This window comes from Pyrgilauda ruficollis, unplaced genomic scaffold (genome assembly GCF_017590135.1).
Source record: "Pyrgilauda ruficollis isolate IOZ18807 unplaced genomic scaffold, ASM1759013v1 scaffold16, whole genome shotgun sequence".
Taxonomy (NCBI): Eukaryota; Metazoa; Chordata; class Aves; order Passeriformes; family Passeridae; genus Pyrgilauda; species Pyrgilauda ruficollis.
In genome coordinates this window covers 8,627,413-8,771,591 of record NW_024514764.1, presented here as the reverse complement: position 1 = coordinate 8,771,591, position 144,179 = coordinate 8,627,413, and the positions used below count along the sequence as shown (strand labels likewise).

The following is a 144,179-nucleotide window of genomic DNA, read 5'->3' as shown; positions in this document are numbered from 1 at the left end:
TGCATACAGTTATTCTTACTAAAAGAGATGAGTCCCTTAAAGGAAAGTTTTGGATCTTTTTTAAGACTAAAACATCTGTCCTTACCTGCTATTTTTGCTCTTGAGAGTTCACTCTGGTTACAACAGATGAGGCAAATGAAACATAAGGCAACAGCCCACACTAGCTGATGGTAGGGGAAAGGAGAAATATTTAGCAGGGTGACTTCTGTCCCATGGACAGGCCAAAGGGACAGTTATGCCCATGTGTATCTCACAAGGACAAAGTAGAGGGGCAACTAGTTGCATTTATATTATGATACTACAATTCACCACAAAGTCATCTCCATTCGTAATGTATGTATATATATATATAAAATATTCAAAATACAGAAGAGCTAAACTTTCTTTAAAAAAAAAAACTATAAGAGCTAAGCTTTCTTTAAAAAAAAAAGAGCCAAGATAAAACAAATGCAAAAATTTGCCTTGTTGCAGTGCTTTGCCCACAACCCTGTCACCGTGTTTCTCAGAAATGCCACTTTCAGCTTTTCCATGTGTCACTTATACTGTGAACTCCTTTAGAAGTTTATAGAAGTCAGCTTCTCCACAGTGCTGACAGAAAGCTGGCTTGTCTTTGAAGTGATCTGGTATTTCAGATAACTTGGATTATGAGAACTGTCAGCTGTAGCATGTTCACTTTCAGTGCTCAGGTCTTTCAGTTTGTTCCCTTCCAGGGAGGGACCAGGCCATCCATCTGCACCGCAGCAGCAGGGAGACTGCCCTGGATCCTCAGGGTGTCATGGTCTGGCCCTGTCTGCTGGGAAGATTTGTTAAATGATGTCCAGACTTTTGCAATAGCATCTCTTCCTCACAAACCTGACATTTCTAGAGGAAGAGGGAGGGGGTTTCCTGAGGCCTTTCATGTATCTGTCATAAGGACAACTTTCTTAAAAAGGAGTAGGATTACTATAATCCATTTACAATCCTGTTAAAAGCAAAACATTACACATGTAGTTCTTCTGTTAATGAGAGGTTTGAGGTAATTATGTTTTAATTCAATGACCATTTGACCATTTGACAGGAATGTAGTCCACTGACTCAAATCTTTGTTTATTTAGTGTCTCTTACATGAAATACTTTTTAAAAGCTTTCTGAATTTTCTTAGCCATGCCACTAACATGTCACTTGAATCCCTTGATAAAAACCCAGTGTTGAACTAAACCAGTGTAAAAAGCTAAGAGTGAAATGCTAGAAAAAGGCAGCTTCTTTACTGGAAACCCTTCATCCAAGGGCTATTTCTGCCACACAAGCTCCAAGCAGCTGCTGCACGATATGACGTGATTATCTGAAAGGCTGTACTTTGGAGTAAAAGGAGCACTATTGATTTTCATTTTGAAGAGTTACTGAAACCGAGGAGGAAAGGGAGTGAGGGGTTGTTAAGTTCAGGTAAAGTAAAACAGAGATAATGACAGCTGCAAGGAAAGCAAGTGATGGGCAGCCAAAATGTCTGGCTGCCTTTAAAGCTGCATAATTCTGTACCAGCAAACTTCGGGGAAACAGACAGGTTTGTTTTCCAGGAAGAGATAATAATGTAGAAACCTCTTTCTTGTGGCTTTCTTTAATCACATGGAGGGATGGTGTTAAAAGCCAAACGTGTAGAGAGACGCTCCCTTTGAACTACAAAAGCACAACGTATCCCAGACTCGGTTCACTAAACGGGCACTTTACTGAAAGTTACAGTCACTTCTCGTGTTGAGCTGACCTCCTGTACCTCTTTTAAAAACAACTGCTTTAGCAGCCTTTGCTGCTACAGCGCTGTCAGGACAATTCAAGTGTGCAGAGAGCATGTCACTGACATCAACGTGCATGTGCCACACTGAATGTTTTTCTGCAAACATGTTTGATCATATATGACAAGAGCTGTGCAAATCTAGTTAAAATACTTTTACTAACTGAGTAATCATTTCTTCAGAACTATGCCTGGGAACATTTTGTTGATGTACATCATAATATCCTCTTTCGTTTCAGATTTGCTTCTAGTGCAGATTGAGCTGGTGTTTTTGTGAATGTGTGGGAACAAATAAATCCCTGTTGTGTATTCCCTCAGTGTTTCCCAGGACAGCGGAGTTCTTTGGTGCTGTGCCTGCTGCATCTGCAGCACCTCCAGAAAGCACAGGTGTGCCAAGTTCTGCTACAGGCAGAAAGAGACACATGATCGTGGCAGGGATCTCTGAGGCACAGAAGCACTTTGCTAGTCAGTGAACAGTGAAAAAGTTAATTTGTGCTGCCCCAGCCCTGCCAAGGGCTGATTCTGTTGCATTGAATTGAGGTGAGACCGTGTTGTAGCAGAGCAGTTGGTTTATGGCCCCTTTTGTTCTCCCTCTAGCCTTCATTAAATCCATGCTGTGTTCTGCAGCCAGGAGGAGTAACCACAGCACAGCAGGCTCAGCACCCAGCCTTAGCCCACAGCTCCCGCTGCTTCCCTGAGTGGCAAGAACATCCTCCAGGGGGAAACTAACTACTGCCCTGAGGGGCTCCTCTCACAGAGCTACTCTCTTACCTCATGTATGATTCAAACACTGAGAAAGTTAAAGTTTTAAAAAAGTATTCTGCAGCAAGATGAAAGGATTTAACAGTTCCTGTGCAAGAAAATAAGCCTACTGGCCTAAAGCCTCCTCTTTCATTTCAAGGAATCACCAACAGGCAGATTGCAAAAATAATTTTCCAAATTATAGTAACCAACCACATTTTCTGTGGAAATAATTTTGGATTCCAGTAAGTTAAAAATTACTGTTGTTTTTTCCCCTCCTTTTTTTCCTTCCTCTTCCCATTTTTCCAAGAACTCAGTATTGTCTTGTATGCCTTCTTTGAAGCAGTGACGATGTGTATGTACCAGTCATCCCAAGGAATCCTTGTGGTAGCCCCTGCATGTTCCTGCTGTTGCCCAAGAGGCTTTGGTTCTTTGTACACTCAGAAAAGACTCTGCTATTTCTTCCCCTTCCGAGGTCTGGAGCTCCACAGATCATTGGAAACGTTCTCTCCCTTGCCAACAGCTTTTGGACCAGACGCTCGGGCTCTTACTGAGCTGCAGCTCTCCCCTGAGATGAGCAAACTTTGTGCAAAGTTAACATCTCATGGCCCTACCCACGAAATCACAAATTAAATCCAGTATTTGGGTAATTACCCAGATAAAACTGGCTGCTTTTCCTCCAGCCCCTCAATTACTTTTTGCAAAAAACAAATTTCTTATGTTTTAGGAAGAACTTACTTTTTGGAAATTTCCTTGAAAATCAATTTTGTGGCCGCTGTCAACTTTCTGCAGCAAATTCAATGAGACTTTTACCTAATTTGAAATATTCTTTGATTAGTCAGTGACATGTTTTTTTCTCTTGGGCAGTCTTTCATTTTACTTCATATGTATTCAGCCTTAATTACAGCTATTTTGTTTTAGTTTGGGATTGTTGGTTGGGGTTTGGGTTGTTTGGTTTTTTTGCTATGAAATCTAAATTTAGTATTTAAAGTTTTAACTTATCCCTCTTGGAGAATAAGAGATAGGACATTTGTACTCAACTTTTCTTCAGGATTTTCATATCAGAAAGGCACTTTCTGTGGCAGAATTAGCAAAGCCAATCACTTTACATGTTTTTTGGATCCTACGTGTCACATTATTAATAGACTCTGAATTATTTCTCTCAGCTATGGGGTATGTGCTTTCAGTTCAGCATTTTATTTCCAGTCTGATTCTGCCAAACTCAACAGCAGGTTTCTGCAATAGCTGTCCAGTGACTCTGGTCTGGAGTGAGAAGTTTGTCTTTTATTGATGTTCTGCATGATGGGTTTGCCAGTGTTGTAAACAAACAGGAGCTGGCACATCCCAGCCACGTGCTCCTGCTCTGCTTTGCACCAGTTCCCACATTTCTTGGATCGTTTTTTTAGCTATTTTTTCTCCTTCCTGTGATATGACTGGATTTATTTTCCCCTAAAATAACAAGTTGTCTAGGCTCTAGAAGAGTCCAAGAGCCACCATAAAGGATCCACCATAGGATTCCATGGCCCTGCAGTGGGGATGGAGAAAGGCCAGGTTGAGGGAGAAGCTGCTGGATTGTTGCAGCTGTCTGTGACACCACACTCTTGAGCTGTTTAAAAATGCTCTGTCTACTTGTTTCTATCATGCAAAATACATGGCCAGCAGCCTTCTAGTTTCTGGCTCACAAAAAAAAAGATAAAATTATGGAGAAAAATTTCATTTTCAGAAATGCAAAATATGGATTGCGACTGGCTTTACTTACCAGACTTGAGCAGTTTTCACTTAGAGCAACTCAAAGAAAGGTTATACTGGCTGTTGAGGGTCCCAGCTACTTGGTCTAAGTCCTTCAGGTTACCTTTAACACTTTTAAAGGTAAAAGTAATGTAAAGGGTGGGGACAACAAACAGTATGGATGAGTCTGGTTTTTCAGAGCTTTTTTAAATATGCTTACCAGTTTCAGCTTGGAGGATCAGCCACTCAGTTACAGGAACGGACCGAGGGCACTGCAGTGTTTATGTGGGAAGTGGAAAGAATTATCCACTACAGCTAGAAAGAGGAGTAGGATCTGCCATGTGTGAATGGTTAAAGGAATTGCCATACAGCTCCTTGGATGAAATGAGATCCTTTTTCACTTTCCATGAGTAAATGCGTTTGCCCTACCAAGTAAGGACTTCAAAGTGTAACAAATCATCATTTTAAGGAAAATCATGGAAATTTCACATAGCAACATCATAACGAGTGAACAGGCATCACTTTCCCAATGGTAACTGTTTCCATCATTACTTTCAAACAGTCCAGCAGTCTCTGCTTTGGTTCTCACTTACCTGAGACCAACACATGTCTTTGTGTGCTCACACCACACCCACCTCCTCTGTTTTGCCTTCTCCCAGCCACTGGCAGCGTATCTTTCAGCTGACACGGGTGCCTGGAACTCCTTCTATCAGCGTGCACATGGCACAGAGATCCAAGCTTGCCAAGCAGTAACTGGGTGGCTGAATTTAGACCATTATCAAAATGACTAATACCTGCTGAAAGCCTGAGTATGTTGGCTCAGAACCAGCTCCTCCTGTACTACAGAACTTCTTACTCGTGCCAGTATAGACACAGGGTGATATAGTCTGCCTGCCTCTGTCCTTTGCTGTCATCCAGCTGCAGCAAGACTGTGCTTGCTCCCTCCCACTTGGAAGGGACAGGGCAGATTCCACAACTTGTGTAACAGCAGTTCTGGAAATCACACAGGAGGGGACACACAAGGAAATGCCACAATAGTTTCCTTATAGATTTTACCTTGGGAAAAGGCAGGAAATCCTCCACTTTTACTTACGTGTGAGGGCATGATCACCTTCCCCTACCACAGTTTTTTTCAGCTTTTTGAGGGTGAAGGAGTCAGGACATCCACACTTGTCACTTTTTCCTCTCTTCCTTGCTTACTTGCAGCCTGATTGCCATGTTGGAGTTTTACAAGGTTTCTGAAGCCAACAGAGGTTTTTTTAAGAGAACTCCCATCCCCCAGATTGTCTGGGAGTACAAATACTCCTTGAGTGTCTTGGGTTTGAAGAGAAGGCAAATGGTGGAGAAGAGAAAATGAGGTTGTGACATGATTTCCCTGTGTTGCCTCTGTAGAAAGTTCTCTGCAAAGCCCTGTTTGTTCATGTAGAGCAGCTGAACCTCTTTCCACAACTGTAGCTAGGTATTGATCAAAAATACAGCTATTAGAATTATATTATATTAATGGAAATTAATACATACATTTCTCTCCAATTCCAGGTAAATAATTTTTCCAAGAGATTCAATAATTAGATGTGAAAATCTTGACCCAGATATGACTATGGCTTTTAGCTATGTCCTTTGGGATTGTCAAAATAAGACAAAGGAAAGAGCAAAATCCTGAAAATAAATCTTAGTGTTACTCATATCAAGTGCTAAAAATCAGAGCAGAGCCTCTAAGCATCTGAGCAATGGCAAGTTCCTGAAATATAAGAGCCACCACATTCATTTTTATCATTGGTGAAATGGCAAATGGAAGACTAATGTTCTGACCTGCAAACTGATTCTCCTGAATTAGGTCATGCACCTTCTGTCTGTGCAAGACTTGGCAAAGAAGCGCTTCTGACTTTCTTGTATTCCTGACTTTCTTGTATTCCTGAATTTTCTGACACCCTATTTCTGTTACTGTCAGAGCTACACAGGCATTTCACAGGTAGAACTGACTGGTGCAGGCCAGGTGATGTTATGTGATGGGCCACACAGTGAGTAAATCTTTGTACTGAAATCAAGACTCTTGCCTAGTCCTAGGAGGGAGAACACCTGTTATGTACGTGTGTGATTCAGTTCTGCTTTTGCTGCCTCTGCAATCCATAGCAAAACATCCCCTGCTTAAGCAGAGATTTATGGAAGTAGTTAGTTCTTGAGAAGTTCTCCTTTTCATCCTTTTGGTCTTGGGAAATGGTTGTTTTAGATGTATGGATGGGCTTGGCCTTTCACAGCATTTCACAATCCAACATGACAGTCCTGATATAGTAGTTGCATTTGCCAAGATTTTCCTTCCCTCAGCAGCCAAACGGATCCAGTGCCAGGAGTGGATTTGGTTTCAGTCCTTGTTGCTTCCCTCAGAGGTGAAGGTCCTGCACTCCACAGGTTTTTGTGGCAGAGGGGAAGGCACTGTGGCCTATGAAGGCTGTGCAACAGTGGGGCATCCCTAGGGCATCTCTGAGAGCAGAAGAGAGCAGGGGAGGTCTGCAAGAGAGATCCTGTGACTTAGTCATTGCTCCAGAAATATTTCTGGATTTTATTTTTTCACTGTTAAATTCTTATTCTGTCTCCTAAGCACACTCCTATGCAGTTTCCAGATGCTTAATTTATTTTCCTGGACTTACTCCTGGGTTATCAACTCCACTTCCTAAAGTGGCTGAGCCAAAGGTCACAAACTGGAGTATTTCCAAAGCAGGACTAGTGTTTGCTAGTCTGAGCTCCAAGTTGATCATATGAGTATATTTCTTTCATTTAGACTTACAGTAAAATTAGTAAAACTGGACCAGATTTTGAACATTGACTAGTTCATCCTCCTCAGACCTCTTTGTATTGAACTATATAGAGCAGAAAACATAAGTTGATTCATAAAGCAGAAACTGAGTTCAGTGGAAAGATGGTTGCTCCCCTCCCCCCCAGTCCAATAACATTAGAAAGAATTGTTTGATTATGCTCTTTCCCTCCTCAGCCCTTAATTTCCCGGAGAATCATATCTGACCAGCAAATTTAGATGGCTGTGACTGTGAGATATGTTCTTTAACTGTGGTGGTGCTGATATAGTTGTTTTACAGTAAATGTGTCATTTATTGTACATCCTGCATGGAACAGGGCATGCCACTGTTTGTTCTGTTTAGATTTTTAAACATTATGTCTGTTTAAAAGGACATTAATAGCAAAAAGGATTACCACATGCAATTTAGCTGTTAGTAGTTACCAGGAGGAGATAATATTTATGCCAGCTTTTTCATGACAGGTCAATTATTTTGTTAGCACAGGCAACAGTATATTTGCATTGTGCAAGTCTTCCTAGGAACTGAACTGTGCTGGAGAACAGGAAGTCATGGGAAGCCGGATGGACTTGAATTAAAAGGAAGGGATTTGTTTTCCTTGTGTTTGAATGCCAGTGCCTGTTGCACTAGTGATTTACTGTACAATCTTTACTTCTCATTATGCAACTTAACTAAAAGAAAAACCTGCAGAAAATTAAAGTGATGGACTGTACCTACTCTTACTTTGAATTTAGTTTCTTTTCTCTTAATTAGTTTTGATGTAGCACCACATGGTCTCCACAGGTCAAGGCTCTAGATTATCAACAAATTTTCAAGTGCTAATTTGAAGAACTTTCTGAGCTACTTTTGGCCAGAGCCATTCTAGTAGAAATGTACAAATGATCACATAACCCAGCAGAGAGTAGTTAAAATCCAGTCACTTCTGTATGTTTTAGGACTACTGAGACCAAGCTACTTTCATAATCTGCCTGCTACATAAATACTTTATTACTCAGATTGGAGGAGTTTCATAAATACTTTGCTAATGATTATTTAAAAAGATGCTTCCTTATGAAGGTGCTTAAAAGGTGTCCCTTCCTTTTCGTTTTTTCCTCTTCAATCAGCACATTATCTTAATTGTACCCTTAAGGTGGATTAAGCTTCAATAAAAGGGACTGCATTCATTTCACCTCTAGCACTAGAGGCTGTTAAAGCCGACTTGCAGTCAGTTCAAGTTTTAAAGATTTGGACTAACGGTAGCGTAAATTGCATGGAAAATAATTGGCTTCTTCAAGTCCTCAGTAAAGACTCAGGCTTTCCCTGTTGTCAGTGGAAGCTGAGCAGTTTTGGACTATGCTAGATTACCTAACAGGCCTGAATGTTAGAGTTAGAAGCTCTAAATTAGGTGTAGAGCTGTTCTGCACCTGGAACTCCATTTTTATAATGGAGATTAGAGCTGGCAAGAGAACTTGTGAGGACCACCTGGATCTCCTTGCAGTTGTTTGTCCCTGTGCAATTCTTTCAAAACCCAGCTCATAGTTTATCTGGCCCTCTCAAATACACGACCTCCTTCCAAAATTTCACAGCCTTCCAGAATGCTTTTCTCTGGCATGCTACAGTCTTCCCATATTTCGCACAGAATTTTTCTTTAGAAAGAAAATATTTTCTTCCAAAGTTACTTTTCAGCTCAGTTCTGTTGATTTCACTAGAGATTGAATTAAGCCCCTTTAATTAGACCCTGAAGTCTGCTGGTCCTAAATTAAACCTGGCACTTGCTTCAAGCTGGCCCTGCAGTTGTTTTTTTTTTTGTTGTTGTTCCACCAATGACCAACACTCAAGCTACAACATTCATGGAATTACACATGCACTCATAAATTCACTCAAAGCTATTTATACCATCATGGAATGTGTATGTGGTTTGTGTTTAGCATTTATATACAATTGCCCTTGGGCTTCAGCTGGGCTTATATTCAACATTAACAGATAATAATTGGTGTGCAGCAGACTGTGTGCAGCAGTCAGCTCTTCCTCTCCATGAATCAGAAGTTCATGTCTGGCAGATAAACTGTAATATTTTAAACTCCAGGGGATCAGAAGAGATTGTTCTTCCCTGCTAGAAATGTCACTGCCAAAACCTATCTATGTGAGCTTCCAGATCCAATGTGTATTTTGGAATGATGTGAAATGTGCTGCATTTTAAAATCACCCTCTTCTTAAACCTATATTGAAATTACAAAGGAAATGAAATATGTAGGAGAGCAAGGAGAAAATAAGATGGCCGGGAAAGGCAGCCCTGGACTGTGTAGTCCTCCCTTGATATTTAGGATACAGAAATAGCCTTACCTGTACTCTTCACTTGTGTCTTTTAATGCAGATTTGGAAGTGCTAAGCTAGTTCAGGATCAGTGATTGAAATCGTCACTGTGTTTACCTTGGCAGTAAGGTTGAGTATGGTCTTGCATACAGTGCATGAGTTACACCTATTGGGAAGAAAGATTAACTAGGTTTAATTAGTTCCAAAGCATAATAAAATATACACAGTGCAAACTGTGCAGTTCACAAGGATAATGTCTTCCTTGTTAGATCCATTTGCTTTAAAGGCAGGTATAAAATATTACTTGGATAGATGAGAGAATAATCAGCAAGTATTTCTTGATGCCTTTGTACTTTTAGTCCCTAGAGATAAAGACTTTTCCTAAATTCATTTGTGTATTACGGTAAGACTTCCAGGACTAGAGCATGTACTGATAAGGAAATGAATGCATGGGGAGGTTTGTATCAAGAGACTTTTATTCTAGTGTCAAAAAGATGTGAAATTTGCTGTTGTTTCAGCAGGGCAGCTGTAAAAGGACTAGAAAGAGAATAGGCCTTAATGAACTGAAAAAAAAAAAGGCAAACCTCTCTTTACTGAGTACTCTCTTACTGAGGCACTTGTAGTGCTGTCTAAGGGTCCAAAAAAAAAAGATAGGACACATTCTGTTATGTGCTGTGAAAATCAGACTAAATTATCCCTTTAAAATCTGGGGGGAGATTGCAAGTAAAGTAGTATCTTGTATAGAATAATTTGCTGGCAGAGTTTAAAATGAAACTCAAACTATATAATGCAAGATTTCAAAGGGCAAGAGAAAATTTCACAGGGCAAGAGAAAATTTCCTTGTTTGGAGTTCAGAGTCCTAACCCCCATTTCAGTACAAAATCCAGCCAAGGGCTGGATTTCTGATCTTTCCTATTTTCTTTTCCTGTCCCAAGTACTTGTGTGCCTAACTGGATCATCCTTTGTGCTTTACAGCTTCAGTAGGCCCTGCTGATTCACATTCCTTCTCACTGCTCCTAAAAGAAAAGCTGACCTCCTTTATTTGCATTTAGACTCCACACAAAATCCCTCTGACCAGTATGTACATGGCTCCTATTCCTAAAATTCAAAGCCAGAGTAGGCTACTCTTTCAATTTTGCATATTAGAACTTACCATGTGTTCCAGGTGTGTTCTGTACTTAGCTGGAGTACTCAGAACTGTGTTGTCCCTGGCACAAAGTTGAAGACATTTAGTCTCACCAGTGCTTGAGACCTTTACAACTGCAACACACAAATTAGGTGAGATGTTCTTATTTAATTCCCAAGGACAAATGACACTGCAGCCTATTGAGAAATCCCTTAACAAGATCCCTAAATGGCAATGTGACCTGGACCATGACAGCCATGGCCCTAAAGACAAACAGGGTTGCTGAGAAGGTCACCCATACCACCCTGTCAAGTGCTTACTGTGTCTGGCTCCTCAGGCTTTAGAGGAAGATGGAGGAATCACTGTCCCTGTGTGCAAACACTCATCTCTGAGCATCCTTCTAGACTCTTGTTGCCTCAGTTATCCATTCCAGAAAGGAATGAAGTGCTTTGTTCAGTGAGGTGAGGACTTACAGCAGCACATGCACATCCCAGCTGTTGGGAGTGCACCACAGCATTCAGTGCTCCAACACTGCATGAATTTTGGGGTGCTTTAGATAGCTCTGCCCCCTAGGCCAGTAGTGATTTCCCTGCCACGTCAAACACTTCTCTCACTGCAGCCTTTTCTCCTTTTCTTTACGGACCAGAAACTCAGAAGAATCACTGTCAGCACAGCTGACAAATCAGAAGAACAATATTTGTTGTAAATGCCATTGTACACCTAAACCTTTGTAATCAGCATCTATAGAGAGGAAAACTGTAGCAAACTCAGGTTGAACAGCAGGTTGATGGTATGGTTATCACAGCTCAGCCTGACACAGCCTCAGCTTATTCTGTGCAGCAACAGTAATGAGAAAATTTACAGTAGCCAGAAACTTGTATGAAAATCAAAATTACATTGTCAATGTACTGGCCTGAGAATACTGGAACTGAAAATTTTTATTTAAGAAAATACTACTTTGCATATAATTATACAAATATGGTGCATTCTGAACACATACAAGAGGTAACAGGTCCTTGATACGTTGCAGAGCTTGGGCTACAGGAGTGTGCTTGTGTTCAGAACTACTATGCTGTTGTAATGTGAAAAACTTCTGTTGGCTGCCAGTTTTGCAGACATTGACAAGAATTTTCTCCTTTTCCTACAAAAACATAACATTTTCTGCTTCTTCAAAACAAAAAGACCTGTATTTGCATGAGAGAGTGAATTATACATAATACATTTAGTCTTAGGCCAGGGTGGATTTACCGTTAATCATGTAATTGTTGACTGACTGTAAGAGATTAGATAAAGAATATTCTGTACTTGTAAAGGGAAGATCCTGTCTTGACCTGAAAAAGGCTTGAGATACTGAAATGTAGTTTCAGTTTATTTTAAACAGAAAGCAGTTGTATATAACACTTGTAAAGCTTTCATGGCTCACTTAATTTTATTTTGTATAGCTGGCCTTGCTGGGAACTAGGGAGAAATGTGAGGAGGGTTCACACAGTGTCTTTTAGGTACCGAGCTGGCAGGTCCTGGCAGTTATGTTACTTTCTGAAAGCTTCTGATTTTCATCTAATTCAGTTGTTTAAATTAGCTGGTGAGAACAACTGACCTGGTGAGAGCAAATGAGAATGTAAGTGTGACAGAAAACAAAATAATTTCTGAAACATTTGTCAAAGCTATTTCTGAACAGACTGTGTATGTAGAATAGATGCTGGAAAAGTCTAGCAAAATGATTTCTTGTTTTTTTATCTGGGCAGAGCTAAGAAAATAGCTACTAACCTTACTTGTTGAGTAGCAGATTTATCTCCCAAATTCATCCTAATGGTAATGTTAGAAATAATACTTATCCTACTTCAGTTTCATGAGTCTCTAGGATATACCAGCTCCACCTCCAGATCTGTCTAGACTGTCTGAACAGTGATGGTATGCAGGCAGGTCAAGAAATAACCAAATAAGACTATTACACTGAGAATTACAAAATCTGTAAGCCTCAGCCAAGTCTATGTTGTGACATTTTGGGGACAGTATTTTATCTTCTGTTTTCAGTGCTCAGACTGGGAACCAGAAGTTGTTCAAATCCCAGAGAGGAGACCTAAAATCTCAGTCTGAAAGTTCAATCTGACTCAAATTCCAGTAATAATTAGTTTCTGCTGTAGGGAAGTTGATTTGGGGAAAGTTTGGTTTGAAGGGCAGTTTCAGTTTGAAGGGCACAGAGTTGATTTGCAAATATTCTGCAGAGGTGCAAGGAACAGAGGTAGGAAATTGCACACAACCTTGTGTACACACAGCATCAAAACAGAGCATTCTCAGCCTGTGAATTTGTTGAGGCTCTATCAAGTAAGAAACCTTCGTGATGCAATCATAGCTATTGCATTTAATTTTAAAAGATACTTACTGTTATTTAATAAAACTATCTGCAGAGAAGTCGGTCATTCCCTGGTAATTGATTTTGGTGGACCTAAAATTTTGCTACAGATGTTTGGATGGTATCTGCTGTATCCCTTTAAGAGTGATGACCAGATTTACCATTCTTTTACTTGGCTGGGAGCTACAAAGAATAACTGAAATTAAGAGTAACTGAGATTAAAATGACAACAGAAAGGTGATCCTACTTTGCCTTGCTAAAAAGAAGAACAGAATGAAAAGAACTGGGCAAATGAGGCTTATGGTGCAGCTAGTTACTTGTTTTATTCTGTTTGGCTGATATTCCATCTTCACAGTGTATCTACTCCTCTCATAGCTGAAGACTATAGAGAAATTGTTTTGCTAGGCACAATTACCTATCATTCTTGTCTTCAATAGCTACATCCAAAGCATGTCACTGAGCTGCAGACAGAGGGGAAATCTTCTGGCATATGGGTAACTCAGCTGTCTGTCAGTCAGGAGTTTATATTCTGACTCTGGCCTTTGCTGCTTTGCCCTACTTGAGCAGTGGTTTGTGTGGGAGAAGTTGGGCTTCTCTTTACACTTCCTGCTGGCCCATGTTTCTGTTATTCCATGGTGACACAAGGAGCAAATTCAACCAGGGTGCTGCAAATCTGGCTGCTGTACTGGGAAACAGCTGTGGATGAAACTACACGCACAGTGACAGGATCTGAGTTATGCAGAAGTATGACAAGTGAGAGGCAATGAAAAGTCTTGAATGGCACTTTGTGGCAATTGGGAGAAACTTCCTGGAAACTTAGAGCACGGAAAGCCATGTGGAGTCTGTTACACTGCCTTTGTCACAAATCAGTGGAATCAATGAATGAATGCATTGCTCACACAACTGTTGGCACTGTGAATGGAGGGTGGCAGGAGAGCCAGGGCCTGAATGCCAGCCCAGCACAACAGAAAGGGCTGAGCCTGGATCTGAGGAGGATGGTGGATGTGCTGTTCAACAGAGGATTCAGTACCAGCGGGGTGAAGAGTATTGATGGTTAGATATGGGCAGTGTGTTGCCCTAGGGGACACTTTTTTTTTTTTGTCTGTTGAAAATAGCATCAGTGCTGACTGCAGCTGAAGCCTCATTTCTTGTAAATGACTTCAATCATAACAGAATTAGTGTGACCACAGCCTCAGCACGGCGACGGCCCTGCTTGGCGTTCAAGCTCCTCCTCCTGCTCCAGAGCACTCAGTAACTCTCCACGGCTTAAATAAACAGCTTTCTGAATTTCTACAGGTCTATTAATTTGCTCTGCTCGTTAGTGTTTTACAGCTGTTGCATTGTATGTAATTTAACTACTCAGAAAGTAAAACGTGTTTCAGCCTAGAGTGAGGAGGCCTCAGCCCTGCGGCCTGTGCAGTCCCAGGAGCAGGAGCAGGGCTGGGTCCAGCTCAGAGCCCACCCTGCTGCTCTGGGGACACAGCCACGCTGCAAATGGCATTATCTTAAAGCTGTCCCTTCCCCACTAACTGTAAATATTGCAGCCTCTTCAAAAGCATGGCTTTGCTGGGCTCCTGAGCATGGCTCAAATTCTCCCATAGTCCTTTAACAGACTGACTGTTTACTTTTCAGCCACAGTCAAAAGGTCAGAGGAGAGAGCTGGGTGAGGGGAAGGGACTGGAATCACCACTCTTCATGTACTGTTTAGCAGGAGGGAGTAAAATCTGTTGCATGTTTCTTTTACTTTGGGTGCAGAGTATTGCAAATTCCTTATTTGACCTTGCTGCTGCTTTATTAAAACTGAGGCTGAGAGAGTTGACAGCTGAAATTACTACAGAAATCTTCAGGAGATTCCTGCTGTGCTCCTTAGATGTGACACCACTCTTAAATCAGTGTACACAGGTAAGCAGACATTTTAGAGAGCCCTTCATTTGCTCTTATAGAAGGAAAGCCAGAGTGATATTGTGAACACACATGCTATGGTTAGGATTTTCTTATTGCATTGGAGCAACCTTCTCAGTTACATTGTGCTTGTTCTACCAGTAATGCTGTCATGTGGGCACTCTTCCGTGTAGCAGGGCAAGAGCCATTAGTTCAGAGCCTGAAGGGTTAAAAGATACTAGTGTGGAGCTGGGAAAGACTATGGGGAAGGGATAACAATCTCTGCTGACAGCAAACCAGTCTGGCAGCCTTCACCCTAAAAAGACTTTTTTTCCAATTTAACAATGCTATTCACATTCAGGCAGTAACTTTGCTCCAGTCTCCTATCTGCTGCATAGTCCAGCATTCACTACTTCCCAAATTTACATCCTTGCAGCTGCTGTGGGAAAACATGCATCATTTGACAACTAATTTCAGCTTTAGAATTAAGCAGAAATGCTTTCTGCTGTTTTAGGACTGATCCAAAGAACATTTTTAGGGAAGCAACACACCAGAAACTCACATGATACTGCCTGTGTGTTCTTTTTCCCTTTTTTCATCATGTCCAATCCACTGAGTGATCCTTAGTCATGTCTAAGGAGGAAACCTATTTATTCCAAAGAAATATCAATGAAGTAAGAGCTGATTTGGTAAATATTAAACAAATGATTCAGTAAGGATCACTATAGAACATACACTCAGAGTCTCCTAAAAGTGGCTTTATCTTTAAAAGGAATGTGAATTACAGTACAGGGAGAGATCTATTATCTCCCAAACTCTGAAGATGACTTCATTTACTGCTTGCAGTTCCTGTAAGCACTGTAGATCTGGGTTGATAGAGTACATTTCTGTGAAAGACTCTGTGCCTTCTTTGAAGTGATTTGGTTCAGCTGTTTTTCTAAGTCAGCTTTTCATGGATTTCAGGAAATGCTTGGGGGAGAGGAGAATCACTTTCTCATAATGCAGGTGACACTTTGCCAAATCAGGCATTTCAAGTCATTCACAGCTGCAGTTTCTGGGGGCACTGTTTTTGTGTTTCATGAGCAGATGGGAACAGAACAGTTAATGTAGTTTAACTTTCTCTGAATGCAGTTTAGCCACTAGAAATTACAGCTGCAAATGTAGAGGCTTATGTTCTCTGGATCCTGTCATGGATCTAAGTCATAGATTCTTTTAACATGCCAAATCTCTGCTCTGTAGATCAGGAGGAATTCAAGATTAGAAGCATTTTTTTTTTTTTTATGTGTAAGGATGTCTGCACCTTTGCCATTTGTGTATGCAAATTTTCAAAGAGAACTAAGCTATCCTTTCCCCAATGCACCACAATGATACAGCATTCACAGACTTTTAAAGTGTGTGAAGAGCATTTCTGGACAGTTTTCCCCACCAAGGTTCCTGGGGTTTGGTTATGTCATACAGCAATGTCTTCTAGCTTAGGGTTTTGCACCTTTCCACAGAAATAAGGCAAACCAGTGTTGGTGCAGCTTGCTCAGCCAAGTGTTTGATTTTCTCTGTCATAAACTATGCATCACTGCAGTCTTAATACATTGTTCCTGCTCTCATGGATTTAGGAGAGAGGTGGACTCCTGGGCAGATTCACCCTGAGTATATTTTCTACTTGCTTGCCCTTTTTTGTTGTAGGCTGTTCCTGTTGCACGCAGGAATCCTCTGCCTGCTGGACCAGCACTAAGACAGACTAATTTGCTAGGGCAAAGAAGCAGGACCATGTGGAGACCTGTCTGTACTTACACACTCAGTTAAGTAGTTAATCTGTCAGCAGGATAGGTGCCAGAGCCTTTAAAACTAAAACCAGAGATGCTATTTTTTTAAAAACTGTGACAATAAAGTTTATTATGTTAATATCATTAAAAATATTATAAAATAGTAAAATATTCTGCTTGGCAGAAAAATTATGCCAGGGTTTTAAAACCCCAGCTTTGTGCAAACAGTTTTTGTAAACATAAGAAGTCAAGTGTTCAGGTTCCATCACAAAATACGGTAAACTGCTACAAAAATAAGTTTGCTCACTGTCAAACATAATTAAAAATCCAGGAAGATGGATTTTGTTACACATGTCTACTGTGTCCCTATACAGTTAATGCTGCACTTATATCTGAAATGGGAAGGATTTCAGGTAGTCCTTTAAAACTGGATTGAGTGGGATCTGATTTAAGTTCTCTCTTCCAAAAGTCTTCACGATGCTTTTGCGGCAGAGCTCCTGCAGTGGCTGCACCCGGACCTTGCGGAGGGGGGTAACCAGTACCTTCCTCGGGGAGCTTAGGTAATGTTCCAGCAGCTTGAAAAGACAGTCAAAAGTCTCTTTGCTGCCATCCAGGCTGAAACGCCCAGTCTGAAAGTTAATCCGGATACTGGTGGGCCCAGTTGCAGTCTTAACACTGATGGCAAAGAAGCAATTCTTTTGTGTGCTGTCCCTGATGAGGAAGGTGCCCTCGGGCTCAGACTTCAGCTTCTCGTGGGCAGCACTGACAGTCAGAGGCCCCCAGTAGAAGCCACAGGCATCCAGCAGGCTGCTGGCTCGAGTGATGCTACTGAAATCGGCTTGGGAGCGAAAGGTTCGGAAGTGTGTGTTGCCCTGTGCCTGCACAGTGCCGGGCCGGCCGGGGCCCTGGAAGCCTCGTGCCTGTGAGCAATCCCGTGCCGGAGGGTCAAGAAGCCGTCTTGGGTCTGCTCCAAGTGCATTATCTGCTGACACCTTGCTGTGCACTACCATCCTACAGCCGAGAGCAGCGGATGCGGTCTTCCATAGCGTCAGCGGCTACGGCAGGGCGGCCTTCCAGCAGCTACTCTGAAATGCCAAGGAGAGACACAGTGTGAGATCGATCTCCAGGGACAGACGGCAATCGCTGAATGACCAACTCTTCCATTGATACACCTCCCACCCATTATCAAATAATAAAGTATTAATTTCCCAATTTACACCAGGCAAACAACTGCTCTCTTTTGGACAAGATTAGAAGCCTATCACTATGGCAAACTTCAACGTTCCAAAAATATTTAGCAAGGATCATTAACAGCTACAGAAGATAATAAGTTTCCCTGCTATGAGCCCTTTCAGGGCCTAGCAACTCAAATGACTTCTCAATGAGAAGTCATCTCATGGACACCCTCTCCCATTCTCAAGTTTTTAAAGAACAAATCAACAAATCAACTGAATTACCATTTTTTCTGCCTTCCCAACTACAATGTCAGAACTCAGCACACAATGTTGTTATTTGGTGCATGCATTGTGTGAAAGAGAAAGTGGATGAAGGCTATGTACCCAGATAATTGGGGAAGAGAGTGAGGTGAGGTAAGGTTCTATAGAATGACTGAAGTGTATGACTTGGAGGGGCAGCCTGTAACAAGGTCAATTTACACAGTAATCCTAAAATTTCTTTCCTCTCTTCTGTTAACCTACGGTTCAGCCATAAAAGGCTATTTCCATTCTCCCAAGTTTCCCTTGGGACAGCAATGCTACAACCTACTAGCTTATACAAATCAACCTCTGTGAACCCTTAAAGCATTACTCTGCAGTCTCTCTCTCTTTTTTTGTATCACATGCACTTTAAGTGGCCCAATCTAAATTGCTTCCTATTGATATATCTTTCAACATGAGGGACTAAATTCATCCCTCGTGTTACTTCAAAGGAATTAGCAGGGCTGCACCAGGAATGAGTTTGGCCTGAAATGTCTGCCTCTGACAGTGTGGTTCAATACATCTCCGCTGGCTGCCTTGACCTTACTGGCAAGCATAGATTTTAGGATTTATCCCTATAGTCAGATATAGATCTGCAGCAGCAGCTTGTTGAGAAACCTTGAAGGATTCTCAGAAATGAATCCCTCACCCGTCTCACAGTTCAGGTTAACATGCTAATGAGAATTTCTAAGAAAGCATGCCGCTGGATTCCTGTCTGTGCTAATTTAACAACTTGATGTTTAGTTTCATTTAGGTTGTATTACTTCCTCAAGCACCTACAAGGGTTATAAAATCCTTAAGCTGGTAAGTAACAGGCTGAAAGTAGCATTCGGCTTGCTTTGCAAAGCAGACGGAAACTGATGCCAGTTTTTCCAGTTACTGAGCCAGGATTATCGCTCAGTATTTAAAGTTAAAAATTCAGTTTCAGGACACCCTGGGGGGAAATAAGCACTAAGCCCGCGATCTAAAAATCAAAGGGCTCCCTAGCAGAAGCCGTAGAGAGCCAAGCGAGAGTTAGCAGTGCCTTTCCAAAGCGCACAGAGCAACAGGAGACACGCCAGTCTTCAGAGTCCGAAAGCCAGGCCAGGGATCTGGGACAAGGGCGCCACGACTGCGGCGGAGCGGAGACTTCTGCGGGGCCCGGCCCGGCGGCCGTGCGGGCACTGCGGGCCCGGGGCTGCCCCGGCTCCCACCGCCTGCGCGGGGCCCTGCAAACCCCGCTGCGTGTTCCCTTTAGTGCTTGTCCCACTGTTTTACACCAGGCACAACAGGTCTGTCTGAGCACAGACACTGAGCCAAAAACGGAGGGAAAAAAATGTATTAAAAAAAATAATTAAAAGGGCAAACACTCCCGAAGCCACCACGCTCTTGGCACATCTGCCAGGACTCCTCCGAAAATCTGAGCTCATCGGGCTGCGGCGCCCGAGCCCTCTCGGTGCACGTCGCTGTTGGCGCGGACTCCCTGGGCAGACACCCTCCCTTACCTCGGGGTGCCGCGGGTGGGGGCCGTCCCCGGAGCGCAGCACATGCTGCCAGTCCCAGTCCTGCTGCTAGTCCAGGTCCTGGCCCCGGGGGCCGGCCGAGCATCCTCCGGCGGGGGCCCTGCCTGGCGCCGCGGCGAGCCGGGGCTGCCGCGGGGCGGGCGGGCGAGCGGCACCTCCAGCGCTCCCGGCCCCCTCCAGCGCTCTGTGGCGGCGCATCGCCCCGGCTTTTTATTTAACGCTCGGGTCGGCTCCTCCCCGCCTTCTCGGAAAACATGTGGCTTACGTTCACTTTCGCTTTCCTCAGACTGGGTGGCCCTGAGCACCGCCTCCGGAGAACGCCCAGCGGGTTCCCTGCCCCGCCGCTGGGGATGCTCTTCAACCTCTCTTGTTCTATCCCACTACGTCTGGGTTTACTCTTTTTTTTTTTTTTTTTTTTTTTTTTTTTTTTTTTCCGGACAGCCCCGTAGGAGCAGGCGGTGGCCGCGGGCAGGGTCGAGAGGTGCTGCGGGGGAAATCCGAGCACGGAATCGCTCTGAGGCCCCAGGGAGGCCAGGGGACACTAGAGGTAGGTGATGGATGAGGCTCTGATGTCAGCTGTCTCAAAACGTGGGGGAAATGGCAAGAAAAGCAAGCAAGCAACCACTGCAGGGAGGTTTAACTGAAAATAGCTGCTCTCCTCAGAGCTAACAGGTCAGCATGGACAGAAGAGGTAAGAGGACTTAATGTATAACTTAAATGTTAAAGAAAGGACAAAATATTAGATTAATAATCTCAAAGTGCAAAAACATTCAGAGGAGCTTATGATCCACTGAGAAGACTGTAAAGATGCTACACTGGGGTTTGAGTTCTTAAAGCAGAATTTCCCTGGGGTTTTCTCCAGAGTATTCAGAATTAAAAGTAGCTCTTCAAATCCCAGCTGTATTTATAACCTTGCCAGCAGCCAGTGCAGGAATGCTCTCCTGCTCACCCAGAAGGAGATTTGAAACCTCAAATACCACACCAGTGTCTTATGTGCTCCCTTAAGCAGGCCCAGTAAAGTGTGCTTTCTTCCAAATAGGATGTTTCTTAAATAACCACCATGTCTTAAAGGCCAAGAAGTTTCCCCGTAGTTAACATGATGTTTTGTAACAATGCAAAGGAATTTTCTCTGTCAAGTGATCAAGGGGAGAGGGGCTGGCAATGCCTTGTGAGTTATCCTTTGGCATGAAGTTGAGGGAATGTATTTCTTGCTTTGAGGCTAAATATTATTTTCAAAATCTAGTGTGATCACAGACTGACTTAACCTGATGGCAATACAGCACCTTATAGTGATGTGCAGCCAGTGTACAATGGGTGAATCTTGAAATTTCTGATGATGTTTTAGCCACCAAAATTTACTGCTTATGTTCTGTCATGCAAGAGAATAATTGTCATGAATTCGGAGAAGCAGTATGCCATTAATTTTAAGACCTTGCACTGAGATTCACATTATGCTCAGACTCTTCTCTCAAGTTTTGAGCAACAGAGCTTTAGTCAAGGTTTGGCATAAGCTGCTGGGGGAAGCTCATTTGTGTAAAGCAAATGCATGAAGGACTGGTGGAACTGAAACTTCCCTTAGTATTTAAACATGCAATATTGGCACTCTTTGGCATAGCGCGCTCCATGCAGGAGCAGATTCCACGGCTGGTTTGGATATGGCACTGTTGGTGTTCACATAGGTAGTACAGCCCTTAACAGCTTAAAGTCTACTTAGGCAAGACAAAGTCCCCTTCCTCCCCCACACTCTTCAAAGAAAAGGGTTTTGAAGTGCTCAACTCTGTCAAGATAAGGTAAATCAGAACCAAAAGTACAGCTCAGATCCTCTTAACTCCTCCCCCCAGCCCCCGGGGCGCCCAGCGAGCTCCCTCCCTGCTGCTGCAGCCTTGTCCTGCCGTCTGTGGCTTTTAAGGGCAGAGCACTTCATGGTTGTAATGCAGCACAGTGGGGTGCGTGTTTCTCACATGAGACAGAGTTGGCTGAAGGTTGCTGTAGATGTGCCAGGAAAGCTGTTTCACTCTCATATAATTTTTAATTTTGTAAGATCACAGGGGAAAGAAAGATCCTGCAGGTGCTCATGCAGTCTGTCTGCCATGGACTGTCTAGTGCAGCTGACAAAGTGTCCATCCAGTAACTTGTGTTCATTGAGCAGGAATGTGGTAATAATATTCAGCTGCAAAGCTTCAGAGCGTGGCAAGGCTCAACTGGGTAGGTGAACTCCCAGTTGCAGAGGAGAGGGATGGAGTGAACCTGCCAGCTTGGACACCAGAAGCCAAGCGTGTCAGGCTGCTGCTTATGGAGTTTGACACCATCCCTACGAGAAGCACAGTGAGAGTGGTCCGGGGTGCTCCATGAAGTGCCTTAGAAAGACTTGCTCAGGAGAAATGGGCTTCAGCTGTAGTGTGTGAAGAAGATTTGCACAGTGAGTAAAGTTTCTGTGATAGGAGTTGAAGGTTTAGATGTGAGGGTCCCACAATTTGAGCTTTCTTGGGAAACCTTCAGTTTTACCCACTCATGTTTTGGTTTTGCAACTCTCCATTCCATCCTTCCGTTTCCTCTCCTGCATCCTCTCCCTCGCCTTAGCCCCCGGCAGTTTGTGCCTGGAGGAGCTCCGTGCCGGCAGGATGCCACAGGGTGCTGTCACTGTACCCAGCAGAGGGCAGCGCACAAAGGGGAACGGGGCAGAGCTGCTGGACAGAGCACACGGGGAAGCATCTCTAGATAAAGGACTGAAGGTGAGAACACTGCTGCCAGTCCAGGTGATTCTGACCCGTGCTCTGGCAGCTTAAGGGGCACTTGCTGCTTTTTGCAAGGTGAATTAGACTTAGAGTCTATTTGGTAAATAAAGCCTTCCATGTGAAATGCGTATTTTTCTCCATGTGGAGAAACAAATTGTGTTTCCTTCCCTGCTGATGGTCTCAGGAATGAAAAGAAAAATCTGGAGAGAAAATTATTGGGAGACGTTACCCCATCTTCCTTTCTCCCTTGTTTCTAGAGCAGGAAAGCAAATGCTTTTGCTCTAAAGGTTTGTATCAGTAAACCTCCAAAAATTAGGATAAAGAACAAACTCAGCTTTTGTTAAAAATGAAAGTCCTTAGCCCTATTTTGTAAACATTGTTTTGAAAAATGACAGAAAATTCAGAGGAATTGCTGGGCATTTGTGCAGCAGGAGCATGGCTTACTGGCTAGAAACAGGACAAAGGTGACAGGGAATCTGTTTAGAAAGCACTGGGAATAAGGATGCTAGGTAAGGTCTGCCAGGAGGCAGCAGGAGAAAAAACATGGTTTTGAAGATAGTTTTGAAGGTGAGAGAGCACTGTTTCTGTTGGGGATATGTGAGACATTTGCCTGTTCGTTAGTGTTCCAAACTTAGCCCAACTAACAGCAGAATAATGCAGGCAGAGCTTTCTCTGTTTGTGCTCCAAACCTTTCCTCACCCTCTGAAACCACCAGGAGGGATGAGGTTGTGATACCATGTGTGGTATTCCCCAGTATAAATTCCATTTTGGGGCATTCCACACTCTGCTGAATTCATCCCCACTGCAGAGACAGTCCTCCAGGAAAAGAAAAAAAATCAGAAAACCTGAAAGGCTTAGGAAATCAGCAGGCACTCCCCATTTTAGCTTTTTCCTAGCTTTTGAGAATAGAAGCAGACACTGATTCTGTTATGCATCTGGATTAATGGACAGGCCAATGTGTCTGTGGGACAGCATATTGTTTAGAGTTTGGTTCAGTAAATAGAGTTATATTTGACTATTTGTCTTTTGAGGTTAGAGCCTCTCTTGTGCTGATACTGTACATGATAGCAGTTATATGAATGTGCTCAGTATCTACACTGATCAAATCACCAGCATCATCTTTAGAAAAGGGGAATTGTAGCACCAAGAGATTCAGTGATTTTCTTGAAGTCAGAGACTGAGATAATCTGCAGAAGGGCTAGGAATGGAACATAATTCAGGTCTTCACAGCCCTATACTAGAAACTTAACCACAATACCATCCTTCCTGTTTTAGTGGGTTTTGTTTTCTTCTCCAGAATCTGAATTTTCATTTAAACGAAACCCTTGAAATCGGAATTCTCTGATTTTACAAGTAAATTAGACACCACACTGTCTGTGAGTCTGCTTTCAGATGCAGTGAAACCAGCAGCACTGAGCCAAGTATGAACCTGTCACCCACTCTGATGTAGTGTTTGGGTTAGAGTTTGATTCATTTAAACAGGACGTGTCCAAGAGATGCAGCCATTGTGACATTGCCTCACACATTTCCATTCCCATACTATCCAATCAATCATTTTCTAAGTTAAGAGGTAATAAAGTGGGCCTGATAAATACAGCTCCTCTTCTTATCCTTTTAGTCAACTCTTCCAGGTAAAACAGCTACAGATGTGACTCACTTTATGCTGGTATTAGTTATCATGCTAGGTATCACTGAAGAACAATATGTGTCTGACCAGGCTGTCAGTCACAGCAAATTCGTCATTATGCCAAGAACAAAATACATTTTGAGGATGTCACCAAATTGTTATCAAGCCTTGATAAGCATCTGCCTAGAAAAGGGCAAGCCAGTTGGTACAGCAATAATTAATCCAGTCTGAACTGGAATTTGTGCTGTTTTGCAGAGAATGTCCAAGTCAGATGGGATAGATGAGAGGAATTAGTGGTTTTGTCTTCTAAAAAGGATATGCATATGTGTGCTGGCTAGAATGGAGAACTGTGAGGTTTGGAAATCAAGCAAATTAAGCTTAATTGTGGACTAAGGCTGAGTAACAGCTGAGCCTCTCTGTCCCTTAAGTTCCTTTGAATAGTCCCTGTTGTCTGAAATATTTCACTGTAAGAGATATAAACTGCTATTTTTCAAATAACCAATAAATGAACTGTCTGAGGCTATGAGAAAAGTTTCTTTCTCAGCTGGCTATTCTGGAATTGTTTATTTTGAATTATGTTAGTTACTTTCTCAGGGTAGTTAATGCTGGTTTCCTTGAGCCCAGACTAAATGGATCCTGTCTGATGTTCAGTGGAAGTTCCTTGTTGATATTAACTAAGTCAAATCAAGATTCACATTAGTCTCATGAATTCAAATGCTGAGCACTTAACCACATGAAAATGTGGTTTGGGCTTTCTGCATTTTAGTAGTTTAGACATCCTTCTTTGTAATTAGTTGAGTGGGGGGAAAAAAAAGGGAAAGTCTCAAATTGTTGGTAAAAAAATTGTGAAAGGGCAGCCTGCTTTGTGATGTGTTTTTTTTTTTCATCCAAATGACAAATTTGTCTTGCTGGACTGTGTGTGAGTGTGTCTGTATGTGCATATTCCACAACTGATGAAGGAACTTTGGATCCCTAGAAATAATGTTGGTGCTGATTGAAGAGGTAGCAGGATGCTGTTCAGGGGAACTGCAGCCATAAATACTGGGCTGGAGATGTTAAAGCAGAAGCATATGAAGCTAGTTTGGCTTCCAGATACATCTGCTGGACTACAGAGCTTTCAGTGCTGGCTAGAGGAACACATTTTATTCTTGGGCATAATCAGCACATGGGGAGATTTTTATGGTTGGGGTGAGGTAAAGGAAATTATTCAACTGTTCCCTCATATTCAACATATCCCTCATATTCATATGTTCCCTCATATTTCAGTCCCTCATATGGACTGAAAACCCATATTTGGTTTTCAGTCCACAGAAATTGAATAAAATTCATTCTTAGTATAGGCAAATGGATCCAAATCTCAGTTCCATTTCTTTGACTGTAGAGAGATTCTACAGTCCAAATTAAAAAGAAAAAAGTGGTATTGTTCTTAAAGTGAATAAAGACGGATGTGGTGCTGTTACAGGAGGCAGAATTAGCACACTGGAAGTTGAGAAATAAGAAGGTGATGGCAGAGCAATGTTTTGCAGCAACTCAGCCAGATCCAGGTAGGCAACTCACTGAGGCACTTTCAGATGATTTGGCTGGATTTTTAAAACTTGAAGCCATCAAGCCTGGATGACTAAATCTGAATAAATCACTGCTAATACTCAGAGAAAAGATCTCATGGCATATCTCACGGGCATGATATGCTGACCTCTGTATTCCTCCTGTGATTGGAATCTACCTTCATTGACAGATCTTTTTACAGTTGCAGTCAATTCCCAAATCATAAACGACCAAACTCTTCTGATGATGGAATACATTTGGTTCTGCAGTATATAATACCTCCTATACCCAACAAACAGAAACTACTGAATGTGCACCTTTTATTCTACTGTACAGATTGGTCCAATATAGATTTTATTATTGACTTATGCTCTTCAAAGTATTGAGAAATGGTCCAGATTTCTGTTCCTCCTCTGTCACTGGAGAAAGGATAAGTCCTGATAGGTGGGCCAATAGTTTTCTTCAGAGTACAAATATTAATTCCTCATTTGCCAAGAAAATAAAAGGAAAAAAACCCACCATAATTGCTCTTGTGGAAAAAGAATTGGATTTTTTTCTTCAGACATTTTCCCTCTCCAGATTTATTGCAAACCTCAGCCAATTTTACATGTGAACTCAACAAGCTGAGTGCAAAATGGATTAGTTTCACCATGTTCCAGCTCCAGGAAAATTTCTAGGAATCAGGAGAATAAGCTGACAGTTTCTGATGAAAGATAAAAAAGTCCTTTAAATTTAGATTTTTTGGCATCTGATGTTAAAGAAACATCATCCAAAGATATTAATGAAGCATTTTCTAATTTTAGAAATATCTTTATAAGTTATATACAGACCTCACCACACATACTTTTGGATTAATTAAGAAGAAATATTATGTTATGTAAAATTAGTGTAGCTTAGCATGCAGGCCTTGATGTCCTCTATCAGTAAATTAGATAATTAAGAATATGAAAGTGGGAAGAGTGCCCAGCCTGGAGGATTTCCTGCAGGACTTCTGGAGAGACCTCACAGAGTTGCCCTTGTAGGGAGGGTTTCTCTCTGTGGTGACTCACTTTTCCAGGGCCACTTTGTCCTCTGAGAGTGCAAGAAGTCCTATTGTCCCTTGTGTTAAACTGGAAATGAGTGCTGTGCTGTATTCAACTGCAGATCTGTTTCAGTTAGCAATAATGTTACAAGAAAATACTGGAAAATTTCTGATAATGAGTCTAGAGGAAGCCTTACCCTTAGTCACATTAATTGGATTGAGCTTGCCAAGATCACCTTCTAAAACTTACTGGACATGTGGGTAGTGACCTGTGATGCCTGAAACCACTGGTGATTCTAATACACCGTTATTGACAGAAAAGCCTTTTGGAAAGGTAACAGGAGCTATTCTTACAGGAGAACAGTTTACATTTGTACTTCTCCTTAGTTCTTTGCTGCAGCTGCCCTGTGCTGTCTCTGTCTTATACCACTGGCGTATGGACTGAGTTACCTCTCAGTTTTTGCAGAGTACCAAAACTGTGTCCGTGACCTTCAGGATTTACTTCTAAACAAAGTGATCTGTGTATTGCTGACACTGCAGCCTCATCCAACATAAATTCATACAGCCTTCAGGTAGTTGCTGATTTAGTCCATATCAAAGCTGAAGTTCCATAATTAGATTTCTCTAATCACCAGTTTAAAAATTCAGATTAGCTGTGTGATAAGTTGTAAAGAAAAAGCAGATTTAATTCTTCCTATGCCAAGTGTTGGGGCCTTTTCCCTCAAGAGCTTTTATAGGCAAATGGATACAATTAAGTACCTACTACAGTACCTGCAAGAAATACCAATACATGTATGAATGTAAATTTAGTGTAAATTTAAATACCGTGCTCTCTCTCATTACTTCCCATATAAATAGGTTTACATACTCTCTTCCTGGGTCTGCAAGAAAGGTTAAATTACTAACAGGTTAAATTACTACTTTTTGCAATTAGACCCTTTGAAATCCTCAAACAGTGCTGTCCTTTCCCTTGGTCAAGGTGGAGCAGCTACAGACATGGTCCTGCATATCCTGAGAGGTTTGCTGAGCTTCAGAGGCCCGCCAAACACCCAGAATTTCTCATCAGGAGGAAATTTCCTCGAGTTTAGACTTCTTTCCTAAAGACTTGGTAGGAGTTTCATCAGAGCCCTTCAGAAGATTTCCTGTTCCAGTGGTGTATAAACACAGCAAGAATAGGACAGCAGCTGTGTTCTTAGGAAGTATCTCAGAAATTTTTTTCTTTGTTTTGCAAGGTGAACATTTTGTTCTGCAGTTGGTGCTGTTGCTTTATTAGGAATGTGATGGATGTGCTGTGGCTATAGGAGAATGCAAATGTGACTTCACATGCAGACTTGACTTCTGTATCCAAAATGCTGCCAGTGGCAGTTGGGCAGAGATCTCCAAGTAGATGTTTTTAACAATATGGAAAAGCAGGATTGCACCCACAACAGAGCAGTCCTGATCTTAGATCTACTGCTAAAAATAGCCTATTTTTGAAGAGATTAAGGACAAAGGCATGCAAAGCTCTCTTCTAGATACACTTCCATTACAAATTTTAAATTCACTTAAAGGACACTGCCTAGCTCCTCCAGTTTAATTCTGGCTTTTTATTCCTTGCATATTTTATGCTTTCTTTCTTAGTGTCCCATTTTCCCCAGGACAGTCATTGATTGACCATTGGGCCAGAGACCAGGGGAACCCCAGGCAGGGCTGCCAAGAGATCCCTGCACTGGAGGGTTCCAAGTGTCAGGGCTGGAAAAAGCAGCTTGCATGGATCAAAAAAGCCCTCACTTCTTGCCTGCTCATGGGCCATACTAAAAATAGATCACCAATGATAATGGTGCATTGTGTTATTCCAGCAGTAAGTCATAGTATTCCACACTTTTACTTCTCTGTTTGTAGGAAATTCAATTAAAAACTTGGTCCAGTACACACACACACACAAAAGAATGCATTTACTCTCAGTGGCTGCATTTACCATCAAAGTTGGTAATGTTTCCTGAAATTGGTTTCTGATCCCCCAAAAGGCTGTGGCTTTTTTTTTTTTCCTTTTCTTTTCTTTGTTCTTTTATTTTTTTTTTCCCAAAGGTTAATGTCAGGGAAACTGAACTACATACATGAAACTCTTAAATATCAACTGTGTAGATAAATTGTGGCATCATGGTGGCATCAGGGGCATAATGTGTGTATGACCTGCCTCCAGTTCCATGAATTCCAGTGAATTCCCAGTTTCCACTAGTGGGTGGCAGGCAGCACACATCTGAGTGTGGCTATTTCCTGTTCATTTTGAACCAGTTGTGGTTGTGATGGTGGGGAAAGAGTAGGAGGGCTGTGATCTGCAGGGAGAGGGAAACACTGGACTGGAGCCTGGGGAGGTAAAACCCATTGGCTGTTAGGGAATTGCACTCACCGAGTTTTTTCAGGGCCTGTATGAATCCTCTTCATGTGACAGACCTGCTGCACAAAATGCCAAGAGTGGTACAGCCTGCAGGGCTTTGGCAAATAGATTATCTCTCATGATTCATGCAGCATCCTTCCTCTGCTCCACCTATGATGATGTCTCAAATGTGACCTTCAAAGGCAGGGCTAAAGCTGAATCTGGCTTCAAAAAATGACCCACAAGCAGAGTTTTGTGCAGCATAAAAAGGAGAAAGTGATTCTGAGTGTCTGAAGCTGCCAGTGTAGGTTGCCAAGGCAATTCTTGCTGAATGAACTGCATGTTTGTACTGGTTATTTAGAAACAGCTTTAAGAGACTTTCCTCTCTTAATTTCACTCATACCTTAACTTTGAGACACTGACAATGTCACTGCCAACTTTCCAGAAGTCCTGTAGCTGATTCTAATTTACATAAACTATTCTGCATACTGCTATATGCAGACAGAAATAGCTATCTTCTCGGGTTTTGTTTCTTCCCTTACCTCCTCCCAGCCCCTTTCTCAGGGTTGGGGAAATATGACAGATGCCTGAGCGGGCAGAAGCAGATTTGGGAGGGTCTGTGCATTTTTCTGCTCTGGGTTTACCACACTGAGGAGCACTCCATGACTGGACATAAGTGCTCATCACTGGGGATTTAGTGACCATTCCCCTCCAAAAATGGGATTTCAGTGCAGTCATGAGGCTGTGCAGAGAGCCCATCATTCTTCCAGAGAATCGTTACCCCATTTCCTCTTCTGTTCTCCTAATTAGGAGTTTGCACTTCAGTAGAGCACTTACCACAGCCTTGTTGCCATCCTGTACCTGGTACACACCACGCTGATGGTACATGGTTACAAAGCCAAGAACTGAAAAACTGGGCAATATCAGATTTATATTTGCATATGCAACCTAAAATCTGCCCACTCACCCATGTGTGCACTGATACAGGGGTGCTGGGGAAATGTGTGATTTCAACTCTCACAAAACTAGGACAGAATTGGCAGGAAACACAAGGAGAGCCTTTCTCAATTTTAATGGCTGGAGTTTGCAATTAGGGTTTTTTTGATATGGTTTCCTATAGATAATCCTGTGTTCTACAAAGAAGAAACTTTGCTAGCATTCCAGAACAGGTTTTTTTAACACAAACTTACTGTTGTTTTAATTGTGTTAATAGCCAAAAAGAAAATGTGCTGCACGTGAGAGTGTAGGACTCTCCCAGGTGCTGAATGTGGAAATCACTGACTTGAGGCAGGATCGGCTGGCAGAACTGAGCTTCCCTCTGCTTTTCTGGATCTTGGAACTCCTGCTTTACTTAAAATTAATCACAAGACATCAGAAGTGTTCAACTTTTGAAGATAAGTGTTTTTGTGCTACTGCATCTGCCTGTGCTCACAAGGCACACACTGCCATCGTGCTGGTTTCTAAACAGAGCTGAGCAATGCAAAACACCTATGCAGGTCAGGGATGACTCAAACAAATCTGAGTCAATGGAGAGGAGGCAGAAGGGGCAGTATTTCTTCCATCTGAAGTGAATGTATTGAAACCTCATGAAAAACCAACACTAAACATAAGCGGCCTTTTGGAAAGTGTCTCTGTGCAACTGCATCCCCAACATGCAGAATGATAAAATCATCTCCTGAGCTGAGTCGAGTGGCAGGGCTGAAGGAGAGCTGTAAATAAAGTGGTAGGCGGTTTCCTGCTAAAACTCCCCTGCATGTCCAAGAACCCGCTGTGACTCAGCTGGTGCAGTCACTGGGAACTCAGCACAGACACCCTTTTCTGGTTGGGTGGTTTTACTTCTCTTTTTGCACCATACCAAGAGGGGCTCCATTCATCCCTGGAGGAATTGAATTGACAAATATGACCCATTACTTTTTATTGTCTTAAGGTAATGATCTCACAGTAGACGAACAGGACTGTTCAGACTTCTTGTCTGGATAGCAGTGACCCCACCCACATCTACAAAATGATGTGTCTGCTTGGCTCTTTCACATGAAAGTTCATAGGTCTTATATTCACATACTTTTACTGGGCTCTTACATGCATCTCCTGATGGCCTAAAAATCACATTTTTCTTGCTTTCATTTCATGTGCAAGAATACTCAGAAATTACCTTTTTTTTTCTTTTTTTTTTTAAAAGAGTATGTGTGTAAATATGCTGAATAGAAGACAATTATATATTTGTTTATAATACATTTTCTAATGTACCTACTGTTCCTTCACAGAATTAACACCTGTGGGAAGATGAACTGAGCTGGAAGAATCCGTATTAAAGTAACAGTAGCAGCAATGCCTAGCAGCTTTTAGATCAGCATCATCCATTCTCACTTGCACTAGAATATTTTATGTCTGAAGCAGTTACATGTCATTTTACTCCTCTGGACTCATGGTTTTGGAACATCCTTTGCCATTGAAATAATGCTTTCCGTGGTCAATTTTGAATTTGTACAGACAGTTGCCTTTCCATGTGAAAAGTTCTGTACACACACGGCTTTAAACTTGGCATTGGGAATTAATAAAACAGGTTTGGGAGATCTGGTTTCCATGAATTGACTTAGAACAAACTGTTCTTTTTCCCTCTTTATCCATACAATATCTATTATGCTGCTTCTTTGTTTACACTTCTGTTTCTCCCCCACAGTCCTTTTCCTTATTTTATTTATTATTCTCCCTTTGTGCTAGTCCCAGCTAACTCCTTATTGGTTTCCTCCGTAATAGTGCTGGAACGTTGTCCCATCTGACCTTGCTCTGTGTGAACAAATACACGGAGCAGGTTTAAAATTTAAAATACACAGGCCCAGGTTTAAAATTTACTCTGCTCCGTTTTTTTTCTGCTTTCCAGCCCAATGTTATCTAAGTGACCCTTTAATTTCTGTTTAATACCTCTTTTAGTTTCAAGATCCAGTCCCTTTTGCTTTCTTTCTCTTTGTTATATTAAGTATAGTTTTTACAGGGATTTATTTTTTTTTTCTTTCTGAGAATTGTCTACTTTCTCCAGAGTTTTCAGTTTGGCATCTGAAGGTTATCTGTGGTTCCTTGTTAGTGAACTTCCTTTCTGGGAAGTTCAGCCTCCTTGTATTCTGACTCAAGTCATTAGCATCAAAGTACATTCTTCTTTTTCTTTCAAATTCCTATAACTGCCCACTTTTCTTCTCTTTTCTCTTCCCCAGTCCCCTCCAGTGCCCCCCACAGCAGTGCTCTGCAGGGCATGGCCATACCAAAGCTGACACTCAGTTGCTTTCCCTCAGCCAAGTTCTCCCGTGCAAGGTGAATGATGGAGGACTTGGTGTGTTTTGCAGCCCTCCCATCTGAAAAGCAGCAGCCAAGGTTTTTGCAAGTGCATGTGAGGAGAAGATATCCCAGGAGCTGGGGCCAGGAAGGAACTCAGATCATTGCAGAGGCCAGAGGGAGCTGAGGGGTGGCTGGCACTGGGAACCTGCCACTGGAGAAGTGGGGTGAGGGACACAGAGGTACCAGGTCCAAAGACAGGGGAGCTGACATCAGGGGGTGGAAGTGCTGTGGATGTGGCAGGGATGGGGGACTCAAAAGCAGGAGGGGCTGGGGCTCACCATCTTTCAGAGCTGGTGCCATCAGCTGGGATTCTGGCTTGGGGACCTCGGACACACAGTGACCGGCCCCATTCCCCTTCCTCCCAATGAACTGCCCTAACCCCCTTTTTATTCTACCAGAAATACCAGAAATAGTGTCAGCACATAGTACATCCACTTCCAAATAGAAGGTTTAACAGACAACCTGATCGCTCTGATATCCACACTAAATAATAACTTTATTTCACCAGGTGACCAGAACTCTCCTCCTCCTCCTCCTCTTCCTCCCCCACATACTCTTCATTTAAGTATAGTACTTAGGGAAGATTATGGGGCTATGTGGGTGGCACCCCACAAACAGAGTGGGTGCTGAGATCCTGCCTTCTGAGAAGAGCTCACCAGAATGACCAGTGAGAGCAGTGAGTGGGCAGAGCCCAGTGCTGGGAGTGCTGCACCTCCCAGCATCCTGCAAGGTGACTGCTGCCTGTGGCTGTGACAGGACAGCCTGTGCCCACGTCAGGGAGGGAAAGTGCTGCACCCTTACTGGTCATGGTGAGTCATTTGCACCTTTTGCTACATCTGGCACGAATTTCATTTTGAGTTACTCCTGTGCATCATTATTTTCAATATTTCCTTCACCAGAAGCTGGAGCCACAGAGACATTTACCAGAATCTGTCACTAAAACTGACAGCTGGTTCTCATTAGAAGTAAAAGAATCAGGTTTTGAACAGGTCTAAACAGTGCCATTTTCAAGTAGTTGCATGTGGAGTAAGACTGTCCATTAGAAATAATAAAGGGAATATAATCCCAGGTATTCAAATGCACCTTCCTGTGCTTTTCCCCTATTAGAGTTGAAATCAAGCAAGGAAACAGTACTTGGGGAACAAGTCCAATTAACCATGAAAAAGAGGAATTTACCAGATGACGAGCAAGCCTGTTTTAATTTAAAGGTAAATTTGTGTCAGTCTTTTGTCTTTACATAATACTGTGTGCAACTTAACACTAAGCATTAGCTTCAGATGGGCTTTTGTACCACCTTGGATTACATCCACAGTTTTGGTCTCATTCATATTGTGATGTTGCTAGTGTCTCTTTTGGCCATCCAGATTTATATCAATTGTTTTTGGCCTCAAATAACTGTACTGCAAACTCCTGGACTACTCAGAGGACATGCTCTGCCTTCAAATACACACCTTTGTTGTGGCTTGGAAAACTTTCCACCAGGACTTTACCTTAGTGCTTTATCTGTTTTTAATTGTGCGTGTATTGAAGTATTTTACAGGGACAGATTTAACAGGAACTTTGCACACTGCCAGTGAGGTATAACTGCAGGGGCTTTCTGCTGAAATAGAAAAGCCACACTGAGAAATAAGGCAAACCAAGATAGCCAGAAAAACACTCACTGGAATTGTGTCTGTTTATATTTAAATCTCTCGTTTGGAGGAAGTTCTGCTTTTACCTATAATACTACGCAAGTTCCTACAAAAGTCAGTTCAATGTTACTATTACTCAATTTCTAAAGAAATCATTTGGTTTTGTGTTTAGAAAACTTACTGCCAAGCCCCCTCTGCTGGAGGGAAAAATTATGTTTTCATCGCTGCATGCTGAAGACATCTAGTAAAAGCATTCCAGCTTATTACTGTGCAAGTAATTACAGGCTCAGAGTTCACAAGGTCTTTACTACCTTTCTATTATTATCTATCATTATCTGTCATAAGTTGTGCTTTAGAGAAGAGTCTGGATGATCACTGCAAATTTGTTCAAATTATTCCATCTGAATGAGTCTGTGTGTTGAAAATTCATCTTCTCAATTGATTCTTTTATCATCCAAGTTATTTTCAGTAGTGTCCACCCTTTTCATCCCCCTGCTATATCTCGTATGTATTGTCTACATCCTTTGTCAGCAATCATTACACACAGTTAGAGTGAACTCACATAATACAGCAAACAGGAAAAGTTTACTGCAAGAAACCCACATGCTTTTCCAAGGCAATTCAAACTGCAAAGATGTGCTTTGTCTTTCTGACTGCTCTGCTTGTCTCTCAGGTGTGGCAAGAGGAGGTCACTGGGTGAAAGACAAGATGATGTGCTGGTTAAACCACACTTGTCATTTGTGTGTGACAAACCCTTTTGCAAGGACCAGCTTTATATTCACAGATCAGGAAACAGGCACAGCAAGAAAAGACAAGCCAATAGCTTCAGCATTGAATGAGGACAGGGATTTCAGCCCTGCTCTGAAACACACTGCTTGGTGAACTTGTTCTAGTTAATTAGGCTAAAAGCCAGAAAAGAAGTGTGTCACAACATTGAGCATTGCCTAACAAAAGTTGGAGGTTTGTGAGACAAAGTGCTGGACCTGTTTATGGTCCTCTGTGGTGTACATTGAGAGCACTGAGTTTCTTTGAAAGGAGATCCAAAGCAGCCAGTGTGCCATGCAAGCAGCCAGTAAGGAACTATTGCCTACAGAGCTGCAGCTTTTACCCCCTTGAGATTGTTCAAAAATCAGTCTCTGAAGAAAGGCAGTCTTTTAAAAATGGAGCAAGCCAAGAGAGCATTGCTGGGGCAGCTGATTGGTACATAGACCTCCGCAGAATGTGGAAAAGTGAGACTTGTGTCCCTGCTTGGCAGAGAGCAGTCAAACTCCAGTTTCACCCTTTTCTTGCAGTTGTCCTAACAAGTAAGTAGCAATCTCCTCTCACTGAGAGGGAATGAGGAGTATTTATTAAGTATTTGGGAACTTAACATCTAGAGCAGTCACTTGTGACTGGGAAACACTGGATTCTGGTGACCTCTCTGAGTGCTGTTAACTTAGTGCACATTAATCAGTTTTTAGATAAGCTACTGAAGTGGTATTTGAAGCTGAGACAGAAGTCAGTGGCTCACCTCTGATAAATAAAACCCCCAACCTGCAGGCCTAAAGGCAAGGCCCATTCTTTCTGTAGGTCAATGGCTCTTGAAAGCCCTTCTGTGAACTAAAGCAAGTTCACAGGAAGACCAGAGAATGTTTCGTTCTATGAGTTTGTGGTGTGAGGTCCTAATTTCAAAATAAGCTTGAGAAGCATGTCTTTGAGTCCATGTCAGGGAGGGGTTTGAGCCTGATTCCCCAAACTGAAGCTTGAAGCACCCACATTCCCACAAAAGATCTCACTAGTAAACTACTGAATAAAACGGAGGAGGTTGAAAAAATAATGATACCTCTTTAAGAAAATGTCTCTAATGAAGTCTCTGAAGGGTTGAGAAATACTTCAAGCCTCTATTATTAGAGTCCATTTGAAAAAATAGTGATAATTATTCTATAAACATCAAACTAGCAACACTGAGGGAAGGAAAACCATACTGAATTGGTGTTCTATGTTAAAAAAATATTCTCTTAAAAATGTAATTGTATTTCAGATGAAAACATGAACTAATTAAATTTTCCTATAATGTACTCTAAGTACAACATGTGAGGTTAAATGACTACTCAGCCAATAGCCAAAATAAATGCTAGAGTTTACAACAGGTTTGGACCAGAAAGAAGTAGCCCTGAGTTCTAGGGAAATTAGAAAACCCAGCCCGTCTTTGGAAACTGGTGCCCAACACGGCAGAGGGTTAAAAACAAGTAGTCTCAGTTCTCCTGTATGCAACATTTTGTGACTATGCATTTCCTGGCCGATGAAATGCAGCTGCAGTACCTCCCAGGTGCAAGGCATCTGTTGCTTTATAATTTCAATGCAATAAAGAGCTCCCTTTCCTTCTGACTGAGAAGGTTTTATTGTAGTGTACACTGAAGGAAGAAGAGAGGAAGGGGAGTGGGGAAAGATATCGGGAAGTGCTTCTGTCCCAGGCAGGAGGTAACCAGAGTCAGCTCTGCAGCAGGAGGAGCACCATCCTGCTGAGGCATTTGGTCATGATTAGGTACACTGCAGAGTTCCTAGGTCTGCAGTCTAGGAGTCTCATCCCACCTTCACAGGACTTTTTTTTGTGCTTGTATGATCAGAGCTGACCTGCTTCCAGAGGCCAAAACTGTGCCCTGCCAAGCTGTAGCACTTAGTAGAAGTGCTGGAAAAACAAGCAGAAGTTCCCTCCTGCCACTCAGTGGGATGTAGGACAGGGACTGACCCAGGAGACAACTTGTTTATTTCCAGAGGCCTTTTCATGTAGAGCCTGTTCATTTCTTACCATCTGAAATGCACAGTCTGCCCATTTAGGCAGAGCTGCAACATGAAGATACAACTTGAGAGCTATTGAGTTGAGGCATTACATATCCAGACATTTATAGACAATATAAATGTGTGGATGAAAAGCAGCAAATGAAAACCATGATGGAAACTTGTTCTTCAGTATGAGCTTGCAAGACACAGGCACCAGGAGAGATGAAAGCATTGCTCCTAAGGCATATATCTGTAACTTCTGATGAAATAATAAACAAATACGCTCTTTCCTACTCATGTATCAGGAATTTAACCAAGATTAGTGTAAGATTACAGACCATAAACTATAATTTGAGGATATTGCAAAACATAAAAAATGCTTGGAATTCAAGGACAAAAACTTTTACCACAGTTTATGAGTAAGAATTTCATGGCACCGCTCCTTTTATGACTTTACAAGTACCCTTTACAAATGTTATCAGTTCACAACACTCCACAGCTGTGTGACGGAAATTGCAGAAGTACTGGTAGAGCTTTACTGCTTTATATCTGGGAAATGCAGCCTTTAGAAGGAAATGCATCTATCTAGTGTATAAATCAAAAGATGAATGAGAAAGATCCTCCAGTTACTTTCAGTTCTGTTTTCTTTGGCTGGAATTTTTGTTTTCCCCAGACATCATATGTCCAGCCAGAACCAGGGCAGTAGAATGACATTTCTAAGAAACAGAAGGGAAAGTTGCCACAAGCAAAAGGGGCATTCACCAAACACTGCCAGTTTTGAGTGAAATGTGGCACTATTTAAATGAACACTCCTGTGACTGTAAACTTCAGAGATTTCCTTTATAAAGACTGTTCCTCCCAGCCTTGATTTTGGAAGTTGCTAGTGACCATTACTCAGGCTGATACCACAGGAGGCCTGAAGTGTGTAGCATTCTTTCAGAAGGCACTGTGTACCCATCAAAACAGGGAATACACCCTTCAGTCAGAAGAATCAGTGATTGATAATGAGCAGCACTGGTTTTATGAGCAGTATATACTGTTATTTAACTGGGCCAGCCAAAGTGGTTTGTGAACTATCCACATTATATATTCTGAATCTAACCTACATAACTGAATGCCTAATTTTTCCGGGCAGGAAGAACAGTGCAACTGGAGAGTGATTAGAGCCAGCCCAGTTGCATTTGCAAAATGTCTGCCCAAAGGTATTAATACCTTCATCAATATGCTTAACTGCTGTTCACAAACCTGGATGGATGTAAAAAAGGGGCCTGGAGACTATTTTTGCTATCCCCAGACACTCACTCAAGTATTTCATTTGCCAAAAATGAATGTAAAACTGATTCCATTAAATGGCAGCATGAAAGCAGTAGTGAGTGTGCTTCAGCCTCCTTAGCTCCACTGGTGAGTGCTGGAAGCTCTTGTGGTCTGCAGTGGACTGCAACACCACTGAATTCTCAGCAAAGGAAGACCCAGAGGTACCAGAATGCAAATAAACCAATGGTCTGTGTCAAACAGTAAGGTCAACTGTTCAAGTCTTCCTCTGCCTTATAAATCTATGAAAACAACAAAAATGAAAATGCCTAATAACGAACCTAATAACCATCTTGTGGTTATTAGTAATCACAGTATTATTTTTATAGGAGTCTAGATAAGGTATTGGCAAATCAGAGACCTGTAGGTAAGGAAAAAAAAAACAAAACTTGCATGTGCCTTTCACTTTCACCTAATATGATTTCTCATAAATGAAGCTGTAACCGGCAGTGGAGCCCAAGACCTACCAAGCTTTGCCTTGCAAATCCAAGGTCATGTGTTGCCTTTTTCCGTTTTCAAGTGTCTGTTGTCTGATATTAAATTTATGTATTGTGTGATATCTGATATCTGTTCAAATTGCAGCAGAGCTACAGCTCTTCAAATGCTCCTGTGTAACATTTGAAATTACTTGAATATAAATGCTTGATGTTTGGAACATCAAAACTCCAAAGGTGCAACCAAAAATGTGCACACAGTGTCCTGCCAGCTCTGCACAGACACTCTGTGACATTTGCATGAGTCTGAGGCACCATCTGCCCTGAACTGATGTCTCCTGTTGGCTCTTACAGTATTGACAGTTTCTATTTTGAACAAACAAGCACTGATGGCTTTTGCAATAGAGTGCACTACTGCACTCTGGTCAAAAACAAGTCTGGTTTTGTGGGCTTGTCAGGTTTTGAAAATAAGGTGTACTGGGTCTGCATTTATCATTTACTGCTGCTTTTCATGACAAGCTGAAAGCTTGCTAAGTTTTTTGCTTCAATATATTTGGATCCCTGATGAGTCATTTTTTTGTTTGCATTTGAATTTCAAGTCCAAGATTTGTTGTTCAGTTTGGAAGGCTGCCCTATACAGAACTACATTCAGAAACAACCATTGTGTTGCACACTATATGCCATCTTCTAGCCTTCTGTAAAAATCAAATATTTTCATATGAGTCATTAGTAAATACTTAAATATATTCAGGTAGATAAATGTTCTTACAGTTGCCTCACTGCAGACTTCACACAACCTGTAGTTTAGTAGAAAGGTCAGCTTACCTGTACATAAAAAGTTATTTTAATACTTCTCCTTGAAGTAGGTCCTTTTCACAGTTTCTTTCTGTGTTCCTCTGGTTTGTTTGTTTTCCTGTTTAGTTCATACCATGAGGTTCTAAAGTCTTACTGGAGGAGCTGATTAAAATCTTGCAGCACCACTGGAGGAGCTGATTAAAATCTTGGAGCACCACTGACGTGCTCATGGATCAGTTGCCAGTGATGGCTGTTCAATAACAGTGAATGCCAGCAATAAAATTCTGACCTTCATTCCATTAAATTCATATTTGACCTTGCATATTCTGGGCTTAGTGGAAAGAGGTGGGTCTAAATTAGAGAGTTTCAGCATAGTGCATAACATATGGTGCTGTACAAACTACAAACTAAAACCTGTGATTAAAATTACTTAAATCAAGAGGTGGAGGCAGTTTGTGACATTTTAATGTCAAATTGTATTTTAAAACATGACATTTCAATATGGCTTGTAGAGGTCTTTCTAAAATGAACTGATGAGATGTCTTCCCATTGGTTCATGCACTCTTTTGACTTTTTTAATAAATTAAAGAACCCTAAGAACGTGAAAACATACTTCATCAATTATATACTAAGTATTCTGATTTAGGAAGAACTCTGAGATTTAACATGACATTTCATATCTTCTGCTAGACCTATTAAGAGATAAGTAGGCCTTGTATATTCATATACTAATGTGACTTCCATCTAAAATTACTGCTATTAACATGCCAACATTTGTTCATTCATTCATTCACTCATGCCCATAGTTGGGGAGCAGGCTGCTATTTGTAGGGGCTGTGGCAATAAATGCATCCTACATCCAGGCTTGTAAGTTCTTCTGGGTTTGAATCTTGCCTTACAGAATGCACACCATAATAAGAAACTGGAAACTCAAGCTGCTTTAGGTCCCAGTCCACCTATGTACACAAAACCATGTAAGTGCTATTGTTGAGCATCTTCAAACAAAGTTTCATTGCTGTTGATTTCCTTTTTTTTTTTTTTTTTTTGCTTTTTCAGTCATTCAGCTGTTTCTCGTGGATCCAATGTGGTGCTGTAGCTGTGATGTTTTTAGTTTAAACAAGATAAAGTTCATAGGGAGAGACAGTCTTTTTGCTGGACCTGAGAAAGATCTTGCCTGCCTGAAAATTTGACTGTTAGTAAAAGCCTCTTCCTACTAAGCACCAGAAATTTATTTCATGTATTTTTGAATATTGCCTTGATTATTACAGAATCCTGCCAATGCATTCTCTGGAATGGTTGTAATTTCTCAGCCTTACTGGCTTCCATGTAGATTTCTATTTGACAACTCAGACTTTAAATTTTTGGAAGTAAAATGTCACTCTGCTGCTTACTGCTCTTTAGGAAAATATTTCTTCTGTCACATCGCTGAATGAACTGGATGCTGACCATGCTAATCAGAGTCTATTTGTGCAAGAGCAGCAGCTGTCAAGGGAAGGCACTGTGATCTGTATTCCCCTACACTGGTTATAGAGACTCTCCAGTCTTGTTAAGCTTTTGCTAAATATCCAATTCTTTTAAAAAGTGAAACTCAGTCCAAAAGGTGAGTGACTGAAGTCTCCTAGCTACTGGCCCAGCTTCAGTCAGGTGAAGATCTAATGCTTTATATGCCATTCATATTTCCTATTTAAAGAGTTCTTTTTTCTTGTGCAGGAGTTTGAATAAGCCCATCTGGAAGCCAGCTCTGCAGACTATTTCCAGAGCAGCAAACAATACTGGAAAAGTAAAGACTGATTAATTAATTTTTTCTTTAATTGTGTTATAGTCCTATTCCACAGAACACTGATTTATTTATTTTACATGCCAGCATATATATACCATGGAAAGAAACCAACAGGTGACACCCACTTCTGCAGAACACAACTGCAGTTCTCTAAGTATTTCCTCTAAGTATTCTTTGTAAATGAAATGAGTCAGCTAAGCAGGACAGCATTGCCCTTTTCACAGCCTGCAGGTCCCATGGCAGGGACGTGTGGTGAGTGACAGGAACTGGTTAAGTCTGCATGCCAGTGGGAGCACTGAAATAATTTCTCGTGCTAAGGCTGGCTGTACGAGCTGAGGTTTCCCCCCACTCTCTGGGGAGATGCTGTTTATCCTCTCCACACGCTGGGTGCAGCTGGCAGCTCCTGGCAGCTGCAGGAAGGCTCTTACCATAATCCACCACAGATTCCACCAAGCACAAGCTCACATGTGATGCAGAGCATCTATATTAGGTTCTCAAGGAAAAAGAGCACTGAGGGGTGCCTTGCTAATGCTTTGGTTCATGGTATTTGCCACAAAATTAGGTCACCGTATGTTAGAGTGACTCCTCTGTCACTCTAAGTGCAGGTTTTGGCTTGATGACACCACGGGAGAGGCCAGACTCTTCTTGTTCTTGTAAGTAGTGGGGTTCTGATGTCTGTTGCTCACATTTACCTGCCCTGTCCAAGTCACATCTAAAATACCACTTATTCAGAGCCACCTCCTAATTAAAACCTTGGCAGGTTGCACCTAGAGTTTTCCTGTTTCAGCATATGACTTTGCTGGCTCCAGGTCTTTTGAAATTCCTGGTCAAACACAATTTAGTATCCATCTGCCAGACTGCTCTGCCCCGAAGCATAAATTATAAGCAGCTGGAGCTCATGTTAGGGATGTAAATACAATTGACTTCCAACCCATTAATTCCAACCATTGATCCATTAATTTCAAATCATTAATTAAATTCAGTGATGATGAGATAGTCTAAAAAAAAACCTTGAAGGATGTTTTTCCAGACTTCAGTCAGCATGTCCACATTGCATCTTTTATGCAATACGAAACAAACACCAGGAACAACTGAATTTTATATTCTTGTGTTTGTGTCATATTGCTCTATGTGCAATGTAAGAAAATAAATCTAAATTAGGACAGATCTCTTGAAGGTCAAACCTGACACTATGTGCTAAAAGCTGTCCTTCAGTGAAGTTTCATATGAATACCAGGGAAAGGAAGACATCTCAGAGCCCTCACTTGCAGAGTAATTATTGCAAAGGATTGTTTTTACATCTTTGTTCAGTGATGCTGAGCTCCCATGTGCTGCTTGCTTTTTCTGCATGAGGATATGAAAGGCTCAATCATATCATTTGCAGTTCACTCTGTGACTGTGTTGCTGGAGATGCCAGAATAGAGCAGGTGTTGGCCTGCTCCAGTCACATCCTCAGAGTTCTGAATCCTATGAGTTTCTGGGCTGACCAGAGACAAGGGTTTTTTTACAGATCTGTTTTATGGACATTTGTGGGCCATTCAGACATAACCATTACGATCTATGTATTTTTCAGCTCCACACTTTGTGTGACTTTTCTTGCAGTCAGCTGTGGAGCTCCCAGCTAGCTCTATCTCTAAAGCAAGATCTTAAAAAATACTAAAAATAAAATTTAAAAAAAAACAAAACCAAAAAACAAACAAAAAAAAACCACCAAAACAAACAAACAAAAAACCCCCAAAACAAAACAAACAAAAAACCCCAACAACAACAACAAAACAAACAAACAAACCAAAAAAAACCCAAAAAACCCCAACCTTATGATTACTTGGATTCCAAATCCTAGGAAAAAAATTTAAAAATTGTTTGCAATCCATTTCATAACTTCTCAGTACTAGGAAAGAGAAATAAAATTGAAGAACCTCTTCTGTACACATTGGCCAGTGGACTGGAAAGAAGGATTTTTTAAAACTCTTTCAGGTAGAATGAAAGGCTGTAAAAGATTAGACTTCCTGGCCAAGGGAAAGAAGGATTTTTCTGCTTCTGTAATATCAGCCTTTTACCAAAATTATGGAGAGAAGCAGGGAATTGCTTCCATTTTAAGTGGTACTATCAGTGGCAGCACAAAAAGGTCTGAGCTCGTCAGAAAATTTCAAGTTGCTGCTTCTTTGGAAATCTCTTTTCTCAGAGATCTGGGGTCACATTCTTTTCTAAGCTCTCTTGGCACCATACCAACGAAACCCTGCCAGTGTAATTGAGTGTAATCCCTTAAACTGAGGGAGTCCTGACTCCTGCTTTCATCTGGACTGTGCTGTCTAGGGGTAGTCTGACCTTTTTTCACCATGCTGTGACCATCTCATGTACGTGTCAGCCTGAGGAATAATGTCCTTGAAGATTGCTTTGAAGTGAGGTGCATATTGTAGTAGCAGACAGGAGATTGATTCCTTCTTTTTTAATCCGTGCAAAGCAAAACTTTCGCATCAAGCGTGCTCTCAAAAAATCTGCTCATGTTTAATCCAGTGGAATTTAGAGCCTGGCAGCCACCAACTCTGTGCTTTTTCCAACTGTGTGCTGAGCTTCCTCTGCTACCCTTCAATCAGAGGGTGATCACTGTGGGGCCACCTCCAGATCAGTCTGTTGAGGCCTCCGACATTTTCCCTGCAGCTGCAGAATTTGTCTGTGTGAGCTGCACCAGGTCTTGGGGAAGAGCTTTGCACATAATTCAGCATAACTCTGCATTTTACTGAAAGATAAAGGATTTTCTGGTTTAGGAAAACAAATCCATTTCTTGATGCAGGTTGCCAGTGCTTTTGCCCTTCTTGTAACACCATTTCTTGAAGGCAAATCTTTTAAAAGGGACCTTTTAGTCTCTCCTGAAGATTACACTCTTGTAGGGGTCTTGCCTTGATCTGTAGATTTAATGGCTTAATAAGCATTAGACACTCCTATTATGCAGTAACAAATAGGAATACAATACTTTTATCAATATTTGGCACAATTAATTTTTTTTTATGTGAAACTAAATATTGATGCTGTCAAGTGACTGCAGCCTAAGGGCATAAATTACAAATATTCTCCTGTGAGCCTTGCTCAAATTGTGCATTCATATACAGTAACCATCTAATGTCTTTCTATTCCTGTAAGCTATATGATTTGATTGCCAGATTACATGGTTCTGTATTGTGCTTAGATGTCAGTGTTTTTATTGTTATTACCAATATTATGTTTTATTCTTACTGTAAGTGGTAAGAAAAAATTAACTGCTTCCTTACACTATAAAAAGAATGCAGTCCCATTTACAGAATGTCTCCAAACAGAAAATATATTTAGAAAAAAAATACCGAATAAATAATTCACAACATGATGGGTGAGTAGGAAAAAAGGTCTTTTGATGTATTTTGCTACTCAGGACAAAACCAGATTTTTAAAATAAAGTAACTGCCTATTTTAATGGAGAACAAAAGCTCTTCTAAAGAAGAATGTTTGTAATCAGTGTATTTTTACCCATTCTGCACTTTTGTAGGTTATAGGACTTGTGAAAGTAATGAACCCATCCCTTTGGTTTTCCTGATTATTGTCTTTGTTCCATCCTCCTCTTTCTTCATTAGCTTATTTCTTGGCTTATTTTCTAAATGAAATGTTAACCCACCCCCACTAAAGAAACCATATCAAGAATACCAGACTGCAGCAAAGTGAAGTAGCCTGTCAGTAATATCAACAGCCAGTAAATAAATTCGTTACAGCCTTGGAATTCAAGTCTCCCATCTTAAAACTGCCCATGGTTTCAGTGCATCACGCTCTGGATTTCCCCAGAAGAGCATCCCTGGGAAAATCAGCATGTGCATTTTCCTGTTTTCTCACGGAACCGGAGCTTCATCAGCTCCGAAGTGAACACCGTGGGCCCTTGCCGCTCAGCAGGGTGGGGGGCCGGGCCAGGGGCAGAGCTCAGCCGCACCCTCAGCTGGAACCAGAGCGCCGAGTCACAGCTCACACTGCCTTCTGCACGGAAAGGGGCCGCTCCTGAACTGAAACCCGGTAAAACGACGGCCAGTCAGGCTCCGGGCTGATCCAGGTGAGGGGCGGTGGCTCGGGGGGCTGGCACACGGTGCAGCCGCTGGGCAGCGAGGGCGCCGGGGCAGCTGAACCGGCCGGGGCACCCACACGGCCCCGCCGTGCCCGGGCCGCCCGTCCCGCACAGCACCTCCCATCCCGCGCAGGCCGTGCCGCAGCCGCAGCGCTGCCGCCGCTCAGGGGCGGGCCAGGCCGAGCGCTTCCCGCCCTCAGCGGCTGGAAGGAAGGCCGGGCGCTTCCCGCCCTGCGGCGCCCCTCAGCATGGCCGGGGCGGCGCTGGGCCCGGCGGGCCCGCCGGTGAAGGTGCTGGCGGCGCAGCTGCGGCGGGCGGAGCGCGGCGCGGGCGGCAGCTGGGAGCTGCGGCGGGCGGCGGCGGGCCGGGCGCCGCTGCCCCTGCGGGCCGTGTGGATGCAGGGCACCGTGCTGGAGGTGCAGCGCGGCGCCGAAGGCGGCTCGGCCCGGCTGCAGGACGGCAGCGGCGCCTTCACCGTGCTGGGCGTGGAGCAGGTGCCGCAGGGCCGGCCGTGCCTCAGCGCAGGTACCGCGGGGCCGGGGCACCCCCGGGGCAGCGGGCGCTGTCCCTGCCCGTGCCCGCTCCAGCGCGGTTCGGCACATCCCTTCCGCACGGCCAGGCCCGATTTCCGTGCCTGGCCCCGCGCAGGAGGCCCTGAACAAGGAAATTCTTCTCCTGTTTCTCTTTTCTGTTTCTTTCTTGCTTTTTTTTTCCTTTTCTTCCCTTCACCAGAACTACCAGTTCAAATGGAGAAGTGTTGGTCTGCAGTGTTGCAGAACAGTGTGGCTGCAGTACAAAATAGGCCCATTGCTTAAAACTTCAGCCTTCTGACGTACCCTCAGGCCACTCACACAGCAGGACAAATTTGTGTTTGTTTGGTTCTTACAGTATGTGGAAATACAGTTAAATACGCTGTAGAAGAGGCTGTACAGATAATGAAGCCTTTTTCTGAAATTTAGTTCTAAGCAGTCTTCATTCCTTGAGTTTTCTTACAAGTATCAGCATCTTCAATTTGCACTGTTTACTTGATTTTAAGTAATTTGGGTTATGAATTTAAATGATAATACAAAGGTTAATTAAATTTAATGCTTACTTGTTTTTTAGGGAAGTATGTAATGGTGATGGGTGTGGTGAGGTCCTGCAGTCCGGAGCCCATTCTTCGAGCAATAAAGATGACAGATCTCTCTGAAAACCCCATCCATAAGAATATGTGGAACCTCGAAGTGGAGGATTTGCACAGAGTCATCCCCTAATACTTTTACTTTCTGCCTAAAAGAACTGGAAATTTGTTTTCTTTTGCTTTTTGGTGCAGAGCATTGGACTATTCTGTGTAACCACTCCAAAGTGAGAAGCTGGGCTCAGTTAGGCTTAGGGGCCAGTGCTTGTCTGATAATAATCACAGTTCATGTCTCCAGTCTCTTTTTCTGCCAGCATATTTGAGAAGTGCCTATTTGATGTTTGGATTAAGATGTGCATGCTATTAAAAAGGCTGTATGTTTGTTTCTCTGTGTGTTAGCTGCTGCTTGGGGGAGCTCACGTTGAGGCAGTTGTTCTACAGCAAGGTGTTCGTGGCAGCAAGGGCTGAACGGGGCTCGTGCTACCAGGGTGAATTCAGCACCTGGCATCAAGGCAAAATGTACTTCAGTCCATTTAGGCTGTGCTTGGAAATAATCGTTTTCACCTGTATTTTCTATTTCAGTAATCACCATGTCTGTAAACTGCTTGTAAGACAGGTGTCTCTTGGTAACAATTAGCAGTGTCCTGGACTTAAAATACCTCTCTAGTTTCTGAAATACAGAAAGTGGTAATGACTCTTCTGTTCCAGTGAAGTTAATGAAAAGTTGTGATGCAGGATTCCTTGGAATAGGTTCTCCAGGTGCATGATATAAATACTTTTTACCTCCAGAAACAAGCATTCTGTCCCTAAGAGCATTCCTTTTTGAAACTTGTTTTCTTCCAGTGTATGCTATTTTTAACTGTTTAAATAATTCTAAATTATATTCTAAATTATCTTTCCTTTTCTGAAAAAAACAAACTATGAAATCACATCAAGAAACCTGTAAAAAGTAGAAATATTACTACTCTTTATTTTCCATCTTGTCTAAAGAGAATTTGGGTCCTGATGAATGCATTGCAGTATCTGTGTGCAATGGCTTTGTGATTGGGGACTGTATTGTCCAGCAATAGAGTTATGTTAATTAGGAATGCATATTGGAAGAATAGAGAATCTCTGATTATATGCTCTACAATTTAAGATGAGAATCAGGTGGTGGTAATTAAATTTTTAAATTGTGGGACTACGTTTTCAAAGCATGTGGAAACTAATTAGCATCCTTTAAAGATTTGAGATCTTAGCAGACTAAGGACTGGATTTCAGAGTACAATTCCAGCCTTGAGTTTGGTGTTCCAAACCAGACCATATCACAGGCAGTGAAGTCCTGTGCTCTTGAGATCCTGCTGATGAAATGCAAGACATACAAAGATAAAGACTTTTAGCAGTCTGGGTTTATTTATTCTTTGCAATTCTGGAAAAAATCTGCTTGTGGAGTGCTGTAGCCTTCAGAAATAATCCATGGGACCACCATATCAGCTGGTAAATGGTTCATACTAAAAATTCTTTTCCTAGGAGTTCAAAGCAAAAGACACTTGTAGCCAGGGTGAGTGTTGTATTCTAAACAAAAGAATGCTGGAAATTGCTTTGCCTCCCAGCTCAGTTGTACTTCACCATGAGAAGCTGATGGTGCCTGTTTAAGGCTGGGCTGAGGGGCCTTGCTTCTGGATTTCCACAGTTAAGCATTGTGGGGCTCTACTGGGTACTGGGAATTCTCCCTTTTCCTCACCTTGTATCTCAAATTCTGCAGTTAGAATGTGGGTTTGTGATTTTTGTTGCTGTTGAACAGCAGAATATGCAACTGAGGAGTTACAGCACAAGGGGCTTCTTCAGCCCTGTGTTGAGGAGGAGGTCAAAGCTGAGCTCTTGTTACATCTGTTTTGGGGTTAACTTGGTGTAATATGCAGAAATTCTGTGAACTTTATGGATCATGGGGGTTCTCTACAAAGAACGTGTTGGAGGTGAGTTGTAAGCACTAAAACTGCTCTGGGAAGCACGACTGCACCTGTGTGTGCTCTGCAAAGACAGCTGCTCTGGGCAGGTGTGTTCAAAGTGCTCTCACAGCAGGAGCTACAGAGGCAGAAATTCCTGTGTTGTGATGGGGAGATCCATGAGATATGCAGTGCATATTATGTATTTGCCCTATGACAACGTAGTTTATATATATAGTTTATATTCTGCATGACCTGCATCTGAGGCATAAACGCTCTGGATTACTTCAGTCAAGGTGTTCAGTAATGTGCAGCATTGCCAGTAGTTATCTACTAAAAGTTCAGTCCTGATAAAGCCAGGGCTAGTGCAGAGATAAAAGCCAGTTTTGAAATACTGAAGCTGATGGATTGATCTGATAAATGCTTCAGTCAAACCCTTGCAAGGTGATTCTTCTCCAGAGGTTCACATCCATGAGAAATCACAAAGGTGTCTCAGTTGGCCTGAGGGCTGTTTAGTGTGGAGCTGGCACACTGCCCTGCAGGGACACTGCTGTCCCTCCCTCCAGGTACACCTGGAATGGGCTTCCCCACATCCCCCTGTCACTCTGGTGTTGGTTTGCTGATAGGAGCTCCATCTCTCCTCTGTTAGGCAGGAGGGTGTTGTGTGCGCTCCATTTTTAATTCCTCAGGTAAGACATTACCATGCAGTAAATAAGGTATACTTAAAAACAGTCTGGCTGGATGGTTTTATGGGTTCATTAAAAGGTTTACACAGTCCATTTAAGAACTCCTGTCACAGCCTGTGACATTGCTGTGTTTGTAGGCAGGTATTTGGTGAACAGGTGTGACAGAGCATTTGCCTTTGCATTAACAGCAGAGTCAGGCAGCAAAGGCACAGCTGCCCGTGCAGAAACATGGAAATAAGGCTTTATTCATGACAGCTGTGAATCAGTGCTAAACTCCAGTTATGAACATGACCTGGAACACTTCATTTAAGTGTGGGGTTGTTCTCTTTTTTTTTTTTTTTTTTGTCACCCCTGAGGGTGGCTGTTAGCCCTGCTCAGTGTACGTGGTGTCTCATACATGCCCTGTGTGCGCAGGGGCCCTGGGTCAGTGGGGTGTCCAGCCCAGCCCATGGGGACAGCAGGATTTCCACCTGGCCCGTGGCTCTAGGGTCAGAGCAGGGCTGGGGCTGGCTCCTGCTGAGCTTCAGGGCTTGAGGTGTGTCCAGGGCCTGTACAAGTTCCTGACTCTCTAAAGAGTATCTAGACAGGAACTGTGCACTGTGAACCTAGGAACAGCTCAGAGATACCAAACAACTGGACTGAGTGAAATGGCTGCAGTTAAAAATGTTTATTGGTAGTTAAATGGCTTCTTTATTACAAGTGATAAGTTACATGCAGCTTTTAGAGGAGACCTAGTGTCTGCATCCACCTCAGTGTTGCTGTCTGCAGTTAGCATTTAGTTAAATTCCTGTATTGCTGACTGAGCTATTCTCAATCTTTTCCTCTACTTGCTGATATTTTTCTTTGTTTCTGAAACTGTCACTGTAGGATTTTTTTCAGAGGTGCTTGGTATGCTTAGTTGGGGAGTAAAGTGACATTCAGTAACTGGGGAAAAAATTACATGTTTTTTTAGTCAGTAACTGGTATAAATATTCTGTAACTTCCAGAAATATTTCATACCATTTTGGCTTTTTACAAGGGTGCAGGTATAAAATTATTACAGAGGAAGACTTGATTTCTAGCATCTGATGTGTGTGGGAATCCTAAAAATTGCAGGATTCTTTCCTGACTAATGTAGGAATCATGTTTTAATTTGTATCAAGCTAGAGAATAAGTGTTCAGAAATCAAGTGCAGCTGCAAGCAGCACACATGAGATAAGAGGCAGCTGCTTGCTTTTCCTGAGCCAGTCAAACCCAGCCAGTGCCAACTCTCTATAGAGGTCAGTGCAACTTTGTTGCTACGAATAATCAATAAAAATGTACTCCAGTGTAAAAATAAGGCAGTCAAATGTTTATCAGCATGATGTCATAGTACGAAACACCATTATTTCAATGTTTGCATATTACACAAACATTGTATATGCAGCATTACCTTTTACCAAGGAATAGCTGCATTCCAGGCACTGTGTGGAGAAAGGTGATGCAATTTTTAAATCAAGTGACCTATAATACAGAAAGGGATTCAACAGGTGAGACTCACACAGCAGTAGCTATAACACCCTAACGTTACTTCGTGGTAGGGTAGATATTGGTCACCTTTTCCCAACACATCAACTGACTGCTGCCAAGGGGTTTCCAAAGACACAAAGGGAAAATGTGAAACTGGTGCACAGAAACTAAGAAGGCTGTTTCTCATTTAACAGTGTGTGTACATTAATAAGGGAAAAGTCAACCAGCATAAAAATGAGAAAATTATTAACTGCTTTCCATTATTTACCCATCTTATTTCTGTCTTGGCCTTCTTGTGTGTTGGAGCACTTCCCTGGAAAAGATAGATAACTTTCTCCAGAACCACTGAAGGGTGCAGTTTCATTTCTGGAGAAAAAAGAAGTCAGCATCTCTGCTGACAGAGCTGATGATGCTGCTTTCACAAAGTAGTCCACTTGTACCAATCTGAGCTGGAAGAGAGCTTTTCTCAGCTTTTCAGTGTATTTGTGCTATGGTTCAAGGCTTGTGGAGAGGCAATTTTGGAACCGAATGAGAGAGTTTTTTTAGAGTAACTGATACTTTCCTCTCTGATTTCTTTTGGTTGATTATAGTTTCTTGTCAATATACTGAAATAATTCCTCTTGCCCTCAGAGGTTCTGGGTCGAAAGTTTTCCTTTTATACTATATATACTTCACTATATTCACAGTTAACACTAATGCATTCACGCTTCTACTGTTCTCTGCCTAAAATAACTGTTTTGTTTTGGGTGCTGAAAGGGTTCTTCCATCTTCAGGGCTGGCATCTGCCATTCAGAACTGGCTTGAGCTGAAATGAAGAAGAGATGAACTCCAGGTAAGTGATAAGTAAGTAAAAGTCACATGTAATGCAACCTCTCATTACAGTGAAATACAAAAAAATCTCTGAAGGGAAAATAGCATCAGATATATTTATGACATCAAAACACTGTGGGGAAAGTACTCCAGCATTTTAGATATGGTTTTATCTTAGATCGCTAAACTGAAATAAAGATGTAAGGTTCTCTCATGTTTGATAAATTCACATTCTGGAAGAAAAGGGCAACATTATTTCTAAAGTTTATGAGGTCTGGGTAGTTCAGCTATTCAGTGGAAGATCCTTGACAAGCATGAATTTCTAAGTAATAGTGCAGAGGTAGTTTCTGCTGACAGCCACTTTCTGTTTTGCTGTCATGACTGTTGCTGGTTATCAGTTACCATGTCTGAGTAACCCAACCATTACAGACTCTTCACTGTGTCAAACCTAATTCTCCCTTAGTTTGGTCTGTTCAACTTCCTTCTCTTTAGAGTGTTTACATATTTAGAGACTTAACTCATGTCTTTCCTCAACCCTTCAATTTTTTCCCCAGGATTGTTCTCAACTGGTTCACAATTTAAGTAAAAGATGGTGTCCAAAACTGGATATATGAAATAAGCTAAATAGAGAAGAAGGTATTTCCTGTCTTCAATACGTTGATTCATGTGTACATCCCCAATGTATTTTGCTTCTTTATTAACATGTTCTAGGTAACTGAGCTCGTGGTCCACCTTCATTCCAATCCTTTTCCTCAGAAATGGGATAATGTAAACTAGCAGCACTAGCTGACTGCAATCATTCAGCTACCAAGCTATTCTCATTTTCAACTGAATATTCTGTCGACTCAGATTTAACAAAATTTGTCTCTGTATTTCATATTTATATGTTGAAGAGTTTTTGTAGCTGCTGGAGCTAAAACCTCTCGCTGCCTACAAGATGCTGCCCACGAATGTCCTGATCATCCACTGCTTAGGAGCTGAGTGAACTGAACAGCTCAGGCAGATATTGACAGGCAACATTGTTTCAGTGTGTGGGCGTGTGATGTGATGCACTTACAGACACAGTGAGTGTTCTTTTTGTAGGTTTTTATTTTATGGCCAACAAACCCATTTACAAATACTACTCCCTTCCTTAATGGGTAAGAAAGAAATCAGGTAATAATTGTAAATTTTTCAAGGCATACTACAAATGGGTTTATAGTCGCCAAATCAGTCCTTTGAGATAGCAGTGAGTTTACAAATGCAAATAATGTTTCAATACATATATTAAAAACCCCACCTTCTTTTTATTACTAAGCCTTAGCAAAGCATGGAGCATAAAAGGAATAAACCCAAGTGCTTCGTTTCAGGCAAAAGCATAATTCGCTTTTCTGCATGATTCTGCCATTTATTTGGTGTAAATGTTTCCATTGCAGTCTTGTAAAAATACAGTGAGTTACTACTTGGGCAAGAGTATCAATAATGGAACTCCAGTTAGAAGCACATGTGGCTCCAGTCACTTTTGGAGTACACAAATTGGCACAATAACTACAGAAGTGGGAAAGGACTGTAATTATAAAGATTTCAAGCAAGTGCTACTGCTCTATTCAGGCTTTTCATCTTCTTGGCTATATTCCAGGAATCCACTTAACAATGCAATCTGGATGACAGCTGCATTAAAACACAAGTATTGATAATCTGGATATTCTAGGCTGAAAAGATAGATAAATTTCATTACTAGATACTGAAAAGTGCAAAAATAAGTCCCTGAGTATTTTATGTCTGTATATGTATTGTTGTTAATATGAATCCAAATGCATTATTCAGACCAAAAAAAAAGATGGAACCAGACAGTATACAAGAGGAGGAACTCCTGGGGACATTACACAGTATTCTGCAGGTAGCCTTCTGCCTCTGTTACACAGCACATCAGGACAGAATAAGAAAGGCAGTAGAGTGTGCAGTGGAAGGGCTCTGGTGTGCTTGTGAGTGAACAGCAGGAAGGGGAGGTAGCCAAGAGGCAAGAAGAGCATTTCTGGGAATAGGATCAGTTTTGCTCATGGCCACAGTCAGATTCATTAGTTTTATTTTCTCATATGTTCTTGCATCACAGACATGTAAGTACTGGAGCAATGCACTCAGAATATTCAGGGTGGTAAAAGAAATGAAACTTACCACTGTGGAGGGATTTCAACAGGGACAAAATTCCGGTTGCACAAATGAACAAAAGCTGCTGCTAAGCTGCAGGCAGCCCCCAAGGCCGGGGAGTCACAGGTGTCCTGTGTACACATGGTGTAGAATGGCTCGGGCTCCACCTGGGCACAAAGGGAGAGGTTAGGAGGGACCTGCAGGAAAACCCAGAGGTTTGGGTTGTGTCCCCTCCCCCCTGCTGGTTAGGTCCATTTATAAACCTTTATTTCCTTCCTAATAGTGAGGAGGTTATTTCTGTTTCCAAATTCTACACCTGTATCCTAAAGAGCAGTGCAGTCATGCCACTATTCTGTGGATGTCAAAAACCTCCATTTATATTTATGGTGATAAAAACCCCTTTTTATTCTGTCTGGATTGCTATTTTGATTACTTCTTAAGTTTTCTGCAACTAATCTCTATCCTTGCAATGGTTATGTGACCTCATTGCAAGTATGACACATAATTAAGACAGTGCTTCTGGCTGAAGTTCTACTTACAACTTTGAAGCAGTTCCTAAGAAGTGAATGTGGTTCTTCAAAGAACACTTTACAGATGTTTTGCTTAGCTGTAATTGGACATGGCTTCTCTTTCTTCTGTACCAGACTGCACTTATTCACCTGGGAAAACAGAATTACTGAAGTTGGTGTATTTTGGGGTTTTTTTTTGCATACATCAAGGTTGGATGAGTTTTTCAGATTTCCAGCGTGAGCTGGTTTGAAGGATGATATGGGCAGCTCAGTACCCTGCTCTAATGTTGTTTATTTATATTGAGAGGCACGTCACAGATTAGATATTGTTTCCTTTTGCTATTGATTCTGTTATTCACTGAAGGATTTTGGTGTGTAGTTGCTGACATAGCAGGTAGTTGGCTAGTTCTCTTTTATATGGATCTGACAGGTCAGAGTTGTGCTTTTACTAGATCTTTCTCATGGAGAAAAAAAAGCTTCATACCCTTGCTGGATTAGTCATAGGTAAAGGTAGCTTTAAAAAGAAAGAACAACAAAACCACACCACCAAGAAGTTCTTAAAGCAAGTGTAAATTGTAGTTATTTTACTTACTAAGGCAAGTGAACTGTCAGTTTACTCTGTGCTAACCCCCATCCTGCAGGAGTCAGACACTCAGTCCCTTCCTGTTGTGCAGCCTTGGCCTTGTGATGGTGGAGCTCTGCTGACGTCCTTTGCAAGGTCAGTGCATGACAAGGCTGTGATAAAGCTCCTGGGAACAAGCTGCAGTCAGAGTTCACAGTCCAGTGTGAGCCCTTCCAATCAGTAGTGCAAGTGCAGCCATTCTGCTCCTAAAGAAGGGCACTCAGGACTGCCCTGCTTCTGTATGACCCAAGTTTCTTATTTATTGCTTTTAATTCATTCTTTTGTTCAATTTCTCTGGGGAGTTTTGCATTTTTGTAAGTATATTAGAAGTTAATATTTGTAGCAATAAAGAAAATTGTGCCTATGGTCAGTCACATTGGGATCCTGCCCCATTATTAACATAAACATAGGCTGCAAGCTCATTAACTGTAGCTCTGCAACAGCAAGAAGTACAAGATACTTCAAGCAATTCTCTCTTTTACAGTAAAGTACTGACATAAAGCTGAAAATGAGATTTCTGTTCCCAGAACTCAGACATCTTCTGTGAGACAGGATAAGTGGAAGAGTCACAAAATCTTTGTGGGAATAAGATGCTGGTTTCTTTTCTTTTTGGTAATAGATTCTTAAAACTAGATTTGGAAGGGATTTAGAGGATCCTGTCAACATGGCTTGAGAGCATGTTAAGGCTACTTTTCTTTGTAGGTTGTATTCACAAATGGTTCTGTACAACTGCATGTTTGTGTATTTAGATTATTTGCAGCTAATGACAGAGTACATGAATTAAGCAGAGCTATAATGTTAATGGTATAAAATTGTTACATTTATTCATGGTAGTTGTAGGAGTCTTTTTTTGTGCAAGTCAGTAACTGACAGCAGCAGCTAACCTTCCAAAAATGTCTGAGTATTTAGTGGTGTGGGGATGGAGAAAAAATTTACTTTCAAATACTTACAGATTTGTTTCTAAAGTTTTGTTTATTGATGAGATGTAAAGCATGAAGAACAAAGAAAATTAAGAGGCTCAACATACCCAGCTAGAACTAACAGCTCTAAAGAAAACCTCAGACTGTGGCCTGAGTGATGAACATACAGATTTAGCCCAGACCTAGTAGCACCTCTCCCTGCATTCCAGGAAAAGGTGCTCTGAGGAGGAAAACATCAAAGATACTTAGCTCCAATATCAGTTTCTTCTAAAATCAAAACAGCCACCTCTATGTTTTACCTTACCACCTAGGCCAAAAATATTCAATGCCTATTTGTACGGAATTCTTGAAGAGTTTTTAGCAGATATGTGCAACCCTTTCCCTGCTTAGACACAGCAAAACAATGCAGTGTGCTGCTGTTCTCACTATCGAGCTTTAGTTCATCTAAGCCAACCCAGCGTGTCAGACAGTGCCCTCTGTCAGCAGCCCTGCACACAGGAGCCCCTCAGCTCATTACCTGCCAGCTCTGTGTGAACTCTTTCACGTTGTCAGTCAAGGAACCATTAGGCACCATCCATTCGTTTCCAGCTTCATTATCATTGGTACCAAAAAGCCCAGCTGAAACACCTGGGAGGAAATTGAAATGGAGTAAAATAGGAATTGTCAGGAGCAGGTGCAGGAATATTGCAGCAGCTGTCTCTGGGCTCTGATGATTCTGTCCAGCAGAGCTCAGCTCTGTTGTGGAAGAGGGGAAGCTGCCCAGCCTGCATTGCCATCTCGTGTCTCAGCTGCTCATGGGCTTCTGAGCATGTCATGGCATCAGATCCATTCTCTGCTCATCTTTGGAGGGTGACTTTTAGAATATTGTGGGGTACATGGATGATACATGAATGCATTCCAAGTATACAAAAAACTCTATGAGGCTTTGGGCCTCCCTCTGTAGTTGTCTTGCAGGTCTGACAAGCTAAGCCTGCTCTAGAGCAGATTCTCAACCAGATTTTGAGGCTGGGCTGACTTCAGTACCTCTGCCTCTGATTTCTGTCTGCTTCATAGCATTGAATCGACAGTAACCCTAACTTGCTCTTCTCCCTGGAATGGTGCATTCCATGCTCTATCTGGCAATTACTGGGAATGCCTAGGGCCATTTCCAGGGTGTCTATAAATTAAGACGAGGGAAAAAAAGTGAAAGCACAGATGCTGGTACTACCAGTAATACAGATAATTCAGAGAGATAGCAAAAATTACTTACAGCTGACAACAGCTGTGTGATTGATACTCACCATGGTGCCACCCAGCCAGAGTGACAGTACAGAGATCATACTGAAAGTCACAAGAGACAGAAACTCCTTTCTGATCAGATACTTCTATTTTGTTGGTTCCTTGCCTTGAATTCATGGTACTGTTTTCAAGGGATTGATCCAGCACTTGGCAGTTCTCTTCCGTAAAGGAGAAGTTATACATCTTGGATATCTGTTTTAAAATGAAAATGCAGTTTCAAACCTGTCATAGTGAAAGTTCAGTCACAGGCAAGCACAATGGATTTGCAGGTGCAATGAGGCCAACTTAGCCCAGAATTAAGGGAATAAGAACAGGATTGTGTTAAACTTCTGAAAGAGCAAAAAGCACAAAGTCTTCCTGTCAGTGCCATTCTCTTAGATCATGTCTGAGGAAAGTTGAAAAGTTTCTGTCATATACAGAGAGCAAAGAGGCAGCCCTTGAGTTAAACTGGTTTTGTTTTGGAGAGATATTTTCTTTTTAAGAAGCTGTTACTTTAAAGCCATTGCCTGAGAGTGCTTCTGATCTGTTTTCAGCATTAATATTTTAAAAATATAAGAAAGAAGAAAATTTTTGCCAAAAATAAAAAAATGTTTGACTTGATCTTCCTACCTTCAGTCGTGGGTAGATAGTGATCACAGTCTGATTCATCTCCACATACAGTGATCTTGAGTTCCTAGTTTCCTCATTTAGTATTACAGTGAAAGCACTGTGAACAAAATCCTTGGCAAGAAGTACACTGCACTTTGATGCCAAATCATACATTCTTCCATCAAAAGTCACAAGATGTTTGGTCCCCACTAAAATAGCATGATCTGGAGAATAGTATTTCAGAAGAAACATCAGTGAGTTTTCCACAGAGCAGTAAATGCTGCACATACTGCAACACACACTGCTTCTTGCTGTCATACTCTTAAAATAACTTCTAAAATTATTATTACAGTGGCATTACTACACTTACATTTTAATTAGTTACAATGTAGTTGCTCTACAACAAAACTTTTCTCAGAAACAAAACAATTTAATGATTTATTTTTTGTTATAGATTTACCTGAGTGCCATAAAACTGTTCAACTTGAACTGGGATTCAGAGCTCATCTTGATTTGTCATTGTACTACTTGACAGTCATATTTATAAACACACACATTATACATTCTTATGCAGAAAACACAAGAATATTAATTCTCAAAAATTGTGTCCAAAAATGACCCTTCCAAATCAGTGCATCAAACAGCTGCAATCCAGGAAACCCTGCTCACAGATGACTCAGATTATTGGGTCACTAGGAGCTACTTTCACAGCCCTCAGATGGGTCTCTCTGTACTGGGAGGAAGCCATTAAAAAGGGTTTTCTGGAAAAGCCATTCTCTTTAAGAGACAGTTGGGACTGTTAGTGCATTCCTTTAGCATTTAGCAATATTTTTACAGGCAGTATTGTTGATTAAGTTTTGGTAGGGCTGAGCTGGCTCATCCTAGAGGCAGCAGAGGCAAAGTCACCAGTTTCCAAGCCTCTGTGCCAGGACAGAGAGCCAGCAGGTGAGACTGGCAGTGAACCCTAGTATCAACTCACAAGAGCATATGGATAAGGCAGATAAATACCATCTGCTGTTTCTAGTCTCAAGAGTAAGAAGTGTAAAGAACTACAAAATTTGCATTAATATTAAGTAGAGCAGTGTTACTGCCTGCCAGCTTTGCTCAGAGTGTTATACATATCATCACTATCTTACAAGAAAGACTATATGTAAGTTGATAAGAAAATTATTAAGTAGTGACCATCTCTATGTAAACTTCTATTCCAGGTACAATTTTTAAAATACAGTACTAAGTGGAAATAGAGCCAGGTACCAAACAAAGCAGCACTTTGAAAGGGCTTACATTCAAATGGGCTCTCCATCATCCTCCGTTTGATCCTGTAGTACTCTGCAAGTATGTTGAGATTGTAGAGGTCCTGCAGAGGCCTCATTAGTTTTTCTCCAATGAGGTAAGTGGTAACATTTGCCAGCTGCAGGGACAGGTCTGCTGTAGGTAGTACTGGCAGCTTTCCTGCCACTGAACAGTTCCTGTAGAATACAAAGAGAACATCCCTTATCTGCTGAACTGATGAAATGCTGTTGTTTTATTAACAGAAATGTCGAAGTGAAACATTCATAAGAACTGTAGTCTGGTTAGAACAGCAAGACACAACCCTACTCTGGCCAACAGCTGCACTTCCCCAGGTCACCTCAGGCCAGTTATCAGTTACTGATAGCCTGTTTGCTGCCCAGTAGCTCCTTTCAAACACAGTGGGTCTGGCAGCCAACAGAAATAAACCATGATGTGACCTAACCAAAGAGTGGTTGGGTGCTGTTCAGAACCCTCAGCTGCACACTGAAAGGAAGAGTAACTGTGCACATATCCTTTTAAAACACTGCCCAGAGCAAAAACTTTCCTTTTGCAAAAACACCAGTTACCTGGGTGAAAAACTGTACAGGTTCAGCAAGGGCTTCCGGATCTTGCTCACAGCTCTGGAAAACGTGGCCTCTGCCCACCTGAGCACCTGCTGGGTGGCCTGTTAGAGTCACAGATTGTAAAAGCAATTTCAGTATGACTTCAGGGCAGGGTCAGTACTTGCAAATGAATTTTAAATCAAGAAATGCAAAATACCACTTCAGTGTCTCTTGCATTTGTCTCCTGTCTGACAATATCTTGTCTTGTAGAGGTTAATAATATCCAGAGGACAGACTCTAGTTAACAACATCAATGGACAGAAATACATTTCTCCTAAATAACAAAGTGTAGCAATGCTTCACTAAGTTAATGTGCTTCAGTAGCTTGGAAAGGACTGGTATCTTTAATAATATAAGTTAGCCTCATGATATAGCTTTTATGCTTTTCATTTCAACTAGAAGAGCCCAGATTTACTTGTACACTGTTCATTGGAATCACAATTTCTCCTCTCTATGCAAGAAAAGTAAAAGCTACATGAATGACAGATTACTGCTGCTGTGATTTCAAGCAGAACTAGTAAAACAACCTCTCCTGTAGCTGGAAAACTACTCTTTCAAAGCAGGACAAATATTGCAAGAACAGTAAATCAGCTGCGCAGAAGTTTATTATATGGAAAGACAACTGCACTATTTCCATAAACAAAAATAGTTAACTATTTTTGTGTATCCATAGTTCAAAGCTGAGACTTAAATTTGTAGGCCTTGAATTAGAAATGAAGAACAGAGTTTTACCAACCATATCCAAGCCTGCTTTTGCGACCTTTAATGCCATCTGAATTGGTTTCATTAGCCACACATCTTTTACAATCTTGGGTAAGAAAGACAGGATTTTCATCATGTGCTCTTCTGTCTTCTCTTTCCAGACTTCATCCAGTGGCTTCAAGGTTACATCGTAGTAGGCATCTTTCAAAGTTGCTAATGGCTCTGAAGCAAACGCATTAATGAGACAGATCTTAGCTGGTTTGGTACAAAGCGGCTGTTTGCTTGTTTGTTTCTACTCAACTTCCAGCATACGTGAAGGGGGAGCACAGAAAAGTAGAAGAGACAGCTGTGTTTCCATGGCAGTCAGGCACATTGCACAGCTGTGAACTGAAAGAGCCATTTAGCTCTGACCCTGACCCCTTGTAAATACACTGCTGCTGTCCAGAAGCAGTGTAAGGATGCTCTGCAATGCGTCCCTGTCAGAGCTGTACTGTCTGCACAGACTGCTCTTGCTGAGCAACAGGACAGTTTGGTCACAACTGATTTCAAGCATGCTATGTCAACCAAATTCAACTTTTGAGAGGGAATAGCTTAGAGCTAAGTGGCCCCAAGTGAGGTTTTACCCTTGTGAGAACTGAAGGTTCTCACAGCTAATTCCAGCTGACCACATTTCTCAAAGGTTTCGGTGTGGGCCACAATCCAGCTGAACAGTGAATTAGTGGCTACTGGATAGGCTTGGAAAAAAAACAGATCAAGTGAAATCCAATTAGTACAAGCATTAAAAACTCAAGGAGGGATATGAACAGGCCTTTGGGGGGAAAGGCTTGCCAGGGAACTGGTAGCAGAAATACTTCAGCTTAGGAATTAAGGACTCTCTTCTCATCCAATTGAACCCAGCCTCCTGCGACTCAGAAAGAGCCTCACCGCTGATTTCATTAGAAAGGTGCTCACACAGAGCCTTCTTAGAGCTTATTGCATCAAGGCTCCCACTCTGTACACCAAGAGCCAAGGTCAGCACTTATTGCTAGATCAAAATAGAAACCTTTGTGCTGTTCAGTATGTTTTATAGTTTACAGTGAAGTTTCATTTGCGTTGCACTGACATTGTCCCTCTTCTTGCTTTGCACCATTTTGCTTACTTTGTAATTCATTCTGCATTTGCTGGACAACATCTTGAATTTTCTCCAGGTAAAGTGGGATCCTGCTTCTCAGAATGTGTCCAATTCCACTTTGCTTCCACACCTGGGTGATAGCTGTAGCCCCACTGTGCAGGAATTCTGCTGCCCTTTGCAAGGCCATTGAAGGCCAGCCAGCTGCTTCAGACAGGAAACCAACATGCTGCACCTACAGTGCGTCCAAAAAAGAAGCAATTTAAAAACACACAGTGATCTCAAGCAAAGCTTTGACTTCATTGCGAGGCAATTCTGACTCGCAGTGTTGGTGCAGAGATACACTGTGTCCATTAAACATGCATTTTGTCTCTGTATACAGGTCAGCACAGGAGTAATCACTGAAATGTTTGAGCAAAACAAAACAGCTGCAGGCAATATAATGATGTTTAACTAACACTGCATGAACACTTCATGGTGTTTTCACAGATCATGTACAGATACTTACTGATCTCCTGAATCTCCACAGGTATCCATCAAACTTTTTTATCTTCTCAGTCAGTGTGGCTTTCAAAAGGCTCCCAATTTCATTAAGCTTGTTCTGTAGAAGATTGTTAAAACCCTGAATTCATTACTTCAAATTGCTTGTGCTGGATCCAAATCATTCAAAGTTTGTACTAGTTTAAAGGCCAGCAAACACCCACTTTGGCCTCACGTTTCTTAGGGGAAACTACTTCTGCATTATTCAATGCAGACAAGGGAATAGAAAAGTCAAACGGTAAAAAGCAAAAAGCCTTCCTCAAGTAGAGAGTATGTGAAACCCTACTAAAAGTGAAAGTACGTTCAGGATTCTGATCACTAGTTTTGTAACCAACAGGCTGAGCAGTTACTGCTGCTCTCACTTTATTTACTTAACCTCCTCAGAGGATCCACCCTTTAGAAGAGGGTCCTGTATTTTCTATCTCTAGACATGGCTGAATTTCTTAGTTCTCACCGTGGTAACTTCTCACATCAACGTGAAAATAATTACAACATTGCATAATTTTGCCTAGTTACTCACCAAACTGCATGGAAGGTGCTCCATCAAAATAACAAATAATATTCTGGGAAAGTCATACTGCAGTTAACAGCCACTCAAGGGTCTCACCTCAGCCTTAAGAACTGGATCCCCACATCCATGGGCCAGAAAACTCAAGCTTCCATTAGCAGCTGCTAGAGTTACTTGTCCCACGTTTTCCTGCCTTTTACCATTGATGCTGAGATAGGTGTTAATGGCAGCCATCCGTTTCCCATCAGAACAAGCACTGACTTCCATTCCTTCTTCCAAATGCCCTTAAGGAATGAAAAAAGAGCCTTCATTTACAGGAACAACATTGACAGACATTGTTTCAAAGCCAGCTTTTAATTACTTAGGTGATTAATCAGAGCTTGAGTGTGTTAGGCGTGGAGGAAAAAACTAAAACAAAACAGAAGATATAAACAAGAGACAATTAGATCAGTGTCAGGATTTGATCTCTTCTGTGTGGCTTGTTAATGAATTATATAGACAGATTTGCTACTGCAAAGGAAGCATTGGATTAATGTAAATCTAAATCTCTCAGTCATACTGATTTACAAGGCCTTTTTTTCTACTTTAGTCCTCACTGTCCCTTGCTGCAGATGTTTCAAAACTGCTCAGCCCTTAAATGAAAGCCTGTCAGTTCCACCCACCACACACACAAGTCATTTCTACAGAACCACTGATGAGCATAAATAAGTGGTTGGCAAGGTGCATGTAGAATCTGGGTTGAGAGAGCTAAGTTGAGTCATTTCTACAAACTTCAGACTTCAGTGATTCACAAACTAATGGTCCTTATCTCAGAAACATCATAGCACATACAGGTGACAACATGAACTTGAGAGAAACTCCCATGCAGAAGTGTGGAATAGCAAATCCATAAGTGAACAAGGGCTGGGATTGTCAGCAACAGGAGTTTGAGACAACTGGGATACCACCAAATCTATTTGGTTTGCACCCAACTCTAACTGTAGCTGAAATGTGGGTGAGCCGACCTCTTGCAGCTCATTTCATCTCACTTTACTCATCTAGAATTTAGGCATAACTTGAAACAATGGCCTTTTTTTCCTCTCCGTTGTCAGTCGAGCTGACTGCTGTGAGACAATCCCCTGCAGGCAGTGACTGCACACATCCCACTTCACACATCCCAGTTCACACAGCTGTTCCAGCATGTGGTACAGTCAGTTTCCGGAGGTGCCTCTCTCATTTCCTTTATTGAATTTGGAATGCAATTATTATTTTAAACAAGGCACAAAACTTTAAGATGGTCAAATCAAGAGGAAATTGATCCTATCTTTTGTTACCATCTATTGTAATCATAAAAAAATGTGTCCCAAACTGAGCTTTGTAACAAATTTTGAACTTCAGGTTTTCTATATCTGAAAGACCATAGTTTGAATGAAATGAGCTAACTCAGTGCTAGAGACAGGACTTTCTTCCTGTCTCTGCATAGCAATGACACTGGGAGTTGCAGAATAGCTTCAGTTGGAAAGGACCCATCAGTATCATCAAGTCCAGCTCCCTGGTCTTTGCAGGATGACCTAGAATGAAGTCCTGTGGCTGAGAGCATGGTCAGTGAGATACATACCTTGCAGATACCCCATGTAGTACTGAAAACACTCCTTTCCTTTTGAAGCAGCTACTTTTACTTTTTCTTTCTGATCAATAATCCCCTCCACCAGGATTTGGCTCTGGACAGATGAGGAAGCAGCAGTTCCTGTCAGGCCTAGCCAAATATCTTCAAAGGCTCTTAACTGCAGCCATAAAGGAAAAACACTTATTCAAAGCCACCACACAGAATTAATGATCATTCAGAGATGGTGCTCAAATATCAGTGCTTCCTACAAAAGGATAAGTGGTGAGGGAAATGTTTCCCAATGCTTGTGCACTATGCAGGAGTTACACTAAGAGAGGCACAAGCATCAGAGTGACTGGCCCAGGAGCTGAATGACTGGATAGCACGAGACTTGTGGACAACATTTTAATGGAAGCAATGAAAGAAAAAATGTCCCAGTCAGTTCCCTGTGAGGCTGCTGATTTGTGCCATTTATTCCAAAACACAGAATGAAGCAAGCTCATGCAGAGATGCTGATACTCATTTCATCTCCCTCTCCTCTAAAGAGAGGAATGGAGAAATAATTTAGTATTTGTTACTGACTAAATCATCATTATAATTTTGTTAAGGAATTATCTGTTGTCTCAGTGCCTGACTACTCACATTCCTACTACTGAAGAGTTTGGATGGTGCCAACCCCGTTAGTTTTTTGCCTCACTCTGTTGTCTCCATCTGCCTCTCCACCATTTTAATTTCAGAGGAAATTAAAAGCAAATGCAAAACAGGGAGGAGGGGAGATAAAAACTAAGAGATTTGTCTCAGAATGAGCATCTTATAAGCTGTTTTGTGCTTTTTTTTCTTTTTTTTTTTTTTGCCAGTTCTTGTTTCCCTCTTTCTTCTGATGAGGTGAAAACCCCATACCTCACACAACAGAGCAGTCATGCTGAAGAGGAGTTAGAACAGCACACAGCCTCTAAAAACTGATACACTCCACTAGAAATACGCTTTATTTGTGGCAGCTCTGCAGAGAACTGATGTTGGTGCCTTCCTTTGTCTGTCGTTCACACCGCATGGACGCTGCCTAACTGTTCCTTTTGAGACAGCACTACAGGAAGCAGGAGGGTTTTATGTTGCCTGCTGTTTTACAGTCACTGCCTGCACCTGATCTCTTTGGGAAACAGATGGCTGCAGGCCTTTGAAAATCAAACCCCAGTGCCAGTAAAATAAAATAGAGACTCACTTCAATTTCCAGAGAATAGTTCTTCACATCTGCAGTGCTCTGATTCTTTATGGATATTCCAATCAATCCAGCCTCTCTCCCATGATCAGCAAGGTGGAATCTGCCCTCTGACTGCAAAATTATGTCATCTGTGTTGAGCTGGTGCTTTCCAGATAAAACAATAACCTAAGTATGCACAAAAAAGGTGTTAAAGCTTCCAAATTTTTCCAAACAAATGGGCTCTGCTTTGAGTAGCAAGTTGTACAGTGCCAGCATTCTCATGAAATTACACCACTAACACAACTTGTAGTTTCAGAAACCAGCACATCTTCCTGCTCCTCAGCACTGTCTTCATTACATCTTCAGTTTCTGTGCTCTAACAAAGCACATTCAGTGATTGCACCCTAAGACCAGAGGAACAGCTGCAGAGAACTAGATTTTGTTAAAATGTCCAATGTTTTTTGCTCCTACACTTCTCAGCTACTCTAGCCAGACATTTTGATAAAGTTGGGGATACATGGGAGGTGAAGTGAATATGGTTTCGACTGGGATAGAGTTAATTTCTTCTCAATACCTGGTAGAGTTTGGGATTTGGAATGGGAATGGGGTTGGTTGCACACTGATGTTTTGGTTTTGCTCAGTTGTTTATCTTAAGTCAAAGACTTTTTTGTGTGTCCCTCCTGCTCTGCCAGTGAGGAGGTGCACAGAAACCCCCCTGGGACAGATGCCCCAACATGGCCAAAGGGATTTTCCACAGCACAGAACATCATGTGCAGTACATAAACTGGGGGGAGTTACTGGAAGAGGCAAATCTGGGTTTGGGAAGCGGGGGGGGGGGGGTGGGTCTGGCATTGGGCAGGGGGTGATGAGCAACTGTTTTGTGCATCACTTCATTCAGTTTTTTTCCTTTTCACTAGTAGTAGCAGTAGTAACTATTGTCTTAATTTCCAGCTGGGCTTAAACCATGATACCTTTGAAGAGAATGATCCAAAAATACGGAGGTACCTGCTTTTGGAGTGACATGCAAATATAAATCCTTTGCATTATAAACAGTTCTATCACACGGTCTGGGAAGAAGGTTTCCTGTTGCTAACAGAGTGTGATCTTCTCTGACACTAAATAAGGAAACCAAGATGTGTTTCAGCCACTGGGAACTATTGCAGGTTCCAAGTTCTGTGTTTTGAGTGTCTACAAGCAATTCTGAGGACCAGCATGCACCTAAGGAAGATCCTGGGTGGGCCTTCAGTTTATGTGTGTAATAGAAAAATAAGGTTACAGTTCAAAAATCCATCACTACCAGCAGAGAAATCATAAAAACCAGCAAACTTTTACCCACAGGGGAAGGAAAGCACTTTTACTCCTCCCTAGTCTCCTTTTTGATCACTTATGAGCCTGTTTTGATATTCTCCAGAAACATAAAATTAAGATACCTCTGAAAGAGGAACAGAAAAGAAAGAACACAGAGGAAGTGAGAATGTTTACAACCATAAAAGGACCTACAGAACACACTATAGTAGCAAACAGAACCTTTCTGCCTCAGTCCATCAAATGACACTGTTCATTTATTTAAGCTACAGAAGTATGGTAAGTCTTCTGAAGAGTTGCAGCTGAGGAAAATGGAACCTTCAAATGAGTAATTACATTTAAACTGAAGTAGGTTCAGTGTGTTTATGTCAGACTTACATTTGGAAGGTCACAGAACTCAAAGCTTGTATAGTAATCCAGGCAAGAGTAGTAGTTTGTTTCTATTTTACCCAGAATCTTCTGTTTGGCACATGGGGTCAGGAAAATATTTTCCAGAACAGCTTCTAATTGAAACTTATCAGGATACAAGAGTTGATTTCTCTGCAAATGAATGAAGAAAACAAAGTTAAAAGATGACAAGAAGATCTTAGGTACTCCTTGAAGCCCACTCATCCCATCCCTGGGCTGACTTTTGTTATTCCAGTAGCTTTAGCATTTGAATGTAACATTTCCAAAACATAACATTTCCATTTGGCAATGTTTTGGCTTATCAGCCTTGTTACCCGTCCCCATCCTACAAGTTTTGCAAATTTAGGGCACAGGTGAGGCCTCTAGTTTGTAAGAGCCCTTTCTTTCTTGACTATGCTCCATTTAGCTTTCTTCCTGTGTACAGAAAAATGTAAAAGGTAAAGTGAAATAACGATATTTCACAAAAAATAGTGCTCTATAGAAGCTTTCTTAAAATCCACTCAACATTACATCTGAAACCAAAATAACTCCTGATCTATTGAGAACAGCTTCCATAAAAATGGTGAGTCAACAGATACAACTGCCTTGTCTTACCTCATACGTGAAATTGTGTTTGAATTTTTTGTCATCCCAGTTCAGATCTAGGTATTCATTAAACAGTGTTGGTCTTTGCTCTAGAGACCCACATGCATGCAGGTGTTCCATGCTTAATATTCTCTTAAGCTGGAAAAGTGGAAGAAATTGACACATATAAGTAATTTTTTCAAAAGTGTTCAGTATATCCTCGGGCAGCAGGTTTCCTGGGCAAAAACACACCCTGTGAGAACCCCTGGGTGGTCTATACCCATGAAACCTGAGGGGCTTACAGCACTGTCCTCAGGGAAAGCTGCAGCCCAAGCACAGCCATGTCTGGCAACATGAAACAGAATTTTTCACAGCATTTCTTTTTCTTCCTTTGAGACACAAAAAGATTGACTTCAAGGCTTTCATATGGTAAAAAGTACAGGAAAAAAAAATCATTCTGTGAGGATCAAACACGGAAATTCAGCTACACTCATCCCTTCCAAGGGATTGAAGACTCATACCTGGCCTGCAGAGAGTGTCACACAGCCACCCCAGGCACTGATGTCCGTCTTGGATTTATCCTCCAGCCCCAGCTGGAGGTGAGCAGGCTGCCCAGCATTCCCTGAGACCTGCAGCTGAAAGCAGAGAAGGATTTGTCCAGCAGCAAGACTAGAACCAGCAGAATGATCCCCATCCAGTGGAGGAAAACAGAGCCACTGTGAAAGCTGCCACAGAGCCATGTTCAAACTCTGTGGAACTCAGGGGTCTGGAAGCTCCAGGCCTGAGACAAACCCAGGGAAGCTGCACTTCTGCAACCAAGGCCATGGAAGGCTTTTGTCACCCTCTCTGGAAGCTGCCTGGGTCCGTCATGCAAAGCAACCAATGGCACAACCGCAATAATGACCCTACAAGAGAATTTATTCCTCTGAATGTGATTCTGGAACCATACTGAGTATTGTGCAAACCCCCCTGAGCACCAAAGGGCTTCAGACAGCAAACACTGCACAGCTGGCACAGCTTATTGCTGAAAGCCTTCAGCCTCAGCAGCAGTGTCCTGACCCACACAGTTCATTGTCAGACAGAAATTATACTGCAGTATTAGATCTGGAAGGATGATTTGTAGAGTTCCTCCTCCTCTTTTTCCCTATATATGCTTTGCAAGTGCATTTCTAAACGATAGTTTAAAGCCATTCTAGTCTTGCACATTTTCACATTTGTATTGCAATTTCCTATACAATCTAAAAATTTAGCTTTTCTTCAGAGGGGTATCAAAGAGTTTCTGGTTTGGTTTTATTGTGGGGGGTTTTTTTTTGCCTTTTTTTTTTTTTTTTTTGTTTGTTTTTTGTTTTTTGTTTGTTTGGTTTTTTGTCTTGTATGTGCAAACTAGGAGTTTGTTCATTGCTTTATGGACAAAATTTGCCCCATATTCATTGCTTGACAGATTCCTGGGCACTTCTGGGCTCCTCCCATCCAAAATGGGTCAATACTAAAAGTGCAAGACTGTTGGCTAGGAAACAGTGCTGGTGGTTTGGACACAAGGAGATAACCTTGGACACAAGGAGATAACAAGAGCACTTAGTGCTCTTTACATTTTTCAGGATGATTTCTGGTTCTGCAATTCTCAGGGATGAAAGGCACACTCACAGTAAATGCAGTATCAGCTGTGTGTTTTGCAGCCCAGCCTCATGTTCTCACCTGCTGGTTGTACTTCCTGCCCCTTCTTTCTGCCAGGGAATGCACCTCCAGTTGCTTCAGAGTGTAATTAAATGGGTGGGCAAGAGTCGCTCTGTAGCTTGTCCGGTGTCTTCCAATCTTCAGGGAAGATGACACTGATATCTGATCCATATTAACAGATGGAAAAGGAACTTGTGAAATAAAACACCTCTCACATACTGACCTCAAACATGCACCCAGTAAGATTTCCCTGTACCTTGTCCTCAGATGAATTACGTGCACAATAAAGTCCCTTCTGAAGAAGTGAGGCAAATTAATGGTAAAATTAGGACAATTTTTGCTGCTTGAATTCCCTGCATAGCACAGTTCAAAGCAGAACTACTCTCTGTATTTTACTAAAATAATGAGCAATGCTTAAGTTTGTTGAAACTTAATTTTGATCTCATCTTTAGGCACTACAGGCTGCACTGCCATAGAATCATTGGACACAGCTTACAAAGTTAAAGCACAAGAAAAAGTATTTGCTTCATCAAGAACTAAATTCTGCTACATTATTGAGAGCAAAATATTTTTGTGGTAACTTAGATAGTGGTGGGATTTTAATAACTGTGGTAATTTGAGAAGTAGTAAAAATATATTCTATACAACTGCTAAAGTAAATTTTGGAATTTTAACACTTTTTAAATAAATAAAAGAATTATGTGCTCTTTGCAGGCACATTTATGTTTATTGTGGTAGCATACTTTATACGTTGTCTTCTATCTTTCCATTATTCAGAAAATAATGCAATACTCAGCCAAGGTGCTGCATTTCAGATGCACACGTAAAGATAGCACAGTTAGCAGCAAGTCAGGAAAGTGTCCCCACAGTAATATATTATTTGGAATAATTCGTGCTTGTGTGAAATACACATGAAATAAGTTATGCTTGTAAGAAAAATTCTTAAAGTTTTAAACCCACAAGCCGGAGCCCAGAGGAGATTGCTTCACAAATTGCGAAAGCACAGATGGCAGCGGAGAGAAAGACCTAATTAACGAAAAGATGTGGCCCCTGCGGAGATGGGCCCTTTCCGGGCCAGTCCAGGAAACACCCAAGTGATGAATACACGATCAGTATCTACATCGAGATAGCCAGAGTGGTCAGGAGCATGCATTCCAATACCAGGTTCCCTTAACTCTACTGATCGCTTCCCAGAAATGTTTTGTCCAGCCCAGCACAGAGAAAGGAGACTACATGAATATGTGCAGCCATGAAAAGAATAGGGGAAACTCTGCCCCAGGCAGAAAAAACTGTATAAAAACTACCCAGACAGGGACAACCTTTGTGAACAGAGGGGATCCGGAGTGGTAGAGTTCGGATCAGAGTTCACCCAGCGCAGATCCTGGGCTCGGCCCTGTCCCTTTGATTGTGGCCATTGGAGACCGAATCTCGGTCACAAAATAAAACCTATTTTATTAATTATTATTCAGCTTTATCGTTTATTACCTGTAACACCACTTAACCATATCTGGAAATCAACCTACCCCCTATGTTCTCCAAGTTCTGTCTTTTCTACTCTTTATGTTTTTAAAAAATAGTGATGACTTACTTTATGAAAACAGAGACTGTTTTCTTCATCCTTCTCAATCTCAACTAATGCTCACACTCGCTCACTTGTCTTTGATTTTAGTTCTTTGTCCACAAGTTGCTTTAAGCATGACATTTGTGCTATTCTTCCCACCTACTCTCAGGGGCCTTTACCCAGTGCTTTGAAGCTTATGCATTTCGTTACCTTTGGTTAAGGAGCAAGGTGTGGGGTTACTGCAAACAAAAAAATACTATGGCCTGAAAATACTTTCTACAAGAATATCAGCTACTCAGCTTTCACAGTCAGAACTTTTCATACACCCAAGAAGGGGGATAGTTTGCCTTATACTCGAATTCCCTGGCTTGTTTAGTGCCTTTTTTAATTAAAAAAACTAAAACCCTCTTGATACCCCTCTGACATTGATTTGCTGTAGGCCACTGTACCTTGTCCTTCTCATTCCAAATGACAGTAAGAACATCCTGGTGACTTCGTGCTGAATGTTTCACATACAAGTTGGCCCAGGCACGCCGTGGAAAAGGGATGGAGAGAGGATGGAGCAGTTCCACTACAAGAAAAACAAACAAGATTTCCCACCAGGAATCATGACCCTTCCCAGGACATTTTCCCACAGGCAGCAGGACACCCCCTGGTTCCCAGGGAAACGTGGTCTCTGCTCACACACACACACCCCTGCCGAGCAGCCACAAGGAATTCAGTGTGCTGATGTCTGCTCAACATGAGGAAATGTGAGAACAGGAACCTCTCTATTTACCAGCAGAACAGTAGTTACCTGCAATAACCAAAAGATTGACAGCTACACCCGGAGCAACTTCAGCAACAATAACCAGGGAAATAATCTGTGTGAAACTGAGATGGCCTTACACTGGAAGAGGAACAGCTTACAACACTCAAACAGGTAAGTGCAGTTATCTTCTCTATTTTCAGATCATATAGTCTCAACATAAGGGTTTAACACATCAAGGTAGCAGCCAGTGTGACCAGTGCTCCTTTCAGCACCCAGTACATAAGTGTTATGTTCCATAGTCACAAAGCAGAAAGAGAATTCTGAGGTGGATGTTTCTGACAGCCAGATCTATAATGAATTTAAAGCAAATAAGACCTTAGAAGCCCTAAATTGAAACCAGGATTGAAACACTTTGGACATGCATTTTGAATATTCATTTTGAAATAAGATTTATGTAGTTTATTTTATAGTCTGCTTTGAACACTTGTGAAAGACTTGAGAAACCTACCCTGAATGCCATGGCCTCCAGGCAGCTTTGGGAAGGGTCCAGTATAAGTGCCTGTTAGCTTTATCTCTTTGCCATCCCACAGGGCAATGTGCCTCAGCAGATGAGTTCTGTTGCCTTTTTGGTAAATTGTCATAAACACAAGTTGCCTTGGAAGAATTTTTAACTAAAAATAAAAGAGAGCAAACATCAAACCCCAAGTTCTTGGAGAAGGTAAAACCTGAGTGTAATTTTGGTACCCCAAAGTCCTGTGGGGTCTGTAGGGATGTGTTTTTAAAGGTCTAGTGCAATGATACTCTAAGCCCACTGCTCATATGAGCAACTATTCATTTCTACTTTTCTTCATTTCTACAGAAAGCTGTCTTTGCAAATAATGGAACATACATAAACAACCGAGTATTCCCTATACAACAGTCTTTGATTATTATACAGTTTGATTTTCTTTTATCTCACAGAATAAACCTTACAACATCAAGAGTCCCACTATTACAGAATAAATCCAGCAGATAGCACAAACAACAATAGGTATTTGTGATGTCTTTTCTTATTTAGAGAAAGAAATGTGTGGTACCTACATTATAGAAACTGGTTCTGTTTGTAGCACATTATTTTTTTTATTTCCAGTAAATCCTATATGAGTGCTCCATCTATGGGAGCAAACAAATATAAACTCAGACTAGTCCACAGTCTAATGTTTGCTCATGCTACTGGAGAAATCAAGGGCAGAACACCTCAGACAGCAGGAGCTGCATTTGGCCTTCACTGCCTGGCAGCCACCCCCTGAGTGCCCTCCTGTCACAGCCTGCCTTTGCTATCAGGGGATGGTACCAACCTGGGCCATGGTCTGTGCCACTTCAATGGCATTAGTGTAGCTGCTTCCAGTCAAAGTTAGCTTTGCTGAAACGTTGAAATCCCTTTTTTCCATCCTGATGTAGAGCTTGCCTTTTGCTTCACTCATATCATAATTTACCTTTTCCCATTAAATTAAAAAAAAAAAAGGAAAAGACTGGGATTGTTAACATCTTTAAAAACAGGAACATCCTCAACAATAACAAAAATGTTAGATACTAGAACTAGAAATAAAGCAGCTTGACTCCTAACATATTAGACAAGTCTACTTTGCAGTGATGGATACAATGGATTTCTTGCAGATAGTTACCTTAGAAGACAGTTGTGCTGCACAGGGGAAGTACTGTAGAAAGAAGGGATGAGTCTGGAGTGCTTTTATATTCAATTCTTCACTAAAGGGAAGAAATGTTCTCTTGTTCAACAATATTTTACAAAGTCCCCTCTTGCTGGCAGCACAAGTTCATCTGAGTTAGCTCTAAGTCTGCCACAGCTTTTAGAGTTAAAATGGCAGCACCTGCCACTGAACACTTAACCCAGCTCCCAGTTTTTGATACATTCACACAAAATGACCTCAATAGAAAATCTATGTATGCACCCCAGGGACAGAATGTAGCCCATTGAACCAGAAATCATTTTGCCATAGCAAATGCATCCACTTTTTAAAAATGAGAAAGGTATTTTGGACTCTGACTTTGCAAGCACTGTCATGGTTTATAAACTTAGAATTTACAATGATTAGAGATTTTAACAGAACGTACAAGACTTTTCAGTGCAAAGGTCTTTTGCTAGAAACTTAAGAAAAATCTGAATATCCCAAGGCTAAAAATATCACACCTCTAAACACCCTTAAAAGCCTACAGTTTTGTGTAGATATAGCCATACTGACGCCAACTTAGAAAACCAAGTCACCATAATTTTACAAGTTTCAACTGTGCCAAAACAATTTAATAAGATTTAAATATTTATGTCAAGTTAAGTTATATTTTTATGTACTTGTCTGGTCCAGGTCTAGAGTTTTGCAGACTCTTTCACTGTCTGCTACTTGGATTCTGTGTGGGCAGGCAGAGACAGGTCCCAGGCTGTGAAGGGAAGAATCTGTCTGCAGCCCTTCAGAAACTCCCTGAGGTTTACAGAGTGTTTGGTGTGACTACTCACTTTATCCAAGTTTTGTTATCCATTTCACCAGTGATTTGGTTATTAATACAGTAACTATATTCCATGGAAATCACAGTGGCCTAATGACATTTTTTACAGAGCTCAGAATGACCCTTTTACCCTTGCTGGTCTTTTTTCCTACTGATGGAAAAGGAGAAGTTTTTGTTTTGTTCATAGGTCAGCCTCAGAGCACCTTCAGTTTCATTTTCAGTCATGACTTCTTGAATTGTCATCTGTGGAGGGAGAAAATAAACAAATCACATGCCATAACTTCTACCCATCATTTCACTTCAAATGAGCACAATCTCTTGACTCACTTAAAGCCATCATCTTGACTGAAGTTTATCTTCCAGACAGGCCTTCTGGGTGCTTCCTACACGTAAACCAAGAGCCTCATGAGAGGTTTTCATTTTTTGTGTGTGTGTTTCCATAGCTACTCATTTGCATTATTGACAAATACTAGTGTTACTTTCAATGTACTCTTATTTGGTTTAAGTCTAAAGCTACTGGTTCTTGTTTATGTCTCCCACAATCTCATGTTTCATATACCAGAAAGAAATTGTGCTTTCTTTTTATTATTTTTTTAAAGAAACAGAGGAGGATCCACCGATTTTTTGCTCCAGGGCATTTCTCCCACAGCTGCTGCATCATCTACAGCCTTATCCTGAAAATGCTAAAGAATCTCTCTGGGAAAGCTGAGGGCCATTTCCCACACTTCAACAGCAACACTGGTATTTGCCAAAGTCTGTGGGAACAGTAATTTGTGAAGGCCCCTGGTTATACTCATACCTTATAAATGAATAAGGCACCTCAAGAATTACCACCTCTGCTTTTCTTTTTTTCATTCAAACATTTAGAGGATAAAAGACATTTCACTAAATATTAATGGGGAAGAAGCAGTGAAAATATCTTATACCTTTCAATAAAAGGTTGGTAGTAAATATTCCCTTGAAACACTGATACTTAATATGCAGGTTTAATATTGATCTAATGTTTATGTTGACCTTTACTCTTGCATCCTAGCTACATGTCCTGTTATTTGAAGAGAAGGTGGTGGATCACTTGGAAGGGTTTTTCTGTGTACTACCCTTCAAAAGGGAAGGGGACATTTCAACTAATGCTTCTTTCTCCCAAGGGATAAAGAAACACAGCCTTTGTTTATCCTATCAAGTAGTTTGGAACATAAATCTACTTCTGTTTATTCAACACTGAAGCATTTTAGGTATTTGTGCTACAAGTGGTTTAACCAAGGCAAGGAGTTCTCTAGGTATGAAGGACAGCTGTTTTCTACCAAAAGTTCTTTCTACTTTTGTGAGCCCTATCAGCTGCAAAGTGATAGTAAATACATGCATTCCTGAAATAATTAACCCTGAAAATGGGGATTTCAGGTACCTGACCAGGTTCCTTAGAAACAGACCACTAGCTCTGTACTTAAGTTAAATGAGGATTCAGATAAACTAGGCCAAGTCAGCTCTCAGCTGCACTTACATATAAACCTGGAGTAATTTCACTGAGGCCACTGGAAGTGCTCTGGATTAAGCAAATGTAACTCAAGTGACAGCTTTCATCAAAGCACAGCAAAAGTTTTGTGGTGCATTACCTTAAGAAAGAAGGGAAGTCCCAGGTGATGGAGAAGTGATATTGAATGCTTCACCTCTGCCATGAACACAAATATACCAAAGAGTTCAAAGTCTGTATCAACATCCACAGTCACAGTTATATCTTTCTCATCATACTGGATTTCACAGACAGTCTTGGCTTTGTTTTCTATACAGAAGGGACAAAATAGTGCCAATTTGAGCAGCTAATTTTTGAGTAATTTCAGTACTGCCTGCATAAAATCAACCCAGCCAGCTTTTAGCTTAATACATTCATCAAGACAAAGTCATCATTCAGGATTACAAGAACTTCAGCCTGTGGTTGGAGGAGGGCAGAGTTTTTCTGGATGTCCTTGAACTTTGTCCTTACAAAGTCTCGTGGTAACAGTGCTTGTGTACCCACATCCAGTGTTAAGTGGCAAGTTAGTTCCTGTCAGGAATGTGTTTGTGCAGCTAGAGCTGACTAATCCATACAGCCAACTGCATCCCTGGCCTGCAGCAGCCTCTTCCAGGGAAGAGATCTGAGCTCTTCTGACCTCCAGTGACTCCTTTGGTTCCAGCTGCAGCAGCTCAACAATGCCCAAAGAACATGACCTGAAGACCTTTCCCCACTGTCCTACCAGCTTTTCATTTTTGAAAAGGAAAATATGAGACTGCTAGAAGATCAAAGCGAGATAAGAGATGTGAAACCCTGTAAATTCTTTAAGATAAGACAAAACCCACAGAAATGGTGGAAATCACATGGTGACTGTGGCTGTCCTGAGAACGACCTCTCATCCCGTTGCTTTTTCCTGAACAGGTGAAAAGAGATGATGCCATTCACATTAGTATTGATTCAGTGCCTGCTAACCTCATCTCAGTAACTCCTGCCCTTTGGTGCTCTCACAATTGTTGAGTTTTCTTCTACATGAATATATTCCCCTGGGGGCACTTAAGGTACCTGATCACAGTGTAAGAGAGAAATGCAGATAGGATTTATGCCAGGGCAAACTTTGAGGGTAGACTGGATCAGCTAATCACAGATGCAGTTTCAGAAAGACAAGTTTACTTACAAACAAGATAAAGCCTCTTTTCAGGTACTACCAGCAAATCTTAGTCAGTTTGTAGCTGTTGAAGGAACAGCTGAAACATCCTCATAGAGCCATTAGAGAATAAAAACCCTGCCAGGAATGGCTGGTACCCACCTGATTTCTGTAAACTGAAAATCAAGTTGATTGCCTTAGGGTAGCCTGATGCCTGGAGTACCTCACTGCTGTGCACACTCTGGCAGAAGAGATCCACTTGGTGGCCAACATAATAGGAGTTTATTATGTATGTGATAGATGTTTCTCCAGCTGCAATGTGCACATACCTCTCTTGAGTAGTGTTTCTCCCTTGAAAAACCACATCTATCTAAAAATGACATGTAAATATAAGTTCTCAAAACAATATTTAAATACTATTTTGTTTTAAGACAGGAGAAAATGGAAGTGAAAGAAAGTTCTGTCTAGTCTACACTTATGTCAAAATCTATCCATTAACAAAATGTCTCTTGGCCTTTCATTAATCATCTTTGACTTTCAAGTATGAAGCTCATTCAACTGAATGAATGTCAAGCCATGCCAGCCTCACTGATCTATGGCAAATTTTCATTAGGTTCTTTTTTATCCCACAAACACAACTTCCTTCTTCTAAAAGATACTTAATATACACCTACTGACAATATTTACCAGACAGTAGGTACTCCAATACTTCTCTGAAAATAGCATGCAAAGAAATACTTCTTTCAGTACAAAATTCCTATTAAAGAGCATAGGAGCAATACTCCAGTCCCTGGTGCAATGTGTTCAAGCTGTCCTGCAGAGTTACAATATCAACACTCTACCACCACTCTACCCAACACTCTACTACCACTCTAGTGCCCACTCTACCACCACTGATCAGAATGGAAGAATCTCATTCAGAAAGCAGTCAAGGAGAAACTTTCAGTAGTTCAGGTTTTGGGCATCCACAGTTTCTAAATATCAGAAAATCTCAGCTTTCATCCTGTACCTTACAAAACGGGAGTTTTCATTCAAGCCATGAGCTTGAATTACATCCTTATACAGGACAATTATTATAATTAAAAACAAACAAACAAAACCCCAAAACTACCTGTAAAGATGATGGGACTCTGGCTTGCAGCAGCCATGGCAAAGAGTGATGGAAATTCCCTGTTATGTTGGTAATTGTTTCAAATTCTTGAATTTGTCCTTCAAGAACTGTTAGGTGAGCACCATAAAGCGCTTTCAAACTAAAGCTCCTGGTGACTTTGAGGTTCAAGATAGCCTGTGTGCAACAAAAGTGAATTGTGAAAAGACAGAATTGTATAAGTTAAAGCTCCTGCTGGTCAGGGCTCTTTCTTTGGTTGAGACAGTATAATCTCAAAGATGTGTCAAAGATGCATCTTGTATCATTTTATAACATAACACAACATAGTTATAAATGTCCCTTTTATTTTAGAATTCAACCATTTAACATGTATTCTCATGTATGGCCATGTTTTAATGCTATTCAGTTACATGGTTAATAAGTCTTGTGTTTCTCAGATTAAAAATATATGCCAGGTAATCAGAGTTCAGAAGGAAAATACCATTTGGAAAGGACTCAGTGAAATCCCAGCAGTGCTCCCCTCTGCGTCCAGGGGACACTGCAGCATGTCAGACACACAAATGCAGTGCCCTCCTCTCACTCCACATTGGGAACAACCTCCAGCCCCAGGCCTGTGGAAAGTCCTGGTCTAAACTATTGCTCTGTTGAGAACAGGAGAATAACTGTTCTCTAGCGAGAACAAACTGAGCTTCTGAACTCCCATCAAGAACAAAAGGAGCACCTGGACTCCCCTTCACCAAAACAGCAAACGTGTGAAGTCCCATCTACACCCGCTGCTCTTTGCCATCTCACCTCCCCAGCTGCTGTCCCCCTCTTGTGCCATGGCTTCAGGTTGATAACCTACCTGCAACTCAATCTTGTCTTTTATTTGCAAAGTCTTCAATGTGTCTATGTTATGAGTAAGTTTGTAATTAAGAGATACAACATCCAACTTCTGGACAAAGTTCAGTTCTTCTGTAATCTGCTCAGTCCAAGTAAATATGACAAAAGTTAACTGTGGCATATCTCTGACATGGAGACTTCTCTGAATAACCGTAATCATTGGACTAATTACACATTAGAATAAAATTATGAAAATGATGAAAACTTTATGGTGAAGAACTGTCTAATTTTGTTAGAAGTCACAGCTTTGTACTGTAAAAGGGAATATGCTGCACCAAGTGAAGATTCTTGATAAGGAAGGTTTGGTATAATTTACAAACGAGAGTCAAGGATCATTGCTGATGTCAAATTTGTTGCAAGGAGCAATTGCACAGAAGGACTGGCTGAAAGATACTGCCTTCATTTAATTAAGGCCTTTAGAACTAAGCCAGCCCCAGCAAAGTATTGCATTGGGATTGTCTGCAGAAACAATATTTACCAAATCAATTAGCTCACTTCAACTTCTATTTCACATATTACTGATATGGAGAAGACACTTACTTGCTTGTTGTTCACACAGAAATGAATAAATCCTTTATAGAAGTCACTGTTTTTTTCTGATATCACATCAAGTAACATCCTCATGGGAATGCCAATGTCAGCAGCTCCTTGGATGTTATGGGTTAGCACTGCATCCAGCTCTTGCCTTTCCTGTTAGTATTTCACAGCAGAGAGCAAAGCACGTGTAGAACCCAAAGATCACTGCAATACAGAGCTCAAACCAGAAATCTGTCTGTCCTACATTTAACACGAATTAAACTCCCACTAGCTATGTTGTTTCTCTATGGCACAGAAACATACAGAAATTACCAGTTATGGCAGAAAAGTGAAACATCCTGAGGAAAGAGGTATTTGTGTTGTTCTCTGCTCTCTTGCTCTGATGACAAGAGAATCCAAACTTATAATTGTCAACAGAAAAGCAAGAGATTCACAGCCTTCCCTGTGTTGCTGTCTCACTGAATAAACAAACAGCAGTGTCTCAATTAATCACTGCCTATTATTTTGCAGGGTAAATCACAGTGATGTAAAGACAGAATACAAACAACAAAAATTTGCACACAAAGAACATAACAAGGAAATTATTCAGGAAGTGCCAGAGTCTATATCCTATTATCCTAGGCATTGGTTACTGCACACTGAAGGTGCCAGATTTTCAAACATTTTATTATTTAATTTTTATTCTGGCATTTATTACTTAAGCTTGACTATTTGTTCCAAATAACATAGGTTAAAGTACATTACCCAGCACTTTGTTCACACACTCCAACAGCCTGCAGGGTACTCACATCAGTGACTTTTAGTATAAAGAGTCCTCGGAATTTACTTTCATCAACAGTGATCAGTGTCTGTGAATCCAGGTTCATTTTATCCATCAAAAGATGGCCTGAGCCATCAATTTTCATTGGTGCTCCAATATCCTGTAAAAGAAAGAAAAAACTTTTACAAATCACCACTTTTGCACTTAACCACAAATACATTATAGCTCTAATAGTAACTTTAATCACCTAGCTGTAAAATCAAGTATATCAGGCAGCATAGGCAAAGGATGTTTCCAAAATCTTGAGAGCTTTTTAATACATTTTATAAATGCTGTCTTTTTTATTTTGAATATGCCTAATTATTTTTGATAAATGAGTTAGGATAAATAGAACACTGGACAATGTGGCTGCTCTTCCTGCCTAAATGAAAAGTTAATTGATATTCTATGCTTGGCATTGTCCCAGTGACCCAAAGCATCCATAAATTCAGTGAAATCAGACAGTATACTTAAGTTTATTATGGCAGTTCTGTTTTTGGGAAAGGGCAAGTGAATTTCATCTTTGTATATTCAGATTTACCCTGACTTTCATATTGAATCCACAGATCATAATGTGATAACATGTCTCTCAAACTTTTCATACACTGAATTTTCTGACCTGAAGATTATCTATTTACTTCATATATTTTAAGACTATTTCAGAGTTTGTTTCTCAAACTGCTGAGAAACTGTAACTGCTGATAAAGCCAAAGACAACTTTGAATAATCATTATTTCTGAACAGAAAAACCCTGCAGATTTCTCAACCATGTTTTAGAAAACATATCAGAGCTAGTACAAGCAAATCCACTATCTGCAGGTACTGATTAAAAGAAAATCTGGTGTATGCCATAAGAAAATACAGTGAATGACTGGCTCCAGAAGTAAGATGCAACATTTAAAGAGAATGTTTTTTCTTCTTTCTCTGCTACCTCTTTGAAATACTTAGATTATTGTCTTTTGACTTTAGCAGGTACAAAGGTCGTAGCTTAGATGTATAAATTTAACCTTAAAGGAGAAAATTCTTTTCCATACCTGAATTGTTTGGCATTTGTTTTCTATAAGCATTTTCCACTGCAGGTTCTTTTCAGGGTCAAAGTCCCCATTCATTTGAAGCTCACAGGCACCCAGTTTCATTCCAACTCCAAGAAGATATTTTAAGTGTTTCCGTGCAGTGATGGACAGCTCATTTTCCCTTGGGATTTCCTTCAGCTGGGGGAGGTCATGCCTGAATTGAATTTCCAGAGCCACCTTTGGCTTGCACTCTGCTCTCACTTCAAGACGGGCAGTTTTGCCTTCTGTTTCCAGGACAGAGAGCAGCTCTGCCTGGCACTTGTCTTTCTGAAAGGATCCTGTGAGCCGTGCCTGAGTTGGGAAACTGAGATCCTGTCAAGATTTAAACAAAAAATCCTTTGGAACATACAAACACTTTAAGACAAGTGTGTATTATATGATACAGTATCAGAGACAAAACCTACAATCTCCAAGCTGCCATCTTTCTCCCCCTCAGCAAGAAAGATGGTGATTTTTCCTGAATAGGGCATAATGGAAGAATTAAGAACTATCCTGCAGAATTCACAGCTTCTGCATCTTTACCCAGTCTTACATTTACAAAAAATACAAAATACTTGTTTCTTCAGATTGGCAAAGTTTACTAAACATTCTATGCTTCATCCAGACCACAACAATCTCAGTTTTCATACAAATTAACGTATAAAAAATTCATAGGCCTAACAGACATTCTTTCACCTGGTTGCAGAAGGTTTGTTTTTTTTAATAATTAAACTTCCAGCTTGTCTTGTATAACATCCCAAATGAAAGGTTTCTTCCCATTCGGTCAAAGGATTTCTAAAAACACTGAAAATTATACTATTTTTTAATACTTTAAGGGGTTTTCATTCCCTTTTCACTATAACTTTGCTGTCATTTTTATATTGCCACTTTGTAATTGAGGAAGTTACTCAGTTTGGGGATTTGAAAGCAAAATATAAATGCCTGTGAACATCTAGGAAAAAAGCCCAGATTTTGCAATTGTCATTCTTTCCAATGTAGTCAGTGAGGCTAACTGGAAAAAAAAAAAGGAAGTTCCCTGTTGATATAATCCTCACAGACCAGGGAATGTGAGGCTAATATTGCTGTTCAGCCTTAGAGGGCAGTGTCGGCCTGCGAAGGCAGCAGTCAGCAAAGGCTGAACTGATCTCAGTCTCCAGTGAGCACCTGGGAACAGGATGTGTGAGACACTGCCTTTGCCTGATGCTGTGGGACAGGCGTGCCTTTAGAGTGCCTTCCCAACGCTCCAGCAGTGTCACGTTAGCTAGAACCCACAAGGCCTTCATATGATCCCCAAACTCTCTTTAGAAGCTTCCCAGAGCTACCTGCAGAAGTTGACATTCTGTTTCTGTTTCCAGTGTCCAGTCAGCTTTATTCTGAATACAGAGATCCCCTCTAGCCCTCAGCGTGCATCTGCCAGCCTGCAGCAGGAAAATGCCCTCTGTGGTGGAGTCTGTGGCTGCAGAGAACAGGACTGAGTTTTCAAAAGGCAGCCCAAGCTGGCTGAGCCAGGGAATTGAATGCCTGAGCATCCCTTGGAGTGTATATTCATGCTGGCAGGAGGTGTCTATCTGCACATCCACTGCTCTGCCATCACACTGCAGGTTCATTAACAAGCCCACGCTGCAGATGTTCTGTTGAAATGAGCCCCCCAAGACTGCAGCACGAGGCAATCCCATCCTCTGCAACAGAAAAGATTACTGTTTAAAACACACAAAGCAAAGCAACTGTCTTCTCATTTGTTCTAAATTCATAAGAAAGCATTCCTTCTTTCTGAAACAATCTATGTTTGGAAAAGACCACACAAGACAGTTTCTTTCATAGAGAAATCAGAAATTTCTCTGTGAAAAACCTGAAAAAAAGCTAAATGGGTGGGAGGGGGGAAAGAAGAAGAATAAATCCTCGAATAATTTTTTCATAATTAATGTAGAAGAAAAAAATCTTAACCTCCACAATTCCAAACTGAAAGGACATGCTTTTCTCTAGATTTCAGGACAAAAGTTTATTTTACTTAATAAACTATTATTAAGCAACATTTTCATGGCAACAGCAGTAACACTACCATTGTATTACTCCAAATTACCACTTCCCGCTGCAAATGCTCTGACTCATTGCTCTGTCAGAACTTTAATGACCAAATCTGACCTATCCATAAATGTGTGAGGAGACAGTTTTCTGTGACTCAGTGATCAGAAATACACAGACTGGAAGGGCATGCAGAAAACAATCTGGGCTTACCTCTAAACTGACGCACTTGTTTCTAAAAGCAAGTAGCCATCGTGTCTCATTGCTTGCCAGGCTCACTTCCCCATCAGCTTCCAAAGTGCAAGGCCCAAGGACAACACCAAGGATGCCCTTGTACTTGTCACTTCTCATGGCTGACACCTTCAGCTGGTTCTCTCTGGCAATTCCCAGAGAATGAAGTGAAGGCAAAGAATGCTGGAAGTCGATTTCTAAATGAGGATGGGTGTTACAGGTGGCATAGAGTTGTAGGCAGGCAAATATGTCACGAAAAGAAACATGTCCAAAGAGGATGACAGTAAAGTTGCTGGTAAATATTGACCCATTCAGTGAAATTCTTGCTGGAGTCTGAAAAATTACAGAAAACTGTGGTCAAGTTTGCGTTCCTGTCAGGTCACATACTGTTTTTAAAAGCTCCTATTACTAGAAGAGAACGGTTCCCTACACCATTTTGTATTCATCCTACATAATTATAAATGCTGAAACAAATGGCGAGATGGACTCAAATCTTTATTTTGGAGAATAGAAATAACAGGAAGAAAACCCAAACCAATTATTAATGAAAATATTTGAAAGTGTACACAAAACTTCCAGGAAGCTCAAATCCATTTCTACATGTCCAACACTTTCAGTACTTATTCCCTCCATAGTAGTTAAGACACTATGCTGTTGAGAGCAAAGTTTATAAATGAAGCAAGTACCTCAAAATGATGAAATGCAATTGCACCATTGCAAAGGCCAGAAAGTTGTTTGTTAGCAGATTCTCCACTGCAAGCAACCTGTTGATGTTGTCAACAAAGCACATTCAGAAAATGAAGAAAAGCAGGGAGGACTAAAATTCAAAGGAGCAAGTTACAAGACTACTTTAAGGATCAAATAGATGAAGGCACCAAAACATAGATTAAAGGTTAGAGTTCTGTTTCAAAAAGATAAACAGTTTAGTGTTTAGTGCACTAAATACATTACAATAAATAGCAGGATTTCTGCAAACCTCTAGTACATGTGGAACAATGTCCATCAGTCCTCCCACATCATGGTGAAGTGAAAGAGAAATTTTCATAGCAGTGTCAGTGGTTTTCTTCTCCATTTCAATCTTGAGCTGCTCTGTCTCCACTGTGGTTGTTATCCCTGCAGCGATCTTTCTGGAGAAATTCTATGCACAAAAGAAACCAAATCATGGAAAGAAAGAAACAACAACAACATCCCAGCAACAATTGGGAAAGGCAGAGTATGTTGCACTGTGCTTAAACATCACAGTCTGTGTCAGGGTGGCAGCACTGGTAAAATAAAAATGCAAATTCATCAAGGCATCCTCATTTCAAATAGAGATTGTAATGTCATGCCAGACCTTCTAAATGCAGCATATCAATAATTCTTTCTGGCTTCAAAACATATGAGAGCATTCAGTACCCTGAAGGATTTGAGCCCACAGGCACAAACAATTAAAGCACTGGAACTATTAAAAAGCAAGGCAAAGGAACTATTTAGAATTCTTTCTCTGCACACCTTTGTGTCTCACCCTACCACAGTGGTTGAAGCCACCCAAATATAAGCATGTGAGTGACTCGAGCCTTTCAGTGGATGTCTGAGACAGCGAAGCATTTGAACTCTTCTTTAATGGAACGATAATCTGCAATGCAAAAGAGCTGTAACACTCACAGATCTATAGCAGAAGTGCAGATAGAGAGAACAGCAGCCAAGCAACACCATACCAGGAATCATGGTCCATAATGCTTCTGTGGGTAGGAATTTCCAAAGGGAAAGCCATGCTAAACACTTTCTGCTCTTTAGCAGCCATCCAAAGGATGACACCAAGACCAGTTAAATCCAGTACCAGACGCAAGCCTTAGGCCTGCTGGTCCACTTCCCATTTACAGGGGAAAGATAAAATTGGACAAGACATATGTTCATATGCAGCAAAATCTTCACTTAAATGAGAACTGAATGTAGCGTCTCATTTAGTCTAGATTCAGCTCCAAGAGCTCAGATGACAGGTCCACAGTATGACAAGGAGCCAGACAACACCTTTCTTTCACTCAGGAATTTAGTACATCTCAAAAACAGAGCAGCTTCTAGAATAAATATATAGAGTGCACAGGAAAAGCCTAGAATTATCATATATACACAAATTGTCCTGCCAGAAATTGAACTTTCACAGGCAGAACTCTTCTTACCTCATAATAGCCAGCAGCTTCTAAAACAAAAGGGATCCCATGTTTCTTTATCTTTGAGATGTTGTGCTTTAAGCTCACAGATAGCTGGGATGTGGGAGGCTCTGTGGTCAGTCTGTGCCCCTCAAACACAGCAACCATCCTTTCACTGCCACTCTGCAGGGCTATGGCAATGGTGTGATTGCCTGTGCCACGTTCACATGTGGCAGTAAGAATGCCATCCAAAGGCAACCCTATTGACAGGGAAGGAAGTAAAATTAACACAGCACTTCTGGGTTGTCATTACAGACTACAGAGAAGATGCACTACAGATCAAAAGAAGCCTTCTGTAATTTTTCATAAGAAAAGGCACATCTTTATATAAAGTATGATCACTTTACTGATATTTATAGAAGGACATTACCTTCCAGGTTAAAATCATATTGAAAAGGGACTGCTAAATTAAAATGTGGCATGCACTTTGGAAATCAAGAACTTTCCTTTTCTTAATAAAGGATATTTACCAATTGGTATTGTGTCCAACTCCAGTAGTCAGCTGTCAAAAAATTCAAAAAGGATTTATTCTGTGCAAAGAAACCCATGCAAAATTACTGATAACTCCAGTTCATGAAAATCCACGGCTTAGCTTAGGAAACAACACTTGGCATTATAAGTATACTCAGAGGAACTGGTCACAAAGAAACCCGTGCAAAATTACTGATAACTCCAGTTCATGAAAATCCACAGCTTAGCTTAGGAAACAACACTTGGTAAGTGTTGTAAGTATACTCAGAGGAACTGGTCGGTTTAGATGCTGTGCAAGAACACAGATGTACAAGAGAGAAATAATTTCCTCTGAAGTACTTCAAAACTCTTTGAACTATTTCTGGGTCATTTTTATGGTATTTTCTCAACAATACTAAAAAGAATGCTGCTAAGGCTAAAAGACATTTTGTTCTGGTGTGAGCAAACACAACTCATCTGTTTCCATTGGTCAGCAGTCATTTAGGTAAATTCACCTTGTAAGACCATATCATCAAGTCAGATTTTCTTCCTACCTGCATCTGTTAAAAAGTCGACATTATGTGTGAAAGTCCCACTGACTGTGCCATGCCCACGATCCATGATATTGAAAAAATCTACAGAAAGAGCCTTCTCATCCACCTGGAAGCTAGCTAGCCCCCTTTTCTTCTCTTTACTCAGTTCCAGGTGTCCTTTCAGTCTTGCCTCCCCTGGGATTGCCTGACTGCCATTCTGAACCATGGCAACAGTGATATTGTGCACAGTGGTATTCCCAAACACATTCCTGTTCCTGACATGCAGTCCATACAGTCTTTTGTTGACCATCACATTGATGTTACCTGTAACAGGCAGAAATTGTTACTGTGGGGAGAGTTTCTTAGGACAGAAATAGACACAGTTTTAGGAGTAATGTATAAATTAACAATTAATGTAATATCAGGAGGAAGTAGAAGAATTTCCATTTATCACACTAGATAATTTTGCCTAATTTAGAGAGCAAAGCAGTTCAGTGTTGAGGGTTTCTTTACTAATGACTGTGTCTAAAACAAATTACATAACAGTATTTCTGGCAGCTGTTCCTTTTTATTCACCAAGCTGCTTGTGCCCTTAGGCCAGGTACTATACTGCAGTCCCTCTGAAGGAAAATTTACAGATGGATTGTGACCTACTACTTGTGTAATTGCAGAGCTCTGCAGTGATCTACTCCACCCATGGAGCCATTCAAAGGAGTAGGAGTCTTAAGTCAGCCCCCACATTTCAGAAGAGGAAAGAGGCCACCCACTATTTCCTTTAATCCATGAAAACATGAAAAATCCAAACTATGTTAGTTCGCTGAAAAATACTCTCAACCCAATGACCCATGGTTCATTTTGCATGCCAAATACTCTGCTCTGCATTATACAGAATCACAGAATGGTTCAGGATAGAACCTTAAAGCCCATCTTGTTCCAACCCCTCTTCCATGAGCAGGGACACCTTCCACTGTCCCAGGCTGTTCAAAGCCCTGTCCAGCCTGGCCTTGAATACTTCCAGGGACAAGGCATCCACAGCTTCTCAGGGCAACCTGTTCCATTTTCTGATCACTCTTACAAGAATTTCTTCCTAATATCCAATCTAAATCTGTCTTCTGTCACTTGGAAGACATTTCCCCTTGTCCAAAGTGTTTCTCCAGCTCTCTTGGTACTGGAAGGAGCTCTAAGGTCTCCCCGGAGCCTTCTCCAGGCTGACAACCCCAACTCTCCCAGCCTGGTTCCAGAGCAGAGGGACTCCAGTCCTCTGATCATCTCTGTGGTCTGCTCTGGACTCACTCCAGTAGGTACACATTGCTCTTCTGTTGGGGACCCAGAGCTGAATACATTGTGCAGCTCAGGAAGGATTACATTAAAATTAAGCAGCATCCTTAGATAGCTGCAGGTTAGAACAAAACACAAAGGAACAGAGTACCATCATGAATGTTGTTTTTGCACTTCAGTAATCCATCCAGAGAAAGGAGATGAGGTATAGCCTTTAATCCAGTAAAAGTGTGTTGGACTCTTCCATTTAGGGACAAAACAAAACCAGCTTTCTGCTCCCTGGCTCCCATGAAATCCATGTGAAGCCTATTTTCATTAAGCTTCAAGTTGGAAGACAATAGAAGTCTAAAAAGACAGACATAAAAATTGCTAGTAAGATATTATTATGGTTGATTCAGGATTGTCAAGACACCCCTCCTCACTCAAAGCAGGATCAATGAGAGCAGGGTGCTCAGGAGTGTGTGGTCAGGTTTGGAGTCTCCATCCTTGGACTCCTTAGATTTAGACATCCTTAGATTTTCTGGACACTCATTCCAGTGTTGTGAATCAGGCAATCAGATGCCCTGCAGTCAGCACACGCTATTCACCAGATGTTTATAAATTCCTCAGTAAAGATTTACAGATTAGCAGACTAATTTTTTCTTTAAATTTCTTGAATGCTTTTGTTATGGTTCCTAATAAAAGAAAGAGCTGGAGAGACTTTGAGTTGGAAACTAAGCCTTCTCTGTCACAATATGAAATAGATCTTTGGTGCTGCTTTAAAAGCAGCACTTGAGAATTCAGTTTAAAAAATAATTCTAAGTGTGACCATCATTTGAGTTTGGTAAATGAAACAACAATATTTCTTTGCACCTTGGCCCTGAATTGAAGAGTGTTGGAGAAAAGTGGCACAGCTTCTCAGGGAAACTTACAGGAGCAACAAAATTTTTTGTGTTGTAAGTATAAGACTGAGACACAATTTTCACATGGCCTTTAACAAACTATCCACTGAACTATCTGACTTTCTAGACTGAAGTATATTACACAAAATACCTAAAAGTGAACCAATCAGTCCAGTTTTCGTAGTGTTAGACATCCCTTCTACAAATTGGAACCCTGTTGAAAGACTGATGACAAGCAAAACCTCAGTGAAAATCCACTCCACGGGAAGAACAAAACTACATAGTCAGGGAAGTAAGGTTTGTTGCCTCAATCAGCAACTGCAGTCCGTACAGACTGCATCCTTTTAGCTGTTCTCCAGAAACACTCAACAGTTTATTTTTGTTTGTATTCTCCTTGTAAAACAAACCCTAAACAAATCATCATTCCAAAAATTTTAAGTGTTCTGTTTTCTTTCCTGTGAACTGCAATAAATTGCTCTCTTGTGGCTTACCCTGGTATTTAAACAAATTAATGCACTACTGGAAGGCCAAAACTGCAAGCATACTGCAGAACCACATTAAATACCTTTCTTGGAATATTTTATCTTATTTTTAGTGTTACTAGTAAATCTAATGTGCTTCATCTAAATTTTAGTAACTTCTGATTCCTTTAACTCTTATTTCCTTATTCTCCTTATCCCATCCAATTGGTAAACACTGGGACCTCTGCAGAAATTCTAAAATTCTTCACTGCATACATTTGTATTTGTAAAATTTGAAAAATCAGCTGAAACTTGAGGGCCAAATTTCTATTTCCCACCTCTGCCACCTCAGAGCTTTCTCCAATATTTTAAAAACCTTATAATAAACACTGGGAAGTGCCCTTTTCCACTGGCATAACTTGTACTATCTGTTCACTCAAAGTTCTCTAAGTCCTTGGAAAGCAGCTAGAGCACATTAACACAACTTGTATCAACTTATGAAACATAAGGAGCAGAAGTATTTCAACAATAGGGATAACACATCAACTGGCATTTACTCAGCAGCCTTGCTGCAGCCATAGGAAAGTAGTTACATTTAAATTTGTATCCCAGAACACTCTTTAGTACCTCAGCTAACCAACATTGTGATTTCTCTACCTTGATGGAAATATTTTGCCCATGAGCTGGAACTGTACTGATTCTGGATTTGTCAGGACTGTCTGATGGAGAAAAGCCCTCAATTCAACAATTCTGGCATTCCTCCTCTTTTCATTGTTCACATCGACCTCCAGCATCAGCACTTCCCTTCCATTGGAATGAAGGTGAAGGGAGCCATTGACATTGTTTTCACCATAACTCTTCAGGGCTGCCTGGGCCTACACACAGAGAAAAAGGAGAGCAGGTCTTTAAGGATCTCAGATTATCATACACAATACTGAAACATCAGTCTGAGCAATGAGACTGCAGACAACAAGCTGGGACTGGACAAAAGCAGAGAGGGGAGCAAAGGGGGAAAGCAGTTTTTAGTTCTCATCTTTGTTTCTCACCATCTGACTAATTTTATTTGGCAATAAATTAAATTAATATTGCCTATGTTGAGTCGGTTTTGTCTGTGAAGGTAATGGGTAAGTGATATCCCTGTCTTTATTCCAACCCTGTCGCAACAAAATATGAGCTACACTGAATTTTAAGTACAATTTAACTAGACTTTAAGAGTTTTCTGAATTTCAGCCAAAATACAAGCCAACTGTTCCAACCCCATGTAACTATCTAGCCAGAACAAACTCTAACCATCAAAAGTTAACTGTCTCCCTAACAATTTACACCTGTCCAGTATAGTCACTGAGTGTATGAAATGCAAAAGCTTCAAGTTCAAGCAACAAGACTGTAAAGACCAGGGGACTGACCTGTGAAGACATGTTCTTGTTGATGATGGCTTTTACACTCACACCACAGTCTAAGTGTTCCAGTTCAGTCTGCCTGGAGAAGAGCTCCCCGCTTAGGGCCACTGCTTGTGGAAACTCAAGCTATTTGACAAAGCAAAGTATCAGAAGAGAGCACTGCATTCCCCACAACTGCCTCACGTGATTTAATGTCTGAACTTCTAGCATGAAGTGGGTGATGCATATAAGCACCATCACAAATGTGGTATCAAATTTTACCAGTTATATCACAAGATACTGAAAAATATATTGAAAGTAGTAAAAAAAGCATGAAAAAGGGTCAATGTGTGCCTTACAAGATATTATTGACAGAAATTATAGATACATAACTGAACATACTGAGATACCTACAGTTATTTGTCAGGGCCAGGACTTGATTGGTTTAGGACATTTAGCAAACAATTATAATTGTAATCAAACAATTATAATTCTAAAGACAACACACTAAAACAGTCACCAAGACATAAAAAACACCAAAAATTAAACCCATCAGTACCTGGAACGAGTGTGTCACATCCACGTGTAAAAGGTGTCTAAAATCTGCCTCACCGGATTTGTCCTGATACCTCCCTAGAAAACTGAGAACATCTTCTTTATTCACCTTTAGGACAGTCTCAAGCTCGTGCTTCACCTGTGTGTTAAGAATGGGAGTAAGCAAAGTGCACTGAGTATTAACCCTGTGTATAAAGAAAGATCAGAGAAGCCATCCCTACACATTATGAAAAATGAAACAGTTTCAATCTATTATGCTTTGGCTCAGAAAGAAAAATGAGGAAGAAGAATGAGAAAAATGAGGAAGAAAATGAGGAAAATAGAAGAAAAGAAAATGAGGAAAAATAGCTACATTTGGTAAGAAAGATGAATAGATACAGCTAGATAAAGTGAGAACACTGAATCCATTCCATCCCAGTACTTGTTTTGTTAACAACACTCATGCATAATAATATTCTAAAAATAATATATGAAGTATTCTTATCATAGATTACTACACAACATATTAGTCTACAAAATTAAGGAGGTACCAAGGACATAATCACCCTCTGAACAATTTGGTTGCAGCAGCTCTGTGGCTAGAAACTAAAGACCTATAGCAAGTGAGGTCTGAAAAGACAATAAAGTGTAAATAAACAGGTAATGAATGTCTCCTAAATGAGTCTAATGGGAAATTTACTCACATTTTGATGACTTAGAGTTAAAATGCACATTTCAACATCTTTGGGAAATATCCTAATGTTATAAGGATGAGTTAAGCCAGCACAAATCTAAAAAGAATTTTGAGAGAAAATGCAAGGAACATAAGTAATATGCAGTAAACCACTCATTTGCAGCTTGTTTTGGAATATCAGACTAAAGGAAGTTTTTTGATAACTCACATAGGGGTTTTCAGGTTGGTAACCAAGTATGAGAGTCTGAACTGTTTCCTCCACTCCATTTATCAAAACTTTTGTTTCCATGAAATAGTGCTTTTGCTTTTTGTCAACAGTAAATGTCTCCTGCAGAAGGAAGCTCTGCAGAAAAGGCACTTTAAAAGGATGCCTGGAAAAAAACCAAGAAATAAACATAGTGTAAAAGATCTTAATAGACAACTACAACAAGAAATCATGCAGAGTTCAGCTTGAACATGCAAAGTTCAACCAACATTATCAGTTACTACCAGGGTGTCAGGTACAGAAGCAAAACACATGGGACTGGACATTTAAGGAACTATAGGGCATAATGACAACTTCACACAAACTCCACACACTAACCTGAATTTTTGATAGAGTTTCCATCCTGAATTTGGTAAATGCCTGGAAGGGCATGGGAGAAGGTGCTGCTCTAAAGTTCTGACATGTATAACCAGCACATATACCTTCTATACCTGCATGGCCAAGACTTCATTTCAAATAAGGAGTGTCCAAAAGCTCCTGCCAGGTTTGGAAATCTCACCTATCCACATTTTATGCTTTATGTAGAAACAGCATCTACATGCCAAGAACCCTGTACAACAGATGTTCAGCACTACACAGCTCTAGGAGAAGTTTACTACTTCAGTGTAATGGTTTATGGACTTCATTAAATATTTCTGCACATTTAATAAGTCAGACCTCTTGGAAGCATGCACGAACCTCTATAAGCAGACACTGGACTGCCTTTATACATGTTAGAATATCTGCTACAGCTCTTCATTTACATATTTTTCTACTGAAAAGACACCTCCAAGTGTTTTAGTTATCTCTGAGCTGTACAGGGCCTCCTAAGGCAGCCTGTGCACTCTTGTTCATGCTGCTGTGCCTTAAGAAAGCTGAGATCTCCCCAGAAGTCATCCAGATGTCTCTAATCTGAGCACACATTTTTACTAAGGCCTTCAGGCTGGGCTTTAGTAATGGATAATGAAGAGAGAAATTTCAGGGACAGCCAACATGTAGGAGCAGTGTACTCATTCTCACCAGAAAATGAAAATATATTCCAAAATCTAAACAAGACCATTTGTTACATGTTTTAAGAGGATACCTCTGGCTTTAGAATGACTATATAATGCCTAAGGATTAGGAAAAAAGCACATGGATGGCACAGAGAATCAGATCTGGATTTTGGAACTTCTCACCACACACAAGTTTGGACACACCATAAATCCTGCTGTTTTCAGGAAAGGAGGTTATATGCCTGGCTGAGTTGCCAGCAAACATGTCACAGCACACATGGTCTGTTGCCTTTGACAGCTTTGTTCACTGTCATTTCAACAAAGAGGCCAAAACCTAATGGACGCAAATAACCAGGCCATGAAGCTGCTGTACTTGAGCAGGTTCAGGGAACCAGATGGGACAAAGAACAGACCCTGCGCATGTGGTACTCTCACTTTATAAAGCCCAGAACATTTCCTAAGAGCATCAAGATGCACATTAAATTTAGGCCAAAACATTCTTAAAAGATAGAAATACGAATACTAAACCTGAAATGCAGGGTTGCACGTTTTTGATAGAGCATCTTCTCCTTCCTCAGCTCTTTTATCTGACCTTCACACTGCAGTATAACAGGCAGACTTTTATAATCTCTCCAAACAATCTTCACAGAAAAATTTGTCTTCTTAGGCTGCACTCAGATCATGAGACCAGAACAGGAAAGGACAATTGCATCAGATTTACTGCATTCATATTCAGGAACCTCAATATGGAAACCATGCTGTTTCAACAGGCTGCAGCAAGGCTGTCACTTCACAGACACCCATTTCTGCTGTGGTTTAAGTCCAAATCTCCATTAATCTCTCAGTGGATTAAAAGTGCCACCAGTAGAAAACTCACTCCAGCAGAAGACAAGTGCCCCTTAATATATCACTTTCATGTCACCCACTTGCAACATAAGCAAGCTCTGGTATATAAAAAAACCAAACTGGATTTTCAAAGCATGGAAAAAGCATTTTCAAAGCTATGTTTAGAAAAACACTTTAAGACTTCCTGCAAGGTGTGAGTGGACCAAAGCAACTGATCAAAGTACCACTTTTGAGAAGAAACTGCTGATTACCCTTCCTGTGCCACAGACATCAAGCAAAGCAAAAATTATTTTAAGACTGGAAGGGTTGTAGAGACTAAAATAACTTATAAACCTGGGCTGTTACCATGCTCACTAGCAGGCAAGAGATTCTGATTCTCCAGGACAGTAGAATTTTCTACACCTCTCATACATCTTCATCAAGTTGTGAGTAACCACATCTCCAGCTCTCTTTCTAGTCATGCTGTCTCTCTTCACCCTCCCTGACTGACTGTCTGGGCTCCCTAACAGGTGAGAAGTACTCCAAACTATGCCACACAAGTTTTTGTTTTATTTTTGAACCTAGATTTACACTGCAGCCTGTCAAAACAGACAGAAATAAATACAGTACTGGAAGGGTTTAAGGTTCAACACTAGCAATAACATCTTTCAGGAACAGAGTGCTGAGTCACTTTTTGTGCAGAGTCAAAAAAATTGCTTTTGTTTTTCTTTCTCACCGTTGGCAGATTCTGATAGCTGGCTGTGAAGTTAAATTCCTGTTTTGTACTCTTTATCTTAAAGCAGAGAAGTTTGGCTCGTTCATTATTCTCCAAATGAATCTCATTCTTCACGAGCTGATTCCACAGAGAGATCATTTCACTATAGCTATGCAGAACATTCCTCCCAAGATGATTAACTGTGGATGCCTGAAAAACAAAGACATTAGTCTGGCTGAGCCAGGACAGACAACATTCCATTGTGCAGCAGCACAGCACAGAGGTGACAGAATGATCATTTACAAGAACTGTAAGAAATGTGTGCCATCTTTTCCATTATCAAAATACTCCAAATTACCATAGAGTTCAAAGTTTATTTAACTCCTCCAAACAAGGGAGAGACAAAAAACTAAATAATTGATGAACAGTTTTTTCTCATTCAAGAATGTTTCACACATTTCTCCATGACTGTGCCTGAAGCAGTAGGGACCTAAGGAGGAAAAGGTGATAAAGAACATCTTAATCATAAACACAAGACAAAAAAGACAGAAGTCTATCACATTGCTTAATGAACAGCAACTATGATGAAATCAGTTTTAAACCTCTACTGTATAGCACAGTCTAAAATAAATTAGGAGGAAGTTTAGAAACCACAGAGTCAGAGCATAGTGACAGCACAGAGCCCTGTCCCCAAAGCCATACACCCTGCAAAGCACCATGGCACCAACCTGCAGGTATGTGGTAGCTGGTGTGTAAATGTGAACTTTCCCCTCCTTCTCATTGCCTTGATCTTTATAGAATAGTTCCAGTACAAGGTCTTTAATGGAGAGAGCTTTTCCAGCTGTCAGCTGGGATGTCAGTAAATAAGCAGAATGCTGAGGCTGGTGCAGTTTGTGAGCTGTGTACAGGTAGAGCCATGGGGTGTCTATATTGAACCCACCTGCAAGGGACATATATTAAAGCTGACAGAAACATGAGATTTCAAACAACCTGGATTCTAACTCCACATCAAGGCTGATAAGATCCAAATGTTCCAGAATGAAGCTAAAATGCTACTATCAATCTTTTCTCTTCCAAGTGCTAAAATCTCTGGGTTGTATATAATGAAATTAATGTCCTTCACCAGTGTAAATGGAACTGCTGGAAGAGGCCAACCAGCCAGGCTGTGATGGGTTGGAGATTTTGAAAACTCAGCTAGACAAAGCCACAACAGATGTGATCTACTGCTAGAAACAGTCCTGACTGGAGCAGGAAACTGGGCTGGACAACCTCCAGGGTCTCTTTCTTCCAACAAACATCTTTATCACTCTGTTGCACTCACGCAAAACTGCTCAGAAAAACCTGGCAGCAGCTTCCAATGCCTGCTTTTCTAATCACAGACTGGAAGTGGTTTGTGGTACTTCACCTTCCCACTTCTTCAGGCCATTTCTGGATGCATCCTTCCACCGCAGCCCAGCCACAAATGGTACACGGTCATTATACTGCACCTCAAAATTGGTGCTGCTCTGCAAATACACCTGAGAGGTGTGCAAGTGCTGCAGCTGGGTTCTATAATTCATCTGTTTTTCCAGGACTTGCATGGTAAACTGGAAAAGAAATCAAGCAAATTTAAATAAGAACAAGATCCCATTTTCAGGGCTGTATAAGTTACACACACAGAAGCAGGAAGGTCACAGCTTCTGCCTTTGCACATTTGCCATTCACTCTACAGATTTTCATGCATGCTCACCAATTATAGATTGAGGTTTCTTTAATATGCATTTGTTACAACTACAGGAGATTAAAAAAGAAAAATGCTGTAATATTCTGAGTTGTTATAACCTGTGCCCTCCTTCCACATTGTGTCACCAAAGCAGCTTTCATAAATCTTTACAATCATTTTATACGAGTTAAAAATGCAAAAAACTCGGAGCAAATTAAATCCTAACTTTTCCAGTATTTGCAAAATTTATCTTCTAGTAAATGTCAAAGATTCTGTGTCTCTGAGCTAAGACCTCACCTAGCTCAAAATTATTAGGTCTGGGTACTTGCCTTATATTATTAGTACACACCATACTTAAAAAAAATGTTGTAATAAAAAAAAAAAAAACATTTATTCTTAGTCTGTCTGTTAAATGCTTGAAGTGAAGGTCTTACTTTTCAACCATCACTATTACCTCCAAGAAATAGCTGACTACAGATGAACTGGAACTGTTCTTAAAGGCTTGGCTGATCAGCACTTTCTTCTTGTTGTTTATTTCATCCCAATGTTTCCCATAGTTCACTTCCATCTGGGAGGAAATCCAAGATGCAGTCACTTCATGTTCCAGGTGAACCTAAAGAGGAGAGCATTGCCTTTTGCTGTGATCTCTTGCTCACAGGTGACACAGGGGTGCCCAGCCCACAGAGTGCCTGGCTCAGCACCCACCTGGTGGCTGTAGGTGGGAGCCTGCACACAGTGAAACTCATGGCCCAGCTCCAGTCTGTAGAAGCCCCGTGCACCCGTCTCCACTTGAACTTTCTGCTGCGTGCTGCACTCATGGCAAGGGTTTTTTGCATCTTCTGCTCAAGTTAAATCACAAAGTTACTTACTCAAGTAAATCAGAGTTAATATTTCAAAATCTTAATAGTATGAATCTGGCACTGGCTTCAAGACTTCTATTTTTCAGAACATCAAAGTGAGATTCGTTTATTTTTACAGCTATATACTTGTTGATTCATCCTACAAATCCAAAGGAAAGCATAAACATCATTACTTAAACAGAATTTTACCTGGTTGAAGTAAAAGAACTGCAAAGTAATCATGATCAAGCTTTGCAGCTTTCTTGGTATCACATAATATTACATGACATTTCATCTTAAAAAAAAAAATAAAAAAGAACTTCCCGCCCTTCTGGACACTGAGAAGAAAATTAAAATAATGAATTTGAAGTTCCACCTAATAACTAGGATTACTTTTTAAAATGAAAAATCCAACTCTTCTCCAAGGAAGTATTTGTTGAACACTTCAGGTGGAATAGCTGTCAAACTGGGTTTAAACTAAACTAAACTGGGTTTAAACTAAAGTGTAACTATGCTCCAAGTATCTAACTGCAAATTACACAGCTGTGGCCAGGCATCTTAAGGTACTGTTTAAGTGTTTAGGTGTGTTTTGATTGTTGTTTATAAGATTCTGTGATCAGTGAGCCATTGTTAGCAAAATTATGGGGTCATGCCTGCATAGGTTTAAGAAAACTTTATTACTCATATTGCTACTCTCTGAAGGTGCAACAGAGGTAGCATAAACCATCCCCCTATAACATTTATCATTATTAGCTACTACAAGGATTCAATACTTTGATATAACTGCACTGATGGTCACCTGCTTTGTCCCACAAAATTAACACAATTCCTATATTGCAGCCAGGGGAGCAAAGCCAGCTGCTTCCTAGAAACCACCCCTCATATTATTGAGTGCATGCATGCAATCATCTGAAAACACAAATTAATTAGGAGCAGTTCTCACTGAAAAAGTGATTTTTAATCTAATGATGGGTATGCTTGTGAAAAGCCCATTTAAAAAAATTGTTCTTATATGTAGACTCAAAGAGTAAAGTTTATCCAACTGAAAAGAGAAACTTGTTCCAAATTTTAGATCACAGTTTAAAAATTAACTGAAATCTCTCTACTGTGTTCTAAACACAAAGGAAAATCTCGTAGGAAAAGCGAATAATACAGAATACTTTTTCTTTCCCTGTTTTTCAGTGTACCTAGGAGTCCATATTTTATCTGCAGACCATGAGACCACAATCCCTCGTGCTGCTGGAGAAGAGCGACAGCGTGAACTCCAAGAACACCTGGAAGGTGAGCCTCCCCTTCCAACGAGTATTGTCTCAGCTTATCATCAACCTTTTGCTCCAGAAGTGCTAGAGAAAGAAGAGAAATTATTATGCAATGGTAGAACTTGAAGTTACTTCAGCTATCAAAGGAATACTACAGCTGGGAAAACCAAAAGGGCATTCAGTCTCTCCACCATTATGAATTTCCTGTGTAGTGTACAGATAAAAAGACACAAAGCTAGATGTTCAGTGTCCTTCTCCATCTCCAGTGTGGCCTGCAGACCACACTTCTCACAACCTGCTTCAAGCTTACTGAAATGCATGCAGCCAAAGCTGCTTCTCAAAGGAAATAAATTCAGACAGACAGATCTTTTAATTAACTAAGCCCTAAGGTGTGAACACATATGTTCACCTCTACATAAAGTCAGAGCAAGCCTGTGGCTTTGCAGCAGCACAACTGGTGCAGCCAAGTTTTCCCAGGTGCTAGGAGTTTGAAATCAGACCAGAACTGGCTTGGATACAGTCACTGGCAATCCATGTGAAAGCTAAAGATGAAAACTTCACCAAAAGATCATCTTCCAAAAAACAAACTGCCTTCTGCATTCCTCATTTCTGTATTTTAATTTTAATGTATTGATGTTATACAAATATTAAGGCTCTCTTTCTGATACTTTCTCTTGTATTTTTCTCTTAGCTTATTTATGAGAAAAAAAGTCTTCATGATTTTTAGAACAGCAGGTCTTAAGACATTCAGCTACAAATATGTGTCTCTGCATTGTTTTGTATTAACAAAAGTGAAAAACAGCTGCTCTTTTTTGGCATGTTTTTATCAAGTAATTCCTTTTATATTATTTCCTCTACCCTTTCCAACAATAATTCAAAACAGACCTATTTTAAAATTTCTTCTATTCTGAAATATATATATATATATATTTGTATTAATTTATGCAGGATAGTAATTTTAAAAAGCAGTCTTTATGGACTTGGAATTTAAGGAATAAGTGTCCAAAACCAGATAACCCTAACAAATAACAGTTCCAGAACCTGCATTTATAAGGCAAATACTTACTGTCCTCTAACCTGAAAGAAATGCAGCTTCCTTCAACAAATTATTCAGAGATACTGAAAAAGCTATCTTCTTGCCAAGCTGTTTAGTGATGTTTCCTGACAAAATGATAGGACTGCTTTGCTTTATCAGCTTTACCTCCAGCTGGGTCATGTATCTCTGCTCTCCACTCAGCATTTGCAAATCTGCCATTCCCTAGAAGAAACAAACAAATCAAAAAGCAAACCCCAAGTCACTCAACAACATAAGTTTTAAGTAAGCAATAGTATAGACTTGGGTGTTTCAGAAATGAGATGAGAGGAGGAAGAATGTTTTTCTATACATCTAACAACAAACCTTCCGCACCTCACAAAGCCTAAAACTTGCCATTGATAAATAATGGGGAGGAAGGATGGATTTGTTTTTCCAGTTACACAGAGGTCACAGTGGTGCAAGATGCTACTTCCTTCAGCTTCTGCTGGTTTTAGGACTGAAATCACTACAAATGTTACAATACCAGGCCAGAAATTATTAGGGTGTTAATGAAAATACTGGCAGTCTCACAGAGATCTAAGTTGAAATTTAGCACTGAATCTATCTCGAAAATATGTAATACGGAGAACTGGTAATTTCTCTGATGGACTGCTCACAAAACTGCTCTTCAATATGTGTATTTTCCCTGCCCTTCTTTTCTGTGCTTTTATGTAAGTATTCATGCTAGAAGGAGACCTCACAAAATGCAAACATACCTTAATGTAATACACATCTCGGTCATCCACTATCAGCTCCAGGTATCCAACTCGGGAATTTTTAGAAAACTCAATCCTCCCTTGGAGAAAAAGAAAACTCTTTACTTTCAGTGATGCTTCATAAGACTGTACTTGAAATGATAGTTATTCTTGTTATAAACAATAGATACAGAGAGATTAAAAACGTAAATATCAGCTCAAAGGAAAAAAAGTTAGGATCAGAATTTGCAAAGGCATTTTGCAAGGTGTCTTCAGAATAAACTAGTATTTTTGAAAAGATATTCTGAGGAGAATAATTGAGAAGAGGCAATGAAGCTGTCTCCAACAAAAACAGCTTAGTTCTGGAATTGATTTTTGCACTTCCTTTAGGCCTGTGCTAAAACTTGTAAGTTGTGTCGTGCTGTGGAGACATTTCAGGAGCTCAGAACACTCTGCACACAAAGCTTTGCACAGTGTTGGTAAAGCTTCCTTGCAACCCATTTGGAAATAACTGGGATAAAAAAAAAATTCTAAATACATCATATGGTTGAATATATCAACACAAAACATCACTTGACCAGCAAGCCAAAGAAGCTGAAATTCGTTGTCTATATTATTACCATTAATGTATCAGTTTATATTTCCTCAATGGGTTTATAGATTCTGAATTCTATGTCACACTGTGATTAAAATGTTATTTTTTATTACAATGCATTACAATATCATAGTCAGTACTTCACTGATTCAGCAACAAATATCATCTCATAACTAACAGAACACAGCAAATTGAAACAGTAAGGCAAGATCAGCATATGTAAAAGATGTCAGAACAATGCACCATATTCTTTAACCTTCAATTCATTAATCCTGATAACAGCTTTCTTCTCTAATATGATTTTAGGAACCAGGTACTGTACCTCTGACTGTGCAAAATATAGTCTTAACCAAGATGAAAACCCCATTGGGAATGGCTGCTACCTAAAACAGTAAACTGACAGTTATCACATAATAATGTAGTTTCAGCATTGGATTAGTGAGTGAAATATGCTGATATTTCTCAGTTAATTGTAATTAAATTCTCCTAACTGGTATTAGCTGATGATCAGGCTCTTAGCTGAAAAACCTACCATCAATCTCAATTTTTTTCTTAGGTTGTATAAATTGGATTCTGAATTTCTTCTGTGGGACACTAAAACTTAAGTCAACACCAACATCTCTTTTCAAGTCTGACTTTGGAGTCCCAAGGAAGAAGTGAAAGACAGCTTCACTAGGGATCCATGAATTCTCCTGAAAGAAAGAAAGGATAATAGATAAAAAGAGTATATACTTCTTATCAGCATCAGTAATTTGTGCTCAACATATCTTCCCATATATTGGGAATGGAATGAACAATAACATAGAACTTGGAATGCAGAGGGTTGAATATGCAGTACTGAGATACACCAGAACAGAAAACTGCAACTAAAGCCAGAGCCCAGCGTGCCAGTGGTACCTGAGCTATGTAGTTATAGGCAGCTTCCACCACGTACTGCTGCAGGCCTCTGTCTTGCTTAGTTAATGTCACAGCCACTCTCAAAGGTCCAGTGAGGGGGAAAACCAAACCACTGGCTGGGTCAGGATAGGACATTTCAGAACACAGCTGCCAGCCAATAATCTCAGATACTAGTGGAAGACAACAGTTGAACATTCAATTAGAACAGCAAACAAAGAAAACATGAAAATGAACATTGCACTGTAGACCTTTTAGAGAAAATATGTGAAAAAAGAAACTCTAGTGAATAAAATGATCTGTTATGGATATTTCAGAATGCCTTTCTAAGACAAACATAATAGCTGGACTCACCTTCCTCCCTAGTGCAGGATCTGGTTTCTGTGTGGACTTGGAAAACATCTATATCTTCTGTCTCATCCACCATTCTGAAGTAGACTTTAGAGCTACAACCAAGAATTTTGAACAATAACTTAAAACCAATTATGCTGAAGTTACAGCAGTATCTAAACAAAATTGTCAGTTATATTCAAGAAAGTTAACAGTTACTGTTTCTGAAGATGGCTGTGCTTAATCTTACCTGAAATTAATTATCTCCATAAATTCTTCTGGAGTGTTCAAGAAAACTTTGAGCTCTTTGCCTTTCTTCACCTGGATCCCCCCATCAAGACTAGTAGATGTCCTCATTCCTGTTAACCACTTTAGGCCAGCTTGTCCCAGAGTCCCCACAATTCCCATTTGGACAGAAAGCTGAACAAATGCACTGTTGAAAGATTCATATACATATCCTTCTATGAAATCCAGTTTCTTTTTAAAGCACAATTTAAACCTCTTCAATAAATACACAGCATTTGATACTGCAACACAGTACATTTTATGATTAAAATCATGAACTATTTTGTTTCAGGAAATAACTGAAAAGATTGCATGTACACCAACACACACTTTCTGACATGAATTATAGCTCTACTTTATCTCCTAAGGAGGGGATCTGAATGCAGCTTTCAGCACAAAATATTAAGAAAGGGAAAGCAATTTGAACTGACTATCACAAGGCAAATTTCTCCCCGTCTGTACAGCACTTAACAAAGTTTAGTAATGTATTCAGTATGTACAAAAGCCAAAATAGCCAGGTAAGGAAACACAGTTAAATCCTCCACTGGTTTGTGCATCCATAACCTGTAACAGCATTATTTGATCCCAAGAAAAATCCACTTGTCACATGTAAAACATTCCCAAAAATCATCAGGAGTTTCATTTAGAGATAGAGAGGAATAGTCAGCTTAAACCAGTACTGGAAAAACACAGCAAGAGTTCAAAACCAGACAGGCAGGACATGAAAGCACTGCTGCCCTCACACCATGGCAACCACTCAGCAACAGAAGGATGATTACTGCTTTTGTTCTTCAGGAATCTCCTAATTAATTAATAGGCATTCACACAAAACTTTCACATCAGGAATTGCTACTTTACATTAGAGACATGTCAAAGGGACACATTTGCAGCATTTACTACCTTGGCTTGATATATCCATTTAGAAAGAAATTGGACTGTTGTTTGAAATCAGCACTTCCTTTGATTTTTATGTTGATTGCTGCTGAGGCATTGACTGCCAGTTGAACAGGAAAGCCTGAAATTGCTGGAAACTGCAGCTCTTCAGTGGCCAAGCTCATCCTTTTATTGAACTGGACCTCCTGCCCCTGTGGTGAACAAAACCCAAACAAAACCCAGGATATTATTTTGCATAATAGAGTTAGCATTCAATAAATTTGCCAGATATAACTTTTGACTGCATCTGTCTATTGTGTTTTTACCTGAGTTGCTCTGGGACATAAAGAAGAAAGCAGCCCAAAGCCTGCCTATGGCCATGGCACGAGTCAGACACCAGTCCTACTCCAGTTAAAAAAAGAATTTGCATTTAAGCATGGATGGATTTGAATGAGAGAAGCATGAAGTAAGAACCATTAGCAGAACAAATCTTTGCCTCATGTACTGAATGCTGTTTAAACCAAATACACACTGGTGTCTTCTAGAGTTCAATTTAGAAAAACAACAAGTAATATTTTGTATCTTTAACATATCTGTCAGAAGGCAGTTTCTCAAGATATTTACTTTCAAATAGAAAAAAGGCTCCTTTTACCTTCAGAAGTTTGACAGCCAACTCAGCCAGATTTAAGGAATAATGTTTCATTTGTTTTCTTAAATCTTCACAATCTAAGAAGCTAAGTTCATTTCCAAAGATTTTCACGCTTAGCTCACATTTCAACGCCTCCTTTTTTACTGTTCTCTCAGTGAACTGGCATGATAAAAAAAGAAAGTGTGTTATAATTTTCTTTCACACTCACAATAAACAATTCCTCAATGCAGGCTATGCTATTAGTAAAGAAACATTAAACCTTCCTTTTACAAGTACTTTGGAGACCACTTAAGACCCTGGATTAGTAGATGTTCTTTCCAGCTACACTTGAGCTCCACAGCACACAAGCTGGTTGCCACTATAAACACTGGTCATGTCCAGTCCTAACATGACAGCCAAAGGAGAAGTATTACAATACATATCCACAAACAGATGAAGCTTTGAAAAAATACAATCTTAAAACAACATTAGGGATGCCTTAGTTGCTAAATAAACTGCTAGGAAGTAAAAATTTCACATTTTCTGTCCTTACAATTGATACCACAGCAACAAAACATGATCATGAGCTTAATCTCTAAGAAGAAACCCTAAGAAGATGAGTCCAAGAAGAGAGATGATCTAAGACAAACTAAATTAATCACAGTCCCTGATTTTTCCAGCTAATACATCAACAACTGAAGTAAATTCTCAGAGCTTTCCTGTTGCGTACATAAAACATAGCTCTCTCCAAAAATGAGTAAATTCACAAAGCATCAATGTAACATTTGACATCAAACTGGGAAGTCAGATTGCAAACAACAGGACTCAGGAACTCAACATCAAGCAGCTGTTTACAGTGTCACAGCAGTCAATTGACAAAAGGACATCAGCATAAAGGGACCAGAGCTCAAAATAATGAGAGGAAGCCCAAAACACAGGCAACATAATCCCATGGTTGAGTGTCATTGTTTTAAGACAATAAAATAATCTGAAAAAACCCTAAAGATCTGGCTCTTTGCTGCTCCATATTTTCTGCAGCTGTTAAATTCTCCCCAAGTGAGCAGAACGAGTTACGTGTGCTTTATGCAAGGGAGTCACAGTAATCCAGAGCACTTGTCCAGTGTGACATGGGGCCCTGTGTTTGACTGGGAAATGTCATTCATTTTTCCAAGATCTACAGATTCAGTTACCTTTTTGACTAGCTCATTCATCTTACTGTATTTTCTCCCAAGACAATTTTGGTTTGTTTTTCTCAGCTTTGGCTTGCCGGACTTGCTCACAAGATGATCAGTGGGGCTATATCGCTTCAAAGTCGGGTTCCTCTGCTTGACTTTCTCTGCTGTTTCTACTGGAGTTTCTGACTTGTGGCTTGCTTCATCAGTGTTTCCAAAAAAATAGTCACTGAAAATAGAAGATTTTGGCCCAAAACCCTTCTCTATGAGCGTTTCAGCATTCTCCGCTCGTACACCAACCTAGTGAAAAACATGCAGCAGTGAAAAGCCTAACAGTGACATGTATAGGCCATGGCCAGTTCTAAAGCAGAAAATCAAATATTGAACCAGATATAAGCAACACAGAAAATTTGCCAAGCAAAATCACAGTAGTCTACAAAGTTTAGCATTCTACCTTCTTCAGCATTCAATACTGAATATTCCAGTACTAAATCTTCCCAAAACAATTAGATACGTAAAGCTCAGTCCAAAACAAAAATCCTTTTTCCTTCAGTTACTGAGGTCCATTTACACCATGATGGGCCAAAAGGGGATACTGCTATTTTGGCATGTCAAAAACTGTATTTTGGCTGGAAAACACTAACACATCCTTTTCATGCTCTGGAATAAGATTCTGTTTGGAAGTTTACTTAAAACAGAATTACTAACACACTATTACTATTATTTAGTAATTATTACTAATAAATCCAGGGTATGAGGCACTGAAAAAAAAATTTTGTTTTCGTGCAAACTTAAACTTGAGATCTGAAGGCTACATTAAATACTTTCGTTCTTTCTTGTGCACATTGTTACCTGGCAAGCAGGTAAAGATGATGAGGTCACAGGCAGGTCATTGAAATGTGCCAAGTACTGGAAGGTAAATGACACTAGAACAGTGACTTCAGCTAAGTACAAATGAGTCTGTCTTTGTATTAAAGCAACAGTGTGCCCAAGTCAATCCATTTTCCAATGGATCAAGACATCAAGAAAAGGAATCTTACTGTCCTAAACAGGAGCTAGAGCAGTGTCTAGGAAGCACTGACTTTAATGTTTCATTTGAATCAACAAGAGATGAGTATAAGTCACTTTCCTAGTGCATGGCACTAGCAGAGCGACAGTGCTTTTATTCTGACTAAGCTCATTACACAAAGGACTCCCCAGTCTGAGGCAACTCTGCTACAGCAGTGAAAAGCACATTTTGCTAAAGGAACTGCTACAGGAAAACAGAAAATGCTTTGTACTTCAATGTATCAAATGTCACTTGAGGAGGGGGATAAAAAACTCCCACAATTAAAAAATCCGTAAACTTGCCTCCAGGAGATTTATAGCCTGTCCCATGAAGTGAACAGTCAAATTTGTCATGATTGATCGTGGTAGAAAAGATATAGGAGAAAAGACCACTGATGCTTCCATGTTTGCACCGGCACCAGCTGCAATGGAAAACAGATGTCTGTCAGCTGGAGATCAGCTGTTCACATATATTTTGCAAAATTCATAATTCTTTGGAAAACTGTTACTCCACTCAATAAGAAGATGGTGAATGAAACATTGTCAATAGGTGAAACTATTTAACTTTTTAATACAGCAAAGTCATTACTGTAAGTAACTTCCATTGACTGGAATTCCGTATTTACTGGATATTACTGGGTATTATCTCACTAACATCGAAAGGAAAGTGTTTATAATACATAAGATATATAAATGCACTGGAGGAAATGGAGAGAAAATCAAAATGTAATCTGAAAAACATCATCTAGAGTTTTCACTGAAAATAAATGAACAGATAGTAAAACAGGAAGAAACTTTCCTTATATCAAGGACAGCACATGGATCAGGAGAAGAAAAAACATCCCAGTCCCCTGCTGCTGCAAAGGAAGTTGATGTTCACAAAAATAATCTTAAGTGTTCATTGGTTCCTAGTCTCCTCTCTCATAAGGGGCAAAGGTGTATCATATCTGGTTTGCTGGAAATACATTTCATATGCCCAATTAAGGTCAAAGCAGAATCAAGCTTACATTTGCATATTTGGATAGCATTAAATCATAAAAATCAAAGTTCTCTGGAGCAATATGTAAAGGGTCAGAAAAGCCATGTGGGATGTTAATAATGCATATGCTACAAAGTATTAAATTCTACAACTCCACATACCTGAGTGAAACGTGACATCAGAGTATGAGGAATATTTCCATGTCTCCCAGTCAAAATCTTTGCTAAGGATTTCATCAGGAATAGAATCTCGAAGGTGCTCCTTCAATGGGTCATCTGTCTCCAAGAGCTGAGAGAGATGACTCCAAACAAAGGAGCCCACTAAAATTCAACAAAGAAAAGCATGTGGAAACCAGAAAAATTACAGGAGTCTTAAAAACAGATAAAGGAAAATTTTTTTATACCACCATTAATTCTAAGCCATTCCCCTGACCACAACAGAATCCATTCATTTTCAGCATGATTAAAATCAGTCTGATGCACCTACTGCAACAGCACCTTAAATAAAAAAAAAGGGCACATACAACTAAACAATTGTGATTAGTAATTAGTAATTCTGCATGACACTGTGGAGTCCCAGTTTGGCCATGTATGTGCTGTGTCATGGGGGCAAATATTTCCCATGTGTTCTGGAGTCTGGTTCCTGAATAGAGGCTTCTTTGTCTCTTGAAGATAAAAGATATTAGGCTCCAGTGCTAGTTCAATGCACAGACACTCAATAATGATGCAACTGCATTTTTCACAATACAACTTCTTTTCAATTTTCATTTCCTGAATGTGGAACTAAAAACTAACACGTGCCCTATGCCTTCAAAAGCACTCATTATTCAAAAGTTTATTATATAAATTATATAGCTGTCACATCAACAAAAGACAAACAAAATAAATTAAGAATATTCATGAGTACTGCATTAAATTGTTTGAAACACAGAACATTTTGGATGGACTTGTAGAGCTCCTTCATAAATCAGACAAATTAAATTTGCTACATGGAGTCACCAGGAAGAGTCACCGAGGGTACACCTTGACAGGATTTTGGAGGTGGATGCTCTGTCTGAACTCTGAACAGAGAGGAATGAGTGCCCTCCAAAGCACAAGCCACATCAGCAGGTGAACACAATGCTGAGCCTGAACTCACAATCACTGCAGGACACACTGGTCTGGACATAATATCCTGGGAAATGGATACCAGCTCCAAGGCAGAGCTGGCCAGGATCCAGACACAGTGCAGACAGAGCCTGCTTTCATCTGCCTGCAAACAATCTTACAGATACCCTTCTCATGTTTGCTTCTTCTCGACAGATGTAAATGCAAGGGATTAGTCTACAGGTATCCTTCACTGAATGTGGTGAAACCATTTTAGTATATCATAACATTTTTTTCTGCCACTTCCTTCTTTCTCTACAAAATGCAATTTGCAGTCATGAATTTGTATTTCTAATGCACTGAGCATCAAAGCTCTTCCATATATCCTTCTCAGGAGCCTTCAGTGAATTAAATGCTGCCAGTAGAAGGAACTAATTCTATGAAAAGTCAGTTCTTACTATTGCTAAAGTAATGGTATCACAATTTCAATATAAAATGTTACAATCATACAAACAATTACTTCGAAACAATCTACAAAGCATTGAGATTAAATAAAAATTTATATAGATTGGTACCATTACACCTGCAAAGTAAATGTCATATTGAAGTAACAATTAGGAACATATAAAACTTCAGGAGATGCTTGGCTGACCTTGGCTGGATGTCTCTTTCAGCAAAGTTTTCTGTACTTGTTTAAATAAATCTTCATGTGGACATTTCATTGCTATATAATAAGCAGCAATTCTTATTTCCACATCTTCATCGGTTGCTTGATACAGCTGAACTAATATAGCATTCTAAGAGAAAAACACAAAAGATAAAGACAATTACGATTCACTCCCCTGGAACACCTCGTGCACTTTCAGGTCCTGGTGGGTTTTTCATTCTCAAAGAGCTATTGCTATATTTATAGCTATTGCCTTATACCTGACAAAGTCACCTTGTGTAACATGGATACAAATGTATGTACGCGTTGTCTATACTACCTGATCCACAAATTTCCTGAACAAACTGTCATTATGACCTTGAATCCTATACAGACAAATCTATACAGGACTCTGCAACACAGAGCCTCCCCTGCCAGCACAACTGCTAAGGATGGTTTTATTCCACCATATAAAGAGACCTGTCTGTTGTATCTCTAATATGCAACAGCCAATACACAGACAACAATGGCCAGGGTTTTGTACATAAGCTATTAAGATCATTACTTTTGGTCTCAATCAAAGAGCAGGCCAGCAACAAATTTATTCTGTTCAATATTTCCCCTGTATCAACCAAGATAACATGTTTTGTGAACTGCCAGGAATTAAGAAACTGGTGAGTGATAATACAAACATTTTTATTAGCATTTAACAGCCTCAGTCCACCCAATTCAGCAGTTCATTTGCTAGACATATACCCCTAGATGGGGTATATGACAACATACAGACTTGATACTTTGAATATGTCCAATGAGCAATGCCAAGCTTCATAACTTCAGATCAAGGGAATCACACCAATCCATGCTGAATTTTTAAATTTTAAAAAGCCATAGAAAGGTGCTTCTCCAAGTGCAAGTTCACATGGAGCTTCTTATTCTTCTGGAGCAGACTGTCAGCTTTACCCAGGCCAGCACTCCTCGCTTTGCCATTCTTCTATCAAGGTATTAGAGATAAAGAAGTCTTGAACTTTCTTTCATTAAACACTTAACAAAATGTTCTAACTATGGCAGTGTATTGCAAATCACAACACGCTTCTTACATTAATACTTTATGTTTTAGAGAATTAAACAGTGAAACAGACTGTGGTAAAAATCAAGTCCTGTGGGTTCTCAGTCATATCCCCTGCAGACAGAAGGCACACAACAGAAGTGCCTAGTTAAGAAGTCCCAAACACCGCCTCAGTCACTGGATGTGTTACCTCAACTGCAGCAAAGCTCTTTATAGGATTGCTCATCTGGGCGGTTCTATCCTCTCCTCCAACAGCAGAGGGGCTCTGCTGGAACATGCCTACTCTTCTTCCTTATCCATTTGTGTGTTTTGTAACTATTCCAAGTCCCAAATCTGTGGCAGTGGCAGGAAGCCATCAGTCACCTGTGACAGTAAATGACTCACCCTGGCTGAGCAGGGCACGCGTCGGAAGGCCTGGACGGCAGCGAGGCGGATTTCCATGGGATGGCTCCTCAGGGCAGCACACGAGCTCAAAGCAGGAGCCAGCGATGCCGCTGCCAGTCCTGCATTTCCAATGGCTTTCAACACCAGCTGCATCTGGAAATGCACAGCAAGGTAGAACAGAAAGCTCTCCAAGTGCTGGCAGCTGTACATTGAATTTCATGGCACTAGCATTTTCTGCGCAAACATCTGTTTAAAATGATTACTGGTAATATGGGGAGTTTACTGCAGCCCCTATTGTACCACCTATACCCTGGCTTTACTGGGAGGACAAGACAAATATGGTCCACAGTTCTATTCTAATGCCATATGGAACTTGTAAATTGAACCTGCCTTAGACCTGGGGGAATACAAAAACATTTTTTTAAAAGCCTACATTGCAACAGAAAAGCAAAAGTCACAAATTTTATGTACTGGAAAGGTTTTTCAAGTACTTTGATATTTTGTCCCATTTGACCACAGATATTTTGACATTTTAGTGATTCAACATAGATTTCTGGACACAATAACTACATTAAAATAATAATTTGTCAACAGATATGTGTTCTTCATATTGTTCAATGATATGAAGTCCGCTTCATCAGGAAATCCAAGGCTTTTCTTTATTTCCACACACAAAAACACCCATACCGAGAGGTTCCACTTGTTGTATTACAAAACTTTATCAGCTCATTCCTAGCAAGGCATATTCATTTACTAAGCTTCTGGAAATCCAATGAATACCATTTTCACCAAGTTCTATATCATAAAGGGAACAGAAAAGTAAAGCCCTATTTCATGTGTCTCTGTACAACCAATACCTTGCTGAGATGTTCTGAATCTTGCATGGTACAGTTTCCTCCCAAAAATTTCCCAAGAGTCCTCATCACATTCTGCACAGCAGGTACAACACCACAGGAGCTGTGAGCTGAGCAAAACCTATGTACAAGAGCAGTTATTCCCAAAAAGCAGCTCTGGCTTGCTCTAGGTGACTTCAGCAAAGGCTGTAAACAACCAGAAAAGAACAAGGTGTTTCAGAAAAGCAATGAGAATTATAATCTGTGGTATGCCACAACAGTCAATGTATCAAAATATTTACATACTCAAATTCAACCTCAACAAAATTACCTGGACAAAGCTTTGTATAAATCTGTGAAAAAGACTGCTACTGTAAAACATAAAACTTATGAGCCACCTAGATTCACTACAAATTAAAAAAGAAAAAACAACATCCACTCACAGCAAGAGATTCAATCATGCCCGAGGTGGGATTAGGAATGAATGCTAATGACCAGAAGAAATATTCTACTTTGTCTTCCTCAACTTCTTCAGAAGCTATGAGGTCTGTCATTAGGACAACACATGCCTCTGTGGCACAAGATGGGAGAGCATCTATTAATGGTTGCCTGTAACACAAGAAAAAAGTACAAAAAAAACCCTAAAATGACCAAAATACTTAAGAATCACATAACAAGTCCATTGAGACTGGGCTTCTTTCAAAGTAAATAAAAGTCCAGTGGCTTAGCAAATTCCAGATTCCACAGAAACCAATATTATCTTCTGGTATAGTGGCCTTATAGAAATATGTTTCAGACAGGATGCAATGGAAGTGAATTGGTGTTTCAAGAATAGTCCCTAACCAGATTTTCAAGAAAATATTCGGTTGCTTTCTCTGAGAATTGAGCCACATCAAGAATAGTCCCTAATCAGATTTTCAAGAAAATATTCGGTTGCTTTCTCTGAGAATTGAGCCACATCATATCCCAGGTTTGACTTCTAAAGACTGAGGTACCTTAAAGCACTGACTTTTTAATAAGGTGGTTTTTACCTTTCATTTCACCTGTAACAGCAGTAACAAATTAAAATATTAAAACTGAATTGACTAGCTTTTATTTCCTGAGCTTTCTTAGACCTTATCTAAGAGGAAAGCTTACATCAGCATGACAGACAATACGTATTTCAGGTCTTAAGAGTCCCTCTGTAAATATTCTGTACCTGCCTCCTATACTGATGGAAGGACACTTTTGTATTAACTAGAAAGCAGTTAAACTAGATGGAGTAAAAATATCAGAGTGTAATCTGCATGGGATTCTCTTTCACTCCTAAATTTAATAACCATGTCCAAGTAAAATTAGTCTAAATGTAATATAAAAGAGCCAGAGTAGTTTAATTACTATCTAATACTGAAGAATATTAGCATGACTATTTATCAAAGGATGAAAATAAACCTAACCCAAAACAAAATATGCCCCTTTTGCATCAAGTAAAGATAGTGTTGCAAACACAAACCTTAGCATTAATTTCAAATAGGCTGATGACATTTTGTACTGAAACCACATAAAATAATTGTTTCATTATTTTCAATTTTATGAAGGGAGAAAAATGTACTGATTTTAATAATACTGGATTAGTATTTCTGGTAAGTCTCAAACCATTGGATCAGAACTATTCCTGACTGCAGAGAAATAGGGTCTTGATCTTCAAAGCCACAGTTCTACAATTGACATAAACCTTCCTGAGATCGAGCTGCTACTGAAAGATGCAGCTCCACCACATCCATACTTCCAGCCCAACATCTGTCTCCTCTGCACCACAACTATTAAGGGCATTAAAGGTACAGATCCAGGTCAGCTTTTTCATAACAAATGGCAACATAAGCTTAAAAGCAGCAGAACCGATTTCCATCCAAGCCGTGACTCAGGTTTCCCATTCACATTGCTTTGGAAACAGGAAATCTGGCTGTGGGAATAGGTAAGTCTATTTTGTACATAACATTCATTCAGTGAGGAGAGACTGTCATCCTATTATAGAAACAAGATCTGCAATACAAATTATTCCTTTAAAATGCTCCAAATTTAAATCAAACATTTGGGCACAGATTTAAAACACTTAAATATTTGCAAAATATTTCTTTGCTGTATATTTTCGACTGCAATTACTAAAGGAGACTTACCAATTGTCTCTGCACTTAAATGATGATCTTTGCCATAGTGCTCTTAAGGCCTCAAGAGAAAGGTGTCGAAGCTCAAACACGAGAGTCATGAAAAGGTCTGCAGTCTGTAAGTGCACAACCACAATTGAAATATTCCTGCTGTGCAGAAACCAGCTTAAGAGAACAGAGCACAAGAGGTTATGCTGGCATTGCCATTGATCTACCTGAGACTGAACCCTCCTTTCTTCCCTGTGTCCTTACATTCCTTCCTCATTTGCTTTTCTGTCCAGACTACAAACACATATGGAGAAGGGCTTTTGCTTTGGATGTCAGTCAGTCTCTCAGACAACAGTCCTCAGTGATCACCACACACACCACTGGCATACAAATGAATAATAAACCAAAAGGCAGCAGTGTGGTTACAATCCAGAAGAGACTGTCAATCTTCTCTGATTTTGTATGGCAAGATCCTGATTTATGACCAGAACTGCTGACATAGCTTTGACACAAATGAAACAATGGTCAAGCTAACTGCATATTAATCTTAGGTTTATGTGAAAGATCATTTAAGTGAGCTTTGGGCAACACTTAAAAGTTTCACTTGAGAACCCTTGGGCCATGAGAAATTATCCCATCTTACTGGGGAAAAGCCTAGGCAGAACTGCCCTCACCTCTGCAGGTAGAGGACTAGCTGGAAACATAGAGGCAGAAGAGCTGTTCTCTCTCACTAAGAGGAGTTGCTACATCATACAGCAGCTATTTTACCTGGCATTTTAAATGCTAAATAGCATGCGGATGTATTCCCCTGAGACCTGATCCAAAGTTCAAGAAACAAGATAGATCTCATTACTTGAAAAATTAGCAGAATGTTCAATATAATATCTTGTATGTTCATGTTAAGTGAATTTATAATGTGTAAGTTTTAAACATCATCCATGTCAGATTCACTCCAATGCTTTATTCACCTCAGATGTGAAAGGCTTAGACATAGGACTAAATTTATGGTTCCAAAGAAAACATTCTTCTTCACGTAAAAATCATACTAAGTCTAATTTCACTGAGTCACATTTCCAAAGGTTTGGGGACAGGCCTACTTTGACTTTCTGACCTTCCTTCCAGGAGCTACTCCCAAAAACAATGAAAACATGGAATAACCCAGTGCCAGCATTCAATTTTAATTTAAGACTGCCAAGCCATTTTCAGTAACAAGAAGCTGTCTTTCAGTAAGAAGCCTGAGTAATTTCTCACTGTTTTGTCTGATAGGCTGAGGGAGTAATTTGCCAGATCCAATAGAGATATAGTTTATGGTTTTATTCTTTTGGGATTGATATTATTCTTAGAAATAATATGGAATTTAATGAAATTAAAACCAGTTCTCATATGTGATGCCCCACTTATGTATTAACATTCTGTTAACATTTATAATTCCATACCTAGAATTCAGATAGATCCACATGCATTCCCTTCTATTCCATTCCATCCCCTCATTATCACTGAGGTCTATTTTAAAAAGAAATTCCAAGCCTGGACACTATGGAGCTAGTGACTAATAATATCTTTTTAAAAGCATTTCTAAAGCATGGGCGCTATGTTCATTTTTCCACAGGCCAATCTACTGAGGGGCAGGGGATCCTCACAGATCTCCTGCCAAGGAGCTGCGTGTGCAGCTGCTGCTGAGCCCAGGTGGCCCATCAGCTGGAACTGCAGCATAGGTCAAGATAAAACTGCCAGACTGATGCACTTTCACGTGATACAATTTTAGACTGTAAACTGACTTCATTCTGCTTCATACCTGCTGACTAGACAAGCTCTCATCTAATAACTCCATGCAAAATTTTGCAGAGAAGCAGCTATTTTTACTCTCTAATAATAAATCTTTAGAATGAACTGTCTAACCAGGTGGGCTGTTTTCATTTTTTAAGGTTGGCTGCACTGAAATTGAGCTGTCATTACAAATTTTTCTCTTTGTAGTATCATAATAACAAACTGCATTCAAATCTGACTCCTATTCCCACCTCTGAAAGAAACATAAGAAAGCCTGGCTTTTATTTTACATAGAAGCTTGATTATCCTTCTACCTGCAGACCTGCCATATTAAAAAAAAAAAAAAAAAAAAAAAAAAGAAACTAGGTAGAAGCAAGCAATTAGAATGCCCTACAAGGAAAAAAATCCCTAAAAATCAAAACCAACCAAAAATGAAAGCTCATGCCCTGAGAATAAACTTTTTTTTGGTCAGACTGGGGTCCAGGAACAAGGCAAAGCAAATCTGACATACTCTTGCCCACCTTGCTCAGTGCATACACAGCCACATTCACCAGAGCTACTGACCAAGCACCAAAAGCCAGCCAGTCACTGGAAATGCAGCCCCAGCAGAAGTGGTGTGACAGGCTTCTCTCAGCCTCTCTCAAGAGAGGGTCCCATCTCCCCATCCCTTTTCCATTCTTTGTCAGCAGGCAGCTTGTTCACTTAATGGTCCATTAGCTAATCTACATCCACATTGAAATTCAATCTTGTCTCATAATAGCATTAAAAAATTAAACAACAACTTTGCTTCCTTGGAAATGACACCATCTCCACCTCCATTTTCTCATCCCTTCACTGTTTTCCCCAGAGCTGGAGAGTTTCCCTTCCATTTATTCTTGGTCTTGTGTCCTGAAAGAAATGCATAATCTCACCTCATTCAGAGTCAAACAATAAAGGGACAAACAAGCTCTACATGCATAACAGTGCAGCTGTCTCCCAAGCAACACTGTGGGCATTCCCATAACTTCTTTCTTGGCCCAAAGGACATTTCATTGGTTGAAATGAGGGATGATAAAGATTCTCTTTGAAATGTCTGGTCACACAGAAAGAACACCCTGAAACAGTGAAAATGGTTGACAACCAATCAAACTCTCTGCTGGGACAGGCACATGATGAATAATTCACTTTTCCTTTAGGCAGTGGCACAGACAGCAGCCACTTGTGCTAATCTTAGTGATTTAAAAAACAAATTTCCCACACATGAAGTCAGTAGGCCTTTCTGGAGGCAGAAGTGACATCCCACTGTCACTGGGAAAAATGATCTACCATTCTTTCAAAGACATTGAATTAAGAGTGTTCCACAGAAGGCAGGATTTAGATAAAGTTGCTCAGGTCTCCTGCAGTAATTTCTTTCTTCAACATTTTTCAGGCAGTATGTGACCCTCTAGTCTGTGCCTAAATGCTATTTCATACTGCTGTACACTGACAATCACATGGAATCAAGCATTATCCTTCCCTATGAGGAAGGTCTGCTCTTATTCTATATTAGCACCAACCATTATTGTATGGCTCTCTTAGCCTTCCACAGCCCCAGTCTCCATAGCATGCAGCAAAAAGAGAGTTTCAGGCAGACCTGCTTATAACTCAGACAGAAGCCTATCCCAAATATTGCAACACTCACAAAGGCCACCTGCTACTTTCTCCTCAGCCCCATGCCCAGGCTTTAGTCAGGTTGTGATACCAGGTCAGCTACTATGACCATTTAACAGCCTGGGAGTAAGGTCTGGGGCTGGAATTTGTCACAGCTGATTGAAGGTGCTGGCTTCAGCAGCTGTGACTTATCCTGCTCCACCCTGTGCCTTGCCCTGAAGTCTCACACACAAAACATGAACACCTACCTGTGCTCATGAATCACAGGGGACACTAAGAGAAAGGTGAACACACCCAGGATATCACTGCAGAGCTGCAATCCAGCACTGCACGTTTCTCCAGTCCCCATAAAGCCTCTCTTCCATCCCTCAGCATCTGTGTCCAGCTCAGGGGAAAGACAGGAAGAGCTTCTGTTCTTTGACATGGGACTTAATCTAAACAAAGGAAGGTGAGGGACTTCCACGCTGGGTCTCAAGCTTTCTGTTAACATCACCTGTACCTATGTGCATTTACAGGAGAGGTCTCAGCCTCTCTGCACAGGAAATAACCTTGCTCCAAAGTACAAACAATCTGACAAGAACCTCAGAGGACAGGGAATATATCAGCAATGAGCTGACTAAACTCATCACTGCCAAATTCATGGAGGCACCAATGCCCTGTTTAGTGCCTCTCCCATTAGACCATACTTGTTTTCTAGTAATATCCTGATCAAAAATTACTTTTCTTCTGTTTTCACGTTTACATTTTTTCCCTTATTTTTCTCTGTAGGAGCTTCACTACTAGCAAGAACCACTCTATTTGAAGCATAATGAAGGGATATGAAGTGTCCTTTGTTTGCCCCCAGTTGATCTCATATGAACAGTGATTAAGCACCATCATCTGTTGATCCTTCTATATTGTACACAATAGGTGCTCTTGATAACAGAGACAATTCCTGGCTGATTCAGCTGCTGCCAGTATCAACAAAAAATAAAACACCCAAGTGAGCTAAGGAGACAGGCAGACACACTCACCTAGAATGATGGTCATCATAAAAATTACTTAAGCCACTACCTGTTCCACATGACCAGAAGATCCACCCTATCTCAGCAGCATTCACCAATGAAAATGTCTAGGGGGCAGAGATTCCCTCTGGACCCAAGCAGTATCTCCAGAAAACACGACGGCTGTTAGAGTTCATCAGAAGGACAAGGAACCCACCAGCCAAGACCAAGAGGCAAGGGCTTCATGTGCAAACTGTTTTGAGGGGATGAGGCAATATAAAGATAGCAGAACTCCAATGAACATGGAAACAACAGCACTACCAGGGGTAGTATTACATACTAAAGCTGTAAAAGACATGTTTTACTATAAAGTAGCAAAACTGCCAGTGACAACTCAAACCAGATATTTTATATGCTTTTGTTTTTTCACAGCAAAACAAAAATTTGGGACATTTTCTTTCAGATTAACTTAGAATATAGTTCAAAATTGCTTTTGCCTAATATTCAGGGGGCTACAGGATGTTTTAACTCCTCAGTGTGATGTACTGCTTATCTAAGAAAATGACATTTCAAAGAATTTTCTCTTTTCTAATTCTACATTTAAAAATGTCCAAAACAATGAAAGGCTTCAGTATTTCAAAATTGCTGCTCTCCTGGTCACCTCTTCTCTGTGTGGGAGAATTCTCAGCCCACAAAGAGCTTCCCAAGGAAGCAGAGGCTGTACAGCTTACCTCATAACTAGCACTGTGTGCTAAGCAAAGCTTCCACACCAGCTCAGTCATTTTTGCACCAGTGACCTCCCTGTTAGTCACCTCCCTTTCATAGAGAATGCTGGTCACATACAGATCCTCAGAGTCCCCTGGAATAAGGAAAATAAAGGAAAAATAACATCTCTGGTGGTTGGTGGCCATTTGCAATCATTAACCCTATATGCAAGGGGAAAGTTTCTCTCTGAGTCTTTATTTCTCCCTGTATGACTATTAATATAAGTGCAGTCAGCTTGAATTTAAGAACACAACAGAATAAAGACATGTGTGACACAAAAGACAGAGTCAAAGAAACAAGACAAAGACACACATAAAAAAAGCCCTATTTTTCACCCATCCATCTGTTAGTATGGCCCTGCTACTTTACATTCATTACCTTTTCCAATGTCATTTAATCACTAGTCCCATACTTCAACTACTCAAAAAGTGAACAGAAGATCTAGGTGCAAATTAAAATAAATGGCTTGGCTCTGAACCTCTTCCTGAGGAAGAATCCTATTATCTTATATTGGCATAATTACAAACAAAGTGTCCTGGAAATTTGGGGGTTCCTTTAAAAAAAGAACAAAACTATTTAGAAACAGACAAGAAACATGTTCGTCAACATTTATAGTTCAACTTTGAAATCATTCCTCAGGCAAGCCACCTGTTGACTTCAGTAAAACTATTTTCCTAAGAAGAAACACATGGAGCAAAGAAGGAGCAAAAATTAAAACAGTTCTCAGACATGGCATGTCTTTAGCTCCATTAGGACTTGCAATTATTTAGGCTCCATTTATATAAAAAATAGGAATTGTCCACAGACCTGGGAAGGCTGATGCTCAGCACACAATGGCATGAAGTATGTAAAGTAGATAAAGAGGAACTAGCTGTTACAGACTGTCATTTTTGGAAACCTACGCAGTTTTGGAGGTCGACACAGTTTTGTTATGTAAGGCCCAAGCCCCCTAAGAAGGGATAGCTCAGCCCAGCCTGTAAAAACACCCACTTTAAAGCAGTTTAACTAAAGGTGAAAATCATGGGTGCAAAGAGTTCTCACAGGCAAGACAAAGTCACAATATTTTTCTAGGAAATAAATTTACTTTAGCAGAAGCATAGTCACCTTTATTGTGGAGTGTCTCTGTTTCCACTTGCACGAGTTTGAGTGCGGACCGTGTCCGTGTCTCTGCCCCACTGCCCTGCTGAGGGAACAGCGTCACGCGGTCGGACTCGGTACATTTGGCCTCCTCCAGGACCCCATCCCTAATGCTCTGGACACATTCCAGCTGGGAGGACAGAATCTGCTGTTCAGACTGAGAAAAACAGATACTTCAGGAATATTCTTGATGACCTGTGTCAGCCTACCCCATCTTTCCTCTCCCAAAGTCACAGAAGGTTCCAGTTCTGGGATAGTGGGAAGTCTCTTGTCTACACCTCTGACACGGCCCAGCCTGTGGAGGTTAATCCACTCCTTATTTTAGCCTAGTTTTTCATCACTGAAAAAACTGCTATTAACTGTCAGCATCAAATGGTGTAAATTCATTTCAATTCAAAAAGCCTCAAAGTTAATCAGGTATTTTTGGTCAGCAAAGTAGAAAAAAAGCAAAAGTCTGGTAAATTATGAATAGCTACTACAATACAAGAAACAGGTGATATTCACCTAATAAAAATAGCACAAGATACAAACATTGACTGTATTTTCTGTCAACACTGGAAAGTTTCAAGTCTGGCATTTAGAAAATCTTCTATCTTTAGGAAGTTTTCTAAAAATAATAACTTTCTTTTTCTAATGTATTTTTTCTTACATCTCTCAATTCCTCCCTTCCGCAGACTATTTTCAGTTTACCTCTGTAACATATTTTAATGAGAGTTTCATCCAGGTGCCTAACAACTTCTTGCATTTATACTGTAACATTCACCAACTACAACGCAAATTTGCATTAAAACAAATTCTGTGAATAACAGACATTACACGGAAAATAATATTCACCATTTCTTTGCTAAGAACTCAAGTTTGGGCAGACAGTCTCTTCAAATGAGTCAAAAGCAAGAGTCAGTGTCATTCTCCAAAACTTACTGACACATGAGGAAGAACAACAGACTGCACAGAAGTCAAACCAGAGGAGCGATGGGAGCAGAGGTTTAAGTCCCTTGTCTTTACAAGAATGGGACCCTTTCGCTGATACCTGGTTGGGCATACTCCCAGGACATCCACCTAGTAACAAATATACACTGTTGAGTCACACATGCACACAGAAAATACAAGGAGATAGTGTAGGTTATTGCAATTAGTATTAATAATTACTTTTTTTGTAATAACAACAGAGATCTAAGTTCTCCATTGCAGAAGACCAGTTTTGCCACAAAAGCCATGAAAAGGCAAATAATTTTAAAAACCTTGGTCAAGTTTATAGTAGCTAGGCTCTATTGGTTTGTTTAATTTCACTGTGTTATTCTGAATCAGATAAGTACAGACATATGCTTTTCCATTTAAAATTTTGTGGCGTGCAGGGAAGCATTAATTCAGAAGAGTATTACTAGGCAGAGTAGCTTCAATTACGTATGGGTGTGCCAAGCCCTACTGCAGAACATCTCTTTAAGCACTGACACGCAGCAGTAGCCTGAGATAATTTTAGAACATTCACTACAAGAAACAATCAGATGACTGCCACTGTCTGCTGAACCAAGTAGCAAAACTCTATATTTATTTACAAGTGGAATAGACTTAACATGTACAAGAGCTAGGAGTCACCTCAGAGCATGACTGACAGTCTCACCTCCTTAACAACAGCAGCAGCAGGGAGTTCTGGTGCTGTCTGCAGGATACTGAGAATACCTCGCTTGATGTTCAGTGCCCAGGTCTGTTCACTCCTCACAGGACAGAGCTTCAGAACTTTCCCATCATGGAAAGAAAAATGAAGAGGATGCTGTTCTAGTATTTCCCTGCAATAAAAAGGTTTATCATTTCTTGCTTCAAAGAGTGCGAGTCAATTTACGACATTAGACTCAGATTTTCCTCAACAGAGCTGTTCTTCCACAACGGATCTGTCTCACTCTGTATCTCTGTTCTTTACAGCGAGCCTCTATTCTTCATAAACTCAGCCTAACCCAAGGAGTCCTTAAAAAAACCCTGTGAAACCCTAAAAACAAATCTGCTCAAGATAATTACAGCATCCTCAACATAACTGCAACACTTAATAAAAGCAGTCCTGGCAAATTATTTACGAGTAAATGTACTTAACGGCAATGATTATTGTGTAATTAAGAGAGAAATTCCATTTTATTATTCAGGGTGCCTTTAGCTTTGGTAGGCATGTCTGAATTGCAAAGTAACTGCACCATGCCTCTTCAGCTGTGATGCACACAAGAACAATTGCTTCCCAGTTAACCCATATCTTCCTGCTCTGCTAGGTGTGAATACTCAGGCTCTATTCCAAACTTATTCCCCAATCTCTGCTGTTAGTACACTTCCTGATGGCTTTTACTATCCTAGATTGAGAGTACAGTGTTTTCTACCTTTCCAAGGGATCACTTTTTAACATTGATTTTCACTCCTAAAGTAACATACTTTAATCATATATTTTCCCTCTAAATGGAGAAAAACAAACCATCCAAAGGAAGAATTTTATTGTAGCCCAGTGGTCAGCTCCCACACAGGGAGCTAGACAGTCCATCTGCACATTAACTGAGGCACTAACTATTAATCTAGTCAGTCAGTCACAAAGTAAGAGACAGAACTTTAATACACAACATCTTGATAAAGTCCTTCCAGAAGAGACTGGGCATATAAGATAAGGGTTTCTGAACTCCCAGGCAACTGAGCCTGTTTTTGCTACTATCTGTGGAAATTACATGCATGTTCAGAGGACAAGCTAGACTACTGTATATTCACAATAGGCTGAGGCAAATGCTAATAAGTCTCACTTGTCTGAATAATTATTCTGAATAGCCAAGCTTCACTGAATGCTTTCTTTGCTACCTCTCTTTTTTGGCTTCTCTACAAAGAACAATACACAACTGCTCTTACTGCTATGAAAATCTTGCAAATAACTTTGCAGAAGATGTGCCTGTACACTCATTTGAGCTCTGATACCACTGCCCATAGAGAGAACACAAAGTTCTTGCTGATGAATATAAAAAGCAATGCATTTACCCCAGGCTTGCTCTTTTTGACCCTTTGAATTGAGTCAATTACCTCAGCTCTCAGTGTTGTTTAAAGGCTGAGAATCCAAGTGGCTGGACAAAGAGGAACATTACAAGGCTGAGCTTAATCAGACAACAGAACTGCTTTTTTTTTGATGACACAAGAAGCATCAGCTCTCTGGGAAAATGCCAGACTTCCACAGTTTGAGGAGATCTTTTTGTATAGCCATCTACGCTAGGGACTATACCTTGGCAAGTCAATGAGAAACACTGACATATGTTATGAATGAGCTACTAAACTCAAAAACAGAAAAGAAAATCTCAATCATTGGACAAATAAATGAACTATAAATACCTTGGAATTAAAAAACCATGTTTTGCCTTATGATAATCTTCTAAACCAAGAATTTCTGAAATGTACTGCAATACTCTAGAGTCTGTAGAAGTAACATCTGCAGCTCTAAGAGCTGTGATCCACACGTGCTGCTAGAGGCCTGGTGATTTGTACTCAAAATAATTTGAACTGTCTACCATCCAAATGGTTTTACATACAAAGAGATGAAAGTTATGCTGAAGAAAAACCTGTTTGAACCAAATGCCTCTTATTCTCTCATTTTTGCTTATGGTGCTCGTATCTGGATCCTCATCTTAAAAAAAAAACCAAAAAAAAAAAAAACCAAAAAAAAACCCCAAAAAACAAAACCCACAACAAAAGAAAACCCCAAAAAAACCACCAAACAAACCCCTAAAACTAAGCAGAGTATGAAGCAGAGTGAACAGTGTCCAGTCAAGCTGCTGCTAAGCCATATAGTTTCAAAAAAACCCAAAAACCAGACCAATTAGAAGGTTTTCTACCTTAGACTGTCCATTTCCATCAGAGACTCCTCTCTGGATGCAAAACTTTTCTTAATCTTTACATCTTGCACCTAGGAGCAAAGATTATAGGCAATATATTTCACTGTCAAGAGGAACTTGTGGGTTTATCACGTCGGGATATCCACACCAAACATCACAGACTGTGAACAAAGGTTCAGTGTTGCAATAGAACTGCATTTGCCCTATCTTCAGGTGGAATATCTGAGGTAGTTTCCAGAAAGTTCTTCTATGAAAAAGTTTCATTCACTATTAAACACATTTTATACAGCACTGTTATATCCCTTTGACCATCAAATTACTAACCAGTAAATTTTTATCCATGTGCTAGGACAGGGATAACTGTGCTCTTCTTTGTTGGCCTCCGGTGTGTGTATTTAGTAGACACATGTCAACCCCCAGAAAAAGCAGTGAATTATCCCCTCTGTTAACCTCAAGGAAAATCCAGACAGCTGAGAACCGATTTTCCTTGCTGCCCTGTAGTTCTAAAGCACTGTAGTTCTCCACCTGGCCTACCACAGGCTAACCCTAGGAGAAGCTCTGCAGTTTGAAACTGCCCTGTTGCTCTTGTCACTGAGAGACAGATCTCCTGTTGTGATGAATGGAGTGCTACAAGACTGAACTTTACACTGAGCTAGGAATGGCACCAATCCAGCACAACATACAAGATTCTCAAGTTCTCAAATTCTTGCTATTTTAAAATTATTACTACAGATATGAAAGTGCTTTAAAGTAAACCAAGTTCCTTTCAAGGACTGGCTTTACCTCCAGTTCTGCACTTCGTAAAAAAAAAAAAAAAACAACATGAAACTGTTGTGTCACTTAAAAAAGAAAACAATTATTTGCTTAATCTGCCTTTTAAAACTGGCAAATACCTAATTTCAAGTTGTGGTGCATCAAAGCAATACTCCAACTCTAATTATGAGATCCAGAATTGAACTAGCTTTTAATTACAAGAAAAACAAATGTTTGAAATGTAGCAATAATCCCAAAGAAAAATAAGATTCCACATCAGCTCATCTCAATCATTCAAACAATTATGACAATACTTACTTTCAAAACCATCTGGCAATTCCCCAATACTTCAATGATCACTGTGCTCTCCAGAGAGATGCCACTGCTTTTGTAACTATTTCCCTGCAGGAATGTGTTGGTGACTGCTGAATACCTGTAGCTGTATCTAGCTCTTTTGGGGAAGTATGATGCACTGAGTCCTAGGAAATAAACAAAAAAAGGAGGTGTTTTTTAAACTTCCCCTTCTATTTTTTTTTCTATCTTTTAATCTTTCAGCCACAGAAATCAGCTAAGTAAAGGGATGGATATTCAGATTGTTCCCTTCCCACTTGGACTTTCAATTGAAAGAACTGGGTTTCTGAAAACACCCTGTGTGCCAGCCATAGCTCCTGTAGGGTGGATGAAAAGACTTCCCCTCTCCCAAGCACATAATCTCACAATTTTCTTCAAGGCATGAATTTAATTTCCAAGGGCAGAGCAGAAACATAATGCATTTACAGCACGATGCTCTTTCGACACCTTTCAGAGAGCAGCAGAGCAGGACCTTCACCACAGCAACATTAAATAGATCTGATCTTCATGCCTGTGGCTGGGCTTAGTCCCACAGTGGTTTAGTCCTTTGCTCAGCTCTAATGCTTAGGAGTTTTTCAGAGTTCACACAATGCAAACTTCAGGCAGGTGTGGGCCTGGTAAACCTTGGTGGAACCTCTCTGCTACTTCCGTGAATGCTGATAAGTATCATTCTTCTCAGAACAAAATATCCCTGTGCAAGTTTTCAAATTCCTCTTTCTTCATCTTGTTTTACTCACCTACACATTCTGCAAAACAGGAAGCTCCATAACTTAATCTCTCTGAGGATCCTGCAATGACAGGTAACAGAACAGAAAAGCGCTGCAAATTTGTGTGCAGCTCAACACAGACCTGTTACTTCTGAACGTCAGTGAAATTACTGAAATCAAAGCAGGGTCCTCAAAACAAATAAATAAATCCATGAGAGTTTTTCTATCAAGTATACAGACTGACAATCTCACTATTTCTGTTGCTTTCCCCAGAATGCTGAAGGAAGATGCACTATTTAATGCATCCTCTCCAAGGAGGATGCTCTCCCACCTGCCCAGTACAACTCAAAAAGCTCAGTAAAGCAAACTGCTACACTACACTAAAAATCCAGACAAAGCTGCTGCAAGAATTACTACAAACCTACAAGCCGTAACATAATCCTCTGAGGTTTTACCAGTGAGAACATTTCTTAGTAGAAGTATTCTGCATTGAGAGAGATCAATCTTAGCAGAGGAAAAATTTCTTCTACTTACTACCTGAAGTTCCAGCCACAACAGCACAGAGTAAAACGATGGTGAGCAACCCTGTGGCCATTGAAATCACCTCCTCAGACCAGAAGTTAACAAAAACACATCAGTTCTGCTCTCAAAGGCACCTCTGAGCAAGACACTGAAAGAAAATTTCCTTCACAAAGCAGGAGCTCACTATTTCAACTCCCTTCTTCCTGACAGAGGAGGGGCTCTGGCAGGGCAGCCTGCAGAGGGGAGGGGGAGGTTGTAGTAAGGCGGAGAGACAGATACATCACTGATTCCATCCCCAACAGCATTTCAGCCTTTTTGCAAGAGAAAGAGAAGTTAATCTATTAGAAATCCCACAAAACTGCAAGGAGAAAAAAATAGGTATATGGCATCACAATGGAACAAATGCTCAGACCAATCCCATGTAGTGAGTTTAAACTAAATTAACAAATGTAAAAGCCACCCTAGCAATCACTCATTGATGATTAATCAACCAAAAAGCACATGGGATGAAAGTCAAAGCTTTGGGAGTAAAGGGAATGTGTTTCCTTTGGGAGCAAGCAAGTTCATGAGAGGCAGCTCATCCCACCAAACAAAGTCCCAAACCTCAAATGGGTGAAGTTGTCTGTGAATAACACAAAACCACTGAGCCACCGTGCTCTGGTACCAGTCAGGTATGTAAAACACATCAGACACAGGGCTTCCAGCAGACCCCTCTTCCCAGCCCGGGGCTCTTCCCACATACCCCATGCACTCCGAGCCCATGCACCCGCGAGCCATGGCCACAGCTCAGCTGTGCCTGTGTGCCAGCACCTCCCAAGGGAAGCCGTGTGGGCAGGCAAATGCTTGTTTCCTTCTGCTGCAAGCCCTCTGGTCTAGGCTGAGCTACTGCTCACTGCAAACAAGAGTCACAAGTAGAAATTTCAGTAACAATCCCAGTCACTGGTACTACTCTCCCCCGCTAGGTTTGTGCTGCTACACAGCCTCTTTCCTGCACTTCCTTCATCATATAACATTTGCTTGTGAAATGCTTACAAATGTTAAAGAGAAAGCGACTTCTCAAGTGTGCTTTGCAAACATCAATGACTAAAGAAGGTGAGAGCGAGCGACTCCAGTCTAAAGAGTTAATAAAATACTCCATGTAATCTGGGTCCCTCTATCAAAATCCCTGACCTGCCAAATGCCAGACTCAGAGTCAGTCTAAGTTTGAAACTCAATTTAAAAACAAAAAACCAAAAACCTACATATTTCACACAGCAGCTCAAATTTCCTAGAACCAACCCAAAGCAGTACCTGAAAAAGCCCTCTTCTGCCTTCACAGTGATTTTTCAGAATATTTTTATTCTGAAACTGCTTCAGTGATTTCTTTGTGGCAAATTACTTGCTGAGTTTGCCATTTTTACTCTGCTAAGCTACTCAGTCTGATATTGTAATTTTTCATTTAAGACTACAGCTCATCTGGGCATAGTACATACTCCATGCAAGCAGTCACCTAGCTCTTGGTCTACTATCAGTAATATGGATAGAAGCAGGAAAGTTAATAGCTGGGCAGGAACATAAAAACATGATGAATTTACCAGAAAATTGCTATATTGCGACAATTCTTTTCTTGAATCACTACTATTGCCCACGTTCCACACCAGTCTGACTTTTAATTGTTTATATAATAAGATTTTTCAACATATTTCATATACCTATTGAAAAGAAAACCTTTAAAGCACAAAATTTGCATCAAAGTCAAGTAGAAACATTGAAATTAGACAAATTTCTGTTTTATCTTGGCACTGGTTCCAGTGCAGAGAGCAACTTAGGCTTTCTAAAATAATCTAATTTACATTTTAATCTCAAGTTTTAGCTTTGTAGCTTCCCATTTCTTAGCGAAGAAACTATACTAATAAAAAAGAAGAAAAATATCTTATGGTAGGACTATGAGAATGCTCAAGAATTTATAAAACTTAGCTTGCCTGAATCTTGACAATTTCATAGGCAACAAACAAAGAAATTTACAAACAAACTCTAGGGCTTTTTTTTTTTTTTTATAAAAATATTCCAAACAGCTCTTTTCAGCAGAGCACAGATTGAGGTAGTTTTTATTGAAACATCTAAATACAGAATTAAATGCCTGAATAGCAGCTAGGTCCTAAATGCACATTTAAGTCAATCCTTTAAGATAAAATACCACGTAAGTGTCCTGTGTACTTGACTCAGCTGACATCCCTCATGTAGCGATTGGCAAGTGCAGGATGGAGCCCAAGACCCAACATCTGGTAAGCACTTTTTCCTACCTCACACCAGGTGAGCTTTTTCTAAAAAAATCGAAACACCACCCCCAAAAAGGAGGCAGAAAAAGAACCTCCTGAAGAGAAATTTCCAGCACATTGCTGTCCTAGATGATCTTAAAAAATGGAAGAAAATCTGACACACGGGCTGCAAACACACTGGTTTAATTACACATGAGACCCACAATGGCTGTAAGTCTCAGAAAAGTATTCATCCATTTTAATGGATGCTTTACTCAAGTTTGGAAAATGAATTTAATAAAAAGCACCTTCTGTCACACAACAGGCTCACAGGGTGACCTCACAGGGTGAGCCTGTCCGTGGACACCTGAGAACTGTTCAGCATTACTGCCAAGAAAGCCTGAGCTTTTACAAACTGGCAAAGTCTGCTTTGCATAGGCCCCACAAACAATATTACAGTAATATTATCGTAACACTGACGTTTAGCCCCAACAGCCGAAGGCAGGAGTGAAGTGCCCTTGGCCAGCGTCCCACACCCACCTGCGTGCTCGCAGCCCTCCCATGTCCGGGAGCTCCGCCTGGTTACGGCCCCGAACCGAGCCCGCGGCGCCCTCACAGAGCCGGGCACCGCTGGGACCTCGCGGCCGTGGGTCCCTCACAGCACCGAGCATGTCCCGGAGCCCCCCTCACAGCGCCGGACACCGCCTGGAGCCCGCGGCCGTGGGTCCCTCACAGCCCCGAGCATGTCCCGGAGCCCCCCTCACAGCGCCGGGCACTGCCCGGGGCAGCAGCACAAACGCCCCCCACGTGTGGGGGAGATGCCGTGAAAGGGCTGCGAGACACTGACTCTTTCCAGGGCGTTTTGCCAGCCGAAGTTAAGCAATGGAGGAGCCACCTGTCCGCCCCAGGTCTCTGGCAGTGGCCGCTCCCCGGCGAACCGTCCCCAAACTCGGCCTCCGAGCTCCGAGGAGCAGCCGCGGCGAGGGCGGGCAGAGCGAAAGGGTCAGCGGTGGCTGGGGGAAATGGAGTGATGGGGCTGCACTCCAGCCCGGTGTCCAGTTCCGCACCTCTCGCAACAAGGACATGGAGCTGCTGCAGCGTGACCAGAGACGCGCAGTGGAGCTCCTCATCAAAGCTGATGAGCAACAGCTGGGGGAGCTGGGGGGCTCAGCCTGTAGAAAAGGAGTCTCAGGAGGGACCTTTCCCTCTCAGCTGCCTGAAGGAGCGGTCAGGCATTGGAGCAGGCCGTGCAGGGAAGTGCTGGAACTACCATCCCTGGAAGCATTCAGAAAATATGTCCATGTGGTGCTTAGGGGCACGGCTGAAAGGTGGAGCCGGCAGGTTGGACTCATCGATCTCAGAGGTCTTTTCCAACCTTAGCGATTCTATGATTCTGTTATCCTGGAGTAAAAAAAAATCTTTTAGTTACCAAGACTCAGAGTAGCACCAGGAGAAGGTACTTCAGAGGCTGTGTGGAGCAAGAAATGGAAATTGCTTTGGGTTTGTCTTTTTTTCCCTCCTAAAGCTTTTGTGAATCCCTTGCTGTCACATTCAGGTGCACTGTGGCTTTAGGTCCCAGAGCAGTGTCTGTCATACCCCCTGTTAATGCCATGGTCCTCTAGAGCTTACTGAAAATGCTTTTTGGGGGTAATTTTTTATTACAAAGAGAAAGCTGTAGTGTGAAGTAAAACAGCCAACCACAAAAGGACTTTCAAAAAGCTGCCTACTCACTCTTGGTTTATTCTCAGCTTGGGCACAGCTATTTCAGCACCTCCAGACCACACATAGGTTTCACACGCACCTTTTAGTGTCCTGCTTTGAAAAAGTACTAAGATGCTCATTGGCAAATTTATTTTTACACCCAGCATATCACACATGAGAGTATTCATCTCACAAAAAAATACATTTAAAAAAAAAAAGTTCGTATCCCATTGCAGGATCTTATGAAGCAAAGAGGAACACGGAAGTTAATTTGCTATAAAATGCAATCCCTGAACTACAAAAGCTACACCTCTGTCACAGCACTTGCACTTGTTAGTTTTTACTCTGAGGATGACATTATTGTATACTCCATTACTGACCTCCTGCTGCTCAGTTACGAACAATAATTAACTATGTTTGATTTTTTAATTAACTAGAATTTCTTTAAAAAAATCCTTGTGGTTAGACTGCCAGAAGTGCTTTCACAAACATTGCAATAAACAGCTTCCTGAAACCACTCTGAACTCACTTAACAACTCCCTCTTGTAGGGCTATCAGCTGCCTTTTACTTGTTTTAACAACTTTTATTTTGGATCCTCTTTGTATGACAAAGCAAGTTGTATTTCTTTCTGGCTCAATCCTCATTACAATCTGAACATTGTGCAAGTTCTGGCTAATAAAAATAGAAGTCTAATGAAAATAACACTGTCAAATTGTAAGAGAAAGCAAAGTCATCCTGGAAAGCTCATGAAGGTGGGTGTAGGGAAGGGTTTTACCTGCACCTGTAATGTGAGGCTGGAGGATTTTAGGTGCCTTGTGATCTTCCTTATGTGAAAACAGCCTGAGTCCATAAAGCCAGCATTGCTCCTTCTGTATCTTACCTTACCAAGGAAAAACTGTTCATACAACACTCACTTCCAAAATAACCCTAAAGTTGCTTAATAAAAATAACTTGTTTGAGGTACTAACCTTGACTTCTTGTGTTTTCTGCACCTCAAAAAAACACCCCCAACCAACCAAAAATATAGAAAGAATATTGAAAGATATATAGAAAATATTGAAAGAAAGTAGGGTATTCTCACATGATTAACAGGGATTCTTTCCTACTGAATACAGTGATATTTGATATATATTCCTGGTATGTGAACATGGAGCCACATTTATGTGTTTGTTTAGTTGCACTGTAAGTGAAAGTTCTACCCAAAAGTTTTAATTGAAAAAATATTTCTAGGACCTGGGTTGCAGGAAAATAACAGTGTGGCTCTGCGCAGGACAGTTGTCTGCAAGGCAGATGGTGCCATTTATCAGAGACCTGGCCCAGGTGAGAGTCTGAAAAATTTCTCCCTGTAATTACTTTTCTTCTTTTAACATTTCAGCCATCCACGTGTTTGGAAACATTCCAAATATTATAATTTTCCAACTACAAGCACTAGATAGGAAAGACAAAGTTTTTATTTTAAACAGAGTCAGTTTTAAAAACAAACAGTAATTTCAACATAATCAAACACAAAGTGCTTTCACACAAAGCAAGTTATATCCTGCATTTGTTTGTCCAAGGTAGGTTTAACAAAGCAGGTTACTTTGGCACAGTCTGTAGATTATTCCATACACAAGAGAACAAACACAGGCTTTGCATTTAAGGAAACACAACTACAGAAGGGGCAGCAGAAAGCCTTGCAGAATGCTGAATTAGAAGGAAGAGCTGCCAACATTGTGTGTCCTATTCTCAATCCATACAAGGAACTTAAAGAGAATCAACAAACTGTCAACATAAATCAAAATGAATTTTTTTTGGTGTTTTGCATTCTGGTGCCACCACCTCAGATTTTCCAACCATCACTTTGGAGAGAAAAGAGGAGCTAAGGTAATAAAAATTGGAAGACTTACCAAATTAATATATGGCATGATTATCCAGACCAGACTGACAAGGTACTAAAATAATTAAAACTCCTTCCCACCATGCAAGCAAATCCCAATTTTGGAAACACTGCGAGCTTCATTGCTTCATTCTGTCTTGCTCTGACAATAAACTGACAGGAAGCACATTTTCTGTGACACCCAGTAAGGCACAGGACTTGCTCATGTCACCAGAACAAAAAATTCAACGCAGCACCACCCAAGCCCTTCAAGAACACAGAGCACTATGGTGGTGCAGCAGCAGACAAAAGCACAAAAGTACCATGTCATCATCATGGAAAGCTACAAAACTACCAGCTTTTTATCTCCATCAGCCTCTTGTTAGTGAGTAGCTCCTGATGTACATTCTTACAGCATGAGGAGACCAGAAACCTTTTCCAAATACAGAAGGAAGCCCTTAAATCACTTGCAGACTGGCTCACAAGCAGCATCGGTTTACAAAACCTAATTAAGACAAGGCCTAGAGATTGTACAAGATCTACAAAGTTACTGGATTTCAAACATAAAGTGTTGAAAGACTTTTGAAAAACTAACTTATACCAGATATATACAGAAGGCACATTTGGTAAGAACAGTAAATGCAGTATTTTTTATTTATATTTATTTTAGTTTTTTTACTTTGACAGATATTAATACAGTGTTACCAACACAGCCTTGCTTGAACACCTGTTTTCCTTTTCTGGACAGGTATCATTTAGGTTGGATATTAGGAAGAAGACTTTTCCAGAAAGGGTGATCAGATATTGGAATGAGCTACCCAGGGAGATGATGGAGTCACTGTCCCTGGAGGTATTTAAGAAAAGATTGGGTGTGCTATTCAGCACCACAGTCTGGTTGATAAGGTGGCATTAGGACACAGGTTGGATATAATGATCTCAAAGGCCTTTTCTAACCCAGTTGCTTTTGTGATTCGGATTCTGTGATATGCATCAAAATGTTTGATCCAGTTGCTTATGGCACAGAAATTACTTTAACCTTCAGAGCCTCATTCCCTAATTTTTTGTGATTATCATCTTAAATAAGCAAATCCAGCTTAAGTTTCTAAAAGCAGAACTCATCTTTCATTTAATTTAGAAAAATCAGAGAAACTCCTTAACACACATTTTACCTTCTTAATAAAGAAACAATAATTAATGAGCAGATCAACAACTAAAAGCCCAGTTGTTTTTTATTTATGTGTTTCAGGAGGAATTTGAGCCTTAAGATAAGGATGAGGTTTGTTTATGATCAATCAGCTGACTTATGTAAATTCACAAGGAAGTTTTCTAATGCTCTAACCAAGGCTCTCTGGGCATTTCCACTGGGGTGAAAAAAACACTTTCAGTCAGCAGTAAGAAAGCCTCCAGCCTAACAAAAACCACTGAACAAATATCTTCTATATGAACATCTTTACTTCAGATTAGAAACATCTAATCTGAACAGACTAGACTTGAAACTGGCAAGAAAATTCAGATACTAGATTAATTCACTATTTTTGCACAACCACCTGAATTGTCCATTTGGAAAAGCTACCTCCAAGAAGGAAGAAGCCTTCAAGTTTGGTTCTCTTCAAACTACAAAAGTTTTTAAATGAATTCTAGTGCTCATGAAAAGATGACAACAAAAGATTTATTTTTTTCAAAGAGGAGCACCTGTCTCTGAGGCAACTCCCTGCAAGTTTGTAAACAGTGCTGCTGCCAAAGCATGAGCCTAAATTGTTCTCCATACATGTCCTCCTCTTGTTCTGTGCTGAGACTTTACAGTCTCAATGCAAGCACAATGTGCAACATGCCTGAGACAAGATTAACTGAAGAATATCACCAACCTGTTCTGTATTAGGCAAAAAGGGAAACACTCCATTGCTCTCCACTGGTGCTGGACTGAGTGGCCCATACAGATTAGGTATGCTTTTCACAGACCTAAGTGAGACTCCCTCTCAAGCAATTGCATATTCAAACCATCTAGCAATAAACATTACTTTTTATTGGTTTCCAGTGACAGGATGCACAGAAAAAACGGGAAGTCTCCATGAAGCTTCAGAGAGGGCTTACAGAGGTGCTAAACAACTTCATCAATCAATGTTTAAACACTGCCTATAAACGTTTGTAAGAACCAACAAGAGCATTGCATTTCGGACAGGTGTGATCCACATCCTTTAGAGCATCAATGCAGAAGGGAATTAAGCAGCAGCCTGCTACACACCTGCAAAGGCAAAAAAGAGAAAAACACTACTTTATCATCTTTTATACACACAATAAGGTAAAATGTATTTTGTTCAAAAGCAATCAATAAAACTGGTGCCATAAGCTTTAGGAAGAACACACATGGCTATGTGTGTCTTTAAGGGCCAACAGGGCACAGATGCAGATGTAGGCTAACTGAAGCACAAAGGCTCAGGTCCCGCACACAGAAAGAGAGCTCTGTTACATGTTAGAGCTAAAAAAAGTCAAGGTAAAAGTGCAAATTGGAGTTGACTTACCCCAGCAGGCAGAGGCCACCACATGACAGCCAGGTCAAAGCTCCTGAGTCATACGAGAGACGTGTCACTATCACCTGGTTACAGGAAGGGCAGCACATCTGAACTGGGCGGTCATAAAACATTACTGGCTGCTGCACGTACACCGTCTGAACAGTAACTGAGCAGAGAAATGGCTGTTTACTCCATGAGGAACAGGAAAAAACAGGAGCAATTAACTTCCTCTAAACCAGGTATAACTGAAATATTCAGGGCTCAGAACAATGAAATACGCAACAACAGACTGAAATAACCATGGCATTTCCTAATGCAGAAATACACTGTCTTAAAAATAAAGCTGCACTAAAAACTGCAGAAAGCCAAATGATGTTACTGATATCACTGCACACTGAGGGATTCACAAGAATTGATTAACCTTATTCTCTTCAAAAGTATTTTTGGCAGGCGTTGAACACCTGCAAACCACAATTTTTCATCTTCTAACAACACCTATTACACAAGCACTTTGACACCAACTTAACATGAAGTACAGAAGAGTGTTGGAAGCTTACTGGGGTTATTTGCTGCTGGAGGCTGCCCCATGTGTGGGGGAGGGTTCATTCCCTTCCCATCTGGCTTCTGTCCAGGGCCAGGGACGGGATAGGGGTGAGGATAGTTCACATTGATTCCTACGGCTTCCTCATAAGAAGGTGGTGCAGATGGGATAGGATTGCCACTTGCAGCAGACATTGTATCTAAAACATAAAAGAGAGAAAACCATAACAAAAGGTATTATTTATTAATGTCAATTGACAAATAATTAGGCTCAACTCAACAGCAAGAAGATAACCAGATTAAAAGGGACTTTTACCAGCATAAAATTAATTGGCTGGTACTTGTTTCTGATAGTATTAAATGTTAATCTTGATTTCATTGTTGTTGTAGCCTACTTCCCAATTCCTTTTCAGTGGGAATTTTTTACATTTTGCCCTGACACCAATTCTTCCTTTATAAATTAAAATTACTAAAGAAGGGAGGTGGGGCATCTTTATTAGTATACTAAAAAATGTAAGTCTCGTAATTCTCCAAGAACACTATTTCTAAACTCTCTTGTTCACCTGAAAAACAGAACAGTATGATAGGCCACATGGTTATTGCTAACCAACATGAGACTGGTTTGTGATGAAACTTCAATATTTAAAAAATAGTATTTACCTCTGCTCTAATTTGAAAGAAGTAATTACATTCAAGGAAAAAGAAACCCAAACAATTAAGCATGTCCAACTGAACTCAAAACTTTTACAACTATCAAGTATATCTAATAAATCTACCCTTGCCACTTTCACTTCTTAGCAATGTTTTAATGAATTTGTAGGGCAAATTTTCCTCCACCAATTGTTATTTTGTTGCAGAGAACAGGAATGCTGACCACCGCCTAGAAACTACTGTGGTTTCAATGCAGACTTCCTCTCCTCCTCCCCAGCTACCCACTTCCTGTAGTCTGCCCACCATTTTCTTTGTCATTTTCAAGGTCTCATGGCATCAATGCTGACCAAGCATCTCCCTTTTCCCCCTCCTCCTAAGGACCATCAGACAGCTCTCCAAGAGCCACACTCCATTCTGTTGCTGCAAACACGATCCCTCTGTACACATACATGTCTTTTCACCCAGTACTATCTGGGAAAGGCAACCTGTATTTGGAATATTAATTCTATGGTGCTATGAAACTTATATAGGAGCTCCAATTACCCACAGCACTACTATGAATAAAAGAAGGGAAGTTGCACTGATGCAATTTGGAGGTACAAAAGACAACATGCAAAGAGAAAGAATTTCAGGTGTGTCTATTTAGGACTGGTGTCACTCCATCCACACAAAGCTTGGGTGAGACCCAGCACACAAGTCTCCAACAATGACACAAGCCTTTCCACTCTCCCAGAGCATGGAAAAGTCCCTGGAATACTGCTGATTACCTTCCTCACACAATACAGCTTTCATCAGGATTTCAGTGAAGTCTATAAACACTTCCATAAAGAACTTGTCACAGGTTTGTTCACTCTTCCAGGTTACACAGGACTAATCAGCTGCACTGGAGGCACAGGGATACACCAGCAAACACCAATGTTTATATATTTCAGGAGTCCCACCGTGTTCCCAGCAGATTCAGCAGAAATGTGGAAAGGTGTATTACAAAGGGAATTGTGTACTCAATCAAGTGTGGGTTTTACAGTGGCCCCGTGGCCAGGACAAACACAGGAGTTGGTACAGAAGAACAGACATGGCTACAGGTGCTGGAGCAGTAACTGTGGTAAGCCTGGGACAAACATTACTCCTTCCCACCTTCCTCATACTCACACTGCAGCTTTGGCAGAATGAAGAGGGAACAAGACAGCAGTCGAAGATGTAGAAACTCAGTAAGTTTTTGTAGCAACAAGTATTTCAAAGCTATACCTTTAAAAAATACTGATCTTCTGTTTTCTTTAGAAAAGAGAAGTTTCCTCCTTGTGACTAAACTACAGAGCTGAATCACGATGTACTGGTCCCACTCGGTGTGCTGGTGTTGGCTGGGGGTGTACAAGAAGCCAGGAGGGGACACTGCCAGAACAGCTGACCCCAGCTGACCAAAGGGATATTCCAGACCATAAAGCATCATGCTCAGCAATAAAACCAGGAAGGTTTTTGGGAGGGAAATACTACTTAGGGACTGGTTGAGCATTGGTTGGTTGCTGGTGAGCAATTGCTCTCATTTGCTTCACTTGCTGGACTGTATTTCCCTGTTACTTTCCTTTTCATTACAACTATTAAATTATTATTTTTCTTATTATTTTATTTCAATTGTAAAACAGTTCTTATCTCAACCCATGAGTTCTCACACCCGTCCAGCTTCTTCAGGGGTGCAGTGAGTGAGCAGCTGTGTGGTGCTCACTTGCCAGGTGGGGTTAAACACACAGCCACTTCAGCTGCTCAGCTCTGCTTCCCTGACAAGCAAGTTCTAAGAAATTGATTTACACCCTTTCACAGATTTCAAAATTATATAACTTCCAGCATGAACACTTCAAGTCTTGACATTTACTTATTTTAAATTACATTGCATGTTCATTTCTTACCACCAAATGGTTTTGAACAACCATTTCAATTTAAAAGTGATCACTGTGCTTTTTCTGCACTTTCACTTTTCTTTTTCTGTAGACAAACATGAACAGGTCTCAGGTCCTCACAGCACTTTGTGGAATCCCTTTTCTTTTTTTTAAAGTTTCAAATCTGTAGCACAAATAACATGTACAAAGTACTACAGTGAATGGTAAAAAACTAAAACCATGTATGAATTTCTTGAAGTTATCTACCAAAACAAAAATTCCTAATAAACATCAAGATGACATCGGTACTACAAAAAAAGCCTCTTCAACATACTGAGTATTGTAGATGTAACCACAACTTCAGCTTTTCAATTTCATTTTTCTAATGTCCCTTCTGCTTTAAATGTCAACTCTGAAGAGATATTTGAACCATCACTTCATACAGCCTGTGCAAGTGTGTTTCACACTCCAGGTCTTAAAAATTAGGCTGGGGACAAGTGAAAAAGAAGGTAATAGCCCACCTCTCTGCTTGGTGTGTAAAAAACCAACCAAACAAAAACCCATCTAGTAAAGAACTGCTTACAGCTACAACTATCCTAACCTAGTCTGGCCAAACAAATCTGTTCTTGCCCTTACCTTATCTCTTGCTAAAATGTGACACAATTTAATCCTTAAATTAAACAATTCCTACACTCTTCTAGTCCTCTTCACTAGAAATCCCAAGCTGCACTCCAACACCACGGGTGGTTTACAGGGCTCTCTGCACATCAGAGTCTAAGACAGCTACCGGTCAGCAACACCGAGAATGAAATACAGGTTGAAGGCTTTTAACAACCCAGCAGGATATACAGGTTTGTCAGAGCACTCGGATTTTGCAGTGCAAAGCCCTAACACAGCACCTTCTTGGACCACCAACTTCATCTGAACGCTGGACAACTTCCTAGTTTACCAACCTGCTGAGAAATACTATCTCAAAGTTGTTTAAATTTCCCAGGCATTTGTGAGAGAATAAAATTTAGTAATCACAACAAAAGACTCTGACATATATTATGATTTCAGGAAGAACCAATGGCATTGTGGTCACATTGAATTCTATACTGGTGAAGTAGAAATAGTACCCGCACGGTGTGTTCTGCCGGCAGGAGTGATTTCAGAGCTTAGAGTGTTACTTTTATCAAGTAACCAATAGTTTTGGAATAATCCTGCGAGAGGCTTCATCCTGTGAGTAACCCCCTCCTCGGGGCAGGGCAGGGCCGGTCCGAGAGGAGCCGCTGCCGCGCGGATCCCGAGAGCATTCCCTAAGGAAAGGGCCACCTTCCGCCTGCCACACTTGGGAAAGCGAAACTCCGGCCTCGCCCGGCCCCCGCCCGCATCGCCGACTGCAGGAGGCGTCGCCCACGGCCTCTCCCGGACCGTCCCGGGACCGTCCCGGGACCGGGACTGGGACTGCGCCGCTCGGGACACCGCTGGCCCATGAAGCCCCAGCCTGCCCTCGGTGCCCCGGGGGTTCCTGCGGGGCGGCACCAGCCTCAGAGCCGCGGCTTCTCCCCCTCCCCGCAGCCGGACTGGAGCACTGGGAGCGGCCCGGGGAGGGCAGCGCTCGGGCCCGGGAGCGGCCCCGGCAGAGGAGCAAAGCCCCCCCGCCGGCCCGCTCTGCCCTGCCCGCCGCACCGCCGGGCTCCGGGCAGCGCGGCACAGCCCTTACCGTGCCGAGACGTGCCCGCCAGCCCTCTTCGCCTCTCCGCTCGTCTCCGCTCGCCCGGGTGCAGCCACCGTCAGCAGGGCTTGTTCCGTCCCGTCCCGTCCCCACCCGCGTTTCCTCCTCCCCTTCCCCCTAGAGCCGCGAGCAGGCGCCGCGGGGGTTGCTCGGGCGGGCGCTCCTTTGGCCCCGGCCGGGCCCTGTCCGGGAGCGCTTCGGCCGCCTCGCCCGAGCCATCGGCTCCCGGCAGCGGCGTGTCTGGGCAGGACGGGAAGGGAACGGGGAAAGCCTGTGGAAATACAGGCACTCCTGGCGCATTTCACAGTCACGGCCATCGGGAACTCCGCGGGTTTCGCCAAGAGCTCGCTCAGATTAAACCAGTAATCTTCAACTGTCCCGTCAGCAGCGCAGCCAAGCACCACGTTCTGTAGCACTGCCGGGAAATCACTTCTGTAATTCTGCAGTGCCCTTGACATTACCAGATCAAGCATTTCAGACAACATACAAGAACATATAAAATGATCAACAAAACTTTCAAGTTCAAGATTCACTGATTTTAGGTAGTGCCTTCACAAGCAATTGAATTGGATTCAGTCTTTGGAAAACACAAGAGTATGTCAGTCCTTCCTCTATCCAGCTCCAGGATAGCACAAAAGTAAATTATGGCTAGATCCCTAAACGGGCTTCAAAAGGGACTGCTTCACATGCTGGTTTGTGTGAATCTACCTTAGACTGAAGGGACTTGATAACCCTGGCACTTATCAGCAGGGACAGTTCATAAGGCCTTTTGGCTGAAAACATCTAAAATCCATCAAAGTCCTAGTTTTGTATTTAAATATTTTCTTGAACCTTGCCCTAAAGAACACACATAAAGCTTCAATTGAAATCCATCCTGGAGCAAGGAGTCAGGTTTTATAGGATGAAAGAAGTTTACCTAAAGTGATGATAAACCTTACACGAAGCTCTGCTTCAGCTGGGTTTAGATTCACAGTAATCTACTGAATCACCTGCAAGTATGGGTACTTGGGGATGTCATCAGATGTTGAGAGTATTGAGGGCATGAATGCTCCAGTCCCCCCAGTTTAGGGAGAGGAGTGTGGAGTGTGATTCATCAGCACTGAGATTAGAACTAGATTTAAACGTGAATAAATTTACACCATTATCAAGAAATCACATAATATATTATTTTTCTCAGGAGCAGAACCTGAGTAATTTGGGCTTTGGTGGCCTGGATTAACTAAAGTTGGAATAATTGTTCTCTTAATAACTAAAGCCTCTTCTCCAGGTGGCTATGAGCAGCTTAGGAGCCACAGAAGAGAGAAGCCGTGACTGAACACATCTCCCAGGGTGAAATAAGGAATGGCCTTCAACTGAAAGCCTTCTTAGTCCAGCTGCCATGCTCTCTCATGTGTTGTGTTTTGCATCTAGTCTAGGCTGGCCCGTGCTCCTCCTTGGGGACCCTAGTAACTTTTCTCCTTTTTGCCCCACTACTGTTTCCCCCAAATGTCCAAAGTGGCAGTTGGCATCCATTTACTGGTACGTGAGTGTGTTTCCTCTCATTATCCATCCTCCTTCTCACCATTTGCTAATTCTGCCTTTCCAGTCGTTTTGCTGGATGGCACTGGGTGAAAGAAGTATCAGCTTTAGCCAGTCTGTGGCTGACCAGGTCACCACAGCACTTGTGAGCATGTGGAAAATGACACAGAAGTCACAGTTAATGGAACATTGTGTAGTGGTCAGTGGAACAAATCAGCGCAACACAGGCAGTGGGCTATGTGGCCACCTAAAGTAACAAACTAACACTTTTCTGAGGAATATGTATATCCTTGCTAATAAATACTTCTACCACCTTGAGCCAAGCATGCACCTCAGGCAGAGTTACATGTCCATCAGGCACCATAGATAGTAAAGCCCTGCTCCTTAATACTACATTAGCATTAAGGAGTTTTATTCCTGATTCTCAGTGACATGCTTGTGGAAAATTGGCAGGTTTGCTATGGAGAATTGATAAGGCTGGTTGGGCAAGGATGAGTCGAGGCACTTGCTTATATTGCACCTGACTTGAGTGAGGCTTAAGCCCTTCGTGGTGTCTGGGCTAAAGTGTAGAGCTCGCAGCCCAGTGCCTCTGTGAAGTAGAGAGTGGGCTCACACATTGTATGGAGACAGGGCCTCAGTCCCCTTATCCACACACAGCAGGCTGTATTAGAAGTAGAAATCTGGTCCTGTGAGGAGATGGGTGGCCAGCAGGGCAAGCAAGGGGATTCTGTCTCTCTGCTCCACCCTCATGAAACTCCACCTGCAGGGCTGCATTCAGGTCTGTGGTCCCCAGCGTAACAAGGGCGTGGAGCTGCTGAAGCAAGTCCAGAGGTGGCCATGAAGACGTGCCAAGGGCTGCAGCACCTCTGCTGTGGAGACAGGCTGGAAGAGCTGGAGATGTTCAGCCTGGAGAAGACTTCAGAGTGACCTTACTGTTCCTTTCAGTACTTGAAGGGGACCTATAAGAAAATTGGAGACAAACTTTAGCAGGGCCTGTTGCAACAGGAAAAGATATGATGATTTTAAACTGAAGGAGGGGTTGGTTTAGATTAGATTAGATATAAAAAAAGGAGGCTTTTATAATGTGGGTGGTAAACCATTGTCACAGTTTGCCCAGAGAGGTGGTGGATGCCCCTGGAAACGTTCAAGGCTGGATTAGACAGGGCTCTGAGTAACCTGGTCTACTGAAAGGTGTCTCTGCTCATTGCAGAAGCCTTGGACTAAATGATATTTAAAGGTCCCTTCCAACCCACGCTGTTCTATGATTCTGTGATGATGATGTGCAGTTGTAAAATGTTGATGGGAATAAAGGTGATCAAGCAAAGGTGGGATGACCTTTACTGCTGCCTCAGCTGAGTGGAGGAGGAAGCAATACTGAAGTATCATGCTTCTGTTCTGCCTTTGATTCAACCATTAATCCTAACTCAGCCTGACCAAAGGTAACTGAAACCCTCATTATCCCTCATTTACCTATGAAACATACACCAACATGCAACTGAGATAGTGCCTTCCTCCCCACGATCTAAGATGGAAGCAACAGGTAACCAATTGTATTTGACTACAGTCTCACCTCTATTTATCTGAAAATATAAAATTGATCTTTGGAATCCTCCATGTAGAGGATGAGAATATGACCCCATTTCATAGACAAGTGGGTGCTCCTCTCTCCTCCCCAAAGGAGAGATGCCTCCTTATTAAGTTTCGTGTCTCTGTGTCAGACCATACCTGGGTGAAACTAAGCTTAAATAACTGTGAAATTAAGTGTAATGAAAAACTGAATTTTTAATTTAGCTTGAAGCTAACTTAGCTTAACCATTGGCTGATGCTAATGCACTAACAGCATTTATCAACAGCAATTCCAAATCTGTATCCCTGTTGCTTCAGTAAGTAGCACTATTTGTGAATCTGTGATTGTGGATGTTCTTATTAAACACAACCAGACTAGAGTGCCAAATTGATAATAACCAGAAATTAAGGCCAGCTGCATTCCGCCCTCTGATCTCCAACACAAGTGGGGTTATTTTGTGCTAAATTTCATAGTCTAATGGAACAGAGCTGCAGCCCAACAGCCTAGCTGGGTTAGGCCCAGGATCCCAGAGAGCTTCCCCGAAGCTGCTGCCTGTGCGTTGGCACCCACAGGAGGTCCCTTCCTGCGGCAGACCAGGTGGCTGGGGGACACAGCCAGTGCCAGCTCAAGGCGTGCATGAGGAAATGTGGCTAGAAACTGATACAGCTTTTCATTCCTCCTCCCCCACTTCCCCATGAGCTGTACCTGAAGATTATAAACATAACTCGTTTTTAATAAATCATGAGAAAAAAGGGCCCCGTGGCAGTTTCAGAAGTCTGACACACAAATGCAGCAGGATGTAACCACAAGAGCTCTGCTCCATCCCCAGTCCCGTGGCACGGTGTGATCAGCAGCCTTCGCTCTTCATCTTCTCTCTGCTGTACTGAGTCATCACCAGGGCTGCTAACAGCACTGTGCAAATGTACAAAGAATATAGTGATGTTTTGTCATCACACTGATTGCACACACACTATTGCAGAACACCAGCAGATGTCAGTTTAGCCCCAAAAATAACTGCATGCTGGATTTACTAGCCTTTGCTTTTACAGCAGTAGGCTTCTGTAAAAGAAGCTAAATGAAGTTAAAAACTTGATGTACATTTAAAAACCTTTAAGCGGTATTTTACATACTGTAATATGTTCTCAGTAACATGTAAATAAGTAAACCTTCATCTCACCTTAAATTTCCCCTGCCTGGAAATCACAGCACTTGCACACATACAAATAAGTATTTTTTATGTGTGTATGTCATTTTGCATATACTGATTTGTTGAAGGTAGATAAGAATTTCTATGACTTTTGATCATTTCAGCAATACTAGATACTTATGGAGTTGTACCAGAATGCAGTTTCAGAGCAATGATCAATGTACAAAGACAGATTTAAAGAGAAGCAAGGTAGATACATTAAGCCAAATAATCTGAAAGCACGTTTGTTTTTTTTCTTCACTGCTGCAATGGCTGATTCAAGTTGCTAAGCAAACAGAACAAAAACTCCAACACAGTTTCAACAGTTAGTACAATAATACAAGTGTTGAAGTTCACATGAGAAGCCTCAAATACGACAACAGGATCCCACACTTCAGTGTCATTTATCACATTCAACAGAAGCAGTATATTTAGTCTAAAACTGCAAATGATTCCCCAGGAATGCAATTGATTGACAGAATTGTGACATTAATCCAAACCTAACTATTAGTATTTTGCTGTCCTTCTAGTACTGCTTCCTTCTTAATTACCAACTCCCGTAGTGTTATTTGATCATCATAACAACTGATAACAGCTGCCAGACTGCAAAACACAGTATAGCAAAATATTTAAGTATGTAAATCATACTATCTCCCCTAGAGAGTGAGACAAAAGTGTGGTGTCAAAAGAGGTAATGATAGATTTCTTTTTCTCAGAACACTTGGCACTTCATGTCAAGGATTATGAGGAGAATAACCACTCACTGCCAGTAATGGTTCTCCTAGTATGAACAACCAAAAATAAATGGTTATGATAGAAAAGCTTCACCTTTAAAAACAGCAGGTCTGTCTTGATTAAATTAACCACTGTTTGATGGATTATCTATTAATGCCATGACAAAACAGAGAGGAAAATTACGATTCTCCAACCATTTACCCTTCAAATTCATCTTCCTACTCCCTTGACAGGGTACAGGAAGGATGTGATTTTAAAAATAAAGCTGCCTGATTATTTTTCCTGTAGACAGAACTGAAACATGATTTCCACTGCTCTGATGTCATTGCTGAATGAAGTGGTGCAAAAATCCTTTCTTCTTACCCTTCCTCCAGAATAATGCCTGACCTGCTGTTTGGCCAAGCTGTGATATAATCTTGGCATAAATCAGCCTTGCCAGCTCTTGCATCTGACACTGAAATCACTGACCTAAATCTTACAGTGAAGCTTCCTGCTATTTTGCTTGGGGCAGCAGCCAGGCATGTTTTCATGAAGTGCTTTCATCCAACTCTGTGGATCTAAAATGAGTAAGGATTGATACAGTATTCTCTTGTGCATAATTCTGATAGAATATTCACACATCTGTAATCTGGACACCAGGATTCTTGTGATCTACTTGGGATATAGGCAAGAGCTACAGAAATATGTATAAAGATTGAGACCATATTACTAACAGTTCATAGTTATCCAATAAGGCTTTCCTTCAGGCCTCAAATACCCCCTTCTCTTAAAGTCTGTTTCTAGCATCTCTCACACATTATGTGCAAAGCTATATTGCAATGAGCATTTATTTTCTTATGCTTCTCTCACTTTATGAGTTACCAATATTGAATTATGTATTAGTTTATAATTTCTAGGTTTTTTTACTTAGGTTACATGGTTTAAGGATAGCTTTGACATCATGTTTAGCATTTCAGTTGCCCACCTCTGCAGGACTGCCTTCATTGAAGCCACTTCAGTGAATCTTTCAAGTCTCAGCTTGGAAGGGGTCAGTTCCTGTTTCAGAAACGCAGACATTTTATGTCATATCTTGTCACTTGATTGTCTGTAGGAAGCAGCAAGGCAGGAAGCTTATCATCTGGGCACAAATGTCACAGCTACAGAGCTAAAACAGCAGCAGCAATGTGAGCACTGACAACCATTTACCAAACAGATGACTAATCATGGGGAAATGCAATCTCGTCAGCCATTGCTACACAGTAAGAAAACACTTCCCCAAATTTGCTGTGCAGCCTTGAGTGGCTTGTTACACTGGATGTCAAATGTTTAGGACACTTCTTGTTTGAAATGAAACCTTTGTCTTTTCAGACCGATCCTTTATGATAAACAAAGCAATCAGTAAACAATTGAACATGCTTACAAAGACTAGTAATAAAGATAAATGAACTAGAAAGCCTCAGGTAGGCTGGTGAGAGCTGGCTGATCTGCTGGGT

General features: G+C 40.9%; 4 protein-coding genes across 4 annotated transcripts; 1 reads left to right on the top strand and 3 right to left on the bottom strand.

Annotated features, from left to right (window-relative positions):
• Positions 1 to 16,559: 16,559 nt before the first annotated feature.
• SOCS1 (suppressor of cytokine signaling 1) lies at positions 16,560 to 19,633 on the bottom strand. Its single transcript, XM_041462799.1, has 2 exons — positions 19,413 to 19,633; positions 16,560 to 17,538 (listed from the first exon to the last, which is right to left on the bottom strand). The coding sequence occupies exon 2, from the start codon at positions 17,461 to 17,463 to the stop codon at positions 16,840 to 16,842; it is 624 nt and encodes a 207-aa protein (XP_041318733.1). The 5' UTR covers positions 17,464 to 17,538; positions 19,413 to 19,633; the 3' UTR covers positions 16,560 to 16,839.
• Positions 19,634 to 45,029: 25,396 nt separating this feature from the next.
• RMI2 (RecQ mediated genome instability 2) lies at positions 45,030 to 46,338 on the top strand. Its single transcript, XM_041462467.1, has 2 exons — positions 45,030 to 45,361; positions 45,941 to 46,338. Exons 1-2 carry the CDS (start codon positions 45,085 to 45,087, stop codon positions 46,087 to 46,089), a joined length of 426 nt encoding a protein of 141 aa, XP_041318401.1. The 5' UTR covers positions 45,030 to 45,084; the 3' UTR covers positions 46,090 to 46,338.
• A 2,747-nt stretch (positions 46,339 to 49,085) lies between these two features.
• Positions 49,086 to 127,526, bottom strand: LOC121350673. Its single transcript, XM_041462188.1, has 71 exons — positions 127,396 to 127,526; positions 120,065 to 120,230; positions 119,365 to 119,502; positions 118,391 to 118,600; positions 118,209 to 118,311; positions 117,273 to 117,400; positions 112,187 to 112,290; positions 110,474 to 110,639; positions 110,055 to 110,237; positions 109,198 to 109,350; positions 107,754 to 107,898; positions 106,178 to 106,336; positions 105,341 to 105,459; positions 104,009 to 104,290; positions 102,843 to 102,998; positions 102,218 to 102,402; positions 101,283 to 101,465; positions 101,057 to 101,148; positions 100,706 to 100,875; positions 100,341 to 100,500; positions 99,235 to 99,314; positions 98,521 to 98,701; positions 97,372 to 97,527; positions 96,051 to 96,184; positions 95,800 to 95,958; positions 95,049 to 95,229; positions 94,372 to 94,583; positions 93,665 to 93,853; positions 92,632 to 92,771; positions 91,073 to 91,235; positions 90,875 to 90,961; positions 90,196 to 90,330; positions 89,664 to 89,783; positions 88,915 to 89,132; positions 87,067 to 87,260; positions 85,659 to 85,961; positions 84,625 to 84,854; positions 83,442 to 83,603; positions 83,152 to 83,229; positions 82,448 to 82,798; positions 81,535 to 81,891; positions 80,195 to 80,545; positions 79,150 to 79,281; positions 78,365 to 78,514; positions 77,787 to 77,903; positions 76,946 to 77,119; positions 75,997 to 76,204; positions 74,815 to 74,981; positions 73,335 to 73,447; positions 72,370 to 72,451; positions 72,043 to 72,180; positions 71,214 to 71,376; positions 70,404 to 70,525; positions 68,415 to 68,555; positions 67,241 to 67,354; positions 66,750 to 66,878; positions 66,126 to 66,287; positions 64,333 to 64,628; positions 63,257 to 63,444; positions 61,759 to 61,943; positions 61,120 to 61,212; positions 60,642 to 60,846; positions 59,538 to 59,725; positions 58,766 to 58,863; positions 58,191 to 58,375; positions 56,928 to 57,130; positions 56,321 to 56,510; positions 55,558 to 55,667; positions 53,529 to 53,648; positions 53,017 to 53,156; positions 49,086 to 50,857 (listed from the first exon to the last, which is right to left on the bottom strand). Exons 1-71 carry the CDS (start codon positions 127,524 to 127,526, stop codon positions 50,842 to 50,844), a joined length of 11,643 nt encoding a protein of 3,880 aa, XP_041318122.1. The 3' UTR covers positions 49,086 to 50,841.
• Positions 127,527 to 130,559: 3,033 nt separating this feature from the next.
• On the bottom strand, positions 130,560 to 137,846 carry LITAF (lipopolysaccharide induced TNF factor). Its single transcript, XM_041462645.1, has 4 exons — positions 137,690 to 137,846; positions 133,480 to 133,662; positions 132,932 to 133,088; positions 130,560 to 132,654 (listed from the first exon to the last, which is right to left on the bottom strand). The coding sequence occupies exons 2-4, from the start codon at positions 133,655 to 133,657 to the stop codon at positions 132,546 to 132,548; spliced, it is 444 nt and encodes a 147-aa protein (XP_041318579.1). The 5' UTR covers positions 133,658 to 133,662; positions 137,690 to 137,846; the 3' UTR covers positions 130,560 to 132,545.
• Positions 137,847 to 144,179: the final 6,333 nt, after the last annotated feature.

Bases quoted from the DNA above. Each gene is read 5' to 3' on its own strand.
- SOCS1 (XM_041462799.1), bottom strand. From the start codon at position 17,463: ATGGTAGTGCACAGCAAGGTGTCAGCAGATAATGCACTTGGAGCAGAC.
- RMI2 (XM_041462467.1), top strand. From the start codon at position 45,085: ATGGCCGGGGCGGCGCTGGGCCCGGCGGGCCCGCCGGTGAAGGTGCTG. The intron at 45,362-45,940 runs GTACCGCGGGGC...CTTGTTTTTTAG, and splicing joins CCGGCCGTGCCTCAGCGCAG to GGAAGTATGTAATGGTGATG.
- LOC121350673 (XM_041462188.1), bottom strand. From the start codon at position 127,526: ATGCTCGGTGCTGTGAGGGACCCACGGCCGCGAGGTCCCAGCGGTGCC. The intron at 101,149-101,282 runs GTAAGATTAAGC...TCTTGGTTGTAG, and splicing joins ATGGAGATAATTAATTTCAG to CTCTAAAGTCTACTTCAGAA. The intron at 53,157-53,528 runs GTAAGTAGAACT...CTTTGTGCCCAG, and splicing joins TTAGGAACTGCTTCAAAGTT to GTGGAGCCCGAGCCATTCTA.
- LITAF (XM_041462645.1), bottom strand. From the start codon at position 133,657: ATGTCTGCTGCAAGTGGCAATCCTATCCCATCTGCACCACCTTCTTAT. The intron at 133,089-133,479 runs GTAAGCTTCCAA...TTCTCTGCTCAG, and splicing joins TCCAGCAGCAAATAACCCCA to TTACTGTTCAGACGGTGTAC. The intron at 132,655-132,931 runs GTAAGTCAACTC...TTGCCTTTGCAG, and splicing joins GGTGGCCTCTGCCTGCTGGG to GTGTGTAGCAGGCTGCTGCT.